At 39.5% G+C, this 144,179-nt stretch overlaps 9 protein-coding genes and 1 long non-coding RNA gene across 34 annotated transcripts in view; 6 read left to right on the top strand and 4 right to left on the bottom strand.

The window, feature by feature from the left end:
- Positions 1-5,533, bottom strand: part of LOC307030465 — a 9,910-nt gene extending 4,377 nt beyond the window's left edge. Inside the window, exons 1-2 of the long non-coding RNA XR_013805665.1 lie at positions 5,172-5,533; positions 3,610-3,800 (exon numbers count right to left, since the gene is read on the bottom strand). This is a non-coding gene — a long non-coding RNA (uncharacterized lncRNA). The remainder of the gene's footprint in view (positions 1-3,609; positions 3,801-5,171) is intronic.
- A 2,254-nt stretch (positions 5,534-7,787) lies between these two features.
- On the bottom strand, positions 7,788-23,429 carry kif7 (kinesin family member 7). The gene is made up of 20 exons (XM_079663993.1): positions 23,291-23,429; positions 21,601-22,047; positions 21,247-21,444; positions 20,718-21,117; positions 20,218-20,565; positions 17,437-17,629; positions 17,203-17,355; positions 16,432-16,590; positions 16,168-16,316; positions 15,925-16,043; positions 15,653-15,808; positions 15,349-15,554; positions 14,565-14,762; positions 14,095-14,220; positions 13,704-13,880; positions 13,405-13,620; positions 10,886-11,092; positions 10,453-10,651; positions 10,011-10,172; positions 7,788-9,000 (listed from the first exon to the last, which is right to left on the bottom strand). Exons 2-20 carry the CDS (start codon positions 21,929-21,931, stop codon positions 8,621-8,623), a joined length of 4,077 nt encoding a protein of 1,358 aa, XP_079520119.1. The 5' UTR covers positions 21,932-22,047; positions 23,291-23,429; the 3' UTR covers positions 7,788-8,620.
- Positions 23,430-26,267: 2,838 nt separating this feature from the next.
- On the bottom strand, positions 26,268-35,290 carry LOC307029515 (fibulin-7). 2 transcript variants are annotated; one of them, XM_079665603.1, is made up of 10 exons: positions 35,133-35,177; positions 33,235-33,272; positions 32,456-32,688; positions 30,160-30,319; positions 29,906-30,076; positions 29,191-29,316; positions 28,162-28,347; positions 27,936-28,073; positions 27,490-27,625; positions 26,268-27,014 (listed from the first exon to the last, which is right to left on the bottom strand). In XM_079665603.1, the coding sequence occupies exons 3-10, from the start codon at positions 32,516-32,518 to the stop codon at positions 26,651-26,653; spliced, it is 1,344 nt and encodes a 447-aa protein (XP_079521729.1). In that variant the 5' UTR covers positions 32,519-32,688; positions 33,235-33,272; positions 35,133-35,177; the 3' UTR covers positions 26,268-26,650. The 2 variants fall into 2 exon arrangements, with proteins under 2 accessions (XP_079521729.1, XP_079521730.1); XM_079665604.1 differs by lacking the exon at positions 33,235-33,272 and having other exon boundaries at positions 35,168-35,290.
- Positions 35,266-53,057, top strand: LOC307029514 (C-type lectin domain family 18 member A-like; the record flags this gene model as incomplete). 2 transcript variants are annotated; one of them, XM_079665602.1, is made up of 12 exons in its annotated part: positions 35,266-35,398; positions 36,985-37,076; positions 42,269-42,505; positions 42,618-42,715; positions 43,187-43,308; positions 43,849-43,956; positions 44,094-44,186; positions 45,918-46,024; positions 46,143-46,272; positions 46,440-46,536; positions 47,237-47,328; positions 52,895-53,057. In XM_079665602.1, the coding sequence occupies 12 exons, from the start codon at positions 35,266-35,268 to the stop codon at positions 52,930-52,932; spliced, it is 1,347 nt and encodes a 448-aa protein (XP_079521728.1). In that variant the 3' UTR covers positions 52,933-53,057. The 2 variants fall into 2 exon arrangements, 1 of the variants encoding a protein (XP_079521728.1); XR_013805365.1 differs by lacking the exon at positions 52,895-53,057 and having other exon boundaries at positions 45,918-46,035; positions 47,237-47,278.
- A 28,331-nt stretch (positions 53,058-81,388) lies between these two features.
- Positions 81,389-113,913, top strand: LOC307028322 (uncharacterized protein). Its single transcript, XM_079663249.1, has 7 exons — positions 81,389-81,551; positions 86,596-86,671; positions 105,649-105,699; positions 110,000-110,169; positions 110,687-110,800; positions 111,922-112,079; positions 112,748-113,913. The coding sequence occupies exons 1-7, from the start codon at positions 81,530-81,532 to the stop codon at positions 112,784-112,786; spliced, it is 630 nt and encodes a 209-aa protein (XP_079519375.1). The 5' UTR covers positions 81,389-81,529; the 3' UTR covers positions 112,787-113,913.
- A 771-nt stretch (positions 113,914-114,684) lies between these two features.
- uraha (urate (5-hydroxyiso-) hydrolase a) lies at positions 114,685-117,002 on the top strand. The gene is made up of 4 exons (XM_079663250.1): positions 114,685-115,600; positions 116,003-116,139; positions 116,268-116,403; positions 116,586-117,002. The coding sequence occupies exons 1-4, from the start codon at positions 115,547-115,549 to the stop codon at positions 116,673-116,675; spliced, it is 417 nt and encodes a 138-aa protein (XP_079519376.1). The 5' UTR covers positions 114,685-115,546; the 3' UTR covers positions 116,676-117,002.
- A 1,249-nt stretch (positions 117,003-118,251) lies between these two features.
- On the top strand, positions 118,252-120,785 carry pdcd5 (programmed cell death 5). The gene is made up of 6 exons (XM_079664336.1): positions 118,252-118,436; positions 119,174-119,217; positions 119,501-119,562; positions 119,878-119,969; positions 120,063-120,134; positions 120,215-120,785. The coding sequence occupies exons 1-6, from the start codon at positions 118,371-118,373 to the stop codon at positions 120,260-120,262; spliced, it is 384 nt and encodes a 127-aa protein (XP_079520462.1). The 5' UTR covers positions 118,252-118,370; the 3' UTR covers positions 120,263-120,785.
- Positions 120,786-122,246: 1,461 nt separating this feature from the next.
- On the top strand, positions 122,247-129,866 carry mvda (mevalonate (diphospho) decarboxylase a). The gene is made up of 10 exons (XM_079664326.1): positions 122,247-122,491; positions 123,210-123,280; positions 123,790-123,904; positions 123,999-124,145; positions 124,567-124,766; positions 126,164-126,238; positions 126,354-126,572; positions 127,331-127,446; positions 127,629-127,737; positions 129,383-129,866. Exons 1-10 carry the CDS (start codon positions 122,416-122,418, stop codon positions 129,461-129,463), a joined length of 1,209 nt encoding a protein of 402 aa, XP_079520452.1. The 5' UTR covers positions 122,247-122,415; the 3' UTR covers positions 129,464-129,866.
- Positions 129,867-130,968: 1,102 nt separating this feature from the next.
- On the bottom strand, positions 130,969-134,573 carry LOC307028925 (uncharacterized protein). Of its 23 annotated transcripts, none has more exons than XR_013805154.1 (5): positions 134,338-134,573; positions 133,990-134,076; positions 132,682-132,734; positions 131,434-131,728; positions 130,969-131,313 (listed from the first exon to the last, which is right to left on the bottom strand). XR_013805154.1 is itself a non-coding variant. In XM_079664327.1 (5 exons), the coding sequence occupies exons 3-5, from the start codon at positions 132,716-132,718 to the stop codon at positions 131,102-131,104; spliced, it is 540 nt and encodes a 179-aa protein (XP_079520453.1). In that variant the 5' UTR covers positions 132,719-132,734; positions 133,990-134,076; positions 134,338-134,573; the 3' UTR covers positions 130,969-131,101. The 23 variants fall into 23 exon arrangements, 7 of the variants coding, with proteins under 7 accessions (XP_079520453.1, XP_079520458.1, XP_079520454.1 ...); XR_013805155.1 differs by having other exon boundaries at positions 131,434-131,725; XR_013805156.1 differs by having other exon boundaries at positions 132,682-132,731.
- A 141-nt stretch (positions 134,574-134,714) lies between these two features.
- On the top strand, positions 134,715-142,235 carry cyba (cytochrome b-245, alpha polypeptide). Its single transcript, XM_079666255.1, has 7 exons — positions 134,715-134,756; positions 139,828-139,916; positions 140,193-140,262; positions 140,534-140,608; positions 140,730-140,813; positions 140,942-141,023; positions 141,409-142,235. The coding sequence occupies exons 2-7, from the start codon at positions 139,859-139,861 to the stop codon at positions 141,592-141,594; spliced, it is 555 nt and encodes a 184-aa protein (XP_079522381.1). The 5' UTR covers positions 134,715-134,756; positions 139,828-139,858; the 3' UTR covers positions 141,595-142,235.
- The last annotated feature ends 1,944 nt before the right edge of the window (positions 142,236-144,179 follow it).

Genomic DNA, 144,179 nt, shown 5'->3' with positions numbered 1-144,179 from the left:
CAACAGCATTACAATTTAAAATATGAAAAGTAAGAGTTTGTTCCAATATGGACATGCTTTTACTGTTTCGGGAAGGTATACTTTCTAAAATTAATCTTTAAACTATCATTGAATTATTGTCCATGTATGACCTAACACGAAATAATTACATATTAAATGATTCAGTATTCTCCCCACAGGAGTTTAAATCCTGGCAATTCCCTTTTTCATGTTTCAGAAAAGGAATATTTGACAAATTCTTATACAACCTTTGGTGTCAGGTTGATTTTTTTAGGGCAGGTTGGATGGTGGCAGGGGGAGTAAGACTAATGATTTTATGTTTTTTTTATTTTACAAACCAGTTTTTAGGCTGCATTTAAAAAAAAAAAAAGATTTTAGTGAAGGCCTTAGGCAGAGCATACAGTTCAGGTTTTTAGGGCGAATCATAGAAAATCTACATAGCCTACTGCACCTTTATTAAAAACGCCATTATAATTGACTGTTCATTTTCTCTGTCTACAATTTAAATATTCATTTTGTTCTCCAGACGGGCAGATAACAGCGGATGAAGGGGCGCTGTGTGCTGCTGCGCCTTTAAATACTCTCCCCTCGTTTCTATGCAATTATGTTAATATGCAGAGCTTGTCTGGCTCCTATTCATTATCGGCTGGACTTGCGTGATTATTTCCTTTATTTTCCATCTTTGTGAGGCCACTTTTGGGTTTTTTGTCAAGCCTGCTCTATCCCAGCACAGCGAAGGTCTGTCGGAGGGACCAACAGAGAGCGCTCAGAGAGACTTTCTGCAGAAGCGTTCATGTCGCCGCACATTGTGAGAGCTTGATTATTCCCTCTGTTTCAACACTGCGGATAAAACACACCGCTCTGTCAGTAAGTAGCTTGTTGTCTCTGGGCTGTATTTGTAAAATAACCCGGGTAAATTAGCCCGGATTTTTAATGACAAATATGTAATTGCATCGAACTGTAAATACACAATTAAACCCGCAGATTAGGCCTTGTGTTTGTAAAGGTGAAACTAATGGACTGATGTTTAAAATGGCGGTAAAAGAAGAGACATATTCTTTCTAATAAATCTTCATTAATCAGCATCTGAGCTGTGGTCTTTTTGGAAAAGTGTACAAAATGTAAATGTGAAATAAAGGCCTCCTGCTCCAGTCGGACTTCTTTATAATTTGTTTATTGTTTATTAATGAAAACTCATATCACTTTAATCTGCACTGCAACATCGCTTTAATGAGGAATCTTGTTGAAAAAGATATGTTCATATTGATGAGACAGATGCTTAGTGATCTCTCCACCTTAAACCTAAAATGATAAACAATAATTATTACGTTTCTTCACTGATTGGCTCTGTAGAATATTAACAAAAGGAGACTGTAATTAAGGCCTTCAATTATCTGCTAAAAAGGAGCAGTTCTCGAAAATAAGTTTCATATAAGGGCCCTATTCAAGGCCTAACAGGGCTTATTATCTACAATATTTTTTAAATAATAATAATTCAAATAATTACAGTAAATGCAAGCTAACAATATTTTGGGCTATTTATTTGAAAGGTGATGCTGCTGTCTCTCTTTTTTAAAGGAACAGGTAAATACAGGCAACATACAAAAGCATCTAAAGGCATACAGTGCTTTCTGTTTTCAGTGTTAATTATTTCATTTTTACCTGCCAACCTTTTCAATAAAATCATTCATTTAGATATTTTATTTATCCATTTATTTTTGCCATTTTGATATGAGTGTAATCTGACATAATGAAGATGTGGTCACATTAAATCTGACAGGTGATTGCAGGAATTTCTTAAACTGTTTTATGACCTTAAAAGGTACAGAGTTTAAAATACCACATGTGGATAAACAGTCTGTGAATATATTGAATGTACTTTTTTAAGGATCTGTTTTGCTTACTTAAAACAAAAACACAATTTTAACTTGTATTTTCTGAATCATGGTTTTATAATTGTAAATGACTTGTCTGCTAAAGGCTACATCTGCAACACTGTTTTGTTTCTCTAAACTTCTGAACTAATAAGACTCATTACTATTTCCACATGCACTTGTGACCTTAGGCTATCCAGGAACTTCAGCTTTAATCAAATCAAATGTCATAAGATTGTTTACCAGTCGAATCACTGATTCATTCATTTACGGTTCAATCACAGAATCGGTTTATGTACACTGACTCATTGAGTGACCTTTTAAAGGGCTCAGTAATGTGACCTCACTAATTACATGTGGCTACATCTCTTAGTTAGTGAGATGACACCACAGAGGAGACGTGTTGTAAGACGGGAAGCCTTAAAGACAGCGCTGATTAAAGTCTGACCCACAGCTAACGATGGAGCATTTAGAGCGGCTGCTGTGTGCCAACACAACCATTTTAGAGGCAGCAGAGAGACTCCGTCAAGATGGCTTCCATATAGACAACATGATGTTCTGGCAGTGAAGGAGGTCTAGCCTGCACCGTCCGACACAGGCTTTGTGTAGTTAAGAAGTCACTGCTTTGGACATTATTTGAGTTTTTCTCTGCATTTTCAACACCTTGTATGAAATTGTTGCCAGCACATAACTGCTGCACATTGTGTCCTTACATGAAATGTTTCCTGTAATGAATACAAAATATTGTACCCTCTGCTGTAATGGGATTTATGTTGTCATCTCATGCAAAGTCCCCGAGAATAAATAAAATAAATCTCCTTAAAATGTTCTGAGTCATTTGAAATTAAATGATTGGTTTGGGAAGTATAGAAATTAGGCCTCTTCACACCAATTTGATGGTTTTTGTATCTTATCAGTCCCATGCAGACTATTTTCTTTTGTTGCCTATAGTTTGTACTTTTTTTGTAATTATTTGTGATATTTCATGTTATTTCAAATATACAGGACAGGGGTTTGGGAAGCAATGTGAGGTCCTCTGGGTCACAGTGAATATAAATGTTGCTTAAAATATGTCTTCTAGCGTAAAAAGATATACAACTTCCAAAGTTATGCACATCTAAAGAGTGATGCATCATATTTTTGCATTACATGTGCAGTATTGACAGCACACATTTACTATGACCAGGTAATAAAGTCTATGCGTTTAAGGGAAGTGTGCTGGGACAGCAACATGTATGGGTGTTTGAATACATACAGAAGGGAAGAATGTCTAAATAATTATTCTTATATTTCCCCAATCCCCATAGATGACAGAAGAAAATCCTTCAGAAAAGTTATGTCCTTTGACATGTTACATCTCACAAACCAAAACAAGAAAGAGAAAGAGTAAATATTGCTTGTGCAATCTTATTTGTGTGTGGCCTCTAATATGGGTAAACACATGATGTCTGATACTGTTTGAGAGGCTGAACAAGAAACCAAAGTGAAATTAGATATGTATGAAATCAGTAAGCATAAGAAGGGATATTTTCAAAGCATATTACACAGGGGTGTTTAAGCGATTACAATAAAATGCCATAAAACTAGTTTAAGGTATTTTTGCATGCAACAAATAACTATTTCCATTGTTGATTGATCTTAGTTTACATCAGAAAACAATTTCCTGATGCCTAAAATGATATCATAAAAGTGCCCATTTTGTACAAACAAGAGTCCAAATAAAAGCGTAACCCACCTGAAAAGACATGATGTCCTCTGGTGTTTGTCGTTGTCTTTTCTCTCATTAACACAGGAAGCTGAAGGTTTGGAGGTCATTCCTACTTTCGGTTATCTAGCTTTATGATGGAGGTTTAACACTCATACAGCTAGATAACCAAAGATAGGAACAGGCTCCATTGTTGACAGAAATGGTAAGTCTGAAGCTGCCTGGGAACAAAGAAAATGATTACAGAGTGAATAATACCCTAATTACTTTACTTTAACATGGCATAGGCTTCAACCTAAACTGTTTTCAACCAGCAGAATTAGGTTTGGGAAAACTATAATATCTCATACTAAACATGATTTCACAAATGTTTCAAAACCAACTGAAATTAGCTTTTTTAAGCTATTCATACAAAGACAAATATTATCTTAATACCCATTCAAACATATATCTGGCAGGTCTTTCAAGTAATTGTTTAACATTTTAGATTAAACCATTCACTCATCCTATGACTAACTAGCTACCTATGACCAAGTGAGGTAGAGTGACAGGCTGATGACAAGCATTGTGGAAACCATATTGCACTTTATGTTGCTAAATAATACTGTACATTAAATCCCCCCTGCTTTGCAATAAGAAGGGACCCAAGCTTAACCCCTTTAGCTCCACATATGTGTTTTTATTAAAGCCCAATCTCTACAGTAAAGATGTAATTTAAAAAAACAACAACTATAAAACCTATATTTGGGATGTGGACACTGTCAGAAAGGCCATACAGGCCTGAATTCCTAATTTATGAAAGACACTATCTCTTAGTTTCTTCTGCTTTTCCAAACGAACTGGGATTATTCTATTGATATCATGCTGATTAAATTATGCTGAATTCTTAGACTTGAGGATCACTTAATTTTCAAACTCATATATATACTTTTCTTTCTCTAAATTGACCTTCATTCTTATATGAATATATATATGGATTTAAATTATAATCTATTTAATCTTAAAATAACCTCGTGATGAACTCACGCTTTTCTTGTCAGTACGTCTGACGTCAGTCGTTTTAATTGGGGAGTAAATGCATGGCATGCGTCACTTTCTTTGAATATCTAGAAAACTCACAAATTACATAAATAATAATAGACCTTTATAAATTAACATGTCCAAAATACAACATACTTGAGTTTGTGTCTATAGTCCATTTCAGACATGCAAGGCACATCAATAAAGCTCCTAATGGGTGTGAAGTTGTCTATTGACTCAATCTACTGGGGCTCTCGGTTTAGCAGGCTTTAATTGTTACCATAAAAGCCTAATTGTGCTTTTGTCAAATAGGTCAACCCGTATTTTATAGATTTACTCCTTGTGAGATTTTACTGCAAAATACCTAAAAAGTAATATTGACCTTATCTGGCTTTAACTATGAACCCTGAAGCATTAGACTTGGACATAATATGGTTGAATTAATGCAGTCTGAAACACCCTGGTCCTCAAATCTGTCTAAGGCCAGAGCATCTGCAGGCTGACAATGAGATGCATTCATTTAAAAAAACATGCATGATGTCGAACAGTACCACCTAATCCAAAACACTTACCTCCACTCGCATCGTGTCTCCTGCATCCATGGAGACTAAAACATCCACATGTGGTGCTGAGGACGGTGGGCAGCATCTCTCGGACTCCAGATGTGCAGGACGACACATGAGTTGGTGTGCAGCCTCGCTTTGACGAACAGGTGTGGATCAGATCAATAAATCCCACACCTCCTGCCGAGGCTGGGTGTCCGCGGCGGGTTGTGGGTGAGGTTATCCTTGTTCAATTGTGTTTGTATCCGTGTTCAGGAGGGTTTTCTCCAGCAGGTGGGACGGCCTCCTCCGCAGTGTGAGCAGCGAGGGTCCCTTCAGTCCGGGGTCCTGAGTCCCTGCCGGAGCCTCCAGTGATCTCCTCTCACCTCCTTGCTGCCTTTTCCCCCCTCAGGCTGCGCTGACGTCACACCGACGGCAAATCGCTGATAACCAATCAGGTGGTCTCCCCGTGAGTGGAAGTGCGATGTTTAGAAATAGCTTGTATTAACAATGCACGAACCAATAGGAACTGTACTGTAGTGATATATGTTTATATATTTATTTGTATATCACCATGAACCCAACTGTTAAAATGTTAGTCTTAGTATGTATTCTGTCATTAAATGGTTTAGGTATTTCAATTGAAGTCCATGGATGATATGACATTGTTAAAAAGGAAATACAGCAACTGTTAATCAATAATATGTTGAAGCATGCGTTCACCACTTGATTTAGCTGTTTAAACAATACACTTCAGATTTGAAGCCACTATCCAGAATTGGAAAATATCTGACTCTGCCGCCCCCTTGTGGGAGTGAAAACAAACACACAGTGGGAGACCAGAGTGCTTGGAGTTTTGCAAACCATTGTCGCAATTTTGAATTTCTCCAGAAAAAAATAAAGAACAAAAATAATTGTGTTCTCACCCACTGCCCGCACAGTACCCGACCCTGTGCAGGCAACAGTCCACAGGTAGATTCAGTTTTGTATGTATCCCTCAGACCAATGTTGAGTTTTCTCGTCGTTCATCATCTCATACACATTTTAAAACTCAATATACATCAATGTTTGAGTCATTTACATTAAAGCCAGTCGCTAGAAATGTTAGCAGGTAATCCATTGCTTGCCCAGATAAGAAGGAAAGATACAAAACAGTTAAAAAACACACACAAAAAGCTCATCAAGTCTGTGCTCTCCAACCCCACTAGTATTCATATTTAGTAAAGAAAAACCTATTTTTGGGCAAAATCATAAGACCCACTGTACACGAAAGATTGTTCCCCAATGGCTAATATTTATATTTGGACTTAACTAATTACATGGCTATGGTTCAGACATGTTGCCAAAATTAAATGCATCATCTCAGCCCCTCAGTCAAGATGATCATCTCTATCCAATAATTAATAAAATGATTTGGCCCAATTCATGCCCCAATGTTTCCCAACTTCAGCTTTTTTTTCTAGACCATTTTAAGGTTTGCAATTATTTGTGTAATTATCCCCCCAAATGTAATTAACCATTAAACTATATATGTAATGTACTTTTATGTATATATGTACCTGTCTATCTATATTCTGAAATTCCCCTCTCAGGATCAGGAAAAGCTAAACTGAATTAAAAAGAATACTTAAATAATTCATTGAATTTATTGCTCAAACAAATACATATGCTCCTTTAAAACTGCACATATTCACCACCAACACTTGCACTTTCTCTTAACCTGGTTTGGTTTCGAGTTTTAGTCCAGGGTGAAATAACACTGTTGCTGACCCTCATGGAGATGAGCTAAGAAATATTGGACTCAGGTTTTGAGGATATACCGCCCTCTGCTGCTCAGATTGTTTGACACTCCCATCTCACAAGGTTGAATTTCTCTGCAAGCTAGTGAGAGACGACCAGGTAAACAAATGCTCATGTACATAATGGCAAAAAGGTTAAATGCAGATGAGAAAGCTTTGTCTTATTTGTTTTTTCAAAGGAAATGATCCTCTGAGTTTTTCATCAACGGATCCTATACTTTGGCTTGTTTGGGACATGAAAACAGAAACTAGGATGTTGATAGGGTAACCATCCTTCCAATTGAATGCAGGATCATCCCAAATTAGAGAATACATTACGCTGTTCCTTACTTAATCATTATTTTCATGCACGCATTATAGTCAAATGCATTGTTGATTATTTTCTAACTGATTTGGGACAGCACATTATCATGGCAGAATGTAGTGAATGTTTATGTTGCAGATAGTAAATCACTACATGTGTCCACATCACACACTTAACATAAAAGTCCACATGCTGGTGGATGTTGAAACATTTCAGAGTATTTACCTCCATCTTGTGGAACATTTGCAAACTGGAGTTCCTCAAACCACATCCTGAATGCTGGTTTGTGCAACCGCAAACCATACACCTCCACGCAGTCATGTCCAGCCTGAAACCGACATTTTAGGAAACCAAGGCCAACAATATCAAGAACTATGGAAACAACTTAATGCAAAACCATGTTAAAATCCTGAGACACAGTGTACGACTGAACACATTTCCACAAACCCGAAAGTAACATTGCATCAAAGCTCTAGCTGTATATGCAAAGACTACATTACCTCAGCCATTAAATACAAATTGCAAAAACATAATGTGCACAAGTAATACGGAAAAACATTTTAATATAAAATACTGTAGAAGGTCACAAGACTACATGTTTAGAGCACATCCTATGTTTGTCATGATGCAAATACTTCCTCTTGGTTCATGGTTGGCAGGACAATATACCTACAAATTCTGTATGACATGGAAACAAATACTTTACCTTAGTGAAAGTGCTTTATATAAAAAATTAGTGGGTGTCCTTGCTTATTAAAAAAAATGTTAAATACAAGTACAAAATCTAAAGGCAATTTATAGCACAAACTTTTCAGAAACAACAAAAATCTAAGCGAAACGCCCAAAACTGGCAATAGACGTTTTTTTTAACTCATGATTATAAAGATAATGTTGATTGCACAATGGCTGTAGACTAGAGTAATGACACTATTAACATTAAGATTGGTACCTTATAAGCCTCGCTTTTCATTCTGCAAATCTCCTGGGAAAATGAAGGCTTGGTTTACGGCACAAAGCTGTTAAAAATAAAATGCAGTGTGTCCTGTGAAGTGTTGCCAGCTGTTTGTAAATGAAAGAAGCCAGCGCTAGCTCCAATAGACGCTAGATGTCATTGCGCATCATTTGCATAAAGCTTTGTAGTTGAGTCGTTCGGAGAGACTTCTGTTGGCAGAAAAGCTGTGGACATTATAATGCTCTGCAGCATTGAGAATTCATTATAATAACATATATTTCAAAAATATTTTGTGCGTCTTTCCAAGTCAATAACTTTGCTGTTAATAGTAGGCTCTGAGGAAAATGAAAACATTGGTAACGCTGGGAAGGGAGGGGGTTCAAAGTTGTCTATTGCCACTTTAAGGGCCACAATACAGTTCTTTTCAGACAGGATTCTTCCGTACATCAATTAATGAATTGTTGGAAGTCAGTGGTCCAATGTTAAGGCTGGAGCGCCGCGACTCTCTGCGAGACTTCACCACAGGCATTGGGACCGGCCCGCCCCAGGACCCCGCCCCAGTTTGAACTACACGGTTAACAGGAACGTCCCCCGCTGCCTGGAGCCACAGCTCCTCCATGACAGCAGGTTCCTCTGTGGGGAGAGAGGAGCGCCTCCATGTGGACGGGAGGGGAGTGTTCACCAGCTCACGCATCTCCTCCCGGGACCTGCAGGCCTGGTCTGGGCTCCTGCCCCCGCTGCTGTCCTCAGGGAAGCGGGTCAACTTCTCCATGCTGTCAATGCCTGCTGCTCTTCCGTCATATGCTACATCGAAGGACAGCACGTCAAAAGGAGAGTTAGAGCCGTCAGATAGGAATGCTACGACATGGAACTTACTGAATCAAAACCAATGTTAACATACAGATCTGAGGGCTAAATATCTGATCAAAGAAACAGAAAGCCAAATAACATTCCTGGAAGCAAATCAACGTTTACCTTAGACGGCAGTGATGGAAATGTAATCGATTAACTTAAGCAATATACTTAAGTGAAATGTTTGTGAACTATTTACATTTTGAGGCAACTTCTTACTTCTACTGAGCATTTCAGAGAGAAAGGTTGTGTTTTTTTTACTTAAACACATGTATCAGACAGCTGCAGCTACTGGTTATTGTTTTTGTATTAACATTTTACATAGAAAGCCTGCGAAAATCAAACTAAAATCTTAACGATGATGCATTTATGAAGTTAGTATTAGCTCATGCTGCTGCCTTGCTTGATTTGCATCTGTTTGGAGTGTGGGTTGTGCATGTCCTCAGAAAGGAAGGAAATGCATTGTTATGGTTAAAAAGCAAGAATACCTTCAACCAGAGTCTTCTATTCAACAACACAAAATATTAAAGATGTAACTTCAGGCTTTAGAAAAGTTGGGGATATTTAAACTATTTTTTACCTTGTGCCATTTTAAAGAGTAAGTTGTTGTTTTTTAGAAAATAACAGGCGGATTGGTGGATAAAGAAAATAATAATTAATTTTAGCCCAAAGGAAAGATGTATCTGATTCCTGGTTCCTCAGCAATACACCAGTGAAGCTTTTCCCACACAGGCACAGAAGCTGATATGAATCTATGTAAGGATCTGAGGGAAACAAATGATCTTAAAAAAGTGGATGTGCCTCAGGATATGTGGAAGTGTATTTGCACTCAAGTCATTTTTTTGGGCAAGAAGCTAATTATAGCTTGGATAGTCAAAGCCATCTTGCCGGAAGCTGTAAACACAATGATTATATAATCATACATGTTAAAAGTAACAACACTTTTATCTGAATAGGTGTACCTTTAATATGCTCCTTTGGGTGGCTGCCTGGACCACAGAGCTCCCTGAGTTTGTTGCTTAGTTCCAGGTTTGCTGCTTTGTAGTGGTTCAGCTCCATGCTGAGGTTATGAATCCATCCTTCATACTGCCGCTGCCTTCCTGCCAGGCCCTCGTCTATTTGGTCTGTGGGGCACACACACCATAGTATGCACATTTTGATTATTTTATAAGTTGATTATGTAAATAATGTAATACAAAAAAATATATATTTTCTAACACAAAAATTGAACTTTTCGCATTACCTTCAATTTCAGTTCTACCTGGTAACCTTAACTATGTCCAATTTAGACCAGAGTGATGATTTTATATGTTTTATGGTGGTGCAAGCACAAAAACACATGCAGGAAACCTTTTTAATTTAGTGAGAGACAATAAATGTATTTTTAGTCCATGTGACCCGCACCTCGACACTGCTGCAGTAAGAGCTGCACACTCCTCTCGTGCTCCTTCTGCTGCTGTGTGAGCCGGCGGTCGGTGTCCAGCTGGGTGCGATCCAGAGCGTTGTCCAGCCACTGCACCAGCTTCTGCTGCTCGTCCAGCTGCATCTCCAGCTCAGCCAGGGCCAGCTGCAGCTTACGCTCCTCCTCACGCAGAGTCACCACCTGCAGGAAACAGCAACACTGTTCAGCCTGAATATTGCTGAATGTATTAAGAGTCTTATCCAACAAGGTGTGGCACTGCTCAGCTTTAGGAAGGAGTATGGTCGTTTAATGTTATTGATGCTAAATAACATTAGCGTGGTGTGATCAACCAGCCAGCTTTTTGATTGAAAGCAGTACATATCGCATTTTGTAATGGTTAAGTAGGCCGGAATCTCTTTTTATTTGTGTACAGACCTTGTCGAAGTACTTGCACAGCAGAGCTCTGGTCTCAGAAGCCGAGAGGTAGCTGAGTTTGGCCATAAGGTTCACCTCCCACTGGGAGAGCATACTGGCAGAAGCCCTCAGCTGTCTCTGTCTCTGAGTGATGGCCTCATTTTTGTACTCGATGGCAGCATCCAGAGCCTCGATCGCCTCGTCCAACTGGAAAAGTGTTCGCTCCTCCTTCAAATGTCAGAGGGAACAGATGGATTTAATTAGAGTGTGAACATTCAGTCAAAAACAGACATTATCACCGATTTGTTACGGCTAGTCATATTTCCTAATAGTGCCATGTAAGACCTGAATTCAGGTTTGTTGAACAGAAGAATCTCTTACTTTGAAATACAATTATATTCCTCTTGCACATATTAGAAAAGCTATCTGTATCATAACAAAACAAAAAACAAATCCTATCCCTTCTTATATAGGTCTTTCTGTTGGTACTTAAATCCCAGAGCAGAGTCCTGCATCGGGTCGGGTGCCCGACGGGTGACCCGCAAAAAAGGTGATTCACGGGTGGTATTTTTTCAAACGCTTTTTTCCGGGTTCGGTTCTGGGTAAAACAAAGATGATGCGGGTCGGGTCGCGGGTGTTGCATACAGGGCCGTATCCAGGATTTCCTAAATACCGAGGTCCAAATATGTTAGGGGGGTTCGGCGGACACCCCCCGAGATTTTTGGGATTTTCATGATCTAGTTAGGTGCTTTTTAAGTCCTGTGGGGGGTCACAAATTGGATAATATATTGATTTCAAACCATGTCAGTGGGCTGCAGCATCAATTATTTTTGAAAGTGTAATGCATAAGAATCAGTTGATTGTTACTATTAATGATCAAGACATGCAGAAGAGGCTACAATGATCACAACACATTGTCAACATTCATTTTCCACGTCTCTCTCCTTTCCATAACCTGCAGCCTCTCTTCCATCTTCTTGAGTCTCTCTGTCTTCTTCCTGTTCATTACTCTCTCTGTCCTCTACTCTTTCTCTTTGTTCAATCTCTCCCTCATTGTTCACTTTTTGCTCCTCCTCACTTGTCGCTCCTGCCAGTGAATCAAAAGCAATTCAGCAATTCAGTTCATTTCACTTGTTTGTTTGCATTCTTTTTGTCATTTAAATCTGTTTTGTTTGATTATCAAAAGAGAACAAAGATGTAAGCAAATTGTGTTTTATACAATTGTATGTTATTATGACATCATAACTGCAATAGATGTAGGCATATGTTTTTTTACAATTATTCCTATTGTAAATTAAGACTATTGTTATAGATATACATATATATATAGATGGGGTTATTAAGCCTACATTATTTTGTGTGACTATACCTGCAGTTCCTCCCTGACTTCCATCACTTTCTCTCTCTCTCTCTTTCTCTCTGCCTTTCCTGTCTCTTCCTTACCAAAGCTGAACTTCGACTGACGTAGTCTTTTCATTATATCTGAGTCAGTGTAAAAAGAAAACAGTACAATGTTATATCTCCATTGTTTTACTCAAATTGAAATGAAAGAAAAAAAAGGTTAAAAAGGTAATCCTTCTGACATTGGATGAATGTAATTCACTTTAGCTCTCTAGCTAGTTTATTCACGCAATTTAAACCAAAGTATAGCTGCAAATTGCAATATAAGTTAGTGTGCATGTTGTCGGACGTCCACTGACTAACGTAGAGCGTTCACACAGGATCTGCTGGTCATGTGATGTCCTGATGAACAGAAACACAAGCAGCCCGCTGGACTCAGATCTCTAGATACTTCATCACTCCTTCGCTGCTCCGGTACAAGTCCGGGCTGCTCGGCTGCGGTGGTTTGTTGATAAATGTCGTCTTCTTCTGTTTGCTTTGATCGAGGCTACGCAGTGATGCAGCGCCCCCATCGGCAGTAAATGGAAGTACTACAAAGAACCCCGTTTAGTGCAGTTATTTCACATGTTTTGTATCCACAGCTCGAAAAATATTACCGAGGTCCGGACCTCGGTGACCTCAATGGTAGATACGGCCATGGTTGCATAATAAATATATTAAAATAATAATAATTTAGTTTAATGTTTAAATCCTCAGACCTCTCCCCCGCGGGACCGCGCATAATCATAACCTCTGCAGCGCATCAATCTGCTTCTGAGCGCGCCACATTCGAAATGGCTGAGGTGAAGCTCTCTAGCGGAGAATACAGCTTTTTCAATAACACTTCCTCAAGAGCGAAATCCAACGTCTGGGAGGCTTTTGGTTTCATCCTAGATGGAGAGAATAACCAACATCCCACGCTTTTTGAGACAAACATGCGACTGCGTGTGTTAATAATTGCACGTTTTCACTGCTCATATATATGCGGGTTCGGGTCGGGTTGCGGATCCTGTGCCGACGGGTCGGGTCGGGTTGCGGAACTAATTGGCAATATGTGCGGGTATCGGGGCGGGTTCGGTATTGCACGTCGCGGGTGCGGGGCGGGAGCGGGTCGTGAAAATCAGACCCGTGCAGGACTCTGCCCCAGAGTGATATCTGACCTCAGGTGAGAGCAGGCTGCCCTGCCGCAGCTTATCGTCCAGCTCCACTCTCTGTTTGAGCAGAGAATCTTTCTCTTGCCGCAGGTTGGAGATCTCCTGACGAATGTGTTGTGAGTCTTGAGCACTGCTGCTGCGAAGTTGTCCATTCCTCTCACTCAACTCTTGCTCAAGTGACTCAATGCGCCCCGTCAGAGTCACCAGGTTTTGACTCAGTGCCTGGGGAGAAAATGAGTTCAAACATGTTCAGCATGTGCTTGTTTTCTTTGTCACTGAATTGAGTTGTTTGTGGTTGTTTCTACCTGACTGGAGCGAAGCCTCTTTGTCTCCAGTCCGCTGCGTTCCTGCAGCAGGGCTTCCTTCTTGGCCAGGATTGTTTCTCGTTTAGTCAGCTCTCCTTCCAGATCTTCCAGTTCCTTCCGCTGGCCCAGTACCCGCTCCATTTCCTCATCCAGCCAGCGTTTTTGTTCCTCAATCTTCTGCTCACAGAGGGTCGAGACACAAAAAGCCAAGCGGTCATGCGGAAATAGAGACACAGGCACACAAACTGAGGATGAAGGGGAATGACAGCCCAGCAGGAGAAATGTAAGGCGCCAAAATGACAAATGTGACACATTTTCAGGGGTGTTTTAAAACAGTTTGTTTTCTATACATTCAAAGTGATTGGAGATATCATCTCCGTGAGGTTTCCACCTGTTGTTCTTCCAATGAGATGACAGAGCCGTTACTGCCGCTGCGTCTCTGCCTCTGGAAGGCAGCGACCTCCTCTGTCTTTATCCTGAGGATCTTCTGCTGCTGCTCATTTTTTATCTCAAGTTCCTAGAGAAGAGATGGAGAGGAGGAAGAAAGGAAGATAAAGATCAATTGCAGTATATGTTTTCCTACAAACCATTGCCAGACATTTGGACGTGGCCGGGATGTATTTTAGTGATTTGCAATGAACTACAACAAGCTTGGTTCTAAATGTAGTCATTGGGTTTCCTGATACTGTGCATTTAAATCATATTCAATATTTGTAATTAGCTACGATGACTTAAATGAGCCTTGGTTTTCTGATAAAACACCATTTGAAAATGTATACAAAATTATAATTTTGCATTATGTAGGGATGAATCAGTCCAACTCTTATACAGTACTGATACTTTGGGTCTCAGCCGAGGTACCTTGACTCTGTGGGTTCTTCTTTGCATCTCGGTCTCCAGACGTCGTTTCTGCTGACTCTCCTGGCGCAGCCTCTTCTGCAGCTGCTCCTGCTGCGTCCTCATGCTCTGAACGCTTCGCTCCAGCTCCAACACTCGCCGCTCGCTCTGGGCAGGAAGGTTAGCGAGGCGAGCGGTGTCCCTCTGACGCTGACTGAGAACCTAACACAAAACCATAATACACGTTTTCAATTTCAGAAGGTCAAAACAAACATATAAATAAAGAATAGTGCAGTAATTTTGCATATCAGAAAAAGAGAATTAGTTTTTAAAAAAGCGTCTTAGCACGACATCATTCTTTCAGATTAGGGCAGAACAATTATTGGGAATTTGATTGAAAAAGCAATATTTTGGACTAGTGTGATATCTGAATCACAGGAGGCAAAATCTAACCCAACAATACCATCTTTAAAGTATTGTGCTGTTGCAGCTCCTTTTTGGGACTATTAATTCTACAAACTTCCGAAAAGGATTGTTTGGGAAAGATCAACGCAAAAATCCCCCCATGATCATTAATCATTAATCGAAAAACAAAAATAATGATGTGAAAATGAACACTCTCCAGTATTTTGAATCAATTTTGATATCAGTCAAACAAATCACACTTCTATATTTTATCTAAATCCTGGAACCCTACATCGAATATCAACTCAAATCAGCATCATGACCTCCTAGTTGTTTTGCCTATGTATAACAAGGTAAGGCCTGTGTAATATAAAGTATAAATACAGAGGTGTGGCAGTCCAACCTGCACTTTGCTCTGAGCAGCAGCTATCTTCCTGCGACATTCCTGAGCTCTGGTCTTGTCCGATGCGCTGACGTCCCTCTCTTGCCTCTCCAGATCCTGCAGCTGCCGTTGAGCCTCCTGCAGCTCCTGTCGAGCCTGAACAGCTTCACGCTCCAGAGCCGTGATCTTATGGCTGTACTGCTTGTTCAGGGCCTGGGCATCCTTACCTAAAAAAAAAAAAAAAATGTGAGGTGTAAAGACACAAAAGTAAACCTTTATTTGGAAAAGATTTAGCCAAGGAAGGAAACAAAATGGGAATCGTTACCCGTTTTGACCAGCTCCTTGATGAGTTCCTCCTTCATACGGATGGTGACAGAGAGCTCCCTGATCTTCTGCTGTGCCTGAAGAAGACCCCTGTCTGAAACACCTTCAAAGCTTTTCAGACTTTCACGCACAGATGTCTCCCCGGCACTGGAGTTGGCTAAACAGAGATTGGAGAGAAAACACTGGAGGTCAGCATGGTGGTATCATGAGGAAGGTGACCGAGCTTCAAGAAGGCAGACAGGGTTCAAACCCTTCTGTGAAAAAACGACGTACATGCTTTTCTGGCTAAACAGCGGTGCTGGTCCGGATAAGGCAGAGAGATAAGACCTCTAACACCCACTGCTGGTGCTCCTGACAGCGCGTTCCTCCTGGTCCAGGTCATGTTCACCTGTCTGACAGAATTATAAACATTACACATATATTTCACACACATAACATGATCACATGTATTTTATGTTTTATCAACACTCGATTTAAATAGTCTAAGTTGCAAGCCATGATTTCTTAGAAACATACTGGCGTCTCTCCAGGCTGAGGTCGTAAAGTCTGGCCTCTTCTTCTTCTGTGTCCTCAAGCTCTGCTCCTCTTAGGTTCTCCTGCTCCTCATACAGGCTACCATCCTGATCACCAAACATCCCCTCACCAAGACACCCCACTGGACTGATCTGCACACACAAATAAACCCACAGATCAACCCATTGGGAAGCTACATCATATTTCTATTTCTTACCTTAAACATACACACAAGGCCATAGGCCAAAGAACTAGCTGCTTGGTTACCTGTCTGTGTTTGCCTCCATTCTGACTGTGTACCAGGGAGCCGATAGGGGCTGTGTGAGGCCGGGGTCTCAGGTTATGGCCCAGGCCCATCAGCCCTGGAGTGGACAGCAGACACTGCAGCTCTGCTATCAAGTCCTGTTGCTCCTGCAGCTTATCACTCTGACACAGAAGAAAATGGATCAAATAAGTAACAAATCAGCAAAGACAACAAAGCAAAAACTTGAAGTGAAAATCAGTCCATTACGATATTATATTTTCAGGGGTGCACATAACTTTCTCAGTGAGGTACTCAGATCAGTGTTTGGTACTCCAACTTCTGGCTCCACTCAAAGTTATGTTATGAAGCCCTCTGTATCGCGAACGTCAACGGGGGGGCGGGGGGGGTGCTAGTGGACTACTTCATGACCACAGAGGGTGAACGTCTCCAGTGAAGGGGGGGGAGTCTCCCTCCGCAGCCGGTTTGCGTAGTTTTGGCACAATTCCGTTGTACAGACCGACGTTAACAGCAGCCCTGTCTGTGCACACGGAGACCGACTCTGTCGTCCGGTGATCTAACCGCATTCTGGAAAAGCTTCACAAGTACGTCGGTACGCATTTCAGATTGTTGCCGCGCATGCGTACCTGCACCCCTGATTATATTATAGTCAGGATCACCGCACCCTATCTGACCCTACCCTGTTTTGACCAAGTACATACATATGTCATGCCATGATTACTCTGGGAAATGCTGCCCTAATGGGAAAACAGTATTAGAATGGCTCTGCATCTTACCTGCTGCTTGTATTGCTCCATAGCGTCCTCCAGAGCAGCTAAAAAGTCTGTGTTCTCTCCCTCCAGCCTCTGGATCTGTGCTTGAAGCATGTCCATACTTTCCTCTTTCTCTCCATGCTCAAGGCTCCACCTCTCCTCCGCAGCCTCTGGATCCTGAGTTAGTAAAACATATAGTTACATATTTGTGGTGTGTACCTAGGGTTCTGACTAAAACATTTGAATAAAGAGACAGACCTGGTTCCTCACAGAGGGCCAGCCTCTCCTCAACCCAACAGTGTCTTCATTGGAGCTGTTCTCGATGCCGCTGTCAGGTCCGGAGCCCGTGGTCAGTCCGCTGCGCTCCTCCTCCACTGAGCACAGCCACTCCTTCACTCTCAGACTCTGCTCTGCACTCAGAGCCCCTTCACTCTGCAGCTCCCGCAGCAACCTGGGATATATTTAAAATAGAATATGTGAAGGAAGGCAGCATCTCTTTATAATGAATGAAACTTAAGGAAAGGTCATGTCATAGTCATGCTGAGAGACAAGTAACTCTCCAGTGAATGAAGCCTCGTCAAGATGATACTGCCTGTAGCTTTATGCCACCAAACATCACTGTTTGCCAGAGAGGTGCCATGTTTTACATATAAAAAAAACAGTAAACAAAGATGTCCTTTTATTTTAGCAGAGAGCTACACTCGATAAAATATAAAGTCATAGCCGGTCTCTGGCTGTATCTAAAATACAAAGGCAATGTTGATGAAAGGAGGAAATATGGCATTGCAAAGGTATAGCTTTTATTTCAATAGTTTTTTTAATGTCAGTAGAGTTGTATCACAAAAAGACATAAGCTACTATATACAGGACTGTCTCAGAAAATTAGAATATTGTGATAAAGTTCTTTATTTTCTGTAATGCAATTAAAAAAACAAAAATGTCATACATTCTGGATTCATTACAAATCAACTGAAATATTGCAAGCCTTTTATTATTTTAATATTGCTGATTATGGCATACAGCTTAAGAAAACTCAAAAATCCTATCTCAAAAAATTAGAATAGTTCCTCAGACCAAGTAAAAAAAAAAGATTTATAACAGCAAAACACAATCAAACATTTGAAAATGTCCATTAATGCACTCGGTACTTGGTTGGGAATCCTTTTGCACGGATTACTGCATCAATGCGGCGTGGCATGGAGGCAATCAGCCTGTGGCATTGCTGAGGTGTTATGGATGCCCAGGATGCTTCAATAGCGGCCTTTAGCTCATTAGCATTGTTGGGTCTGGTGTCTTTCAGCTTCTTCTTCACAATACCCCACATATTCTCTATTGGGTTCAGGTCAGGGGAATTTGCAGGCCAATCGAGGACAGTAATGCCATGGTCAGTACACCAGTTACTGGTGGTTTTGGCACTGTGGGCAGGTGCCAGATCATGCTGGAAAATGAATTCCTCATCTCCATAGAGCTTTTCAGCAGACGGAAGCATGTAGTGCTCTAAAATCTCTTGGTACAAAGCTGCATTTACTCTGGGCTTGATGAAACACAGTGGACCAACACCAGCAGCTGACATGGCTCCCCAAACCATCGCTGACTGTGGGAACTTCACACTGGATTTCAAGCAACTTGGATTTTGCTCCTCTCCAGCCTTTCTCCAGACTCTGGCGCCTTGACTTCCAAATGAAATACAAAACTTGCTTTCGTCTGAAAAGAGGACTTTGGACCACTGTGCAACTGTCCAGTGCTTCTTTTCCTTAGCCCAAGTCAGACGCCTCTTCCGTTGTCTTGAGTTCAGAAGTGGCTTGACCATGGGAATACGGCTATTGTAGCCCATTTCCCGGACACGTCTGTGAACAGTGACTTTTGATACCTGGACTCCAGCTTCAGTCCACTGTCTTTGAAGCTCCCCCAAATTCTGAAAGCGACTCTTCTTCACAATGCTGTTAAGGCTGCGGTCATCTCTCTTGGTTGTGCAGTGTTTCCTGCCACATTTCCCCCTTCCAACAGACTTTTTGTGGATGTGCTTTGAAACTGCACTCTGTGAACAGCTTGCTCTTTGAGAAATTTCTTTTTGTGTCTTACCCTCCTGATGGAGGGTGTCAATGACGGTCCTCTGGACAGCAGTCAGATCAGCAGTCTTCCCCATACTTGTGATTTAGTTTACTGAACCAAGCTGAGTGTTTTTCAAGGCTCAGGAAACCCTTGCAGGTGTTTCGAGTTAATTAGACGATTCAAGTGATTCGTTGAACACCCTACTAGTATACTTTTTCATGATATTCTAATATTTAGAGATAGGATATTTGAGTTTTCTTAAGCTGTATGCCATAATCAGCAATATTAAAATAATAAAAGGCTTGCAATATTTCAGTTGATTTGTAATGAATCCAGAATGTATGACATTTTTGTTTTTTTAATTGCATTACAGAAAATAAAGAACTTTATCACAATATTCTAATTTTCTGAGACAGTCCTGTATTGAGCTTTGGCTGAACAGATACTCTAACGTCCCGTCCACACAGCGGCGTACGTTGAAAGCTTCACCATTCACTTTGAATGGGGTGACATCACTTTTCGCCGAACTGCATTGTGGGAAGCGAAGCGGAGCTTTGCTGGCGTGGCTCGCTGCAAAAGTTGAGCAATGTTCAACTTTTGAAGCTTCGGCGGAAGCGTCAGCCAATCAAATCATATGCCAGTACAAGCTCTAGCCAATCAAACCGCGTGCTTGTGTGTCCGGGGCGGGAGATTCATGTGATTGGTTGTTGGTCGAGTTTCAGACACGCCCGCCGGCAAGCGTCAACGCACTCCGCCGTGTGGACGCTGCGTAATACTTGTTTGTAGGATTTGGCCTCCTAATGGAATTTTCCATTTAATTAGGATGTATTTTTGAAAATTAGTAAAGTTAATATTATGGAGGTAATTTGAGTACCATTGTTTTAAGGAAATAACTGGGACCAACGGCTTATACATAGTAAATCACAAATGATCTTACCACTTAATAGAGAATGAAGTATTCATCTTGCACGATCAATGTGCTCTCACCTGTAGGCAGTGTCTGTGCACGTCCTGTAGTGGGCGCTCTGAGCCTGCAGTCTGCTGATCTCTCCCTCTCCAAGTCGAGGTCTCCTGCTTGGATCCGCGTGAGAAATGATGCGGGTCTCTGAGCGCTGGCGGTTTTCGAGGGCTCTGCGAAGGGCTTTTATTTGTTGCTCCAGCCCTTCTACCCTATCAGGCTCACGCTTGCAGTTGACCGTCGCCCGGTTCTGAATGTTTCTGGCCCTTGTGGCGTAGTTTAGTGTATTCAGGCTCTCATCAAAGTCTGACGAAGAGGGGCTGATGCAGGCAATCATCAGGGTTTTTGAATTTCCTCCCAAAGAGTCTTTTAGGATCCTGGGTGAAACAAGGATTATATGATCAACATAGTAGTAATGCCTAAATTCTAAACAACATCACACGTAAGCAAATGTAAACACTGTTAAATCCTGCACTGCTGCAGTAGTATATAAATTAAATGAGTATTTCCTGAGCTTATTCAAATGTACCTTGTGATTTTAGAATCCCTGTATGGTATGTGTGAGCCTTTCCTCTTGGGATCTCCGAGTGCTCCGATAACATTTCCCAGAGCCAGAAGTCCGCTGTTAATCTGGATACTCTCTTTCAGTCTCTCGCCGGTGTTTCCCGTCTTTAAGATGCGCTCTGACCCCGCCAGGTCAACAAAGTGGAACTTGGAAGACAACATTTGCGGTCCAGAATTTGAAGCAGACCCATAAAGGCGAGAGGCTCCCCGGCGCTGGTCCATATACACGGTAAAAATGGTGTGTGACCGGCTGGAGTTCTGATTCATCTGAGTTGCACCAGTGTGCCTGGCTGTGTTTCCTGACTCTAGTAAACTCAACACCTCATCAAGACCCTCCACCTCGCACTCCTTCACGCCATACAGAACTATGGAGACGGAGAGACAAAAAATGTAAAGATGAATTATTCATAAATCAACAGTCAAAAGTAAAATGCTATTCAATATCACAACGACAAAGAGATTCTCAAAGTCAAATCTGGCTGTCAATTCTGTACCAATGTTGCCTTTATCCTCCCGGATGAGGATGTCCTTGCTGGCAGTCTCCACTTCCAGCAGGTCGTTGAACTCCTCTTTGTAGACCTCCAGATAGGAGACGCGGACAGAGAAGTCATTGAGGTCATTTTCATCCAGCAGCTTGAAGACATCTGCAACAGCCCTGGGGATGATACCCTGCTCCTCATCTCTAAAGGAACCTACAAACACAATTAGAAAACAAACTATTGGCAACAACTTGTTTGAGTAAAACTTGATTAGAGCAGTGTGTACTTTGTTGGACAAGACCAACTAAGGACTTAGCTGACAACAATTGAAGTGGACATTGGATGAAATAGATCAAATAAATCACTTACAGATATTAGCTTCCCCGATGGTGTAAGTCTTGCCTGAGCCTGTCTGCCCATACGCAAACACTGTGGCATTGAAACCTTGAAAGAAGGCATCTATGAGCGGCTGAACAGACAAAGAGTAAACATCGTCTTGGCAGCAAGTTTCTTCAAAAAGGTAGTCGCAAAGAAAGTGTCTGTCGTGACCCAGAGTAACACGACACAGCTCCGAGTCCACGGTGATGCAGCTCTCGTGGCAGTGAAGAAGCTCTTTGGGCAGCAGGGGACGCACTCGGACAGCTACTTGAACTGCAGAATAATCCCCTCTGCCTTGGCCACTGGGAACCTTGGGAGACATTTCTGCTGCTCCGCTGAAGCTCTTCTGGATTCCTCTGCTACATGTGGATCATCTTAGTGGCAATGGATAGAAATCCTCTTTCACCAAATTCTTCGTCAACACCCCATGTTATCTGGCTGAATGATTTAAAATGGTTATATGTGAGAATGTGATAAATTAGAAAGCAATGGACAAAAGTAGCAACTCAAAATTAAATGTAAAACCATATTCTAAAACACACTTTAACCTACAATAAAAAATGGTGATATGGATACATACTTTAATAATGCAAAATCAAAAATGGTATATATGATAGTAAATAGCCTGAAAAGAAAGGCGTTACTGATTTTGGTATTGATTAAATACCTGATAAATCAAGTTACTTCATCACATTGGTTTTTCTGTAGACCCGGCCAGCCTATTGCTTGACCTCGGTATGATTATGTTTTAAAAATCTATACCAAATACCAAATGTACAGCCTTACATTTTCTCACCTTCTAGATAATATGGCCTTTCTCAGTTGAAAACGTAATACTTTATAGGGATGTTTGCATGCATGTTATTGTTTAGACATACAGGGCATGTGTTTCTTTTGTTTCTATGAAGATACAGGTATTTCAAGGTTATGATGTTAATACCTGTAATGTAAATGTAACCCAACCTTGGAATGCCTAGCTTTTAAGCGAAAAATACATGTCAAAAAGACGTGAGATTAGGTATACATTTTAGTTTTTTGCTTTGAAGAGGTGGCCCTGCATACATTTGCCTTATACAAACACACTTTGATATGCTTAATTATACGAAACATTAAATACAACTGAGGTTTCTAAAATATGGATTTAGATGTATTAAGTAATGGATGATTAGAAAACTGATGAGATGACTTAGCCTTATGCTAACGCTACTACACAGTGATATGTGAGACAACATAACTTTATATCAAACTCCTTAAGTTTCAGACTATCTTCCCGTTAGGAAAGCTTGTTTACTTTCACTAGGTTTCTTAACTTTACGTAAAAAGACGAACGCCATCATTAGATAGCATTTTTAAAACACCATGGTCCCATAAAGTTATCTTGGCCATGTTAGCAACTTAGATTACCGTTATCCACAAACACACACACATGGAGTCTTTTCTTTTACTTGTAAGACATATTTTCAACAAATCTCCCACGGTGGTTTGCTCGCCTGTTTCCCAGATAACTTCAGCTAAGCTAAAGTTAGCAAGTTAGCCAGAAGTCCGAACAACAACATCAAACATGGGGATGAGGCTGGATATCGTGCTCTAGAGGGGCAACTGAGATAAATGATCCCGTAAGAGATACAGCATGGACTGATGTGGTAAGACCTTACAACCATTAACAGTTCACACAACTTACTTTTTAATGTGGCAGAAATCACACCGCGGATTTAGGATAACACTGGAGATTTTTTGGGAGTATGGAAGTTGAGGGGCAGTCAGGGGGGAGGAGCCCGAAAGTTAGAGCTGAATGTTGGGTGTGGTCTCCACCAGAAAGCATCATCGCTGCAGAGAGCCTGGTTGATCTTTTTAATAAAGTTTATTACACATACATTTACTAGCGAAAGTTAAGGATTGTTCCTTTAAGATTGTGCATCACAAACAAACGTAGAGAAATAGATGTGAAAATATTAGACAGAATTAATACAACAAAGATTATATTTCCTTTTTCTGTCTCCCTTAATAACAAATGTAGGCCTACTGTTTGCAAGACTGAACAAGATAGTATTTGTTTTATGGTTGCCTGCCTCTAACATAACATTTTAAAAATGTTCAAATATGTTAATATATGAATAAGTGTGCAAAACAGCATATTATCAATTTTCAATACCACCACTTGTTTTGAATATGATGGAGACAATAACTTGTTAACTTTTTTTCTTTTAAATGTTGTAAGATACATTTCAAATCATTGTTTAAAATAAATCAGCATTTTGACATGCCTTGTGTATCTTACCTTGAGCCCTCTGCAGGTAAAGTTCATAGAGAGAGACATCAACACTATGTAATGATGAATTGCAAAATAACTAAGATCACACACAAAAGGAGATATAACAGGAGTTTATCACAACCACTGATTTCAAATAGCAGTGTCTTTTGTAATTTTCCGCACAAAGATTACAATATATTCTCTACTGAGTAGCAAAACACAGATTTTGGCCACTTTATGATGTCATAACGATGTTTTTGGCTATCGGCTAATGGTTACACAAGCCATTAGCTTATTACCTGAATCCTCCTTCCTTACTGCTGCACGTGTTGTCAAGTTGGTGGAGATGTTTCTTCATTTTCATGTTTTGGCAAATTTGTGTTTTTATATTTGCATTGTTTTTGAGAGTGCAGCACATTTCTCCTAATGTAAGTGTTTGCACCTGTCGGCCACCTCAGTCTATAGTGTTTAAATATAACCCCTGTGTGTGCTTAACATATAACCCAGACTCAGAAATGTAATTCTTAATTTGAAGGCTTACACTTGCCATAGCTTGAATATGCAATTTTTTTCTTCTGTGCATCTTCCTAACAACCCTAACCCTAAAAAGACAATATACATAACCAAGTATTGAACAGAGTAGAACTGGGCAGCAGGGGGCAGTGTAACATCATGGATTAAAAGTTCACAGAACACATACAGGCTTTTTTTTCTTTTGCAATGGATTTTAGATGTAAACACAACAATACATGTGCTCATTGATAATTGAATGTGCAGTATTTGTACAAAAACGTGATGTTTTATTGGTGCAAAAGCAAATCAAGTAATATATTTAAGATTTGAAAATGAGGTCCGATGTCCCAAATCCCGTTTTCGGTATAGCACAGGGAAGATTTGCTTTTCTGACCACATCAACTGTGGGCACTCTTGGCAGGCCTCTCTCCACTCACCTGCATGTCCAGATTAAATGGCCCTCAGCCAAACTGGCTTTGGAGTCCTGTCTGCACTCTCCAGAGCCTCTGCAGACTCAGTCACACTCTCCTTTGTTCCATTAGACTTCAGAGGAGACCGAGGTATTCCCTTTCAAAAGTAAGTACCAGTGATAATCCAGCCTGCTGTCAAAGATAGTGTGCTGGTTTCTTATGACCGTAGCTCACAACTAGACTGAGATCAGGATATTGATTTCAGGCCTCGTACACACTGCCAGCACTCATTAGGATGGTTTTTATCTGTATGGTGTGACTCAGCCACATTGGCGACAGCTGAAGAGAAAGGATAGTTGATGGAAATAGAGGAGTGGGGATAGAAGGAAGAGAAGGTGGATGTAATATGATAAGGTAGAGCAGGGAGGAAAAGTGAGGACAGTGAGTGAGGGGTTGTAAAGTGAAACAGCACAATCAAAACACCAGATATGAGACCAGGGTCTATCAGGCAGACTTTCTGAGAGCCAAGTTTGTATTGATGTTTGTTATGTACCATAGCTGGATCTCACACAAGTAATACAGAATAAAAACACATACATGATAAGCTGTAGATGATATGAAAAGGATTGCATTTTTAATTTATGGGGGGGACAGGGGGTGAAAAAGTTAATCGTTAGTTCCTGATTCACCTCTACCTTAGTCTATTCCCCCATTAAAACAGAAGAGGCAGCAACAGAGGGAGAACAGTGAGATGTCTATTCTTCGGTGGTAATAAAGACAGCAGATTTTAATTCAGCTTGCAACCCTCAGTGACTGGCTGGCATGAATCGTCTTCCATTCAGCCCTCTCTATTCAGCCATCACTCTCTGTCTGCCTCCCTATCTCTAAGCATCTTTTTTCTTCCCTCAGCTTGCAATCTCGTTTAAGGATCCCCCCGCCCCCTCAGCTGTGTCCTCTGCGAACCTCTGCCACAGTATGGAGCCCCCTTCTCCCACTAAAGACACCCTGTTTGTCTCCAGTGAACCTATACACTTTGCCTCACTGTGCTACAGATGCACTTCTGTGTGGTTTCTTTTTCAGACAGTTGTGTAACGCAGAGAAGTAGATGGCTCCTGCAGCACAGAGGTGTCACATTTCAGCACACTTCTCTAAATTGATTTTTTTCCAAAATATACACCTCCTCTCAAAGGGAAAATCATCACACGTACCTTAGCTGCTGGGTGAATGTGCATTTTTCTGTGTGTACTTGTTGTGCAAATTGAAACGTTGGAGTTATTCATGCACTGTAAGAACACAGTGGCTCTTTGAGCAGCCTGTCTTTGGCTTTCTGTCTGCTGAACAGCACTGCTCTATACTGAGAGAACTGAAGTGTTTTGCAAAAAACCACAGCCCACATATATCACTGCTATATATATATAAACCATTTTCTTAACATTTTAGGCTTTGGCAAATAAAGAACTTTTAAAATCTTATGTGAGGTTTTAATCATTTTATTATAGATGTGTAGAACCAGAATATAAATAGAATATGATCGTAAATACAATTACAAAATCTTCACACGTCATCAATACATATCCAGCATACTTAACATTAATTTCAACATAGCAGAACTTTCTTTGGCAAATATAGCACTTTCCTTCATGTTGGACTGAGTCTAATGATTTTTAACTGTTTGGTACAGTACATCATGTAATTAACCTTTTACAAATCATACTCTCATGTCTTTATTTGTGCAATAAATATGTTTCAGATCAGCAACAGCACACTAGATATTCACCATCCAATAAAGAGTCCTTGGCCCAATCCAAACAATGCTTTTGTTTGGCCTTTGTGCTCTTAGCGTGATTACAGGTTCTTCCCTATCTTTTTAAAACTCATACTGGGAAACAAACATTGTGACTTTGGTGATGTACCTCCCCAGCTGGACTCGTTTCTCCAGCTCGCTCATCTCAACGTCCGCCTCCAGCGTGGCAGGGCCCTGCACGGGGCTCACCAGCATCAGCTGACCCGTCAATCGGTCTGATCGCTGGACTGTAAAGTGCCGCCGGGTTAGCCTTCCCCCCAGCAGGGAGAAGCGAAGCGTGTCACCAATTGGACGTAATGCTGAGACCCTGAACATGACGCGAGGAGCCGACAGGTTGGACACAACAGCCAGGTAATGGTAGGAGAAGGAGTTTGGTGTCTGAGAACATGCCTTGTTGTCCAGAGCACATGGGTTACGTTCACAACGCCTGGAAAAAGAGTTTATGTTAAATGATCAACCAAAATAATAATCAACCAAGTTATACTGTCAATGTTTGAAAGGTCCCATATTGTAAATATTTATCTGTTTTTTCTTTGTATTTAAAAGCTGGTCATGGTGCTATAAAATACTGTGTAAGTATTGAATCGCTCAATCCAAATGCTCAGCAGCCAATATTCAGAAACTGTGGCTTTAAACAAAGACTTTGGTAAAAACACATCAATACTATATATATGGAGAAAATACCACTACAATGTTTTTAAGATCTTTTCCAGATTTCAATGACAGTGAATAAACAACAAGAGCGCAGATGCACTGACCAATCAGAGCAGAGTTAAATATATTTGTTTGATTATCAAGGTTATTAATTATTACTAAAACCTCCTAATAGATCTCAAATGAAAACTAAATTCTTACAATGCCAGTGAACTTAGATGTAAAAAATGGTTAGGTAAAATGCTCACATAGGGGACGTCTTGACATATGTTGCATGAGGGATTTTTGGGCAGTCCACACGGACACACTGGAAGCCACCATACGTGTTAATGCACATCTGATCCTTTGTGCAGTTGTTTTGTCTGGTGGCACACTCATCAATGTCTGTGAAGAAACATCAGCATAGTAACACAATAATTAAACAGAAAGTTGGTTGACATTTTATAATTTTTTGAAGTATCGTTTAAGTAAGTTTTGATGAGACTTTCTACATATTTTGAATAAAAGTAACCCAGAATATAGCAAGTATGATATATGTAAACACGGGACACTGGATAAGATGTCACAATATTTGTAATCTTAATATTTGTTAACAAATGTTTGTATTATATAACTGTTTTATGGATTATTTTATGTTGAGAGCAAATAAAAAAAGAAGAGAGAAATAAAAGAGAAACAGAACAGGAGAACACACCTTTACAGCTGCGTCCATCGCGGGTCCCATTGTATCCGACAGGGCAGGTACAGCGGTAGCCTCCAGCAGTGTTAACACAAGAGTGTAAACACAGTTTGCCAGCCTGACCATTATGGAACAGCTCACATTCATCTATATCTAAAAGCCAACAATGCAAACAGTTAACATCTCACAAGGAGACATACATGTATGGTTTAGTCACAGCTTGGGCAGGTGTTAGTCGTACCAGTGCAGGTGTTGCTGTCCCTGCCAGAGATGGTGTATCCTGCCTCACAGGTGCAGTGGGTGGTCCCCTGTATTATGCTGCAACGTGATGGACGAACAAAGGGCCCAGTGGTGGCAGCAGGCAGGGTAACAGCAGCAGCGGTGGATGGGGAGGTGGCGGCAGAGGTGTTTGTCATGGTGACAAAGACTGAATGAGGGGGACAGGAAAAAGGAAAGGTAAGCAGTTAAAGATTGGGTTTTCCTTCCCTGATTCCCCTCCAAACAAAATATGGAAATGATGGAACCTTTAATGAATTCACACATAGGTTGTCAATTTTTTTTTGAGCTGGGCTAATAGATAAGCTGCACTTATGAAGAGTGAACATTACATCGTTTGTCCACTAGAAAAGTTTAGTTTTCAACTCTCCCACTTTGCACTGTACATAATATTGTCAACATTATTCACAAAACTAAAGGAATCCTTTCAGCAAAATGTTTGGATGAACTTTGGTTTTATGTGATAGAATATCTTACTGTCAATATTGATATCAGCCTAAAAAATCCAGTACAAAAAGAATAAATAGAACCTCAGTGATCTAATGAGCAACATAGAATTCTGAACAGTAAATTAGCGCGGTGATATAACATGAATGGAGATGAACAAAGTCAAGTTCAGAGATTCACAGTCCCCCCACCCACACCAAGAAGCAGACCAGACTCTGAACCAGCATCGTCTTGGACTTCAGGATGTAATTCCTTAAAACACACTTGGTGGTATGTAGCAATGGCTTGTGTTGGCAAGCCAAACCCACAGACAATATAATCCCCTTTAGTAGACTAGGAGGATTTGAATCCTAGCATAAAAACATATGCTCTGCAGTAAAGTTTTGTCTTTAAAATGTAGTTTTTGTTACATATTTCATCCATTACTATGGTATGAACATATTTGAAGGAACCTAACCAAACTTCAGGTTTTAAGTGGAAGTTGGTGAAGCAAAAGTACACCACCAACATGTGAGTGTGGTCTGAGTATGAACTGTATTATACCCACATGTTGGCAGAGGGCTCTGACAGGTAGCTCCGGTCCAGCCTTTGGCACAGATACAAGAGAACTGGTTCACCTCATCCACACAAGTCCCAGCGTTCAGGCACGGAGACGACGCACACTCATTGATGTCTGGGGGTAAAGACATACAGGAGGGTTATACAAGGAGACTCCATTGCTACATTTAATATTTTTGGAGGCGATACAAGGACATCTGGAACTGAATATCTTTGATGCTGAAGAGTGGGTGACATCTTGCATGTTTAAAGAGTGAATACGGCTCAAATGGAGCAGATGAGTTAATGTTAGTGTAGGGTTATCCCTGCTCTTGATCAAACAGCCTTTGAGCTGTTATCTTAAAGTCAGCGAGCTGTCAGAGGACATAGAGGTTAGAATATCATATGTCAAGGCATTCAATGAGCTCTCTGGACAACAGCCAGAGTACATAAAGAGGAAATATGATCATGGGTCACATATGAAACGTATCTCTACATAGAAAAACGTTGGTGACATGCATGATGCACAAAAAGAGGAATGGCAAAAGAGAGCATGAGGGCAAGGTTACAAAAGGACGATGACAGGGTTGTTAAAGTGATCATAGGGTTAGATAACAGGATGAGTGATGGTCAGGGTGAAGAAGAGGAGAGACATGGTGGAAAGAGGATGAGGAGGAGGCAGTGAAGACCAGCCAGGGAGCAGAGGATCAGCGCTAGTCTCTCACCCCGGCAGGTAGCCTGGTGGCCGCTCCAGCTCAGGCTCTCCTGACAAAACCGGCTCTCAGATCCCACAAGTTCATAGCCAGGGTCACACAGAACGTGAACCTCATGACCTACGCTGTGGGACTTGCCAAGCTTCCTCCCATTGATTGGCATGTCAAGTTTGGGGCAGGTACCTGAGAGGAATACAAAAACAGAATGGCAGATATTTCAACAACTTCCATTTGAATGCATTCATGTTTCTGAGGGTTTTACTTACTGTTGGTGGCTCTTGTACTCTGCTTTCCAGCACTGCTCTGCAACAGGTTTATTTTCTTTTTCAGGTTGCGAAGGCTCTGCATGTATGTGGCTTCATGGGCTGAGAGAAGTTTCTGGACTTGCTTCAGAGAGCCATGTAATTCCTGTCTACCAGGGCAGTCCTTGAAAAAAACAGAGAGGATGACTAAAGTAATAAAGTGCTGATTATCTTTCACAACAACTTCTTCAAAGCTGAAAATTACCTCACAAGACCAATCGATGTTAGAGTATGAAATATAAAATGTAAAGTATTGACACATACTGTAATTCTATGCATCATTTCATTCAATGGGTTTTATCTGATACGATTTCGATTTTAGTTTTTAGGAGGTTATTGCCTACTGTTTTACTGAATTGATGAATACATAAGAGCTACTCCTCACGTTAGTTAAAAATACATCTTTCGACATAAAAGATTCGGGACTACGAGCCAGTGATTTAATTGATGTATGTTCTTCCAATTCAAGACTCAAAATTATGTAATAGATTTTAACAACAAAACTATCTTGATTTTTTTGATTGTTCAGACTTTCAAAAAGCTGTCACACAATCTGAATCACACTCAATTATGTGGCAATTTCTTTCTTTGCACTTTTATTTATGATTTAAATGATTCAGCAACATGGTCACATCACATAAATTACACTGCCTGGTTTTTTATCTCTGCATAGTGACAAATACTGAATGGGCATCACCTTCAACTCCTATGAATACCTGAGGTTAATTAAAAGTACTCCTTGAAAAAAAGGTTATGGTCCAAAATAAGCAGCTCCACACTGCATGTAAACAAATGAAATTCTGCTGAAGGAGTCCCTTGAAGGCCTGTGCAGAGGGCGACAGAGGCTGGGCTGTTATACGAGCGATTAAACGCTGCAGGATCAGAGCATGTTTGGCCACTGTAAGCATTTGCAAGCAGGAACCTCCTCCTCTCAAAGCTAGATACTGTAACTCAGTTATAAAAACAGAAACACTCTCTTAAAATTGTGATGTGGTTTTTAGGTGTGACCCCGCGTTGATGTTTAAAATGGTCATCAGATAAACCTATGTAACTTCCATATGTCATTTAGGTGGTTTCAGGGTTCGGGGGTCAGTCAGTCGGGTATAAACGCCCTCAGCATAAACATCACCTGTGTTACAACCTCTCTTTCTATTGGCTGCTGGGGCGAGGGAGTGGCACAGACTTGTTTGTCCTCTTCAACTGCATCATTCTACGCCCCCTGCCCTGCCCTCTTACGTATGTTTTCAGACAACCAATTAGTGTTTGCGTCCAGCCAGGGTTATGTAAGAAGGGTCAATATTTGTTGAAAACACCTTTCTGATTTCGACAGAACTGGGGTTTGGCGAGGCTTCAGTCAGCCGGGAGGGGAGGCTGGTGTTTATAGCGTAGTTGTCAAAGGCCTCTTTCTGCCTGTGCTCAGCGGCATTTCACATGGCTTCATGTTAACTTGGTAACAGTGTGTATGAGGCACTGGAGCGCAAGATGACAGTAGGACTATTAAATATAACCAAATGATCAACTTTAATGCTTTTGGTTCTGTTTGTTTGTCTGTGTATCAGCAGCATTACTGAAAGAAATACCGCCCAGATCTTCATGAAACTTAGTGCAAAGTTACATTCGGAGCGGATACTGCAGTCAGCATGTCGTTGTGTCCCTGGGCAAGACACTTCACCCCAAATTGCTCCTGCTTTGGATAAAAGCGTCTAACAAGTAACATGTAATGTAATGTAATATGAATCACATAGCAGATACATTTTTAAAACTTGAAATAACATTGAAAGATGCATTTGGAGGGGTTCTGCGCCCTTTCAGTTCAATGTGCAACAACTTTAGCTTACAAAGTCATACCTAACCATCCCATATTCTACAACATGCTGGCCATCTCTCAGTAACACACATGCACAGACACAGACCTGCATGAAACGACCTAAAAGCAGTCATTCACAAGCAGATCTTGCTTTATGGAAACATTTAACACAAACACTACATACAGTATATTTAGTATATTAATTAAATTGAGCCTCTGGGGGCTTGTTCCTGAGGCTTGCATACAATATGAAAGCGACTCAAGGTGTGATCTCTCAAAAAATGTATGAATGAAGCCAAGCAGTTACATTCACAGAAGGACTTGTTGTAAGGTTACTCATATCTGTCATTTTTGTCTTCTGTCAGCAATTGGTGAGGCTTTAAATGTATTTAACTGAAATAATATCCTTAGATATAGCTTCACTGCATTAGCCTGAGACATTGAATCACTCACCTGTCCAAAAGTAGGGTGTAGCGAGCAGAAACACAGCAAGGTGATGACAATCGGAGCAATCATGATTCCACTGATCCCAATCCAACTCACAGTCGACGATCAGTCCTCACATGTGGAAGAAGTCGCAGTGCTGTGAACTCTGAGTGCGTGCAGGGACTCCAGGTCAGAGAATGACCAGAGTGAGCAGTTGGAAAAGCTGCTCTCGAAAACCACTGAGGAATGTTGAGTTTACTCTTCAGGAGCCAATCAGGGAAAAGAGTGTTTAAGAAAAATGCGACCACATTTTATCCTTTTACTTAACTTGGTGCGCACTTCCTCTCCAGTCAGGGCAGCTTAGTTAATATCTTGTTTATAGAGAAGTGAGAAAACAGAGCTCAACAAACAAAGCTCTGGATCATGTGTGATTTGATCATTATGATTTTTTGATGTTTTGTGATGTTATTATTTGCCTGTTTACAGCAATAGTTTTTTTGTAAACATTAGATTAAATGTAGCAGTTAGACAAACAATACCAATATTGTAGAAACATTTTCTATCCAAATTCTATCTGTTTAAATACAATTTATCATCTAACTAATCTGAAAAGGATCTGTCAGTTCAATTTGAAATATGAATGCTGTTTTTGCGACCTTTAATCAACACTATGTTGGCATGTAGAGAAGCTAAGCTGTGCCCTCTACAGGAATATCTTAATGCATGCATCCCTATACTGTTTATGAGCTTGGCTGAACAAAATAAGACACATGCTTCTGAGGTTATAAATGTAAGGGTCCACATACCTGACATGTCCAAATGATTATGATCAGGGCAGATATTACTATAGGAGTCAGGGAATAAAAATGATATGTGAAGATGACAGGTACTAAATATTTATTTTCCATTTATATATTATTACTGGAGGGTGCTTACACTGGAGATATAAACCTGTAAAAATCAACATACCTTACTAAATCTACCATATTCCACCACTATATGAATAAAATAATACCCAGCTGCTTTTTGCTTGTTGCAACTCTTTTGTGCGCATATGTAATACAATTTTTACTTCTTTTTATAAAATACTGCAAAGTTGCAATTGAGAAATATTTATCAGGTAGTCAAGTCCCATCTGTTTGGACTCACAATACCACAAAGTAAATATTATATGGCTTCAAAATAACTTTTAAAGTTTCATTCTGCAAGATGTCTAAATCATCAGCATCTCAATTTCTACAGGGTACAAAGGAACTGCAATCGCATCGATTTTTAAACAGACAACACCGCCTTTTTGGAAAACCAGTTCATTTAAATTGAATGGTAAATATGAGAGTGAGTTTGAAACTGAAGTATTGCTGCTGTAGAGAAATAATTTAGTGTGTAGATGGACTTCTGTCCTGAGTGCATTCAGCAGACACTGCTGCAGTTCAGAGAGTAATGTGGAGACTCAGGCTGAAGCAGTGAGGAAGCTTACAGTGTTCACCTGAGAAATCATCTCAGTGGGTGGCCGAGTCAGACTGAGCCCAGAACAGTCTGTGTGCAAAGCTGTTGTTTGGCTCAGCAGGGTCGGACAGTACTTTACGGATGCAGCAAAATCAAGGAGATAAGACAAATCTGGTCAGCCAGGGGACTCAAATACATTGAACCCACAGGGGAGAGAGACGAGTGGGAGTCCATTGTGTTGCTCTGCAGTCATCTCCAGACTCTGAATCATCAGTGTGCAAAGCACGATTCATACTTTACACACTGGATGCATAAAAAAACATTGTCACCAGGTTTAAACAGATGGCCGGGAGCTCTATCCTGTACCTCTCACAACTATGTACAATTACATTTCTGCCATCATGCTCAATTCCCTCTTAAAATAAATATCACAGACTCTGCTTTGATTAAAAGAAGAAATCCTGCACCTCAGCCAGTACATATAGAAATAAAGTGTTGGAAGTGATTCATTGATGACGGACATTGGTCTCTCAAAACAAACCTCCCCTCTTTTAAAAATCATAAACACTATTGAACAAGAGTTAGGCTCGCTTTTGTTATTTAGTTTAGGAAATGATGACAGAGATGATTAAGCAATACATTTTGTCATCAATGACTGACAGGCACTTTTTACACATGATTTTTGTGGTGGATAGTATTTACTTTTCAATGTAGAAATACACTATTAGCATCTCAAAAACATACTATTATAGTGGTTTTGAGTAATTTATTTTGCATATTGTCCTACTTTATAAAACTCTAGATACAAAGTTGCTTAAATGAATCAGTGATAATAATTTTACAAAATCATATGATGTCTTAAATGTAACTCTTTAATAGCTATTCAACATTTTAAATGAAAGACAAACTTAAGGTGTATGCCATGACCGTATTCTGTGATGTAAGCGATATTACATCGTAATTAAAGAGATTACGAAATTAGCTCTCTTAACAAACGTCTAAATGTGTTGTGAAAAGCATAATAAATACATCTTGGTATAATATGTTGTGGTTTTGTCAGGAAATAGCCTAGCCTCCATTATAATGTTTATGATTCATTGTTCCTCCTCGTGCATCATGTTTGCACACATGCACTGCAACACGTGCAGCGATAATTTGCGTTAATGTTCCATTGTTAAAGGCAATTAAGTATGGATTTGTTTTCCCAAAAAGAGGGATAATGATTTAATGAAACGTTAAAAGGTTAATTACGCTGTACCGTGAGTCTGCTTCAAGGATGATGCATGTGCTCACCACTGCAGCCCGGGGTGATGAGGTGAAAAGAGGGAGGAGGAGCGGAGGGAGGATAAAGCCGAGGGCCGAGGGGTCACTGTAGTCGGAGATACTTCAGGATGTTCACAATGCGGTCTGGAACCGCGTCCCGGGGTTTGGATCTGTTGGTCGCGTTGTCTCTCCTGCCACAGGTTATCTTCGCGAACCGGATTATCACAGACACACCGGAGCCCCTGAAGCCCACCATCACCGGTAAACACACTTTAGCTGTGCGTGAGGCAGGTGGCCACGAGGGACCGTAGCCTACTGTAGACAGTAGACCTCGTAGTGCAGGATGAGCTAGCACGTAACATGTTGACTTAAATGCAAACGTGGAAAAAGTACTCAGATCTTGTATTTAAGTAAAAGTTGAAGTACCAGAGAGTAGGAATAGCTATCTTACAAGTAAAAGTCCAACAATCAAAATGTGACTCAAATAAAAGTAGGCCTATTGGCATCAAAATATACTTAAAGTAGGCTACCAAAAGTAAAAGTACTCATTATGCAGATTGGCCTATTTCTAAATAATATATGTTTTGATCATAATTATTGATGCATTGCATTAAAGTGTTATCAAAGCTGGTAAAGGTGCAGCTATAGTTTAATAACTTTGTATACTGCAGGGTAGCTTGGGAATTTTAATCCAGAACTAAAGTCTTATTTAAGTGTTGTTTATATTTTACATTATTAATCCAAATCTGCAAAGTAACTAAACATAGTCAATAATTGTAGTGGAGTAAAAGTAAACAATGTACTTCTGAATTGTAGTGTGACGTACAAAGTAGCAAACAAATTGGTATACTCAAGTAAAGTACAAGTATCTCATAATTGTACTTTAGTACAGTATTGAGTACATCTACTTATTTACTTAAAGTTTACACCATGCCTAAATAGTTTTCCCTTGATGTAAGTCTATTTTAACTGATAGCAAAGCATGTTTTAAGTGTTTGTTTAATGTTTGCCATCAGGTTGCAATCCTTTAAGCTGTAGACTCCAGTGGGTTTTCTAAGCTGTCTCAATCCATCTGGCAAAGCACCAGCAGCCCCACTTTTCTGTCACTGCCTGCTGTGCTACAGGAGTTTGGCATCAGTTGAACAAATTACCATTTTGAAGGCATTTTGCCAAACCCAAGGCAAAATGATTAACCTATCACTGGGGAGCCAAATCTCTACTCTTTAACTTTTGGAAGAAGTGCTAAGGGGTAATAAGTAATATAAGTAACCTTTAACAGTAAGTTTGATCAAAGAAGATCACTGCCTATTCCTAAATGTTATTATTCCATAATCTGCCTCTACATGAATGATTTAAGAATGTTGGGCTCAATTAAATAGTATAGGCTTTATTGTGCATGGTCCCCAAGATCTCAAGGTTTGAATAACACTTCAACTGATTTATGCGAAGTATGAAACTCATTTATTGAAGAAATGTTAAGTCATAAGTAATGTAAAGTAGAAATGAAAAAGAGTTTTGATTCAAAGTTTTCTCTTAACCCAACTGACCCTTAAGTTAAATTGTGACTGAAGCTGTGACAAATTGTATTAACCCATGCTCATGCTCTCTCACACACACACACACACACACACACACACACACACACACACACACACACACACACACACACACACACACACACACACACACACACACACACACACACACACACACACACACACACACACACACACACACACACACACACACACACACACACACACACACACACACACATTTGCATTCCGTTGCTATGGCGACATCAGTAAAGGCATCGTTGCTAAATGAGCGTTTGTGCTTCCTTGCAGGGCTCGGGGTGAAGGAACACTCAAAGATTGTTGCCCAACACAATAGACTGCGCAGCCGGGTCAACCCCATGGCAGCTAACATGCAAAAAATGGTTTGTGGCATCCATTGTCTGTCTCTTCTGTGTGAGTTTGAATGGCAAGAATGCTGTCACATACATTTGAGTTGAGTTATTATGTCCATTGTGCTGTTTCTCAAACCAAAGTTTAATCTTCCTCTGCAACACAACACATTAGAATTAGAATTCTCTCTCTCTCTCCCTCTCCCTCTCACACGGTACTAGTGGAAGGTATCTAGCCATGTGTAGCAGACTTAACCAATATTTGACATACATTATTTAGCAGATACAATGCAAAACTTAGAGAAAAACAGTTATGATGATGATGATGATGATGATGATGATGATGATGATGATGATGATGATGATGATGATGATGGTGAGGATGATGGTGGGAGTAATTATCAGACATATGTTTTGTAAGGATGTGAAACCCTGCTGAAGATCTGACTTGCAGCACCAAAAAAACATGTTTGTAAATGTTTTAAATGTAACTACACCAGGTACACTAGCATCATAGTCACAGGCTAAGCACAATGGTCACAATGGTCTTCCTGTGTGGTGCCGATAGTCCCAACAGAGTAAAACATTAATGAAGTATCATTTTAAATCCGCTCAGCTGCAGGTGGAGTGATGGTGTGGAGAGTCAGAACTGGGTCAAAATCTATTAGCAGTGGGTAGTGTTGTTAGTGTTGCAAAGCAGAATTATACCAATTCATGTTTAAACACACAATAGGAATAAATTAAGCAACACCTTCAATTTGTTAGCTTCAGATTATCAACAGCTACAGTTCTGAATACAAATTGGCTTTCATGAAGTTGAGAGTGATAAAAACTGTGTGTTGCTGAGTGTGCAGCATAAATATTAATCTTTCACTCAGGTTTTTCTAATCCCACTCTCTGCAAAACACAGCAGCTGCAGTAAATCCTCTCCCTATCTTTCCCATCTTGCTTCGCCATACGGTACTTAACTGCTCAACTGACTTGGTTGCATGTGATTATGATGAAGAGGTAATGATGGATTACTAATGTCACAATGCTCTAGATATCCTTAGGGTCTAACATGAGTTTTGTAACAGGGCAAACTGTCACTTTGTCATAGATTACATCCTCAAAGCCACCCATACAGACCGAGCTCTCTTTCTACGACTGCTCTTCAGCCTCAGAGAACTATTCCCACCTGATAAGGAAGTAATGAGAAAAAGAGGATGTGGATAATCATTCTGCATTCACAACTCTGGTATTACCGGTAATTTCCCTCAGAGGAAGGTTCGTCGAGCTGAAGAGGCATATTAAAGAGCTTTACTGATAAACGTTAAAAGGCTCAAGGCTTCGGCTGTGTTTTTGAATGTTGGGATTAGGGCTTTTTTTCACTCAGGAACGAGCCAGTTAGCATTGTGGTGAGATTGTGCTGAAGTGATTATAATATAGACCTTTAGGCTTTTCTTTCAGGGGAAGATAAAATACCAATATTTAAGGAATGAAGGACGCCTCTTCCTTTCTTACCCGATGCTCTGTCTGCAGCTTTTCTTTGAGCTCTTGAGGAAGTATTATGAGGTCATACAATCACTTTAATACATACAAGTTCAGTATTTACTTTTGATATGCAAGACTTGACCTTTGTTTGTTAGATTAGTATTTTATTAATCTCTTTTATTCCGATAAAGCTCCAACGATTTATTTAAATAATAAAGAAAAACACATAATTATGGAGCTGTATTGATTTAGCTATTTTGGTAATCAACAATAAAGCAATTGTCTATGGTTCCACAAAAAAAGCGCATGAGGGTATAAACTATCATTTTCTTAGTGATACATTCAAATTCCATAGCTGATAAAACTTGACATGCCTTGAAATAAAATGTCTGAAATTAAGTATTGCCCGGTGACCTCTGCTGACATCAAATTATGGGTCTGTCACTTAGGCTGGCTGACATCAGAGAGCAGAGTGAACAATCAACTTAACAGGCTCATCGTGTCTAAGACATACGTTTGTCTCTGACCTCTGATTTGTATCCTCCAACCAAAAATAATTGTTTGATTAGATGATTTCCTTCTAAAACAGAGCCTCATTTATCAAGAGAGCGTAACGGCCCGTCCACACACAGGCATGAAAAAAATATTTCAAAGCTTCGCCCATTCACTTGAATGGGGTGACGTAGAATATTTGTAATCTTCGCCGAACTGCATTGTGGGGAGCGGAGCATGGCTTTGCAAGCATCGTGAGCATCAAAAGTTGAGCAATGTTCAACTTTGATGCTCCCGATGCTTTCGAAGCTGGCATCAGCCAATCAAATCCCGTTTATGCAAATCCCGCCAGTACAAGCGCTAGCCAATCAAACCGCGTGTATGCAGATACTGCAGGTCTTTTCCATATGTCATAAAATGGAGGATAAATGAATCATCGCTGTAGGAAATGTCCCGGTCCTTTACGACTGCTCTCTGTTCACCTACCGGGACCTAAACCGGAGGAACCAGGCATGGAGGGAGGTGGCAGAGACAGTTGGTGAAACTGGTAGGTTTTCACCTGTTTGGGGAGTTTATATCCAGTTTACTTTTTTTTAACATTGAATGGACGGCTTTGTATGAAGGGGGCGGGCGGGAGATTCCTGGGAGATTCCTGATTGGTTGTTGGTCGCCTTGGGCGCGTGAAATCGTCAAGCTTCAGACACGCCCAGCATCAAGATTTCTTTCATGCCTGTGTGTGGACGGGCCGTAACACTTTCTAATAAGGCATCATTTATAAAGGGTTAACAAGAGGTAACACATGTTTCGCTACACTCATGGTACATGCTGATCATCAACAGGTAAACATTTTTCCCAGACTGTGGAATTGCAATGAGGGAATTAAACATTGTATTATTTAATAACACTAATATTTCCTATAAAAGTAATTTCTTTACTTTGACAGTTTACTAAGTAATGCCCAAAAGCATGAATACAAAACCACACAGTCATAGTACAATTATATTCACCCATTCATTTAAAGGTCACCTATCATGCAAAATCCACTTTTTCCTGTCTTTTATACATGAACATGTGCGTCCTCTGTGTAAAGAGATTCTGAACGTTTCAGGAAAAAAGTTTCACTCACTTTTTGTCCTGACCCATTTATATAAAAACCTGTCTGAAAATGAGTTGATCAGATTTTGGCCACTTTATGATGTCATAATTTTTTTTGGGCTTGTGTAACCATAAGCCAATCACCAACCAAGGTAACCCCCCCACCACATTATCACCTGAATCTCCTCGTAGAGCACCATTGTGTTCTTTTTAACCAGATATCTCTCAGAGGGGCGTGGGGAGTGGCTCCTTATTTTCATCTAAAGTAACAGACAGAGAATCAGCACATTTGAAATAGGGATGAAACAGAGGGGATTAAGGGAAGCTGCAATGATCTGTTTGGTATTTCGAGCAAAACACTTCAGAGACATGTTTGTATATATCTGAGACCTATAATATATTGATGAAAGACTGTATAATAGGGGACCTTTAATACATCATATTTTCTAAAGGGTTAATAAGCAGTAACAAACTTTTCTTATGCTACATCCATGGTACATACTGACCATCAACAGGTACACATTCTTCCCAGACTGTGGAGCTGCTGGGTTCAACAATTCAACTGATTCCTGAATGAACTCTGAGTACACGTATAGCAACAAAAAACACCATTTATCACGCTCTGCAGTGAAGAGACCATAGGGATATCAACCCTCCATCAAACTCCCATAAAGACAAGTTGACCCCGTCATTTTAAAGTAATAGAGCATTACTGGGAACTGCATTGAGGGAATAAACAGTTTAATCTATGTAATTACACTAATATTTACTATGAAAGTAATTTCCTGACTTTGACAGTTTACTCAGTAATGCTACTGCCCAACTTCATTAATACAAAACCACACATTCTTAGTAATATTGTATTCACCCATTCATTTAAAAATATGTCTTGATGAAAGTGGTACCCAAGAGAGTTTCAAAAATAAAAACATGTTATTACAAAAAATGAAACTTTTTAACTTGAATCTTTGACTTTCCACCTGTGGTTGCCTTTCCTAGTAGTGAGAGCTTACCTCAATGTGATGTTTGTACTACAGCAAATATGGCAGAGTGATTGATTGTGGAAAGTTTGTGTGTTGTTTATTTGAATTAGCCACTGCAAATCTTGGAAAATGTGCCCCATAGTGAGGTGTTTTTACCAGTGTAGCACGCAATGGGCGTCAGTCAGTGTTTGTTGGTCCTGCACTGGCAGTTCGCCCAAGGTGTCTCCCTGTCTGTTGTCTGCTGGACTCGAAGTCTGGCTCCGACCCCTAAAAAGGATTAAGCGGGTAAAGAAAATCACTCATGCACTATTAGGAATGACCTTCATGCCAAAGAGTTTTTCCTTTCATCCAGATTTAATCATATTTGAAGTACAAAATGAACTTCATTTCGGTTTTAAGATGCAGCTCCGAGTCGAACCGACCTCAATAACATATTTTAATACTGGATAAGGTGATGGAAATATCCTATTAGAATAGAATAGAATTGGAGGGATGAAACCCCTCTTTAATGGTCACACATGCGGAGCACACAGCACACGCAGTGACATGAGGCCTCTGTATTTAACCCATCCTAGTACCAGAAGCAGTGGGCAGCTATTGTACAGCGCCCGGGGAGCAATGGGAGTGGGGGGGGGGGGGGGGGGGGGAAGGGGATGTAAGGTGCCTTGCTCAAGGGCACCACGGCAGGGCCCAGGAGGTGAACTGGGACCTGTCCAAACAGCAGTCCACACTCCATATTTAGGTCTGTTCGGGGACTTGAACCGGCGACCCTATTTCTGATTGTTGATGTTATTGATTATGAATCATTCACTAACATACGTATTACATGTTTCATTATATATGTGGGGTTAAACTAAATCAGAATTTCTTTTTTAAACTGTAAAAACTAATGTCAGACCATTTTGTTGTACCCCGATTATGAAAATGATAGAGCAAGATTTAAAACGTTTAAATCAAAAACATGGTAAGCTTCTGAAACACACAGATACTTTTTTTTAACATTTACTTTTTTTTTTAAAACTACAATCAGTGTCCGTCTGATTTGATCTTCCCTGTGTGCATGTACAGTAGGATACTGCAAGAGAAGACATTAGTACAACGTATTGCTTTGAAGGTTTTTACAGTAATTGTTGGGAATCAAAGATGTTTTTATGATATTAAATATTATTTTTGTCTTTATAGGAATGGAGTGATAAGTTGGCCTTACTTGCAAAGGACAGGGCGGCATCATGTCACACAGATCCTCCTGATCAACAATCCTCGCCTCTCAGTCACATCGGCTGGAACACACACCTCTCTGCCCACCGTGGTCTCACTTTGGTTTCTGATGCCATACACTCCTGGTTTGAAGAGTGGAACGATTTTCTTTACCTGAGTGGGCAATGTAGGGAGAACGCCACATGTCAGCACTATACACAGGTATTAACAATAAGATACAAGCTGTACACATGTTTGTCAGAGATTCTCATAATTGTGTTTTTTCTTCAATAGTGCTAATGTTGTGACTGTGTGTCCCTTTGTTGTTGTGTAGTTGGTGTGGGCCACATCGAGTCATGTGGGCTGTGCCAGCCAGCTTTGTCTGAGGGAAGGAGACCTCTGGGAGATGTTTGTCTGCGCATATTACCCTGGGTAACAATGACACACTTTATCAACCTAAGATGAGATTGTTAAATTCATTTGAGAATTGCGTGTTAAAAAAATAAAGCCAATACTAAGGGTTTTATCTGCCATCCAGCTCAAAACCATTACGCTCTTGAAAACGGCAATAATTATATCAAAGGCTACTACTTTTCAGGGTATTTTCTTGGCACATACAGTTAAAATGAACTATTATGTAACACTACCTATGTGAAGGCCTCAAAAATGTGATTATATATATAATAATAATGGGTTTCATTTATAAAGCACTTCATATTTGACTTCAAATCCCAAAGTGCTACAAGCAATGAGCATGAACAGTATAACAAAAATTAATTGAAAATGTAATATATATTACATAATTTTTAAACATTTCTTTGACTTTGCCCCATTGCAGAGGCTCTAGATTGTGTGTGATTGTGTCCATATGTTGCAGTGTTGTGTATATCTGTGTTGCTGCAGGGGGAACTGGGAGGTGAACGGTCGGCTGGTGACTCCCTATAAGACGGGGCTGTACTGCTCTCTCTGCACCTCTTCAATGTCTGGCTGCTTCAGACTGTGGGACCATGTAGGTGGATTATGTGGTAAGACAATATATAAACATTAAGGTGGCTACAGAGGCACATTTTGCTGTTACATAGTGAGTTCTCTGCTAAGAAATGTAATAGGCAAGGACATTCCACATTGATTAAATGCAAGCCCTTGAAACAGACATGCATATATAGTATTATAATGTAAGGTGTTTTAAAAAAAAACGTTTATGAATAATACTATTATTTATTACTGTAGTTATGTCCATTATGCTGCTGATATACATTTCTGCACATTAACAAACAATGTGTTTTAGCAATTGTTAGAAGTGCAAATTGAGTCCAATTCAACAAAGATGACAGGTGTGCCCATGTAATATTTCTGCTTATGAAATCTTTTGTTCAATGTTTGTGCCAGATACGCAGTTTTGCCATTTATAAAGTATTTTGTGATTTCCATGGTATCTGGCCTTTATAATAGAACAATAATCACAATACTGCGGCAATGATGTTAACCAATTTGATCTAATGTAACACTTCCATATGTTTATTTTGTAACGTGCATACTTGTGTTTAATGCATATTTTTTGTCAGAGATTCCAAAGAATCCGTGTCGAATGAGCTGCGGTCAGCACGGCCATCTTAACATCTCTTCCTGCAAGTGTACGTGTGACCGGGGCTTCACCGGACGCCTCTGCCAGGGTACCACTCATCAAGATCAAACATAGTAGTATCGAGATAATACCCTTATTAGTACCAGGTCTCATTAAATATGTATGTTTTCCTGTCTGTTCAAAGTAGAGTGGCCGATTTCACTGAACTAAGGCTCTGTCTTTCAGTGCGCTGCAGTGTGCAGTGTGTGCACGGTCGTTTCAAAGAAGAAGAATGCTCTTGCTTGTGTGATGTTGGCTATGGTGGTGCTGAGTGTGCAGGTGAGTGCAGTGTGCCTCTTTGTGTTTTCATATACCTCAGCAGTGTGTACGCTGAGACGCAGGTTTCAATTCACAAGCTCAAACAGGCAGAACAGTGCTGAGTAAAATCCATCTGCTTGCTGCTACATTCTGTATATATCTTAAAGGGGACCTATCATGCAAAATGCACTTTTGTACGTCTTTTATACATGCATATGTGTCCCCGGTGTTCCAGGGAACCCACCAAGTGTCAAAAAATACAACCCTCTCTATTTTCCTCCGTACCCAAATCTTTTAAAAACGGGGCTACAACGAGAGGATACAGATTCCATCCGAGCTGACGTCAGCCCGGAATAGTGTTGTTCACACGAGACGTGTCTGTTCAAACGAGACCGCTCGAAAGAGCTGGAGACGCTGTAGTACATATGCCAGGCCTGTAAGTGGCGCTGTAGTCTGCCACAAAAGCAGCGAAGAAGACTTCCCGCGCATGGTTGCCATGGTTGCCCTTCGGTTTATTCTCTGCTGTGGACGCTCTGGCTCTTTTTCTCCCTCCCCGAGGCAAGCGTTTGCTCCTGCTGTATATCTCTCCGGTAGTCCACCAGCAGATGACAAACACCCACCTCTCCGCCTCTTCCAAGGGACGAGGGGACCGTGCGGCAGAGTTTCAGTTAGATTTTTTTTCGCCGGTCAACATGTCCGTTAAAATTGAAATCTTCCGGACAAAATTAGAAAAGTGCCGGTCAAAGGTCTTCTTTGTTATTTATTGAGCTTTAAAACAAATGAATAACGACTCTATATAATCATATAAGAATAAAACACGGAGGACGGAGCCTCTCCTTTCCTCCCCCTCTTCTGAGAGCCCAGCAGCTGATCTCCCTCTCCTGCAGGGGGGCGTGGTCAGCAGCAGCTCATTTGCATTAAAGCTATGTCACAGAATCAGCCCTTGCAAAAACAGGGCTGGAATAGAGCAAATAGAGCGAAATGAGGCATGGCTAAAATGCATGATCTGTTTGGTATTTTGAAAAAAAAAAATCACAGACATGTTTTATATAGGTATGGCCCTACAATATATTATTCAAATATAGCATGATAGGTCCACTTTAAGGGATGCCAACGTTTGTGACATTTTGAAAATGTGATGAAAACATGAGCATATTAACTTGTCAAAGGGGGCAAAAATAATAATTTAGATTTAAAGTAATAATAATAATAATAATAATAATAATAATAGATTTAATTTGTTAGCGCTTTTACAGGTGCTCAAAGACGCTTTACAGATATAGTGAAGAGAAAATAAAAGAAAGGAACAACAAATAAATATATAGTTAAAGTTAAAGTCAAATAATACAAAAACAATCACACATTAAAAGCCAGATTGAAGAGGTGAGTTTTTGTGAGTTTTTTGAAGGTGGTGAGGTCAGTGCAGTCTCTGATGGGTTGTGGGAGTGAGTTCCAGAGGGAGGGGGCAGCGACGGAGAAGGCTCTGTCAGGTATGCTATATCAGGTAGGTAGCAACTTTGCAAATGTGTTACAAAGCATTTTTGAGCATTCATATATTTTAGCTAAAGGCAACAAAACTATTTATTTGTTTGTTTATTAATCTCTCTGAACATATTCTGAAACTGTTATTATTTAACAATTCATCCAGATAAACAACTGTAATTGCTTACAGGAGACTACAAGTTCCTTTTTGTTGATGGTATGCATCATTAGTGTTCATTCACCATATTTTGTTGGCTTGTGTCCCTACAGAGAAAGTGCAGTTTCCCTTCCACAGCTGTGACGCGATGATAGATGGTGATTGCTTCGTGGTGTCTTCAGAAGCTGACACCTACTATGGAGCCAAGAGTCACTGTCAGGTGAGAGACAGGTGTGTGTTGAGACAAGCTCTACCGCCATAATACATCATCAAAAACTAGATACGAGGGCTTTTAATTCTGCTTTCACTGTGGCCTTTTCTCTTGTTTACACCACAAGGGACGAGGGGGGATTCTTGCTCAGATCCACAATCAGAAGGTTCAGGACATCCTGGCATTTTATATTAGTCAGCTGGAGACGAGCAACGAGGTCACCAACACGGACTTTGAGACACGAAACTTCTGGATTGGTACAGTATTCCCTCATCCATTCATGTTAAAATGTCATACTATTTTCTCACACCTGGCAGCAACACCAGATTAGCAGACTCAGCTGTGGTTTAGACCAGATGTACTACCAGGTGGAGGTTGTGTGGAAATGATGCACGGAAAAAAACCCAATGTTTTTACTCCCCAGGTTTGACATATAAGCCTCTGAAAGACTCATTTCGCTGGGACACAGGCGAGATCCCCAGATTCAGCAGCTTCGCCTTTGGGCAACCGGACAACCAAGGGTAAGAGACACATTTACTAACAGTCGCTACTGCAAAGTATAGGTGCAATGGAACTCAACAAACAAACAAACAAATCATCTTAAAAGGTAGAACATTACTTTTTTGACCGGATCTTCAGCCTTTTTTTTAATCTACAGATGAGTATGCCTTTGGTTCTACATTATGTATTACCTAAATATTACTGCGAGAGATACGTACTGTATTTTTGTCTCTAATGTGTTGTGTTTTCACATTCAAATTACATTATCTACTGAGATTTTCTCAAATAATTACTTTTTTATTTATGGACTGATGAGGAAAAAACAGATGTTGGCTGACTGACAACCTTCACTCTGACCACTAGATGTCTCTCTCTTTCTGCCTCCCTTTCTCCGTTTTATTTATCTCTCTATCTATCTCTCTATAAGTAATTCTTAGTGTTTATAATTAACTACAAAACGTGTCATGTTTATATTACAATATTAAAGTGTGATTTATATATCTTAGACGGAACCTGTTTGTTGGTTTTGTGAGTAACTGTAGTAATAAAATACAACTTATTGTGGTGGTTCCTCTGCTTCATCAGAGATTCAATCAGACAAAAGTGATCTGGAAAGATCCCCCCTCAACTTTACAATAACATTTTAGTATTCAGTAGTTTAGAAAAGCCAGAAAAAAACCTCAGAACATAGTCACTCAATATTTGTCTTTCTCTGTCCAGCTTTGGAAACTGTGTAGAGCTGCAGGCGTCAAGTGCCTTTAACTGGAACGACCAGCGATGTAAAACACAGAACCGATACATCTGCCTGCACGGTAAGAGTCCTTCTGAAGATACAAAATGTTGAGTATGTAAAGTTCAAGTTATTTTTTCTACAAATGACCACACAAAGTTATGTTGACCTTTTTTGACATTCGTTGGGCACAAAACCAAATTACGGAGCTTTAAAGAGCAACTTCCAGGTTAAAGACACCAGTGAATAAATGTGTAGGAAAATGATGAATACACTAGATTTTCAAAAAAATATACAGAAATATACACTACAGTGACATCTGGCGTCGTTTTTGTAAGAAATGTTCACTTCCGCATAAAAAAGCCTCGGCACGTGACCTCCCGCGTGTGACGTAACACGGGGGAAACAAGGGGGAGAGCGGCCGGTGTAACGTATTAATAAACATGGATCCCAATGCTAGTTTCGACACAGAAGAAGTTGAACATGAATATTTGAATGCATATGACGGACCACAACCTTATAATTATGAGCCTGCTAGGAGTCCAAGAGACCAGGAGCAGCCAAGGATTAGAAGAAATAACGGCCATCGGAGAGAAATTGAGCTGTGGTGTGAGGAGAACCAGTGGAGAACTGGGCAGCTATCTTGGTGAGTGACCGGCGTTAGCTACAGAATGTTAGCTAACGTCACATCACAACATTGTGAAGTTCGCTATCATATATCAGGCTATAACTAAAGTAGCATTGATAATATAGTAACGTTACTGGCAGGACTGTTGATACTGATCCATAACAGAAACTAATGCGCAAGTATCAGCCGTATCTCGCGTTACCTAATGCAACTCCACACTACGGTGCTGTGTACCGGAGGAGAGACGCGAGATACGGTTGATACTTGACGATCTGGCGGAGAAAGGTTGTGGAGCCTCCGTTGATATGCCGTTGTAAATGGCTTGATGGGAAGCAGGTGTGTAGTCTGGGAGGGTGCACAGCTGATTGCAGCAGGTGAGTGGAGGTTGAGCCGGGAGCCAGGAGTGACAGCCACCACGCACACACAAACAACACAGACAGGGGGAAACAAACAAACACAAAGGAGACGACTGGAGTAGTACAGCCACCACAGCGTTAACTAATGCAACTCCACACTACGTCTTACGGTGCCGTGTACCGGAGGGGAGAGAGAGAGAGAGAGCAGCGAAGGCGGGGAGGAGAGAGAAGTAATACGGTTTCCTGATAAAGCTGTGGAGAGTATGTGCTGCAGGGAGGTGGATGCACAACGCACCCAGGAACGAACGCTAGCTCCGGTCCTTTTTACTGTGGACTCGATGTCCTGACAGGCTGGTATTTCTGCAACCTGCACAAACACAATACTGCACCATGGTTACAAATGGTGAAATACAATGTAAAACTACCGAAAAATACCAGCTCACTAAAACACAACCGCTCAACTCAACGCAACTATTAACTATACCCGCGGTCAGAGAGCGGAGATGTGTCCCCTGTGTGATGTAATATGACGCGTTTGACGTATGACCTTAAAAAAAAGCCGTTTTTAAGAGCAGAGCTCAAAATTGCTCCTTTCCCTCTGAATTCCTGCCCTTATGTCTCGTAAAACATATCAAATCCTACATTCACTTTTTTAATTGTAATTTTCAAGCAAGTTTAAGCATAAATGTAGAAAAAATAAAAACCTGCAAGATGCTCTTTAATAGCAATGCTCCTGACTGTACAAATTGAATGCATGGTTGGGTGAATTTGTCCCACTGCAGCAGCATGTGCTCAGTTAACTTGGGGGAAGATGGGCTTCACGTCTCATATTTCCTCCTAAACTTAGCATGCTACTGCCTGTAAAGCTCCAACTGATGTGCAGAACCACCAGGCTCTGGCCTTCATAGTGGAACAGATGCCTCTCCAAAACTGGAGTGCTGGTCCAATCAGAACAGGATTCAATGGGGGTGATATTTTTGCCCAGACCGTTATGTTGTTCACCTGAATGATTGGTAGTGATGGTGGTGAGCGGCCACTCTGGGAAAGGGTTCCTAATGTCTGGTCATTTTTACCACCAGAAAAACAGCCGTTATATACTTTACATTTTCTCGAGGGATCAAACCTTGTTTCTATACCAACATGACGATACAACTGAGGAATTTAAGTTCAATAGGAATAACCGTATATCAGGCTGATACTGAGTCAAACAAATGTATCAGGTTTGATGAAAATGGGACCTATTTTTCAATGTTTATATACTTTATATATGATATACTGGAATTTTATTTCAGGTTTTGACAAATTTGTTGCTGCATTAAATCACGTAACACTTCAATTGTATTTTGGAAGATTTTCAACCAAGTTGCTTGTGTAACATTTATTAATTCTGATAATAAAAGTGTATGTTTTAATTTTTTAGATTGTGTTTAATAAATGTAGGAAAGCAATGTTTAAAGTGGACCTATCATGCTATTATTAGGCAATAGCATAGGTCTCAGATATATAAATTTTTAAAAATATATAAAAAACACGTCTATGAAGTGTTTTGCAGCATAGGTCTCAGATCACCCATTCTAGCCATGCCTCATATCCCTCTATTTCACTTCCTGTTTCAAAAGTGCTGATTTTGGGTATAAAGCTTTAAAAAATTGATAAAAAAGAGGGGCTGAGCTTATGCCTGCTCATGCAGGAGATTCTACCGGCAGATACTACGGTGATGAAACGCCATATCATGGATTATCAAGGATTATTTCTGAAACAGTATGGAGCTCAAAGGCTTTCTCTCTTGCCGGTTATACCACAAGGTGAGTTCCTTTGTATTTCCTGCTTCTTCACACACATGCTCTTCAGTACAGGTTAGCTCTGAGTGTTAGCGATGTAAACATTAGGGGTTTAACGGTTCACAAACATTTCGGTTCGGTACGTACCTCGGTTTTTAGGTCACGGTTCGGTTCGGTACGTTTTCGGTACAGCAGAAAATATTATCAAAAAACATAAAACATTTTTGGGGTTTTTTAAATTATTATTAAACTGTGAATAATGTATTCACTCAAATAAATACAAAATATAATAAAATAAGGTGCAGCATTTCGATGAACTGAAATAATCTGTATTTGAACTTTACTGTACTAGTACTCACAAAGCATAAACTATTAGTTTTAGGTTTTTAATTATTATTAAACTGTGAATATTCACTCAAATAAATACAAAATATAATAAAATAAACATTAAGGTGCAGCATTTCGATGAACTGAAATAATCTTTATTTGAGCTTTACTGTACTAGTTACTAGTACTCACAAAACATAAACTATTAGTTTTGGGTTTTTAATTATTATTAAATTGTGAATATTCACTCAAATAAATACAAAATATAATAAAATAAACATTAAGGTGCAGCATTTCGATGAACTGAAATAATCTGTATTTGAACTGTACTGTACTAGTACCTAAGCAGCCAGTTTGACATTATGACTTGCTTGCTTGTCATTGTATTTTCATGTTTTTTTAAAGAAAAATGTACTTGTCCACATTGCTTGCCGAAAGGGCAGATCTGCTGGCACTAACAATGTCTCCTGCTGTGGAGAACACCCTCTCGCTAGGGACAGAGGTAGCAGATACAGCCAGGTAGCGTTTTGCTAACATGGCAACATGAGGATATTTGGCGTTTGTAATAGCTTTGGCTCGGTCTGAACTTTTTGCGAGTGGTGGAGGTTTAAATGCTAGTGGGAGTTGGGTTTGCACTTCAGTCTTTTTTCTTTTGGTACCGATGATATTCACGTTCGGGTGATGCCTTTTCAAATGAGTGTGCAAGTTTGATGTATTGCCAGCCGCGTAACCAATTTTAGTTGAACAATGCCAACAAACGGCTTTGGTTCGGTCCACCTGTCTTTGTCCGTCATCCTTGTACGTAACTGCAAAATCAAAATGTTCCCAAACCGGAGACTTCAATGATGCTGGAGGATTTTCGAGCTCAACTTTATCTGCGTTCGCCATTTCGACAGTTCCTCAAATTACTGACTACATTTGAACGCATCCCTGTGACCAGCTCTCATAGTATGCCTCTCGTCCAATGAAATTACTTGCTCGCTCTATGACACGTTGAACCCAATGTGAGCAAATTACTCTGAATGCTGCGACGCAGCACCGGAGATTACTTCCAAAGAGTTGTTGACGTTCTCAATTTTTTACATTTAACGTTATATTCGTTCACCCCTAGTAAACATGCACCGACCATATTACGTCCAAAACAGTCGGGCATTGTTTCTGATAGCAACGTTTCTGATCAGGCTGTGGGTGTAAAGCCAGCCTACATTTACGATATTACGTCATATCAGACGCAAATCTGGATCAGCTCCGTTGTTCCCCGTTTTTAGAGATTTGGGTACGGAGGAAAAAAGAGAGGGTTTTATTTTTCTGACGCTGCGTGAGTTCCCCGACACACCGGGGACAGATCTTTATGTATAAAAGACACCCAAAAGTGCATTTTGCATGATAGGTCCCCTTTAAGTCTAGGCTAATTCAGATGGGTTCTCATTTCAATTCTACAAGCAAGTCTTTCACATAGAGCATTTATTTAAAAAAGCTTTTAATGGAAACAGTATAACTTGGAGCTGTACAGCAATTTGTATTTGTTTGGATGGTAGCACCTTCTGTGCTTTACTGTGCCCATAAAAACAATCTGTCACTGATAATCACAGCCGAGTGACGTCTAACATGTTAATCCAGTGTGTCCATTAATGACATAAATACGACATGGAAGATGTGTGTGATCCTGTCTACACATTTAAACATGGCACTCAGTCCAAATCAATGGCACTCAGTGCTCACCATCCAGAGCCTTTGAGCGATCAATATGTGTCAACTCAACAAAGGCCTGCAGTGTTTAGCCACACACATAGCACTTACATTGATCCTAAGGAATGAGACGGTGGCAGATGTTTAGTTTTGTCCACTTGAGTTGTCTTGCAAGTGGTCGGTGTGTAATCTTGTATTGATCCCTCACAGCTGAATGAGGGATCAGCTCTGAATGCGGTCAACATTGCCAAGATGGCATGCTAGAACAACTTTTAGTAGTTTGTTTCAGTTTACAACAGGACTAGCATATCATATTCAGTTTTAGTTTATATATATGATGACTGTACATTTTGTATGGACCCAGGAGAAGTATAGGTAAAATGCTGTCACTATTGGTGATTATTTGTGATATAGGTGGCCAGGCATTACACATTGCATCTTCAAACTGCAGCTAAACATGTGAATATGTTTTGTCATGAGTAAAAAAAATAACATTTCACTGAAGCAGCAAAAAGTTAGATACATAAATTCAGCTGATTATAAGCACACAGAGCCCTCCACCCCCTCGGACTCATTTCCAGCCTTCATTGCTGTGTTCTGCTAATTGGTGATAAAATGATAAGTGGATATCACACAGCCTGAGGCAAACACTAAGCTATGTTTCTCTAGAGCACCGTCTGTGCATGTGTGTGGGTGGGAGTGTGTGTTTCCATATCCATTTGAAAGGAGTAGTCTTTTATATCATGTTTCCTCACAGCCATGTAGCATTGAAGGATTTATGGGACAAACTGAACTCCACTTTTTCTTTCGTGCTGTGCATTTTGTACAATTCTGTCAAAATGTTCTTTGTTGGTGTGCATTTCACAGCTGCAGAGCACATTGGCCGCTGGGAGGATGGCAGGTGACCCGGATTTCTTGAGGACGTGAAACTAGGTGTTGGTTGGGACCAAGGCCACTAATGTTTTTTCAATGTAGTTTAGATGTGCTGTATATACTCTACATGTAATACAATATGTCTTATTATTAAATGGTTGTATCATGTGTCTAAAATTCCTTGTTTTATTCTTTTTATATAAAAGCCTGCTGTATCTTCCTCATCTTCCGGCCCTATGTGCCCCCAAAATCGATTTGGTTCGGCATTTTGAAAGAAAGTAGCAGGTCTCTTAATGTTGCTTGCAGGAATGAGGAGAAATAAAAGATCAGACTTCTAACAGTTGTGATGTCGAGCCACGTTGAAACCACATCGTTTGTCAAACTGTAGCAAAAGGCAAATAACAGCAGCAATAAAAAAACACTAAAGCAATGAAGTCGATTATTAAAACACTAGAACCGCCAGGGGTCGCTGTATACCTAAAACCGCCAACTGGTCAAATGTACCGGCTATTAGAATGCATTGATTTTCAAGGTACAATTTTCTTTTATTTATCATACTAGAACACAGGGTTAACAGTGAGTTTTGATCGCACAGTGATGAAAGTTATACCAATACAATATGTGGACTCTCAGATATCTAGTGTGCAGATAGCATGAAGTATAAAATATCGCTAAAAGTGTCTCTCTATCTATCGATCTAACTATAAATCTATCTCTCTGTCTCTATCTATAAGGAACTGCAGTAAACAACAGGCGTTGCTATAACAACACGTCATGTTTATGTTTTCGCGCGACAACAATAGCATGGAAATCACTGCATTTTCTATAAGGTAAATATTACCTATAAATGGCCATTTTTTGGGCGATTTTTTCAATCTGACTTCATATTGACAATTTTTAACAACAGAGGGTGCTACAGTACATAAGACACTTTCAGGAAAAGTCACGGACTGGGAGACTTGAATATTTTATTGAAAAAAAGTTACATACAATCAAAAAACAGCTGCGGGTAAAATGTACCCTTTGGCGGTTCTAGTGTTAAGCTCAAATGCCCTCACATTCTGGATAAGTATAAAAGCAACAGAGCCCCATGATGCCTTCATTCTCTAAATCTAGGATTTCTGTTGAGTTTATCAGAGCAGACACTTTTAAATGTACAGTTAATAATACATATTTATGTTTTAAGCCATTTTCCACCACTTAAATCAGGAATAAAATGCCTCATTGGCTATTAAATGCAAAGAAATGTTCTGCATACATTCATGAGTCACGTCTCCCAAAAGAGGAACCATCCCGGTTGAATGAGCTTTTGAATGAAAAACAACAATCAAATGGGTAGGAATAAATATAACAATATTAGTGATCCTATAACTTCTCCTATAGCGATGAGCTTCAGCTCCTTTCATAATGATCTGACACACAGAAATGACACCTTTTTCCCTAAAATAATCATAATAATTCCTTGCAAAAGCAGGGAGGAAATGCATTCAAGAAAAAGATAATGATGCAGTTACAAAAGGAGATGTGCTTTAGTATGGAGAGTACAGTGTACCATCTGTCATACCAATATAGTTGAAGTTGGAGAGCTTTATTTATAAAGTGACCTTCTTTTTCTGATCCCCAACAATTGAATAATAATAATTTGACAGCAAAGTGGGATTTCATGTTTGATATGAGAAACGACACACAAGGTATTTGTAATTCTTTCCTGACTGCAGCTGTGCCAATAATTACAGAACATCCTGTGAGGCAGTGGTTTCTTGTATTCAGAGATTCAATGATCCCAGAAAGATAAACTATGGCTGAGCTTACAAAATGACATCCTGGTCTCGATGATCATGAAAAACCTAGAAAGGAAAATGTTTGCTGACGGGAACGATTCAGCACCCTGGACAGCAAACGTTGCTGTTACAGTAATGCCCATATCAAGATTTAACTATCTTTTGAAAGACTTGCTATCCAATATCCCCAATTTCATATTTGAGAAAAACATCATGAAAATACTGGTAAGTATCCAATATTTTGAGGAATGAGGATTTCAGTTACAGGATAAATCTGAACCTGAATGGAGGCAACATTGGGTGGCTGTGGCTCAGTGGGTTGTGTGCTGGACTTGGAATAAAGGGGTAGCCAGTTTGAACCCCACTGCAGTCAGCATGTCGTTGTGTCCCTGGGGGCACTTCACCCCAAATTGCTACTGTGGGGATCAAAGCGTCTAACAAATGACATGTAATGTAATTCACACAACCTCTGTTTGAATAACACACAGAAAACAGAGGCCACACGTCCCTGACTCCAGAAGAGAGGAGTAATGAGTAGAAATATCAGTGAAATATGAATTAAAGGGGACCTATCATGCAAAATGCACTTTTGTATGTCTTTTAAACATGAATATGTGTCCCCGGTGTGTCAGGGAACTCACCAAGTGTCAGAAAACACAACCCTCTCTTTTCCTCCATTCCCAAATTTCTAAAAACGGGGCTGCAACGGATCTGATACAGATTTGAAATATCTCTGACGAAACGAGGAGCTCCGCCTACATGGGCAACTCTCCACCTATCAGGAGGAGACAGCCACGGCCATTGCCATTCGAAAGCGCTGGAGACGCTGTAGTACTTATGCCAGGCCTGTAGGTGGCGCTGTAGTCTGCCACAAAAGCAGCGAAGAAGACTTCTCACAGATTCAGCCCTTGCAAAAACAGGGCTAAAAAAGAGCAAATAGAGCAAAATGTGGCATGGCTAAAATGCATGATCTGTTTGGTATTTTGAAAAAAAAACTTTGCAGACATGTTTTATATAGGTATTGCCCTACAATATATTATTCAAATATGGCATGATAGGTCCACTTTAAATAAACAAAAAAAGGATATTAACTGTCAGAGATACATAGTCAATTGGTTAAATTGTTTACCGTACCATATAATAAAGGGCTTGGCAGCAATTGTTTCTTGATCTGCTTAACTGAGTCTGAACAGTAGCCTACATTTGATTTTAGCAATCTAGTTGTGCATCAAGGATGATCTAAATACATCTTCCAAAGTATGAGAAAGAATTGAAAAAGACAAAGTTCAAATCCTAAAGAGAATAAAAAAGTGACATATAATGCTATACATTAAAGACATTAAGTCTTGTGTTAAGTCTGTGAGTATATTTGTTTTACAGTTTGTTAAATGTAGTATGTGTAAAGTAAAACCAGACAAATTCCAGCAGGGATTCAAACCTGATACGAGCAGCTTACAAAACAAATGTGGTACCATTACACACCACAGGAATTTACTCAGGTAGGGGAGTAAGTGTTTTTGCTTTTTGTGCATGTGTTTGTTTGTTTGTGGTTTAAATGTGGATCAGGTCAGTGAGTGTTTAATGGCGCCTCCGAGGTCCAACACCGCTCAGGCTTCTCAGTGAACAGAGAAAGATCCTGGTTGATGGGAGATGATAATACACCCGGAGTGAGGGGAGGGATAAAAGCTGCAGATAATGGGGTCAGAGCAGTGTGCAGAGCTGCAGTGAAATGGTGCAAATGAACAAAACAGGGATGAGGGTTAAACAGCTGGGAGCAAGAGGAGCAAACCAACAACCTAATTGTCTTTCAGCTCGACTGAGTTTCCACTTTACTCAACACATTAAATGTACCCTCTGCAAGCGTAATGCGCACTACAGTGCTTCTACATAATGCATACAGGGAAACCTTCCCATGTCACATGCACCTGGCTCACACTGTACTCACAGCCTGATACTCCATCACAGGAGGGTCAGGTCTGTTTAGGAGTTGATCAAAACAGGCTCTACACTGTCAGCTTCAAGAAATAATTCCAACGCGGTCATGTTGAAACAATCGGCAGCAGTTATTAGCTTAGCCAAACTGATAGCAGAGGAAACAGGCAGCTGATACTTTACTGACCCCTTTCTTTATGTAAAAGCTAAAGTACCCGCCTTATGGATCCAGCTTCATATTGAACAAACGTTGACACTTTTATCAATGCTCTCTTTAAAAACTTTGAAATCTAGGTCAAGAACTTAAATAGTTAGTTTGAACAATGTGTGGCTGCACAACATGCATTATTTATGACTGATAGATCACTGATTACCTCAATGACTTGTTGTGCCCTTATGAGCCTGTGCTCAGTCTCAAATCCTCGGGTAGGGCTCTGATGGCAAAAAAGGGCGACAGAGCTTTCTCCATAAGATCCCTGCAGCTCTGGAAGAATCTGAGAATGAGAATCCGAGGCTTGCAGAATCAGGGAAATCTTTTAAATCACTTCTTAACACTCACCTTTTTATTAAAAGCTATTGATAACACCACTCCGTTTGAGTCGCCAAATTTTGACCGCATGCTCTGTCTTTTTAATCCATGTAAAGCACTTAGTGACTCTGTTTTGAAAAGTGCTTAATAAATGAAGTTATTATCATCATTATTATCACTGGGATGTTAGACGTTAACTTTGTTTTATTTAAAAATAATGACTTAATTGGTGTCAATGGTTCAGAGATGAACAAATAATACAGATTAATGTCTCTCCACACAGTGTGTCACTAAGTGAGATTTGCTGAGTTAAACTACTTTTTTTGCTGATGTGTTGGTTCATGCCAGTGACTGCCTCTCCAAACAAAGTCCCAAATGTGTTTGCCTGTGGCGTACTGTATGTATAAATCTTTCCGACGGGCGTAGCTTCCTGCTGGTCTCATGGTGCCCCCTGATAAGCTGGTGCTGCGGAGGGCTTCAGGATGGCGCTGGTGGCAGTGGAATTAGCTCCCATTGTCATGATAATGACAGTGATACTCTTGCACCATCCAACTCAGACCAGCCATTGTATGGAAACAGGAATGCAATTTCTCCTGCAGCGGCAAGCGACAATCCTCTGGGAGTGAAAGGTCCCTAAATGACTCTCCTTTCAGGCGAGGCTGAGGGGCCAGCAGCCAATTAAAGTGGGAGCAGCAGAACAGTGCCATCCAAGAGACCTAAGGCTGTCTCTAAACACACACATTAAGCAACACAAAGTCGCTGTATTTTCCTTTTTACAAAGAACATCTAATCCCCTAATCTATCTTTCTCCTTATCCACCTAATTCTTTTGGGGGGTACAGGCAATGTGCAGTAAATAACTGAAGAGTTTATTCAGCACAAAATGTACACGACTCAGAGGTTATTGATTTGAAATTGCCAAACTATTGGAGTGGGGGGACGGAGCTCCTGAGCAAAGGGGAGACACTCTCCAACATCAATCATGGTCAAATTCTCTACTGGTGTTTCTGGTACCAGAGTTTCCTCTGAGCGTTTATCTGTCAGCTGAGGTAGAGTCAAGATGGGGGGAGAAGTTTTTTTTTAAAGTGTTCTGGATACTGAGCTGTAAGTAAAGTGGATGTTTGCTGTCGGGCTCCGAAAGCCTTGAGCTGGAAAGAAGCCCATTGAGCTGGATAAGTTTGTTTTAAGCAACACTGCTAATAATCACTCACCGCGGCACTGACGATAACTCAGAGATTCCCCTGAGACAAAGACACTATCCGTGAATGCCGACTTCCCTCCAAAACATTTTCTCTCTTTATTTCCACTGCTGATTCAAACACGTTTATCCATACTCTTTAGAAATGCCAATATTTGACAATCTGAAAACGTAATGTAGAAACTTTTAATGTATATTCAAAGATATCAATGCATGTCTATCTTAAATCATGTAAATGGTTGTATGTACAATAGCTTGAAGAACAAGTGCCCAGTTCAGGCATTGAATATCTCCTTTGTTAACCCTTCTAATTTGAACCTTTGTTATTGATGTACGGTATTGATAGCTAGCTAAAACTCAAAGCAGAGAGTATTACTCAACAAATCCCCTGAAAATACCAAAACCAACACTGAATTGTGATGCCTGAGTAGCCATAGCCTGATAAAGCGTATTCCTCTGGAGCTCCATTGTGGTCAAAAAATAAAACAACTAAAAAACAAATCAGTCAGTCGCTGAGATTTTTCTGAACATGGGTACTAGTTTATTTTAAAGTCATTCGTACAAACAGCGTTCTGGAGCTATAAATGCTCGCTCGGGCACTAAATGTGTATTTATCCACAGCTGAAAATAGTCCCGACAAATGTACTATTTATTCATGTTCAAGAAACGATTGTACAAAAATAAATACAATGCCTGCCTGTTGCAGGGACTTATTCAACCTTTCAAACTGCAAATAAAAAGAAACAATGTCGTTTACTACTGGTCACATTTTTTACACTAGCAAGAAACTATTAGTTTGAGTCTGATGACAGAAATAAGGGACATAAACAATGTTGGTTAAGCCTTTGTATGTTTTTTATCAACAAAAATAATACATTGTATTACAATAAGACCAAATGCTGTGCCCATTGAGCAGTGAGCTTGCATGATTAATTAAAACAGCTGTTCATCTGCACCTCAGTTTAAAGTATTTGTCGATAGCAGTAAAGCCATACTTATGTTACGTTTTTCAGTCCTGGAGAATAGTGTTTCCTCCTGGCATTTTCAGTATGCCGAGGGAAAAATGACTACAAACCTGAAACAACACAGACATTTACAGGGGCTTCATGATAACAGAGCAATTAGGCACAAGTTTAGGGGCTATTGGAGGTACCTTGGCTAGCACAGGGCATAATATGCATGAAGAGTTAGCAATAGACACCAAGTCCAAAATACCTTTCACTCAGATGATATTACACGGTTAGATGAAAGCTCTCGTCAGACAGCAGGATTCTTTTTTCTTATTATAAATAAGGCTCTTATGTGTTTAAGCATCTTGTGATATTCAATGAAAGCTGCAATCAGTCTCCAATTAAATCTCTTCACATCTCAATGAGGAAAATCCAGCTGTACTGCAGGATCTGATGATACAGGAGGAGGAGTAACGTGTATGAGGAGGGGTAGATGATACTTACAGACAGAATTACACGATGATTTCTAATCAACCTGAGTACTCGCTTCATGTGTCCACCTGCCAATGTTCTGTTTACAGGAACTGGGGCAGTGTTTTCATCTCTGCCGTGCTGCTTGAAGTGGTTTGTGAGCTTTGGCATTGGCATTTCTCTTTTGATGGATTGAAAGCAAATAACACGAGAGCATTCATCAAAGGGCCTCTATTGTGAGACTGAGATTGAATTATGATTGTGAATTCTATTTAATTATTTGTTCGAGACAGTTGTGCTTCTTTTACTTCTTTCCCATCTCTAAAATACCCAAATGGACATTGAAAAGTATTGGTTTATAGAAAGAAACACATGCTTATCAGAGGTTCAGATATGAGCAGTTTAATTTAATATCAAACCAATATTCAGTCTAGAGGATTGCAGTCATTATTCTGCCTGTCCTCAATCACCATTTTACCATTATTTCTCCGTCCTTTATCTGCATGTTTCTCTCTGTCTCTGTCTCTCAGCCTCTCTCTCTCTCTCTCCATCTGTCTCTACAGCCTACTTTGTCCTTTTCATTTTCTCTTTTCAATGCCGTCCGTATTGAGCGGCCCACAGCATTTGGATGCAAGATGAACTTTGATAAGAGTTAATGAGAACACAGCATTGTACGGGGAAAGAATGGCTCGGCTTCACTCAAGAGCCTCCTCACCAGGAAATGGACCGTAAAGAGCCACAGCCACCCACTCCTCCAGGTTTAGAGGAGAGGAGAGGGGGAGGAGAGGAAGACAATAGAAGAGAGAGAGGATGTGAAGGACAAAGAATACGAAAAAAAGAAATATGTGATTAAGGCACAGAAATGTGGAGAGCCCAGGGTGCAGCCATAATAATAGATGATTATTGCATTTTAAATAACCCAGCTTTACTACAACTAAATTGCACTGCGCTCTGAAATGTTCTGTCTTACTGTATCAATAGATTGTGCACAGAAAGTAAATTAATCCATTTCAGTGTGCTTTCCCTCTTTAGCTGGACTCAATAATGTTCTGTTAAAAGCAACCAAACACCAGCTAATCATTTTGGCTTTAAATCATTTAGTATAGTTTCCCACATGCCCGAAGAAAACAGGTTAACTGAACTTGAGTCAACATTTAGTTCAAAGTCTACTTGAGTAACATTTAAACAGCTTAAATTATGTAAGAAAACAATTCAGTTTAGTGAACAAGCTCAATATACTTAAAGGGGACCTATCATGCAAAATGCACTTTTTGAGAGCCAGTGGTGTAATGGGGATTTTTTTAGTTAGCGTTCTTGAGGAAAAGAGCTGCCGCAAAATCGGCGGACGGCGAGCTGGCTGCTCGCCGCGAGGTCACGAGCGTGATGACGAATCATAATTTTTTAAGGAAATCGTTTTTATTTTTTATTATAATTACTGTGAAATGTATTATGTTTTTGTCATTAGTGCGAATGCTGTTTACAGCATTCCACTATAGTTCTTCAAATCTTTATTCTTCCCCTTATTTCAGCCAATACTTTGGCACTCCATAACTTCAGCTTATTTTCAGCTACAGAAAACATTCAAATATTAAACTATTCAGCCTGTTCAGGAATCGATGGGAAACCTTCAACCTTTTCAAAATATGTTATACTTTTTGAAATATTCAGCTTTTTAAACTCTTTTTTAAACATGGAAGTCAATGGGAGATGCCTTCAAATCCTGTTCTCCTACACCTTGCGCCAAATGCTACTCCTTCCACATAATTTCAGCGAGGCACTTCATTCTAACTTTCAAATGATCACAAGACCGTCAGCTATTCAATTCCTATTCAGATTTTTGATATCTTTTAAACTTTTTGAGATATTGAATTTAGTTTGGAGCTTGGTAGAGAGGCCTTTTTCCGATTTTAACATTACAGTGGATGGAGCAGCTTGTTAAGTCTAGAGTGCTTTGATCTCAAAACAGAGTGGAGCAGTGCTTAAAATTCTCCCCGAAAAATGTTTTAAACTTGCCATAATTCCCAAACCCTACACTCCTCAGACATATTTTTTCATGAAAAACTTAGGAAAACCTCTCCTAGGTTGTAAAATAAAAAAAGATTTAGAAAAAAAATTAAACAAAATGCCTCTTGAGGGCATGAAGAGACAAAAAGTCCAGCTAGCTCCCAATTGATTCCCATGTTAAGAACATCCGGATCTTTCTTCAGAACAGAGTGAAGTGCACTTTAGACAAACTGCTCTCCTCTTCACATTTACCACACAAAACCCAAAAAAAAAACATATTTCAGTTCATTGGGGTTCCCTGATGCTCAAGGCCTGGTAATTCTTTAATAGGAGCCATATTTTTTGAACAGGTGGCAAAATTGTCAGATATACTCCTCAATGCATTCTTATGGGACTCAGTGCTGCAGTTGGTTGTCATGGTCAGATTGTCATGGTTGCTGGTCAGATTGGAGCCACACACACACGTGAGTCACATCATCCAATCAGAGCAAACACCATGGAAACCTTTGATCTCTGGGTTTACACACACAGGTGTTTGTAAACATTCAATCACTACTACTTACATTTTATATCTTTATTTAACTCCTTCAGCCTAATTTCAGCTGCAGGAACCATTCAAATATCAAACTATTCAGCCTTTTCAACACATGATATCTAATAAGATGATCTCTCTCTCTCTCTCTCTCTCTCTAACACACACACAGACACACTCTCTCACACAAACTCTCTCTCTCTCTCTCTCTAACACACACACACACACACACACACACACACACACACACACACACACACACACACACACACACACACACACACACACACACACACACACACACACACACACACACACACACACACACACACACACACACACACACACACACACACACACACACACACACACACACACACACACACACACACACACACACACACACACACAGGCCAAAGGCCTTTGCCCACCTAACCATTGTTTTTATGGGTGAACCTCCCATTGATTGATGTCAGACATCTCATTTTGTTTTTCTACACCTCACACTCTCCAAAACCAAACACCCCTTCAAAAGAAAAGCCCTATAGATGTAATGCTACTTGAACTTATACTACTACGTACATCTGATATTTAACTCCTTCAGCCTACTTTCAGCTGCACAAACTATTCAACTATTAACTTATTCAGCTATTTCAGGACAATGAGGCTATACATGTTGTTTATACCTTTTTTAAACCTTTTTCTTTTAAATATTAAGCTTTTTCTACATTTTTGTAGCTATAAGCAGCTACCATTCAGCTAATAACATATTCAGCTTTTTCTGCATTTTCAGCTAAATTCAGCCATAAATGTTCACAGTTTACAGCATTCGCACGCATTTTCTGCAGGAAATGCATTTTCTAGTTATTACAACAAATACACATTTGCAACTGATAACACTGGCAATGATAATATATTTTTTAGACTATTAAAAAAAAGATCATGCTCCAAATAAGTGGGGGTACGGCGTAGCCCCGCGTCCAACGCCCACTACACCACCGCTCAGAGCTAACCTGTACTGGAGAGCATGTGTGTGAAGAAGATGGATATAAAAAGAAACTCACCATGTGGTATAACCGGCAAGAGAAAAAGCCTTTGAGCTCCAAACTGTTTCAGAAATAATCCTTGATAATCCATGATATGGCGTTTCATCACCGTAGTATCTGCCGGTAGAATCTCCCGCATGAGCAGGCATAAGCTCAGCCCCTCTTTTTTATCAATTTTTTAAAGCTTTATACCCAAAATCAGCACTTTTGAAACAGGAAGTGAAATAGAGGGATATGAGGCATGGCTAGAATGGGTGATCTGAGACCTATGCTGTTGGTGACCTTTAAGACATTCATTTGAGACACATAGAACAACACCAGCAACAACTGAGCTTTCTTTTTATATTTTTAAGAGTTAAGTAAAAGTTCTTCATCATCTGATTTTTAATTCATGGTTTGATACCCAATGACTTTGGCACAAGTCGTTTTTAATTATCTGCATTTATAAAACATTAGAAACAGCTATATTTTCTATACTCACATTTATTAAAAAATGTCAATAACAGTGAATTCTTCTAACTATAGTGTCTGTATTTTTGTCAGATTTTCATATTAATAAAAAGTATATATGTATTCAAAATGAAGTATGACACTACCCAACAATACTTAAACAATTTACTCCGATGAGATATGTTGCTGCGTCATTGACAACCAGGAAAAAAATAAATAATGTCCCCTCCATTGGTTATAGGAAATCTTTTCAAATGTTTCACTGTCAGATATGATGCTCTTTAAGTATTAAGTATTTAGTATTTTAGTATAGTTTTAGCTTTTTTTGCATTTGCCAATCATAGAACAGATACTATTGGAAAACAGTGCAGAAAAAATGCAAAAGCACTTTACGGTCTGTGTAGTTTGTTTTTTGCCCAATTCGGGTACATTTGCATTTTTCCAATATTTTAATGCCGTTCAAGGCCGCGTCCTATAGCTGACTGAAAAGCATTAAAGATTCATGTTTCTCAGTTTAGGGCTTACATTGTTAACCATCTTGGATATTCAAGCAAAAAACGTCAGCACTTGATCTTCCATCAGTCTCTTTCCAGACAACATTGTGCGTTTACAATTTGCAGCCAATCTTAAAAAGGAAAGCAATTTTCCCAAAAATCCAAAAGATATATGCAATTATTATGTTTTTGCAGCAGCTCAACAAACTTTAGGGTACTCTATCTCATTAAAGTTTAGCTTGGCAGGGTTGTCTATTCTCTACAGAGAATATAATGTTTGAGGAAATAGTTAAGACAGCATCCACAAAAATGTTTATTCCCAATAGGCCATTTCATCAATCTATGAAACTCGCCTCTGCCAAATAAGTTTTAGCGCTGTAACAGAAAACTCTCGTCAACAAGATTGAGACAACTTTTACACTTTTGTGAAGAACATTTTAATATTTTACATTATTCTTGTTTATTTTGTGATTAGTGTGAGTTGTAATGCCAATAAAACCACTCAGTTAATAAAGCCATGAGAGTTGTTTGGAATAATAATTGATAAATTAGATGAGATGTTGAATATATGTAAATGGGGTTTCATGATAGATTCTGAAGGGGCATAAAGATGATTATAAGATAAAAATGAAAGCTTAATCAAGGATTAAAGACTACATGGAATAAAGCAGAGGAAGTGCTTGAAATCAGAGTGGCCTCCATCGTTATCAACCGAAAAAGACGGGTCCCAAACATTGAGAGGAGAGGAAGAGAAAAAATGATCAGGAGGCAAATGAGTGGAGCATCTTGAGGAGGCTGCTGATAAATGAATAAATACAGAGTTGAGAGGGGAGAGGGCTTCTCAAGGATGCCATATCTTAATTGAAAATGACAGCTTCAATTAAAAATGTAATCATTCTGTCCGTTTTCTAATTAAAAGCGAAACCACTGATAGTTTTGACTCATTAACTTCAAAGAGTGATGCAGTTTGACAGAGAGGGGGGGAAGTGTGTCATTTGCTGAAAGGAGAAGGCGAGCAAAGTGGTGCAAAGTCTGAAGAGGACAGATGCGTTGGGTGAGGATAATCTGTTACAATTACTCTGTTTGAGAGACAGATACAGCTTATGGATAGGGGACGAGTGGTTAAATTATAATCACCAGCAGACAGTCACAAAGGTTGTTAGGCCTGACAAAATCAGTACGCCCACACCAGTGAGAAAGATTGATTTGAAAGAGTTTAACTAAAACTGACCCAAACCACACACACACACACACACACACACACACACACACACACACACACACACACACACACACACACACACACACACACACACACACACACACACACACACACACACACACACACACACACACACACACACACACACACACACACACACACACACACACACACACACACACACACACACACACACACACACACACACACACACACACATTACCTGATACACACAATATACAGTCTAAGATACACACATATGATTCTGTCATCAGGAAGAGGCCACTCAAGGTCTGACCCACCTTCAGAGAGAGAGTAGTGAGGAGGGAGGGGTGAATTGTGAGGCAATTGAGTCCAATATTTTCTGGCTTTTTTTTGGTGTCCTGAGGCAACAAAACATGCTCGATGTACACATGATTTAATACTGCTAGTTGTTTTAACCATGTTAATAACATGTGGTATTACATGTGTGCTTGCCTCTCTTAATATTTTACCCTTTTTTATTTTTGCCTTTTATCTGCACTGTCCCACAATCTTGTCTTGTGAGTCAAGGTGAATAGCGCAAAGAAACACTATGCATAAATGATTTCCCCATAAACAGTACAAGTTTGGGATACATGCCTTGCTCATGGACGCTTCAGGATGAGCTGAGAATCCAACCAACAGCCTTTCACTGCACTCAGTCCACACAGCCTCCTCTGTAAAGAGTATTGTACATGTTAGTCAAGCTTACACAATTCAATAGTTGTCTGTTTAAAATAGGAATTTGAATAAATCATTACTTATTTGGTCTGTTTCCAGTAACATGTCACCAGCATTCGTCTTGGTGTCTCTTACACAGTCTGACAGAAACTAGCAACATGTGCCGAGACCCTTTGGTTGTCATGAAAGATGATGTTTTTGTTTTTCCAGAAAGAAAAAAAGAAGCAAAGCTGCATCTCTCTCTCTCGCCTTTTATTTTGTCCGCCCAAACACCTTTAACAGCCATCTCTTTACATTCTTAATATTTACTTTGCTCTGTCAAATCGATACTTGCAACAGAAAGGAAAACAATACGACAATGTGAACTCTTATGGAATGATTTCATATTTTGAAACATATTAACTCGATGTAAATTAGATTATAGGTCTCAGATGCCAAGTGAGAGAGTTATTCAAGTACTCTGAAATAAATGTAATTATTTATAGTTTCTTAAAACTTTAGTAACCCAACAAAGCTTAATTCTTTCTTCTTCACACACAGTCTATGGTAATGCAAACCAAGCACCTCCACTGGAGCACCAGAGGAGAGAAGCGAACAGTGGTCTCCACTTTTATGTCAAGCATTTTGCTGATTTGTAGCTCATTTTGAATTCCTCCAAAGTAAGACATCTCAGTCTGTGGGTATGTATCTTTTTCCATTTAATAAACAACATTTAAAATCACATTTAGCAGGTGCATTGTCACGTACTGAAAGACGTGCAGTATCACATTTAGTTCAATTTTGAGTGACACATTCAATATTAATAAACTTAAATAAACAAGCAAACAATACTCTTTGTAGAAGCGAAGGGCTGGAGGGCGGGGATTTCAGGACTCTGAAAACCGAGTTTAGCATGTCGACTGCAGCAGGTAGACCGCTGCTCACTGACTGCAGTTTGCTTTTTTCAGCAGGGTTCAGTATGACTAATTTACATAATGGATGCTGGATAAACCAACGTTACAACCAGTCTCTGAGCAGTCAGCCTGATGGAAGCTAAGTTGAACGACAGTGCATTATATGAGCAGATCTTTGAGGCATTTTAAATGCAACTACATATCCCTAAAATAATGGTGGAGCAAATGGAGAAAAAATGCTTTCTGAAACAGCAACTGATCCTGTTGGTCTCAGGTCAACCTACCCTCAGCTGTTAATGGAGGGGCGAGTCTAGCCTTCACTTGCTGCATACATTTACCAATGCAGATTTCACTGTGCTAACATCACAAGCTTGTTTCTCCAACATATAAGCGTTTCTGAAAATGAATAGATAAATTTACTAAAGCAGAGAAAGCCAGCCATGATCACAAGATATTGTCCCTCAGACCTAACATTGGAGCTGATGGCTAATCATTCACAATAAGCAGAGGAAACATATCATTAGACCATTAGCTTGCATAATGTTGCTCTATGAGGTAAGTGGGAAAACAGGGCTTGAGTTACCTTTATCTGCCCCAAAACACACACAGTTTTAAAGATAGAAGGAGAAAGAACAAAATAACTATAATAAAGAGTAATTGTCTAGTTTAGTGTCAGCTTCCAGTCCAGAGAAGATCACTGGAAACTGAATTCTAAATAAAGTCCTCCATTTGTTAGTCTCTACACAGTACAAGTTAAGTGGAGTTAAATCTGCTCTGCAGCTCACATCAGACACAGTTCAGAGCAGAGTATCCCAAAGGAGGAAATGAAAGGTCTGCACAAGTCACAGACATACAGTAGGTAATCAGCTCCTAACTTCTATCCCTATCGTCTATTCCTTGACCTCTGAGTGAAACATCACAAGGTTAAGGGATAGTGGATAGGAGAATTCAAAAGGACTTAGGAGAAGAGACTGCGGTACTTTAGAGAATCCGACTGCACTTTCACTATCCAACGTGTTTATGATGCGCCAGCGGACATCATGAATGTGCGTCTGCTGCTGTGGGGAAACTATGGGAACTACAGTGTTCTATACAGCGGACTGCATGGATGTATAATAAGAACGAGGGACTACTGTAAACGCATCTAGAGACTCTGCACCGTGCTCTGATGCTTTTGTTTTATGCTTTATGAACGTGGACAACAGAGAAACATATTCTTCATGACCAAAGTTGGAATTGAAATAAAAAAGGAAAGTGAAACTTATGCTCGTCACCCTCCGGTCCACATTAATACAAATGATCCCAATACGTATGATTGTATGAACTATGAAAAGATCTTAAAATCAATACAAATGTATTTATTATAAACGTTAGTCCTTAACACCTATCACTGTGTATATCACCATTCAAACATCTTTTAAAAGTTGAACAAACCCCACACAGCTCAGTGAAATTTTGACTTTATTTGATCATTTCAGTAAAAACTAACGTTCATATTTCTCTTTTTGATTATAATACTGATGAACGTTCAAAACAAAGCACTTTGGTAAGTTACCACATACGTTTTAAAATGCTTAATAAGCACCGTAACTTTCATGATATAGCTTCTCGGTCATAATCGGTTGTTTCCGTGAACGGCCGACTGTTGTGTGACGTCAAATGCTGCGGCTGCAAGGCATTGTGGGGCAGCATTTTCTCCTCTCCTTTCGGTAAGGGAGGTCCAGCGGTTCCTAAGCTAAAGGAGGTTATAAAGGAAGTTTGAAACCTCCTTTCCTATCATTCTAGAGAATTCGAACGGCACTTATCATGGCTGCCACTGAGGGACTTCCGGGTCATTTCACTGCGTTAGGAAGGTTCCTAAGCTAAATGGACTATTCGACTGCAACCATAGACGAGTCTTCATTGTTTGTACATTACATCATAACAATTTAAATAAATCATCCTGACTTACTATAGAGCACTGAAGTAAATATCATACTTACAGATCTCTATATAGTTTCAGTAAAAAAACAAACTTAAATGCATAATGTAATCAAGCGAGGTACAGGTATAATAATTGAAACTTTGGGTGCAGCCCTGCATCATCAAAAGGGTAGTATTCCCTATAGTGAGCCAGCAGTGTCTCCCTACAGTAAAACAACAGCTCAGTTTTACTGCCGATCATGAAGGCAGCCTTACAACAAAGTCATTAATTAACATGTGGATTACGATTAAACCCAGGGCATTTTCAAACAGCAGTACGTTAAGAAGTTGTATATTTCTACGTTTTCTTTTTTCATATATGGAGCATAGGGCAGTGTGTATGAACAGTCTATGGTATGAACGTAAAGCTGACGAGGCCAAGTGTTTCTGACACGGTTGTTGTTGTTGTGTTTGTGGTTTACAATTAAATTATTCTACCTCACGATGTCTGTTTGAGCACTAATTTAAGTTGCTATGAGAAAATATTTCTAAATCAAGAATTGATGTGGTCCAAAGAGAGTCAATGGAGTGATTAACCCCAATCTGCAGTTCCCCTCAGCTCCATTGTGTTTCATACCATTGTTTAGATTTTCTGACGTGCAATACTGTTTTGGTTTACTCTTTAAAAATCTATTCAATGCTGCATCAGCCAACTGTTAGCAGATAAAAAAGCTTTAAAAGCAACTGTGCAATACCTGCTCCAAATCAAAAACTAGACCTAGTCTACGTCAGTGACATGTTCTCTAACATTTAAGTCGGCTTTCAATACATGTAGCTTCTCTAACAGAGTTGACACGTCTGCTGTCAGTGCATCTCTCGTGTTTAGAAATATGACAATTAGAATGTGAAATTGACTGCAAATGCAACAAAAATAAGTGCAAACTTTTCCTGTAACTGTTTTCAAAGCCTAACTTTTCAAATGTTCGCTCTGTAGTATTTTGTTCGGGTATGATTTCTGTTTTCTTTACGATTTCTTTCAGGCTCTCTGGCTGATGCAGAAACGTCTGGTTAGTTAAGAGGTTTTTTTTTTCCTTTTTCGTCACACCTGGGCAGTCCAAGTGAACTATCCCTGACATAGAAAGATAGGGCTGCGTAGGATGATGAATGAGGCTGTTTTGGAAAGCTACTCTTCATCCACTTCTGACTCACTGCAAGAGGCAAGGAAACGGCTCTAATGCAAAGTTAACCAAGTTTTACATTCTCTCTATCCCTGAGCATAATTGAATCCTCTTTCTAATTGGTCCTTCTAGCTGTTAGACTGGCCAATATGAGTTGGATTGTCCTCTGAGAAATATGCTCTGTTCCTCATCGAGCCATCTCTCTTTGTTCAATACATCACAAGTTTGGAAATGGCTTACAATCAGTGTGTTTGTTCTGTATCCCAGAGATGCTCCAGGGAGAGACAGCTTCATCCAAAACTGAGATCAGACTGGGCAAAGCAGACACTGTTATCTCACATTCAAGTAACCAGCATTAAAACCAGATCCTCACAACACAAGACAGTGTCTGATGTTTACAACACTCTGCATTGGACCATCATTTTCCATCAAAGAAGAAAACATATTTGACTCCAAGGTTAGTGATCCTTCTTTTATGATCTCCGGATTTTGAAATCTACAAAATAAAGAAACCATATGTTCCCTAATGTATATCTACGCCCATAAAAGGACACATTGGTGCTAGGGAATGTTTTATATTGAACAAGAGAGTACAGTATGTTAAGTGTAATGTGTGTGTGTATGTTAAGAGGCGCCATTTAAAGACTTGTAAAATGTGTAGCTGGCCACAGGCCTATTATCATCAAACAGGGGAAATTCTCACCACATGGACACTGTTACACTGACGGAGCCCTTCCTGATTTATTCACCACTGATCACACATACAGGTGACTGCACACACACAAACAAACAGGAATGCGTTTGCATCCACACTCACACCAAAACACACTGGCTCAGACCCGCACTATAGCTCTCTGTCCAATTTAGTTTGCAGGTCCAGTAGCAGAACATAATGAGGTTTTCACACCGCGACACTCCAGCAAGAGAGCGACGCGGGAGGACGGTGTGAGGGGGAGTCAGTGGGTGTGACACGGACAGAGAAGGGGAAGGAAAGAGAAAAGGCACTCGATGATAATGTATGAGCTGTCGGCAGTGCTCTATGGTGGGGGGAAAGAGCGCAGTGGTGCATTTAAAAAGAAGATTATCATGTCAAGATACAGCAATACCTCGATGAACATAGATTCTCATTGGGTGACGATGCTCTGCTCCATCTGTCTGGGTCTGAATAATCAGAGTTGCTAATCAGGAGAAGAGGGTGTGTTGGCTCCAAGTCGTCTCATAAACTGACCACGTTGAGTTTGAACAAGGAACAATCATTGATGGGTTTTTTTGTGATTCATATAGCTTTACTGTCACTTAGCATTTAAGGTTATATATAGACTAATCAGATGATCAGATGTGCGTTTTGTCATTCAAACAGTAGGTTTTGTAGCGAGACACCACCCCTTGTAATGGCTATTTGTTAACTCCCAGACACTTCCCCGGATTTATGTATACAATGTTTTTTAATACACAGTAAAATATGTCAAGACGACGGTGACCATTCCTTTGGCCCCTAACAGCCCTGGTGTGAATCAGGCTGTACCATCTTAAATCTACTCTGCGATCTGATAGGTGACAATTAATCAAACACCATGTTAAGCTAACCAGCATGCCACCCGAGCCACCAAACACATCAAACAGTCCTCATCTTCTGTCAACAAAGGCCTACACGTCTATCACCATTAGACGACAGCTAACATCATGTTAAGGCTAACTCATAGGCCATGTCTACTGTTTTTGAACACAACACAAGAAACAGTCTTAGATTAGTGTTAGGCATGTCCTTTAGAAAAAATGAATACTCTCTTTCTAGTCCCAAACGCAACACCTCTAGACATGCTTTTTCCACACCCTGAATTTGCAGATGCTGTATCTGAACATACTGGAGACGGAGCCTGGAGCTGCTACAGCTGACACCAAAGGTTAAAAAATCAATACAATTAATATAGAAATATGAATAAATACACTAGCATAAAATAACAAGCATGTTAATGGTTATTAAAGCACGTCGAGAAGCAAGAAGACAGTATTCCTTATTCTTAATTTACAACTCAGTGTGGTTCTGAAGGCCACAGGGAGCACCATTTATATTCTGCTGTAATCCTAACAACAAAATAAAATCAGTCCATCCTTGAGTCCAAGTGGAAGTTTGTGCCAAATGTGAAGAAATTCCCTCAAGGTCTTCCAGAGAAATTGCGTTCCTGAGAATGAGACTGACAACCTGAAAACACAATGCTTCGTCCTTAGCTGTTGCACGCATGTAATAATAAAACACAAGTGAGATGCTCATACTAAGCTCTACAAGTTTTTATATTTTATTTTCTTCTTTTTTCAACTGAGAAGCCTTTCAATATTTATGAGAATCAAACTGTGACTTTGGTTTTAAATGACTCTGCTCCTAGATGCTGCAGCAGTTAATGGTTTCAGTGCAAGAGAAAAACGGTGTAAGGATCTCAGTTATTCATCTAGTACTGAGTTCTGACTCCAGATTCAAGTAAAAGTGCACCTGTATTCTTTACACTTGTACAATAGAAAAACAAATCACAGTTTTGGTAGGGCTTGTATCCCAATTGTTTTTAGTGATTAGAAGCTCACTGCTGAACCTCAACATGGCTTTGTGCCTCCTCATGAGAGTTCATCAACACTACATTGCCCAGAGCCTTTATTTTTTGCGATGTTGTCAATTTGTCGGTTGGCTAAGCACAGCTTGAATACGAAAGCTAAAACAAACCTCTTTCTGCAGGCTAATAACCTATAGGTTAAACATAAAAGCATAGGTGTAGTTCAATACACTTCTTAAGGATAAGCTATTAGAACGAGGACTTTCTAAGAAGCAAGCTTCGACCTTAATGTTTTTTAATCTATGTATCTGTTATTCACTTTTTCTGCTGGATGAAATCTTATTTTATTTTCTATTAATATCTAAGCATGTGACATTGTTTCCATGTTTGTAATTTCCCTTTCAAACGTGTTTTAACCATTTCCTCATCCTGCAGGATAACTTTCTCTCTCTTCTCATCAGCCATCCACCCCCAGCCCTTTTTTATTTCTAGGTGAGTCAGTCAGCTGGGCTGCATCAAGCCGAGTTCTGCTCCACTAACCTGTTCCCTCCCGACTCACCCTTTCTCCCCCCTCACCTGTCTGCTGTTTCTCTTTTTAATTCCTCTAATAGCTCACAATGAACCCAAATGCACCTATCTGGAAAGAAGGTATAAGGTCAAAGCCATAAAGAAATAAAGTAAGAGTAGAAACCATGCCTGCACTGTCTGGAATCGTACACATAGTATGTTTATTTATGTTCGTGGTGTGTTCCTGTATATATATAGACAACTGTCTGTACATGTTCCCGATTTCCTGTGTGCTTAACAAGCTGCCAAGAGCAGTGCTGGGCTGTGCTGTAATTTCAGCAATATGCTCACATAACTGTAGCACATGTGTTGCAGTGTGGCCAAAAACATTTTATCTTAAAACTATGACTCAAACTGTCACATACATGAATACATAAATAACCTTATTGAGACTGATTTCCATCTGAACTACTAAGATCTTTAACGCCTGTATATACGGAATAAAACAGTCCAGAAATAGTGGCTAGCAAAACAAATATGGAATCAACCAAATGTAGGCAGATTGACCTATTTCTGAATAATATATTCAATCTCAACCATGTACTGTTGACGGAACATCCGGAACAGACAACATTGTGGAGTTATGGCGACAGCATTAATACCTTATTCAACTGTGTCCAAAGTGAACTGTATAGGGTAAATGATCTTGATAACAATGAGTCAATGGATATAATGTCACATGAGGTGTGCCAAGCTATAAACAAGCTGTCGGACAACAAAGCCAGTGGTGTAGATCATATTTCTGCTGAATTTCTCCTCCCAGCTATCTTCACACTGACATCTTAAATATGTCAGTATGAAGACAGCTCCTCTTCTTTCTACCTGCTTTACTGCCTTTATGAGTCATGGCTTGTTACCAGACTCAATGTTGTCTATTCTGTTAGTGCCAGTTATTAATAAGGGGAAAACCGGTAAAGTGGGAAGCCTAGATAACTATAGGCCCATAGCATTAGCCAGCATATTGTCAAAAGTCCTAGAAAGAATTCTGCTGGACCGATTAGATGACTTTATTAACACAACAGATAACCAGTTTGGCTTTAAGGCTAAACATGGCACTGCCTTGTGTATGTACGCCTTAAAGGAAATTGTCAACAAATATAGAGGTAATAACTCATCAGTTCTTATGTGTTTAATTGATGCTTCTAAAGTCTTTGATCGTGTTAATCATAGGAAGTTATTTGTTAAACTGAGTCAAAGAGGGGTGCCCAAATACATTGTGAGAATTCTGGTCCACTGGTATGGCCACCAGACTATGCAAGTAAAATGGGGCAATAGGGTCTCAGCCCCATTTGGGGTTAGTAATGGTGTCAGACAAGGTGGAATTATGTCCCCAGTTCTTTTTAACCTTTACAGTGGGGCAAAAAAGTATTTAGTCAGCCACCAATTGTGCAAGTTCTCCCACTTAAAAAGATGAGAGGCCTGTAATTTTCATCCTAGGTATACCTCAACTATGAGAGACAAAATGAGAAGAAAAAAATCCAGAAAATCATATTGTCTGATAAGGACACCAGAAACTAAATTGTAGACTTGCACAAGGCTGGGAAGACTGAATCTGCAATAGGTAAGCAGCTTGGTGTGAAGAAATCAACTGTGGGAGCAATTATTAGAAAATGGAAGAGAATGCAAGATCTCACCCCATGGGGTCAAAATGATCACAAGAACGGTGAGCAAAAATCCCAGAACCACACGGGGGACCTAGTCAATAACCTGCAGAGAGCTGGGACCAAAGTAAAAAAGGCTACCATCAGTAACACACTACGCCGCCAGGGACTCAAATCCTGCAGTGCCAGACGTGTCCCCCTGCTTAAGCCAGTACATGTCCAAGCCCGTCTGAAGTTTGCTAGAGAGCATTTAGATGATCCAGAAGAGGATTGGGAGAATGTCATATGGTCAGATGAAACCAAAATATAACTTTTTGGTAAAAACTCAACTAGACGTGTTTGGAGGAGAAAGAATGCTGAGTTGCATCCAAAGAACACCATACCTACTGTGAAACATGGGGGTGGAAACATCATGCTTTGGGGCTGTTTTTCTGCAAAGGGACCAGGACGACTGATCCGTGTAAAGGAAAGAATGAATGGGGCCATGTATCGTGAGATTTTGAGTGACAACCTCCTTCCATCAGCAAGGGCATTGAAGATGAAACGTGGCTGGGTCTTTCAGCATGACAATGATCCCAAACACACCGCCCGGGCAACGAAGGAGTGGCTTCGTAAGAAGCATTTCAAGGTCCTGGAGTGGCCTAGCCAGTCTCCAGATCTCAACCCCATAGAAAATCTTTGGAGGGAGTTGAAAGTCCGTGTTGCCCAGCGACAGCCCCAAAACATCACTGCTCTAGAGGAGATCTGCATGGAGGAATGGGCCAAAATACCAGCAACAGTGTGTGAAAACCTTGTGAAGACTTACAGAAAACGTTTGACCTCTGTCATTGCCAACAAAGGGTATATAACAAAGTATTGAGATGAACTTTTGTTATTAACCAAATACTTATTTTCCACCATAATTTGCAAATAAAGTCTTTAAAAATGTGATTTTCTGGATTTTTTTCTAATTTTGTCTCTCATAGTTGAGGTATACCTAGGATGAAAATGACAGGCCTCTCTCATCTTTTTAAGTGGGAGAACTTGCACGATTGGTGGCTGACTAAATACTTTTTTGCCCCACTGTATATTGATGATCTGTCCAAGCGACTGAAAGCCTGTAATACTGGATGCATGATTGGTAGTACTCTAGTGAACCATATTATGTATGCAGATGATCTTGTTGTGCTGAGTCCATCTAGCGCTGGTCTTCAGCAGCTTCTTGCTGTTTGTTCTGTGTATGGTGTGGAACATCATGACATCAAATACAACGCCAGTAAGAGTGCTGTCATGATCTTTATAACCAAAGAGGATAAATGTCTTAAATTTCCTGATTTTAATTTTTGGATATTAATCTTAGTGTCTGTAATAAGTTAAAATATCTTGGACACTTTATTACAGAAAAAATGACAGATGATGAAGATATTTATAGGCAATGCCGCATGATGTATGCACAAGCAAACATTCTCCTACGTAAGTTTGGTGCATGGACAGATGCAGTGAAGATGTCTCTGTTCAGAGCATATTGTACACCACTCTATACTGCACATTTGTGGTCAAACTACAGAAAAGCAAGTTTACGGAAACTTCAAGTAGCTTATAATGATGCCATGAGAATATTTCTGAAGAGACCTCGATGGTCGACTCTAGTGCAAGTGAAATGTTTGTGGCTGCAGGAGTCAATACTCTACAAGCTGTTTTAAGAAATCTCATGTATAAATGTATTTGCCGGCTTAATAACTCTGATAATGAAATCATCTTGGCCTTATCAAACATAAGGTTTAGTACTACACGCTACCAATCGCAGCTGTGGAGACATTGGTGGTCTCTTTGTAGGACACCGATTTAAGTTATTCTTGAACTATGAATTTTTTTATGCTGTGTACGTAATTTATTATATGTAATGCCTTGTATTTTATCTATGTAATGTCTTGTCTTTTATCTGGACCCTGAGTCTGTAATAAAGTTTTCATTCATTCATTCCTTCATTCATATAGGCAACGCAATCATGTGTAAGCATCACTAATGTTGCAGTTGGCCACTTGAGGCTCTGTACCTGTATACAGTACTCTCATGTCCTCAATATGTTTGTTACAAAAAAACGTCCCCAGATGTTTCCCCAGTACCTGTGGGGTTTCTTTGGGAGTTTTTCCGGTTCTAAGGACAGAGGGTGTTGTATTCTGTACAGATTGTAAAGTCCCCTGAGACAAATTGATACAAAATATATCAACATGTATAAGATGATTTACATTTGGTATGAATAATTTGATTGTGCAAAGTTACTTGTAACTAAAGCTTTCAAATAAATGTAGTACAGTATAAAACATGTGTAGCAGTATAAGATGCATTCAATGTACCTGATGTAGTGTTCCCAAGAAATGATGGTCTTTTTCTCCAGCTGGAAACATGGTGTAATAATCACACTAAGGGGTAAGAAAAAGAGAAAAGAAAATAAGACCATTTATTATCACAAAAATGAAAATCAATCATTTAAAAAGTGAATGTTGTTGCATATAAACAAACAGCTCCCACCATCTCAGTCAACCCCATAGAGGCAACTGTATCTGCAATAGCCTACACACATCCATTGAAGGCGTACAGCATTTGTTTACACATGTAGCAAAGTCATGAGTGCTAGTTTCTTGTTAGCATGTTAATGTATATCCTAGTTGGCATATTGAGCAATCCTTGCTCAAGATACTATCATCCTTGCTAGTTTACACAAAGATTATGCCAGCTAATATTAATCACAATATTAAAGGAAATATTGACAAACCCTTATCAGCCAGGTGCAAAACAAACTATAGGTTACTTACGTAACCCCAGTTCTCAGAGTAACACTCCGTTCAATGTCTCACTATGGGATGCGCCTCATCGCGGAGCAAACAGAAGCATCAATCTCATTACGCCAATCCTGATTGGCTGGTGATCTTGACGTCAGCGTCAGGGAATCCACCCACCCTATAAGTAGCTTGCGCCACGTCGCAGCGTCATTCAAAATAAGCACCTCTTCTCGCTTCACCTTAGCAAGGAGGGCCGTCTGAAGTGAAATCACCGGCCTTAATAATGTAGGCAGAGGGACTCCTTTTTACAGTCTTAAGAAAACGCATAAAAACGTGAGAAAAAAACGAATGTCGATCTGGACCAAACTATAGGTTTTAACGGGTTTTAACCGGTTTTAACCCTACACAAGAACATTTTATAACCCTTGTGTTATGTTCACATTTCGCACCCTTTGGTAATGTTCGGGTCAAATTGACCCGGGACATGTTTCAGGGTTTTAAAAAAACACAACTAAATTCCACATGCACATTTCCTTATATATATTGTCTTTAACTCATTCCCCAACAATATAAATGAAATATATGATTAGTTCTTGAAAATACTCTTTGCTCGATCAAATTTAACGATGGAAGTGTTTTTGCGATAGAAATGTAATTTATGTTAAAAAAAAAATACACTGTAAAAAAAATAGGTTTACATTTTGCTCATGCTTTTCTAGGAAAAATTAATTTTTCATTAATGTTTATTATTTTTAATCTGTCATATAATAATCAAAGCCCTGAAGGAAATAAAGCAATTTAGCAGTAATTGGAACACAAGAACCACACATCCAAAAGTATCTGGCTGTGAAATATAGAGAGAACGAAACATCCATATAAATTACATAGAACCGATATAAACACAAAGCAAATAAAAACAATTAACAGTCACTATTCATAAAATATAGTATATCCGAAAAATATATATTGATGAAGTGATGCTGTAGAACATTATGTGAGTCAATGGGGAAGTCCGTTTAGGAAACACATGATGTACAGAACTTCTTCGTGTGTATAGCACAGATGTACTTGATGCAGTTGCTGCATGTAGTCTGTGTCTTGGAGTCCTTTGAGGATCCACAGACCTCACAGCTGGCTCTGGGGGTCTTCCAGAAGCTGACTGTGGGGTCTTCCTGCGGCTGGCTGTGGGGGTCTTCCAGCAGCTGGCTATGAGTCAAGTTCATCTTCCAATTTGCTGTCAAATTCTGAGTTTACCTCCACATTATCCTCATCTTCAGAAATGTCTTCCTGTTCCACTTCACCGTGTTCTTCTAATGCATTCCACTCACTCTCATCCATTATTAGCTCCAAGGCTCTCTGAGCAGAATATCTTTTGGCCATTTTGTTGGTAGATAATTGTAGTGCTGCACTACACTGTTGCTACACTGAGGTTTTGTCTATGTTTAGTCCCTCCTCCGCTGTGCAGGTGTGAGGGGGGACAGTGCGAGAAAATGTAAAATGTTTATACATTTCTGGAAGATCTAAAATGTTTATAATGTTCTAGGATAGTTTTGTGTACACAGTAGAAAGGGTAAAGATCAAGGGAAAAAAGGATCAAACAGCTTCTCTATGCATACAATTGTGTGTGTGTGTGTGTGTGTGTGTGTGTGTGTGTGTGTGTGTGTGTGTGTGTTTGTGTGTGTATCTGTGTGTGTGTGTGTGTGTGTGTGTGTTTGTGTGTGTGTGTGTGTGTGTGTGTGTGTGTGTGTGTGTGTGTGTGTGTGTGTGTGTGTGTGTGTGTCTTTAGTTTCTGTGTTTCTGTGTGTTTTTCTCTGTCTGTCTGTCCTGGTATTGTATCCAGATTGACCTGAACCTCTTATGAAAGACATAAATGCGGGTGGGCATTTTTTCATAAGTGGAAAAAAATAAATACAATTCCACATGTCCTTCACAATAAATAAGCCCCGGCCATTAAGTTTCAGGTTGAACGAAAATATCCTTATATTTTTTTTTTGATTGAAAATGGAAATTGGGTCAATTTGACCCGAACACCACACAAGGGGTAGCCTACAGTTGGCTATTGAAGTAAGATATTCACAGAATATGTTAACTGCTGGGAAGACACATTTTGTGAAATTGTAGTTTTTTCAACTTCTCCATTTGTTTCATTGCTTCCTACGGAATTTAGACACAGCTAAAGAAAACATGGAAATGTTGTGTTCATGATCTTGTTCCTGGCATTACATATCTTATCAATATCACCACCCAAACATCCTCTGTAACCTGTGTCTTTGAAAACCAAAGTCTTTTTATAAACATTTCATGCTTTCATTATGCACTTATAACGTTAAACTATTTTGATTTTGATTTGACTGACTTGGTAACACATATAAAAGCATATTTAAAAACAATTGCTGAATCAAATTGATTACCAGCACTAAGATCCCTTATGTCTTTTTATTATATGATGAAACAGAAACAGTAGCTTGCCATGATATATTTTTCTGACACAGTGTTATTGCAACTCATAGATCAATGGCCCATGGGCTAATTTAGCTCCTTGTTACAAGACCGAGAGCACAGTTATCCAAGGGTTAACAGTTTAATAATGCAATTGCTCCTGGGTTAAGTGCAGTGTGAAAAGAGGTAATAATCATTTTAGAGTTGACCAAGATTGAAGTTTGGCTTACAGCCAGTCTTACTCTGTGCTGGTTGCTAAAGAAGCCAATTAAACCTATATGAAAGCCTCTCCTCAGGAGCCCAGATGAAATACCCTCAGGTATATTCTCTCAAAAGTGGAACAATGATTAGACAGCATGCACACTTTGCAATATGTTTAAAGTGATTCAGCTGCTGTGTTTTCAGGTGTGGTATTCATATTATCACACTATCAGTGATGGAAATAACCTTGCCATATTTTATTAAAATGATACTGCTGGAGATGTATGAAAAGCATGAATTAGTTTACATGTAGCTCATGGTTGAGGTTTAGCTGGGAGATTAAGTTTGTCTGAGTATTTTCAACTCAAAATTGCTTATTAGTTCATCAGATTTCCTGCAGGGAGCCAGCGATTGTTGTACTTGGCGATAATCCCTTTTCTTCCTGTTTTACATAATCACATAGGATGTGTGCTAATGTACTCAGTGTGTATGCCTTTATATCCAAAAATTCAAATCCAAATGGTCCTCTAAAAAGACTGCAAATCAATTTAGTCCTCCATTTCACTAAATGTGTGTTCACTTATATGAGTGTATTCTGAACACAGTGAAGGTTAAGTGCACAGCTTTGTCTTCAGGTTCCTTCTCTTTGTCATGTTTATTCAGACACACACACACACACGCACACACACACACACACACACACACACACACACACACACACACACACACACACACACACACACACACACACACACACACACACACACACACACACACACACACACACACACACACACACACACACACACACACACACACACACACACACACACACACACACACACACACACACACACACTCCGGCAGCTTCCTCTTGCCTCCTGCCTGGCTGGAATCTGTAAGCCCTGAGCTCCAGCCAAGCTCCTGTTGCTGAGGGGAAACCAGCTGCACACTCATCCAATCCTCCTGCCAGTTCTCCTGCTAATGGCACAGCCCGGTGCACCCCTGTCCACCCCTGCCATAGGAAACCATTTGGTACATCCCATTGGTTCTTCTTTAGCTGGTTTGTCACTGACTCAGTAGTATCACAGCAGTTAGCCAAACGGCAGCCAGAACACACACACAGACACACTGACTGACACAGCAAGAGTGAGGACGTAAAAAGGGAGAGTTGCAAAAGAGAAGCAGAGAAAGCCTGTCTTCTCGGTTTCCTGGTTGTTTTGTGTCCCTGATATGACCCTGTTCAGCCCGAGATGTGAGTATACGGGGGTTATCCCCATTTCTGTATTTGTGCAAGTGTTAGTGGATGTTTGCATGCAGTACTGTGTTTCTAAAAGACAACATATTCCTCTCTGCCTCTCATTCTTTGTCCTCCCCTCCCATCTTCATTTCCATCTGTTTATAAAATCAGCTGGTGTTTGCTAATCTGAATCCCAGGTTCCGTTTTTTTTACTTCTGCCTCAGAGCTTACTTCATTGGCTTTCTCTGTACCCACACATTGATCCAATCAGAGGGTTGTTTTGAAAAGAGTGTGTGGGATGTTTGATGTTGAGATGTAAACATTGTGATGCAATAAGAGGTGTTTTAGACAATTTGACCAAAACTGTGAAGGTACATGTGATCAAATCAACCTTTCTCTCTCATGGGCAAGGTCAGCAGTAGCTCTACAGGGCATAAGGCTCATGAAACAAAATGTCAGAAGTCATAATTTTGTTAAATGGTGGACTTTTAAGTGCTTTTTATTCAGCATTCAAAAATAGTGCATCTTCTTTTTTAGAGAACAATTCATAATTTGAGCTGCTACATTTGCTAAAAACGTCCACACTGGTTCCGAAACTGTACTGGTCTGTCGGGGAAGTGAAGTATTTAGATAATACAGGCTTAAAGACTCTTCAATACAAGTGCAACTCATAGGCAGTTTTTGTTGTTTGCCGTGATTTGAGAAACTGTATTCAGGGTCTCTGATCACATAATTCACGAGCTTTCATTCACCTCCTTTTTTGCGTGTAACATTTTCTTTCTGGCTTCCACCTCTGATCTCAACATGTGCATCAATTCACATCACACTACACTATGTTTTCCATAGGCCCTGGCATATTTATCTGTGGGTCTTCTATTGAAATTGATGTGATTACTCTGCATTTAGCCCTGAGAGCAGTAACTCTCATGGTTGCCACTTGGCTCTAAGTCTGACCTGAGGTCACTTGCAGTGCAGGAAATGGAAAGGATGACGGAGTGTGAAGCCTTTTAACAAGAAGCATGCATGCTTGGCTTTTACACCCTTGTATGACAAACTACCCTCTCTTCATATGAATGAATGGTTCAAGACTGTGGCCTGAATATTAAACTTTGAGGCAAGTGAGGGCTACAAGCTGTCCTATTGAAGTGAAAATTAGGGGTAAGGGGATATTGGGGCTTTATTTTTCAAATATCAGTCAGATGCTTTGGAGGATGTAAATAGAAAGTCTGCAGCATTCCATACAGATGATCTTATTCATTGACAACAGCCTTTCACATATTTGAACAATGGAACAAACTCAGGTGGAAATATATATGAAGTACTCTTTTTGTTGCTTTATTGCAAATAGTGTTTCATCTTGCCAGCTGTATTCTGAGCTAAGATATTCAAACGGATCAGGCAATATGTTTAATCGGTAACAGTTATAAAACTGGCAGAAATAAAGGAAGATATATCTGTTTAAAAAAAAAAATGCAAATCAGAAAAGAAACAAGCAACTTAATTTTTCCCCTCGGTATGAAATAGTTTTTTATATATGCTAATGCCAGTGAAATTAGTACTTATTTATGGTGGAATGTATGACATTAGTATGAGCAGCGTTACAAAAATATATTTTACCTAGATTGAGACGCCTCTGGAAACATTTGTGTCAGTCATCCACACTCGTGTGTTTGTGTTCTGCTCTGAAATCAGTTGTGTGATTTAAGAGATTAACTGAAAGAATCTTTAAAAATTAAGGATGCAGTTCAACCCATTGCATGGAAAATTGTAAAATTGGAAGGATGGCACTGATTAGAGAAGATAGAAAATTGAGCGATGTTTTTATCTGATGGTGTTATTATCCCATCTCCCACACATCAGTGACTTCAAAGTGTACAGATTAAAAGAGCATGCGGTAGTTTATGATCATCTTCCTATGAGAATCACCATTTTCTTTTTCTGTGTGTATGTGCAGGTTTCAGGTGAAATTAGGTTTCTTTTTCCTTAATGGCATAAGGAGGGACATTTTGAAAAAAAGAAATAATGTGTGTGTGTGCATAATTTGCAAAAAAAATGAGGCTGCTTGTCAAAAACAGTTTGTACAATAATTACCCCCATTAAAATGTTTGAGCAAAGTATTTGTATAAAAGTTTGCTCTTGAGATTTACTGTGGCATACATGACTCAGAGAAGAATAAATAACAGTAATAGTTCAAGGACACTTCAGTGGCAGGGCGGGTGCTGACTGACTGTGGTCTTCAAGGGTTGTCCAGCCTCCTGCTCCTCTGGAGATTCAGAACAATTTTGAAAAAAAGGAAAAAAACATTTTCAAGATGTTACTGTGTCATTTTGTTTCGAGGTAGTGTGGTCTCACTCTGCCTCGGTATGAAGTGACAGTCTGGCACTGAGCCGCACATCCGTTGAAGCGGAGGCTGAAGCTTTCATTGTGGCTGTTCGTGTGTGACCTTGATGTGTCCTCTGGTGCCCTTTGCTCCTATTTTATAAACATGCTGACTAGTATGCCAGACCTGTTTGATTTCTGTATGATCCTGTTCAGGACTCTCCTGGGCTTGTTCCTGATTCAGTTGACCTTTAGTCAGAATAAACACTTTCCATGCCATGTTATTCTGAAATGCCACCCATGATAATGATACTTTCAGCGTACAGGCATTGTTTGATATACAATGTATTCAAGAAAAGTGTCTTTAATGTATCCAAAAACAATCTTCCCAAAAGCTGGAATTTGTTCTCTAAATACTACGGTATGTAACATTTGTAAAATGCTGTTTAACAAAATTTGATTTGTTTGATTTTACTTTTTTGTTAATGTCAAATGTTTTCCTCCCCCACCATTTTTACCTATAAAAAATTCTAATAAGGTTAAAATGATAATGAAATAACGTTATAAGAATAATAAAGAAAAACACATATGAGAAACAAAAGAGCAGATATCTTTAACACTTTACTCGAACAACCTAAACTTTGTTTGTTAGTAGCAAAATAGAATCAATACACAAACCGCAGTAAAGTCATCATCGATGTGCTATTATTTCAATTAAAACATTTCATCTGTTTTTAAAATACGAGCAACAAATCATTTTCAATGTAAAGGCTGTAATTTGTAAATGTAACCCAAATATAGGCTTATATATGTTGTTCAGGTGAGTGCGTCGGTGCTGTGTGAGTCTTTGCTGGAGAGGCTGATTGTGGATTTTGTTTACCAAATACCAGCTTGATTACCTCCTGAGGTTTTGCTCCCGCAGAGCGAGACCACTGTGCTCAGCGGCTTCCTCCCCTCTTCCTGTGTAATGGCTTCTTCGTGCAGTCAATCATACAGTCCTCATGTTTCTCAGCAACACATTATAAAACTCATTTTTTGTTTCCGTCTGCCATACAATCATTTCAGCCCCAAACTGTGAAAATGAGGACCTGTCCAGTGTGTTTTTAAAGTTTTGTTTCTGTAACACATTCTTTTTCTTCAGTGTACAAGTTTTATCATCATAGTGGAGGAGGTATACTGTCACAGGAAATATTACAATGGTGCATGAAAAGCTTGGCTTATCTAGTGCAGTTGACCAGATATGATATCAGTGATTTTTACAGTAATAGTATGATAAGCCATATAGTACATTGAGGCATTTTATGGTCTGCATTGCAACTTTCTGAAATGGTTAAAATACAATTTTTACTTATTTTGATATGCCAGTATTACTGCCCATACATATCGACACTTTAATGTGTTTTTAGGCATATATCATGTCTTTAATTTGCATTTGTTTATATTCCTCAGATGTACATCACAGTAGTAGTGTTCTTGGTGTGCACCATAGAATATAAACGTGTGCATGTTTACACAGCTCAGGCATTGATGATTTAAAGTGTGAGCAGCAGGGCCAGCTCCTCACCAGCAGAGTTGGCTGCAGAGAAGTCATCCAGCAGGTCACTGTTTGACTAAAACTGTCAGAAAAGTATCTCTGCTGTGAGGGGTAAAGGCGCATACACGTGTCTAAATTTATTTTCACACATTCAAACCCATACTTAATTAATTGTAGCTTCCAGCCATTTGACAGTCACGCTGTGTGAGTGTATGTGCAGCTGGCCCAGTCACAGTCCATTCACCACCCATCTGTCCATGTCTGACCGGCCTCCTCGCCTCGCCTCCTTTTACTTTTTTTTTCACTTTTCCACTCACCTTTGGAATTTTCTACTGAGGCATGATCACCGTGAGCAGTGAGCTGTTGGCATATCCTGTAATCAACACGGCTTGTGGTCAGTGGCACTGGCCTTCTAATTATTCCCAGGGTAAAAACAAAGACATACGGGGAGGCAGATCTAAGTGCCTGTGATCATCGCCTCTAGATTAGCCTGCCAGAAAAGCTGAAGGCGTCTGTAAATACCTCTTTTAACTAAATATTAAAACGTTTGTTTTTATATTGCCATTCTCTAACCTTAATAGTCTTAAAAACATATTTCAATCATTTGGCTACCATCTTTTAGTGTGCAATGTTTGATGTTTTGATATATTTTCATTGTGTTGTTGGTCATTGTATTATTGTAATGTTGTGGTTTTGTTAAGCACCTTTGCACATAAGGCTCTATATACATAAATAAATACAGTTTAACAGAATTTCCGCATTTAGACAGAGATTTTTGCAGGAGAGACCTACGCAGACAAAGAGATATGGGGTTTGACGTTTTAGACAAACTAAAGCTGCACCAGGGTTCTGATGTAGACTTGCAGATGAGGGACAATAATTGAGGTGAACAGCTGGCTCGGAGTGGCAGGAGCTATTAACAATGAGTGATGGATGATAGATGTATGTGAAAAACAGCCACTATCGTTCTTAGCCCTTTAGTCATTATGATCTCAAAGGTTGACAGCAAACACAACCGTTTAGGTTAATTTTGTTCAAATAAAGAGAAAACTCGGGTGTTGGATATACATGAGCAGACAATGTGAAGGGTTTATAGGTTAGTTAGTCATCTGAATTTAATTCTCTATGTGTTGTACCCCTGCTATATCGTGTTTTGATGCTCTTTGCTGTATCAGTACAAAGTTAATTGCTTTCTCTTCCATGCAGACATAAGCATGAGTGGAGAGTTGAAGTCCAGCCGCTCCAGGGCAGCCAGTAAGAGAGCCAGCAACACCACTTATGGGTGAGTAACACACACAAAAACACGCACCCCTGCCACCACACACTCTGAGGTAATCATGCACTCTATTATTTGCTGCAGCCCTTTATCTGTAACTCAAGGACTGCACCTCAGCGTGGCGATCAATGTAGCATTATTCGTTATTAGCTTCATACCAGCTGTGTATGTAAGCATCTATTGATTTTAGCCAGAGGTGCTGTCTCCATCCGTCAATGTTTTAATCTCTCAGTTGATGTAGTGCACACATATGACTAGAGCTGATTACTGTTTATTGCTGGCAATTCAATACAGCGCCGGCGAGCTACACTTGCATTAACTGTGTGCTTAGATAGCTGGTGAAGGGAATGGAGGGCAGTGGGAGAGGCGACAGTGTGTGGGCTTGTGTAAATTCAATTATGCCTTCATTACTCTTAACTCCAAATCTCTCCTTGAACCACATCTCTTCTCTGGCTGCAGATTTGTGTGCTTGAGGTCTTCTAATGAGCATAAACTATAGAGAGTATTCAGGGTTTTTTCTTTCCATTTCCTCTGAAAGTCCACAAATTGTCGACCATAAAGCAAGAGACCTGGAAACGATAAGCAAGGTCCTTAAAAAACGAGAAGGAAGACACCAACATTTGAATTTTACATTTAGTTTGAATTTGAATAGCTTTACCAAAAGAGGCACAAAAGCCGATTTGCTGACAATGTACATTAGATATGGAGAGGAGAGATACTATCATTAAAGCAACTGGGGTAAGCATAATAAATAATATTAAAATGCTGTGCGTGACCGGGCACCAGAATACAAAATAGGTTAGCAGTGCAAACAAAAATAGGAATTTAATATTAATTAACAGATGTGATAATATTGATGCCAAATTAACAATCACTTTATTATTCTGTATAGCACACACTCCTTAAAATTGAAAGTTGGAAAGTCTAAGCTCCAACCCCCAGAATTCATTCTATTAGTCAAGAAAACTCTCCAGGTGAATTTTTTTCTTCAATCTGACAACATTTACCCCTCCCTCATCAACCTTGAAGTTTAGCCTCAGTTGCAGCACCGTGGCTGCTGGTGAGGCAGCCCAGGTCGATGAGGGAGGGGTACAAAAATTCACCTGGAGAGTTTTCTTGACTAATAGAATGAATTCTGGGGGTTGGAGCTTAGACTTTCCGACTTTCAATTTTAAGGACCACCCTACGTGAGGCTAAACTTTAAGGTTAATGAGGGAAGGGTAAATGTTGTTGGAATTTGAATAGAATTCACCAGGAGATTTTTCTTGACTAGTACAACGAATTCCGGTGGTTGGAGCTTAAAATAAATGAATTTAAAAAATGTACCTCTCACGAAGGACCACCCTAACACACACATGTCCACCTCCACTGTAAATACTGATATTAATTCATTCCCGGAAGCTCCCTGCCCCTGTGCTTGTCTCATTATAGCATAAGGTATACAAGTGTATATATATTGCAATGTAGGGCATTAGATATTATGTCCCCAACACAGTTAATCCAGCTCTCTGTCTGTGCTCCCTCCGACCGTCTCTGCCTAGACCTTAAACCTCCAAACATTATTTGCCCATTTCACCATGTAATTATTCAGCATGCGGCCATGCATTAATGAGGTTAGTCATACAACAAGCACACGCAATGACTAACCGCAAATGGGGCACACCTGAGGTAGCAGCCTGATATAGCCTGAGATTACATGGAACTGAATTTGACTCCCAGTGGTCGTTTTAGGTCTATGGACACATCCAGTTGATTTAACGTGAGAACCTGTCCAGTCTCGACACAGAACAAGACTGTGAGTGTGCGGCCATTTTAGCAGCTCTGTGAAGCTGTATATTACATCCTGGTGCATTTAGCTAAATGCTAATGCATCATGCTCATAATGAAACTGCTTACATGCTGATGTTAACAGGTATAATGTAGACCAACGATCACCATCTTAGTCTCACATGATACATGCATGCACATCTTTGCTAAACACATTTTAACCTCATTATAGAAATAGATGAAATATCAGAAGGGTCACAAAATGTTTTACCTATTAACCTGAGGGCAACATCATTTTGTGTAGACACATGAATGGCCAACATTTCAATAGAAAAACACGAATAAAAAGAAAAACACAAACAACTTTATAGAGGCGCGACAGGAAAAAAAAAAGTTAGTTTGATTTATCACCTGGGCACCATGAATGTTTGTACACAATTGAATTGCAATCGATTACATATTCGTCTGTACTAAAGCGGCCGACAGTTCGACTTCCTACGCTGCTAACATGACTAAAGCCATTAATTTACACATGTTGTGAAACTGCAAACATAAAAAGTGATCCAAATGCTTTCGCTTTAATTTATATTAGAAGGCAGAGTCAAAAAGTGTTAATCCTTCACCCTGAACAGCATTGCATAGATTTCCAGTCAAGGGAAGAGATAAATAAATGACCAAACAAGCTAATCTACATAATCATTTCACAGTGGATAATACTGCTATAGCCACAAATCTAAATCATGGCAACACAGCCACCAAAACTCTTTGTGGCCAGAATCCAATATTCCTGCTCTGTGCTGCTGGCATCAGTGTGCCCTTCCCCTCCCACTGTTCTCACAGTTGGCCAACGAACACTACTGCCTATGGCCTAGATTACTTCTTGAACAAGCTTTTCAATTCATGACTAAAAGACTAAAGCAATGTAATCTTCTCATGAAACACCATATGGGTTGAATGTTGCTAAAGGAATGTAATATTGTTAGAAATGTTGATTTATTTAGCTAAAAAAATAACCACCACTGTGATGCCACCGATCGGTTTGTGGACTACCATTTTGAAGCCTTAAGTTTGGCATTTGGGCTGTAGCCATTTTGGAAGTACTAACAAATGGTTAGAGATGAGTACACCTGTAACGCTGAACAAAACATAAAGCGACCAATCGTTGCTATAAACTTTGATAACCCTTAAAGCACGCTGTGGTTGAAGTACAGAGGTAGCGACCTGTCAATCACAAGGAAGCAGAGTATGCTGCTTTATCGTACATTTTACTCTAAATTGGCCCTTCATTTACTAAATGAACCTCATGCCTAATTTAAGAAAACTTGAGACAAGTGATTTTGAATATATTCATTAAGAAGTAGAGTCATTTTCTCATTGACGTTTATACAATCAGACTTCTTTTTCCATCCAGTATAGGTCTCTCTGGCTGGCCGTTACAACACATCCATGTTTATGGCACTTCTGCATTGGCTTCACTTTTCAGACCCAGATGTTGAAGTTTGGTCCTCCCCCCTCAGGCCATTTGCTCCAGAGCAACCCTGAAATGATAAGGGTTATCATCATTAATCGTCCGTGCTTTCTGTCTTTCACAGCAGGTCGCCTCTAGCTTGAGTCCCAGCTGTTTAAGAAGGAATAGGGTTGAGAGAATGGCGAACGTTTCACAACCCAGATGCCGCTGCTGCGTGTGTGCTCCAGTGCACTATTACAAAAGCTCACTGTACTGTGTGGCCTGTATAAGGAGGCTCAGGTGCCAGAGGAAGGGCCTCAGAAGTGTCTGTGTGTTTGTGTGCAATTGAACTCTGATTTGGTAAACCAGGTCAAAGGTCTGCTGTGGTTAAGCAATTAAAAGAAACAGAGCAATATCACATTGAAGATCCTGATGTTTCTCCAGCTCTGTTCCTTAGCTTGTGGCTCTGTGGTCACAGCATTCTCTGTAGAAATGTATATCCCGTCCTCAACCCAGCACAGTGCTCATTTCATAATCTGCTCCATTTTGAAATGTTTTATCACAGTGAAGAGGGGACTGGCCTTTACTAGTGGGAGAGCGTACTGAACATCTGGTCTCTGGTATTTCTGTCTGCTTTCTCAATGCCCTCACTCATTTAATATTCTCATCTATTTTAATTATCAGAAGGGCTGGTCATAGAGGAGTTTGAGTTATGATGGAAACGATGTAGCAGGCCCATCTGTCATAAAGGGGGCAGCGGAGGGTTCAAAGTCTGCAGCTGGCAGGACTCGGAGCAGTGATGATGATGTCCTATCTGTTCTGCTACACAGCGTGGGGCAACCTAAAGAGTTATGTGATGGCAGATATTACAAAGATGGGTGAGAGGGTGACAGGAATAACAAAAGTTGGCTAGGGCAACTACAAATATAATTCTCGTTTGTTACAACTGGGTTGTCATTGTTGTGATTTGGGTCATCATTTGTATTGGTTTATGATAACATTGAACTAATTGCAGTGTTTGTTTCTTATCAGACTTGTGTGCTCTACTAAGTTCTAACTTCAATGAATGAATTGTCACTATAACTGATAGAAATAATAACAAAAGTTATAGGTTAATACAGAGTTTTCTTAGATGCAGTTATAGCAGTATTAGGGAACGATCTAAAAAGCTTTTTCACAAGTATGATTTTAGTCGTTGCCCTCCATCTAATTTGTTCCCCTTGCAACACTTGTCACTGATTTTGTCAGATTGTATTCTGTATGTGCATCTAGCCTGAGGCTCTGCTGGCTGACATCTGTAAAAAAAAAAACACAACGAGTGAAAGAGCAAATAGGCAATCTGCAGTCAAGAAAGCGATGTCAAAGTTATTTTACGACGCCCTTTTTTTTTGCTGTACATATTTCTGTGACATCACTCTGACACAGGTGACTACCAGCTGTTATCACACCCACCCACAGCTACTGTACATCTGTATGCATTACATCTTTACCATCTCTTTAAATCCTTACAGTTATAAACATTGTTTAGGAAAAAGAGAATGCACAGGGCTTTAGTCATTCAACTAACATATTGTTAATGGGAAAATACAGCATGTTGTTGCTTCTAAAAACATCTAAAATAGATCTGACATAGTGCTATATCTACCCCCACCCTTACCAATTTCCCATTGTGGGTGTCAGGTTATGAAGATGAACTGTGGACAGGTTTGTGTGACTCAGTTCAGGTACAATAACCATCCGTTGGGATACCACATTTATTACTTTACAGGACAAAGGGGTAGCTGTCCCTTGTTTACTGGCTTGGCTAGAAATCATTGCCGCATTTACTTGATATTTGCTTTTGATATATTCAAAACATCAAGTAATCGGGAAAACAAGGAAAAATACATATAGATAATCAATGGCCTACTGCAGCATAACTTGTTAATTTGTTTTATATTGAAAAACTCTCCGGTTTACAGTGATGAATTTCGCACCATTTAGTTTCTCCTCCCAAATAGCAAGACCATTCTGCTTGTGTCTGCACATCTGTGAAATTAAGTTAAATGAAGTGTGGAGAGAGTTCTAGGTCTGTCTTGTCAGTATTTTTATTGGGAAATGCAATGTTGTTCTGGCCATGTCAAAAACTATGCATCAAATCAGGTCTTCTTATTGATTGTAGAACAAGCATGAAAGCTCTTACTTGACACATGTTTAAAGTGGACCTATCGTGCTATATTTGAATAATATAGCATAGGACCATAGCTATATAAGGCATATTTATACTTTTTATTTTTCAAAATACCAAACAGATCATGCATTTTAGCCATTCCTCATTTCACTCAATTTAACACTGTCTTTTCATGGGCTGATTCTGTGAGAACAGCACCATCTACAGGCCTGGCATATGTACTACAGCGTCTCCAGCGCTTTCGAACGGCAATGTCCGTGGCTGTCTCCTCCTGATTGGTGGAGTTGGCCCAATAGCCGTAGCGCCACTTCTGTGACATCATAGAAGTGTTCAAATCTGGATCAGTCTGTATCAGATCCGTTGCAGCCCCTTTTTAAGAGATTTGGGTATGGAGGAAAATAGAGAGGGGTGTGTTTTCTGACACTTGGTGAGTTCCCTGGAACACCGGGGGACACATATTCATGTATAAAAGATGTACAAAAGTGCATTTTGCATGATAGGTCACCTTTAAGTCCCTGGCTTAATCCCATCAATACAGCAAAAATTTGTGTTGTATTACATAAATCTATAAATGAACCCCGTACACACCTTTTTCCAAAATTTCCAAAACCGACAATGCCTTCAGTGCATCCATTTATACGGCGTCTAACCAGATGTGTGGAGGTGGGAAAGTAGGCATGATTTAAACTAGTCTCTTAGCTTTATTTTTTTCATTCTTAGAACTACTTCTGCCTCTTTTATTTGTAAAACCAAGCCTTTTAGGAGAGTCTTTTCGTCAGTTTGTACCATTATCACTTGTACAATTATTTGCATCTCACCCTGCCTTCTAGTGTAGCCATTTAGAACAGCTATAAACACTTGCGTTTCAATGTGTTGGGATCGCTTGGAGCATACCCAACCCAGCATCCTCACACACTGAGTGAGCAAGTGGGTGACGACCATTTGCAAGAAAGTGTATAGCTATGACGAGCCTTTCTAAAAAACAACAATCCAGTAACCATTTATTAAAGCTCTCTGTACCTTTCCCTTCCACTTTATCGGTGGTGTCACTGCCATTTAAATGTTTCGATCTGGTTTCTCCCTCTACTCTTTGTTGGCGTTTTTCTCTGCCCGGATGCACAGACAATGTGTTGTCTGCAGTCCACTCCTCCTGTGAGAGGGTTACTCTGGGTAAAGGTCAGTGCAGTCAGAGGTGAATGTACTGCCGGAGAAAAGGTCACTGTGCAGAGACGGGAGGAGAGTGCTGGTTTCAGGGCTACTGCCACAGCTTTTGAGACGGCTTTATCATGAATAAAGGACATGGGTGGATAGAGAGAGAGAAGGGATAAAGGAAGGAGGGAGAAACTGATATGGAGTCTGTAGACATGATGCTCTCTGGAGAAAGGTTATGAGTCAGTGGTGCTGACACCAATAGCTCAGGGCACGATGGAAAGATGGCCAGGACTGCATAACTGAGGAAAATATTTTTACATTTCAGTGTGTGTGTTTGTGGGTGGGTGTGTATATGATGGTTCATGTCCATGTGTTCTGTGGAAATGTCCATTACCAAGTTAGATGAGTTATCTCTCCATTCCTGCTGGCTTATCACTCGTTTGGTCCCTCTGCTAATGAAGTCATCTCTATCCCTACTGCCTACTCTACACTGGGAGGAAAAAAAGCAAGGGAAGCAGGTGGGAGATGGAGAATAGGAGGCATGAATAAGGATTGATGCAAAAATACACGCAGGGTGTAATATAGTACAACAACATTATGTTTGAAACAACTGAAATAGAGAGGAGTGGATAAGAGAGAGAAAAGCTGAGAGAGAAAGAAATAACAACAGTTGCGGAGAGTGAGGGGTGAAGAAAGCAAAGAAGGGAAAGCAAGTGAGCACTGCACTGCGTGTCATTGGCCCCCTGGCGTGAACAATCCATCTCAAATTGATCTTCCAGCTCGGCCCAGCAGGGCATTCTGAATCAATCTCAAATTGATCTCAGTGCCAGAGGTCGGGAAAACTAGCAGTGGAGCTTATCAGAAATATAGTGGTGCTGGGAGGATCTGACAGGGAAACTTATCACACTGCACAACAGGAAATGGGCTCTGAGCCCCCGGGGCAGTGAGAGGACGAGCCTGCTCCCTGTGTACACACACAGACACACACACACACACACACACACGCACATGCACACGCACACACACACACACACACACACACACACACACACACACACATACACACAGATTCAATGTCTCTGCTTGTTCCCAACACAACCATACACTGACACATGCTCCACAGTGTTCAGCACAGTACTGAGAGGGTATACTGTGCAAAGACACACACACACACACACACACACACACACACACACACACACACACACACACACACACACACACACACACACACACACACACACACACACACACACACACACACACACACACACACACACACACACACACACACACACACACACACACACACACACACACCACCCAGGCATCACTATATACATACCTAGAGGCTATGTTGAAAAATAGAAAGTTTGTGAGAGCGCAATATGTCAATATATTTTAAGTTAGACAGGGGAGATTTGAGGCCTGGAGCCCTTAATGGCTTATAACACATTTAATGTGTCCTTAGCAAGGCTGTGTGAAAGGCCAGAGGAAGGACGATCAATACTGGCTTGCATTTAGACGTTCAGTCAGCTTAAGGGAACAACCTGCCTCTCCAGGGTTCAGTGAAAAATAAAGCCATATAAACAATTGTCCATATGTGACTTTCACCTTTTTGTTTTTCTGAAAACACTTTCAAAGAATGTAGTCTAGGGGTGAAGGAACCTCATCCACGGCCACAGCTTTCTAAGCAAACTGCATACTCAGAATTAGGAGCTGAGCTTATGATATTTGGTGACTTTTGGAGACGGCAGTGCAATGTAATTACTGTCTAGTGGTCAGTGATCCCATTTATGTCTCTTAAGGAACTGTAAAGTGTATTTTTCTCGCTGCTCTGGTCACCAGATTGAAACTGTAAAGAGCACTGCAAGTGAGCAAAACATACGGAAAACTAGCTCAAAATTGGGTAGGGGGGCAATACAGACAATGTGTTACTTTGGTGTACATCAACACTTATACAATCTACTTTCCAAAAAAATATCATGCCTCTAATTTCTTGTCCTTGTTGACATAACCACTGGGACGTTGATTTATTTCGTTTTATTCCGGGTAGAGGTCATGTGATAGGGCCTTGGTGAATAAGTGAAGGATATGTTGTTACTGATAAGACCCGATCAGGAAGCAAACGTGGGTATCTTTGTCTTTAAAAGTTCACATTTCTGCCCTTCCAGACTAAACACCTCTACCTGCATTCCGAACTAAAACAGTTATAGCAACATTTTCAAAAGTCTTCATTTTCGGGCTTCAAAACGCCAGAATAGTGTCGACGCCAGGAGTAAACACAGCAAAAGTCATGCTTTCTGAATTGAAAACGTATTGGTGTTGATTCAGCCTGAGGGAGTGCAGTGTAAATGAATGAGTGAGGAGGGGAGGGGTGTCTTTGAGCCTGTCAGCAATGGGGAGGCAGCAGGAGAACCTTTTCTGTGGCCTGGACTGGAAAAGCTCTCTGTCAGCAGAGAGGGGTAATGGGGGTTAGCATGGTGAATAGAGGGAGTAAAAATGACTGTGAGTACAAAAAAATATGAGTGTGTCAGTACAAGTGGTTGCGTGTCCCAAGTGGTACTACAGAATATTGGAGACCCCAGTGAACCTCGGGATGCATACATGCACTCACAATACCAAATAATAAAAGTCCCTCTCTAGAAACCTGCAGCATTTAGTGATTTGAATAGTTTCTTCCAAAAGTCCCATGGGAAGGGTAAAAAATAAGCAACTCTGCAGAATCAGCTGCCACGATACGAAGACAGATGCTGATTTAAAGACAGTTGATGTACCGGACACCCTGTTGTGACTTGGAAGCATCTGACGTTAATGAATGCTTCAGCAAAAATAAGCCAGACCTTATTTTGACCTTTGGCCTCCATGAGGGACACACACATGCAGAAACACACACTCACACAGACCTCAAAGTCACCTCCCTGCAGCTTCACTGTGCAGTCTTACCTGTGATGCCTACTGATGAATGCCCTTCATATAACACATACACTGCGTGCTGTATTATTACACAGACCTCCCTCTGTTGACTTCATTCATAGTCATTTCTTTACAGGAGACATTTTGACTCGTCGCAGCAGGAAATGTCTTTTGTATGTAAGGTATACACATCATCACTTTTCACTATTTGGAAGGTGTGTCCTAATTATACCCTTCTTAAGAACAACCTTGAAAATAGTTTATTTGATCATTTTTTTGTGTACAAACACAATTTGTTAGGATTGTTCACTTGTCTATCTCCTTCAACAAATCCTGGTCTCCCTCTGCCTCTTTCAATCTCCAAAAATCTTCCAAAATTGAGGCATATGGTTGTTGACATAGCTAATGTTATCTGAGGTTAAAGTTTTGTCCAGTGAGGATCACTGACTGCAATCTGAGGTGTACTCGGTAAATGTCGGTCCTGTCGATCACAGTTAAAACCACAGACAGCTCTTCTGAGATCTTTCTGAATGGCAGCTGAATATTTGAAATCCCCCTTCTGTTCAGATCCACATGCACACTATCAGAGTTTTGGTATTTTCGTGATAGTTTCCTTACTTTTTTACTTTACTTTTAGTAGCGAGTTAATTTTAGCTCAGTGTAACCATGCTGCTTTGCCCTTCATGCAGTTGAGCTGAAGTGACTTTTAGCTTTTTAATTCTTCAGTAATTCCAGGACAACAGCATAGTTCAGCACACGGAAACGATGCAGGGGCTTGACAGAGTTGAAAAGGCTGAAAGGATTAATTACTCTAGGCAGCCCTGGGTAACCTTTTTAACTTCTCGCTCTAAGTCGGTTATGACGGGGATATTCGCCGCTTTCAGAGAAAGTGTCTTGATAACTATGTTCCTCAAGCTCTTCACGGGTAATGGGTGGAGGGGAGGGGTCTCTCTGAGTGCCCTGGATGTCACCTGTCACCTTACTGCTGTGTAATGCTGCTAATTAGCACTTAATAACCTGAACTCTGAAATTTCCAATTACTGCTCCCTGCGAGACCCGGAGCTTTTTGATAAATGGCATGGAGCTAAAGCATTTGGCCCTCCTGGAGAGAAGCCACACAGTCAAATACGAACAATCACACACACCGCATCACTAACGGACAAATGACATATTAACCAGCTCTCTTTTACACATACCTCTCACTCCCTCATGAGCCCCAACAACAAGCTTTATTTCAAAAGTGCTTAGTAAGAAATAAATAAATAGTTAGCTAGCAACTTTGCACATTTTGTTGCGTGTTGAGTTGTGTGCAGATGGTCTCAAGTCACGCAGAAGAATTGGACTTATCCCACTCCAAACACTCTGCCTCCAGGAGGATTAGGCCACATTGTTGATGCTACTGAGAGGTACAAATCCCTGCAGCACGTACGCATCCAGTTTAACACACACTTACACATGCACATATTTATGCATAGCAGACATACCTACACCCACATAATGTACGCACACACTCGTACCCGAAATGACTGCAGCACACACACAGAAGTAGATTATACTTTATGTCTTCCAGTGATTTTAAAGCCAGAGTTTTTGGTTTCTGTGATCTTATTTTTAGACTTGCTTTGTATTTCTTTATCAAACAGAGGCCAGGTGTAGCTCCTGATCCGAATGGGTATATTTATTTTAACTGTGACAATAAAACATGTACAGTGTCTATCATTTATCCATATCCTGTCCTGCAAGAGTACTCCGTGAGCAATTAATATAAAAGCTTTTGGGGCTTTTAATCACAGCAAAGACGCAAACGATTGCCTGATTTGAAAGGCAGCTTATATTAATCTTTTGTTTAGACAGTCGAGGGTCATCCTCTCCTCTCCTCTTCTCTCATCTTATCTCCTCTATTCTTTACTGTTTTTGCAACATCCCTTTGTTTCCTTTGGCCTCACTGTTTCTCTTACGTATTTGTTGTTGAAACCGTTCTGTTCAGTCTTTGGAACCTATTCAGTTGCTTTTGGATCAAAGCCGTGCTGCAAATGGTGACATTAAGATTGAATGATTACAGACTGTGATGACACTGTCTCCTATCCCTTGTGAGAAAACATTTAAAAACACTGTCTCGGATGACATCGTTTTGTCAAATAGCCAGTTTTCCATGATTGTTTGCTGGTAATGATGCAAGTACACAGGCTGATTTATCATTTCTAGGCTCATTATTTCCAACTCTAACATTCTTTGGCTAATCAAACAGTAACTAAACCACGTTACATCCGCCTCGTCTCTACCACGGCCAATCCTACTGCCTCAGTCAGGAATGTCCACACCCCGACAGCTGTGGGAGAATCTGACTCATTCCTCTCTCCGTCCCAATCCTGCTTGTCTCTTTAACAAAAGCTCCACTCCACCCTTTCTCACCCTCCCTGTCCTCTCCACTTTATCCACTCTTGTTTGAGAGCTTTGGCAAGGTGGCTCTGCCTCCTCCTGCCATTTAAGTGTTAGTTTACCACTGATGAGTGCACTTGTAATGGGACAAGAGGGATGCATTCTGATCGACGAATTGACCAAAGAAAGAGAAAAAAGCGTTCTCTTAAGGGACCCTCGGTATTGAGTCTCCTGGTCTCTGATGCATGTCTTTTGTCTGATATGTGCCTGCTATGGTTTGGCTCAAGTCCTGGCTCCTGTCCAGTGCCGTATTGATGCAGCAGCACTCCCCAGCTCCTCTCTTTGAATGCACTGCTCTTCCGCTCCTTTTTCTGACGATGTGGCTGCAATCAAACCCAAATGGCTGTCAGCCATTCAGAGCTACTTAAACCAAAGTGAGGAAGGATGAGTGCAATCTGACCTTTATCCATGTAGCTCTATTTCTCCGACTGAATAAATAGCTCTCTGGCTATAATTCCCCCTCGATGTATGTAGGATATAAGTTTATGAGCTCCTGAGGTTGCCATTACTCTCCTCTGGTGCTCCGGCCTGTAGCTGTGGATCACTGCCCTGCAGCACATTCACTACATCTGAATGATGCAGACCAGTGGGCCAAGCTGTAATGGATGTCGAGAAGCAGATTACATGGTAATGTGTTATTGATCGACTACTGTCCGGCACACATCATTGATTAAGTCAGCAGAGTGTGTGATCGCTGCATGTTTAAGTAGGATCTCAGAAAATAATAAAGATGCTGTTTGTCAAATGCTAATACAACCTCCGGACTAATTATAAAAGCTGCCATGTGTGTAGGGGTCATTATCAGGAATCCATACTTATGATCTTGGTAATTTTATACTGAGATATATACTATTGATCAAAGAACCAGATGGAAATGTCAAATATTGGGAAAACAAAGGCACTTCATTAAAAAAGGTTGTGTACCCTATATTACTATTAAGCAGTCTTGCTTATTGATTTGCAATATTGCCTCAATGTCACCAGAGATTTTAAAGGGATGGTGAGCAGTGCCTCGGTGTAAACAGAGAGCTCTCTGACTTGCAGGTAACACACATGTCTTTCGACCAAAAAACGTTAGTATATATAGCTGTAGCATAATATAATTTAGATGAATCAATAAGAAATATATCTTTTTGGTCTTGTTATTATCCGTGTGGCTATTCTTATACATGTGTATGTCTAATGCAGGTGAAGTATTACATTTTACAAAAAAACAAGAACAAGTCAGTGAGTAAAATGTAGAGAATAAGAGCGACAGTGATTACATGAACGGCAAAGAGGGAGTAGATTAGCTCAGTCTGTCCTTAGAGAGAGTCTGAGGGAGAGAGAGGGAGCTGCCAGCACTCCCTTTATCTCCCCCTCCTCCCCCATCAAAGCTTCTCTGCTCTCATCTTGATCATACTCGCCCTAACATCCCATGGTATCTCTTTCCGTCTGTTCCACCTCTAATTGTCAGTCTATGAACAAAAAAGTAGTTTTCTCATTTTTGATTGAACAGAAGAGAAGTCCCACTTCACAGTTGTTGTCATTTCTTCTTGAATACATGTTCTTGTCATTCTCTTTTGTGTACATGTAGGTTGTATTTCAATGTGTTGTCTCGTGATTATACTGATTTGCTGTGTTTGTTTTTGTATTTTACTATGAATGTGGACAGGGGACCATGTTGGCTAGAAAAAACACCCATTGGTGGCTCCGGGTCCTATACGATACTTCCTATTCTCTAAGATACGAGAAGATACTTGTTTCTAATTCAACATGTCTTTCATAAAATAGGACACAGTAAGTTGTTTTTTCCTTTCCCTCAATAGTCTTCATTCCTACAGCTACTTGAATGTATTTGGACATTCTGTAGAAATGGTCTCTATATGATTGGCTTGCAGGTGTGTGTCAACGTTTTACTGTGTAAAAACACATACTCCAATCTTGGCAAACATTCACTTTTAACACACTTTGTCCTCTACAGTCTAACAGTCTGTTTTTAGCTTTATCAGCTTTATCAAATCTCAATGCACTTTACACAGGCAAAGGACAAAATCACAGGCAATGTAACAACCTTTTTTTGTCCTTTGCCTCTTAATCATAAGATATGTGGCTCTTGGAGTCACTGCTTAGTCCTAATGGGCAATGACACTTCGAGGGAACATCGAACCGCTCATAACCAGCCAAGTATTTGTCTCCTATTCAGTAAATCACATACTTATTGTTTATAGTTTCCAATCTCTCAGAACCATTTCTCATGTATCAACCTGCTTCCTGTTCATCTATATTTGCCACACGAAGAATATTACCAAAACAACTTTACATTAGGCTACACCACAACTCAATCTGCACTCATAACTTTATTGCAAAAATGACTGTCTTGTCCTTTTTGGTCACATGGACATCAGAGAAAGAGCACGAGACATTACATTTCATTTGTTGGTTTAAAAACAAAAAATCCTTTCTGCACACTCCTAGCAATGTTTAAACACTAGCTCTTGACCTTGAGTGTTATTGGTTTACGTTTGTCTAAGGATGTGGGGTCCTGTTGCTCCTACATTCATAAAGTAATACATATGTAGTTATAGCAAAAAAAGGTCCTTCACTATTGAGACTGTTAGGCAGGATAGGAACTACATCAGTCTGAAAAAGTGAAGAAATAAAAATGATTCTTGAGATTTATTTCTGAAATTGAAAGAATCTCACATAAAACCAAACACTTCTAAATCGCCGTGGTAAATATAGAAAAATGCATGGCCCCCCTTGCTATGAAAATTGCTATGAACTTGGACAAAAGCCTTAACAATTCAGAAACGTACTCAGGTACTAAACTTGAGATGGTAATTTCCAGATTTGTATATTTAACTCTAAACTCAACCGGTAGATAATGGGGAGAGGCCAGTGTTGGAGTAATGTGCTTTCTGTGCTTTCTGTGCCTTCTCTTTGTTAAAAGATGAGCTGCAGCATTTTGAACGAGCTGAAGGCGAGCTGCAGCTCCTCGGCTGAAGCCAGCATAGAGAATTACAGAAATCCAAGCGTGAAGACACAAAAGCATGGATTAATTTTCCTCTCATTAAAGGAGGGAATATGTCTCATCCTATAATTATTTCCGAACAGGAAAAAACATGAAGTTTGTTAATATATGTGAATTTCTCAAACAGGATTTAAGACAAATAGCAAAAGGGAAATAAGCGTGTTGTCTACAAGATCTTATCTTATCTACAGTTGTTGTTCACAGTTAACAGGACAGAAACACAATGGAAATCAGAGAGAACAGATGCTTTTAGTATTTAGACAGCATTATGATGAGCTGGGGTTCACAGGTTCGAAGAACTTAGCGGCATATTTATTTGCAGCCTTATTGTTAGCAACAGTCACACCATGCAGCAATAAACCCATCTTTGTGTTCACATGGAAAATGTCAGAGCACAACAGGACTCTAATCTTACTGCATTTGCTCATATGTCTAATTGTGTAACAACAGGTGAAATGTCAAAACAATGGCTCTGGAACACAATGAGGAGCACATTAACACTATTAAAAATGGAGGCTGACACATAACATGAGCCTTACTTAATCCTTTTTTACAATGCATGCTGGGAGGCGTCCCTAAATGGTTTGATCCTGACTGTTGAGGAACTTAACTGCGCCTCGGTAAAATAAATGTATTTGCTTATTTACTGCAACGGACAAAAAGGGTCTGGGAATTTTACATTTACCATAAAGATATTAAAAGATAAAAATAAATATTGATGTAGATCCTGCTCTGCATCAGATGTTTTTTTTAAACGGTAACATTAAGCCTTATCTATCTCTGTGTTACATACATAATGATTTTATTATGTTGAGGAAACCTTATTGTCAGTGACAAAAGATTGTTTGTGTTTTTTCTCGATTTTGAATAACTCTAAAGATGCGGTTACTTTCATTATTTTTTACCTACATTTATAAATATTGTATTATCTTTAAAAAAGGTATCTGTCCGGTCTGATGACTTCACAAAGAACTGTTGACAATGTTGTAAATGAATCGTAAAAGAAGTGAAGGACAAAAGACTATGGCAGTGAATATGTATCACGCAAGGTGTCACCACAATCGAGAACACAAGAATCTCACATAAAATGTCACTTTGATTCATTGTTAGCGGGATTTAAATTGCATCTGTCAAGGCTCTAAGCCAAGTGAACTACATCTCTAATAATTCATCACACACAAACACACACACACACACACACACACACACACACACACACACACACACACACACACACACACACACACACACACACACACACACACACACACACACACACACACACACACACACACACACACACACACACACACACACACACACACACACACACACACACACACACACACACACACACACACACACACACTCTCGAGGTTCTCCAATAGATTCAACTGCAGTGAAACTGATGGTTTTCTGCCCAACGGCGGGTGTGCACGTTTGAGGAAATCTATACGATGCTTTGTTCACTAACTGCATCTGTTATTTTGCTAATACACACACACACACACACACACACACACACACACACACACACACACACACACACACACACACACACACACACACACACACACACACACACACACACACACACACACACACACACACACACACACACACACACACACACACACACACACACACACACACGGAGACAGGCAAGCCGAGGCTGAGATGATTTATAGCCAGCCATGTCTAATGGATTGCCTTGGCACTTGAGAAATTATGAAAAGAAATTAATTAGCCTTTAGTGACCCTGCTGTCCATCTGCCCCCCTCTTTCTCTTTCTCTCTCTCTCTCTCTCTCTCTCTCTCTCTCTCTTTGGATGTAATTAGGGTCTGTATGGATTGGGCTAACCTGTCCATTTAGCTTCACTTAATCATATGACATGTATGATCTATACTGTTTACATTGACTTTTTAATTATTTGTTCAAATATGTTTTTAAATGAGATAGAGAGAAATACGGTGGCCGGCAGGCGCAAACACGCTACAACGGGCCAAAACATTTCCATTAAGAGAAACGAGCTGCACTTTCTTTGCATGTGTTTTTGGCACATTAATGTTTTTTTAAGTGTATTGCTTTTGAAACGGCAGAGTTTTTGTCTTTATGGAAATGTTTTGGGCCTGTGCAAAGTGTTTGCACCTGTGCAAGTGACAAGAACAAAAAGGTTTAAGTAGAATTTAAAATATATTGATTTTTTAATGCTTTATTCAGAAAAAAATACTTGTATACAATCAAAAAGGAATACGGATTAGAAAGACTCGTCATTATTTAACAAATTATATTTTGACAAAATTAGAGCCAATGTGAGATCATCAATAGGAGTGAACAACATCTCACCCTTAGTGAGGATTTCTTCTGGCTGAAATCACTTGGAAAGCAGAACTCTAAAACAACATGTGCATTTTTAATTGATTACTAGAGGACAGTCTTAACATTAGATTCAACAGAATATTGTTGTGGTTTCCTGTCTTCTGAGTTCTGAAAAACAGCTGGTATGAGACAGAGAAGAGTCTGTGAAAGTAACGGCGAGTACAGTCCAAAGAAGAAGTCCACACTTCAGATCCAAAATAAGGAGTCGTGTGGTGCAGTGGATTGTGCGTTGGTGTTTGCCTCAGGGCGTCACAGGTTCAAACCCCACTGCAGTCAGCATGTCGTTGTGTCCCTGGGCAAGACACTTCACCCCAAATTGCTCCTGTGGGGATTGCCCACAGCATAGAGTATGTAAGTCGCTTTGGATAAAAGTCAACAAGTGACATGTAATGTAATGTAATCCAGAGACCTTCATGCAGCACACAGCTTCATACAGCCGGATGATGTTTAACTGTACGTGTGTGATTCTGAATGTGGAGTTTTCAGACTAGTCCACTGCTGTTTTCCCTGACGTAAAAACAAAGTGACCAGAAGTTCTTCTGTAACCAGGAGAACCACTGCCGCCTTGGGTGAACAGCAGATGGCAAGGATTGTGGGGGTTTTAGTCTTCCAAAAAAGTCCTCCAAAATCCACATACAAATGGCCTATATTTTGTGAACATGGGCATGTCACTGATTTGAATATAAAACTATGGATGCATGATTTTTTTTTTTTTTTGACATCCAATATGTCAAATGTTCCTGATCACCACTTCCCAGTGCCAATCAACACTAAAGAGAACATCAATTCTGTGTTGGAATCATACTACATATGCCAACTGCTATCTCAATAGCTTACAAGAGGTTGCAGACATAAATTACAATGGGTACACAAACAAAAGTGAAAAATGTATCCTTGAATGACGTGTCAGCTTATCGGCATGATCATATCTGGTCGATGGCAATATTTAATTTCCAATCATTTTATGACGTGCTGTTGCTTCATACCTGCTGGATGTGTAAGTAACACAATCCTATATTGCTTCAAGTGGCCTTGCAAGTAAAAAACTGATTAGAGAGTAGTTGATGAAGCGAGTTCAAACAAAATGGAAAGCAGAACCGAAAAATGAAAGAATGACAAAGACAAATTGAAGGGAGTGAGTCAGAGAGAGACAGACGGATGGTGAGAAGCATGGAGGGATTATTAGCGACTCTGTGTGCCAACCAGAGAGGAATTGCTGGGGTCTGTCACACCAGAATGTGATCTCGCTACGGCTTAGTGTCACTTTTCTGTCCTCCACCTCCTCAGGTATGTATTGCCGGTACACACTGACTACTCGTCCATATAAATTCTCTCCTGTCACATCACTCACCTGCCTCACTGCTTGCCTCCCCAAGCTTACACATAGAGATGTTCGGTGAGTGGTACAGTTGGCACAGAAGCCAATTTCTATGGATTTTCCACCTTGGATGCTGCAGCAAAACAAATCCAATGTCTTTTTCTAGCTGGCTGGAGCTCGAACACTGCATTCTTTCCAGATGAAGTGATTGTACCATATTACTCTGTTGAGGCTCACGCACATTTACACCCTGACACAAAAAACAAGCTTACTGTTTGTTAAGTCAAATGTGTTATCGCACCAGTGAAAGAGCATCTTGTAGATTTTTACGAATACTTTACCAACCACCCCTTCTCCATCTCTGTCTCCATCTCCCCTGCAGATCTGAGTTCGACCTGGACTATGACAGCTATCATGAGGACTACTATGACAGGTACACGAGTGGCAGCTCACACACCTTATTGCTTGTCTGCGTGTCACAGGACGCTCAAGAAGGAGGCTCAAGTGGATTCTTCATCCTTGGTGTCTCTAACTGTCTTCTCTACCTGTCGTTTTCGGCCACACAGCTGTCAGTCATCCTGTCTTTACTCACAATGTTGCCTGTTACCACTCAACAGCCATGCACGCACTGCATGTTACACAAAGAACACGCAAATGCACACTTTCTTTGAAGACACCCAGACGGTTCAATGTCCATTTGAGCATCCAAACTTGTGCTACCAACTCAAATCATTTGCTAGTCCATTTAAAGTATTTATCCATTTAAAGTAAAAATGGTTTGCTTGAATTTAAAAGGCAATACAAAAAGAGTGTATAGTGGGAAAGCTTGGAATGACCAAAGCACTATATTGACATACTGAACAGTATGCGTTGTATATCAATACAAAATATCTCTGTGCTCATTTCCCACTTGTATGCCTTTATAGAAATGAAAGCTAATCACTAAGGTAAGACAATATTGCTGCATACAGATATTTATCAGTATGCATTTTACTCTATTTGTCTTTTGTGCACTCGGTCAACCCACACTAACAGAAGACCTATTCCTCTCAGTCTCTAAAGCAAAGACAAATGCTCTTTATTTCACCAAATGAGGGCATAATAAAGAAAATAAAACATTCACTGAAAGACTTACAAAGCAAAAACACTTTGTTGGTTGACTATACAGTATTTTAACTTAGATGCAGGCATTTAAAGCTGACTAAAGTATTTTTTTTTTAAACTGCCAAACAATGATGTTGTATGTTGTGAAAATGTCACAGATTGGTGGTTGTTTTCAGTGAATCTGCATTACTTGCCCACAACGGCTTGACAATAATCATACACATAAGTGTTACATAATAAGCCTTAAAAATACAGTACTGATTATAAACCATGTTAGATTACAGCTTGTGTTTACTTTTTTTAACTGCAGAACATACTGTTGTGCAGTGTACCATCAAGTGCAATGGTTAGGTAGACGAGGTATTTAGTTGGACTGAGAATGGTTCTGTATTATTGGACCTGCACTGAAATTGCGCAGGGACCTTTACCAAATCCCCCAGGTCTCAATCATAAACAATCCACTCAGCATATCTGAATAAAAGCAAGTAGTCACATAACAGACACACACACACACACACACACACACACACACACACACACACCACACACACAAATTCACACAATAGAATATACACTTCGTTCTAGTGCCTTTCGCGCACATATCGATGCTCTGTTACTCCCAGTATCTGTCATCTTTTTTTGCATTCGGTATGCCTTACTATGCATTTTTTTTTACTTTGCTCAGGGGGGTACATTCACTACTGATTTTCAATTTGTTTTTAACACAGTGCATGATTATTCCAATGCTGCTGGCTAGCACAACTGACAGCTTTGTATGTGTGTGTATGTGTGTATGTGTGTGTGTGTGTGTGTGTGTGTGTGTGTGTGTGTGTGTGTATGTGTGTGTGTGTGTGTATGTGTGTGTGTGTGTGTGTGTGTGTGTGTGTGTGTGTGTGTGTGTGTGTGTGTGTGTGTGTGTGTGTGTGTGTGTGTGTGTGTGTGTGTGTGTGTGTGTGTGTGTGTGTGTGTGTGTGTGTGTGTGTGTGTGTGTGTGTGTGTGTGTGTGGGGGGGGGGGATATGTTTGGGTATGTGTGTATATTTTCTGTGTTTGCCTCTGGGTGTGAGTGTGTGGGGATTGTGTGTGGTTGTGAGTGTGTCTTTTTTTTCCGTTTTTGTTGTTTTGTGGATAACAGTACGTGGAAAAGGAGAATTACTCCTTTTTTTTCTACTGTCCTCTTGTGCGAACACGATAGAAAAGTGTCTTTTAACACACAGATAACAGCCCCAGCTGACAAAGCTGCTTTCCGTGTGGGGTCTAATCCATAGAGACAAACACTCTCTTCTCACACACACTCACACACTTTTCTCTAATCCTCACTCGTCTACAGTCTCTCCATGTCTGAGCTTCCATTCTCTGAGATGACACTTCAAAGCCGGTGTAACAACACATTGTCTATCTGCCCCCGCAAACAGCTCTAAAAGACTTTAAACTCCCCTAAGTCTTTGGTCTCTGTGTCTCCCCACATGGACAATGCTCAAATCCTCTTATCTCACACTTAAGAAGGGCCTAATATACTTCATCCTTATGTGACATTGTGATGCGTATGACTGTGTCTACTCTGGATGTGCAAAGTACACAGTATCAAGTAAAAAGGCTTTAGAGAAAAATAACCAAACAGAAAACAATATGGCAAACTTTTCAGGAAGTCGGCTGCTTCAGACTGGCTAACAGCTCTATCAGTAAATCCACATTACCGTCCGACTCCAAGTCCTTGGAGCTGACAGCTTGCCTCCCTGTTGTTGGCGGCTGACGTATTACAGCAGGAGAACTGTTCTCTCATGGCTGCGTAGAAACCATTTGGGCTGTGCTCAGACTGTCCTCCATCCAGATTTATACAGATTGTGACTAGATTGAGAGAATATTCAAACTGTTGTTATCTGCAGATCTGGAAAGCACTCAATTCAATTCCCCCATAAAAAGTCCAAGATATTGCCATAGTCTTGAAATGTTACATATATGTTTGTATTCCTGCAGTAGACACTCACATTAGATATATATTTGTGTGTATGTGACTGAATCCTGTTGGGATATGTTATACATGGTTATAGCTGTTCAATTGTTTTTTGTGGAGATTCAGCCAGAACTATGAGACCCAAAGTAAAAACTGTCGCTTCTGCGGCTTCAGTAGCTAGGAGGCACATTTTCTCATAATGGGTAAATGCAAGTTTTATCAAAAAATTAATTAATTAATTATTAAATTGGTTTATCCATCCTTCAGTTTTCTTCCACTTATCTAGACCTAAGTTATATAATTAATTATTATTTCTAGGAATTATTGTCATAGATAGCTAAATAAATTATTTAAATGTCAATGAAGTAATGTTTAATAGAAAATATAATGCCCTATTGTCCGTATGTCATTCTTTGAACAAAATGAGAATGAAAAATAAATGTTATTCTATGTAGTATTAGAGTGTCTTGTAGTGGCCCTATTACTCTTTTGGGGGGGGGGGGGGGGGGGGGGGGGGTTCCCTTTCCTGTAGTCCGTTACATATGTTTTTGTACATGTAAATGTGCTGAAAATGCCTAAATCCCTGTGAGTTTCTCGTCTCCCCCCCCCCCCCCTGCCTGAAACACCTCCGTTGGACTCCATTGTTTACTTCCGTAACATAGTGACATCACTATGTATCATGTGTGCTTCTATTGGCTAGCGCTCCAACACATTGTACGTGATAGGCTCAGGGGAGGGACATCTCTAAGTGGCTGACCAATCACAACAGAGCCGGCCAGCTGACCAATCAGAGCAGACTGGGCTCTGGTTTCAGACAGAGGGTGAAAAGAGGTGCTGCAGCACAGGCAGTATGAGAAAAATAAAGGGCTTTTTGGACATTAAAGCATGGAGACATGTCACAGTAAAAGCGCAAATTACAATTAGGAAACCTGAGAAATAAAACATATTTATTTTTGGTGAACCAACAGAAACCCTGTGTATCCCTTTGTTTTATTAAAAAAAACAATTAGTTAGACACATTAGTCTTTCATAGATTTCATTGGCCTAGTTCCCACACCTCCTGCATTGGTGGTTGTGGTAGCCCTTAGCTCTGGTTCCCCTGCTGTTGGGTTCAATGTGAGGTCAAATCACTTTCTGCTTCAATCAAAAATTCACATCTATTCTTATAGTAACACACACACATAGACACACACATACACACAAATACAGACACAGTGTGGGTTCTTTAAGCACTATAGAGTTTGGCTGTGTTACACCCCCTGTCACCAGCACTACGAGCCTGGCGGAGAGCTATTGATTGGCCCTGACAGAACCAATTACATTCAGTGACAGATAGAGACATGGAGCTGTCCGCAGGGAGGAGGCTACACGAGCGCAGGAGAGAAAGAAACCCAAATCGAAAGACAAAGGACAATAGAATATAAATATCCATATTTATCTATGAACTGCTTAAACATATGCTTTTCTTCACTGAAGATGTTTCCCTTTTGGACCATTTTTTTTCAAACTTGTATCACCAAGTTATTTGAGCCACGGCTGGGTTTAAGATATTTCATCATTAGGCCCAATGCAATTACTGAGTTTTACTATTGATACCAAAACATTACTTTTCTCCACAACTGATTTGAAGGACTTCTTGTTTTAATGTTTTAAAATGGTATCTCCCACATTTTTAGGGCGTATGACTACCAGCGTGTGCCCGCCTCCTTGTCTCCTCTGCCCCTGGGACCCAGTCTGGCCAAGCGATCGCGCTCCTCCTCCCACTCCTCTGGGCACAGACGCAGTCGAGACAGAACCCACTCCAAAAGCTCCAGAGCCCAATCCTCTAATTCAACCACATCCAAGTGTGAGTAATATGAATGGAACAAGTCACGAAAAAGGTTGCACTAGAAGCTGCAGATTTACAATGTTTGTCTAAAACTCTAATGAGGGGAATGCCTGTCTGTATGAAGAATGAAATGTCAACCTCAGATGAATACTTTTGTATACCCATCCCCTCAAGTATAAAGCAATTGCAGGCAAAGTATGCTGTGTGTAGTACTTAGAGCACACACTGAGTATTGAAGTTCAGTTTTTAAAAAACATTTCTGTGATGTTCCTGATGAGAGAAACATCGCAGTGTAGAAAAAATATTGTAATCAAACCCCTTTTATGAAATCTAAATCTGATCCTTAGAAATGGGATAGTTAATTATGCTCATGCTGCCCTACTAGTTCATAAAATCTAAATAATGCCACATGCCACATTTTAATATATGATGCCCCATAACCCAATATGTCTAACTTTAAAGGTCTCCCTGAGAGATGTCCTGCTTGTGTAATTTCTTAACGTCCTTTACGTTTTCCCTCTCTTCATCCCTGCAGTGGGCATGGAGGAGTTACAGGTGATTAAAAAGGAGCTGACTCTGATAAAGACACAGATCGATGGGCTGCTTGACAGTCTTGACAGGATGGACACACAGAGGAATGACCACAAAGGTGAGACACTCATTCACAAAGACAGTGGAGGCAGGTAGGTGCGAGATCGAATAATAGATAATCTATTCGCACATCAAAAACATTTTAAGGCGGACTCATGCAATCGGCTACTTTCGCATTTTTGCTTGATTATCTCCAACAGTCACAACCCCAATCAAAATGATTTAGGATCTGTGCCGCAGGGGAAACTGGGGAATAAGGAATGCACTGCACCACCAGAGCCACTCCTTTTTTACCTGACCAATCAATTATTTTTACTCCCGTCAGGTTTTCTTTTTAAAAACGGAATAAAGGCTGATAGGAACTGGAGTGCGTTGTGTGGAGTTAATGCTGTGAGCGAATTCTCGAATATGCTGGACAAACAGTGTGGTGGAAGGAACTGGTGAAGCTTCAGAAAACAGACAGATATCATGAATTGGAACAACAGCAGCTCAGTGTGCATGAAAAGAGCTTCTGCTGTCCTCATGTGGACATTAGAAGCCAATACAGTTTCCGCACCTGCCAAAAACACTAACAACCAGGGAAGGAACAAGGCAGGGCTTTATTATCCTTCCTAAGAAAATTGGTTTTTCTGGAATCTTAATTAAACTGATCGTAAACTAAAGCAAAGTTAACGCTTTTAATTTATAGTCCACCCTCCACTGAGCACTATATCCACAATCACTGCTGCATGCTCTTGTACAAAAAAAGAACCTTAACCTTGAGTCATTATCATAACATCAGGCTGAATAAATAAACAGACAGTGAACTCAAATGAGAATGTGTCCTGGGGCTAATTGAACGGTGCAGACCTTCAGGGAAGTATGTGTGTTCTTCCTACTTTGAATGACCTTGGGCGTGTGATAGCTCTCATCTTCATAGCCTATTAATTTATCTCGGGCTCGACTTGATTCCCCTGTCTGTCACTATCTAGCTCTGCTGTCTCTCACTTCTCTCCCGGTATCTCCTTGTTTGTCCTTCCTCTTGTCACTCCCTCTATTAGATTCTGCCTGTCATCTCGTACAAAGTCAGTGGGATGTGCGCAGGTTTTTGTATTCGACCCAAAGAACACATGTATTTTCTTTAACCTCCAAAGAGCTCAACACCTAAACTCCATGTGTGTGTTTATTCCTGTGTGTTAGGGTCTCCCCTGAGAGAGGACAGTCCAGCTGGCTCACCATACGCTCTGTCTGCCAGCAGCCCCGAGCACTCCCTCTCCTCCCTCTCTCCACCCAGCTCTCGCCATCGAATCCACCGAGAGAAACCCGACCAGAGGGAGCTCGATGATGACCACCACACGGTAAATGCACCTGAAGGCTGTGCACACTGGTTCCTTCCCTAGTGCGTTACAGCATGATTTTAGTTACTCAGGATCAGAATCAGAAACTAGTTTATTGCCAGCTAGGTTTACACATACCAGTAATTTGCCTTGGTGTATATGGTGCATGCATAAACACAGTTAAAGAAGATACATTATAAAAAACTAAAAAAATAATTATTTTAAAAAACCATTAAAAAAAATATTATAACATTAGAATAGATAAATATTTATATGAAATATAGATATGATTGGTTACTGTTGATATTCATGACAAAGGTCAAAGTGGAGCTGCACTTTTGGTTACTTTGTTTTAGGCATAATGTCTGTGGGTTCATATTTTGTGGCTATATTCTTTTTTTTATTTAGGACAATAATACACAACAACTCAGGCTCCCACTGAAATTGAAAAAGATCTTGAGACCAGATATTCATTTTAAATGAATTACTATTACATTATTTTAAGATTTCCGATTAACAATGTCAAAGAGATGTGAGGAGATTAATCTAGTCATGAGGCTCTGCTGTGGTGAAATCAATTAATGCTTGCTCCATTAAAGAATACTTAGTCATTGTGAGATTGCAGTACAATGAAACGTCCCTTTGTTTTGTCTCTCACTGTCCCGTCTTTGTCTACCTGTCTGTCACAGATGAGCAACCACAGCTCTGACCTTGAGGAGGAAATATGAGGGAGGAACATGAGAAGACACAGAAGACATGGATTAAGTGCCAAACATGGAGGAAGAGAACAACAACGCCCAAGCAAACGCTCATATCAGAGGCTCAACTCCCTTCCAACAGGGTGTACATATCAGACAACACAATACATTTAATTGCATCATAGCAGCTTGGTTTCTTTTACTTTTGAGAAAAACTAAAGCGCTGACAGAGTTGACTAATACAAACTGAGTACATGCACTGATTGACTAGTATGTAAGGACAGTGTGTATTTCACTTTGTATGCTCTAGCAGCAGCAGGCATTTCTAATAATTTGTATAAGAGGGTTTGCACCAACACATATTCCAGTATTAATCCAAATAATACAGTGTTACTCCAAATGAGACAATAGGGTTTTCTGATTAAAACTTTGTTTAAGCAGCTTACCACCTTCGTTTAAACCAGGCAGCTTTCCATTATCAGACTGTACATACAAAAAGTATTGTGTTTCTTTTAGAGGTACTAGAATGGTTCTGCTGTTTCACCAGTTTCTCCCCAAAACGGATTTCTTACATCTTGAATTAGCTGGAATACAAACAATATAGAACCAGAAATATGAATGCAGCACAGAGGTTATAAACCATGTAAAAAGATTACATTATTATGATTTTCAGAATGATGGGTATATCTAGAAAATGTTGTGCATGTACTGAGAAATGAAAAGCTCTTCTGTGATGTAAAAGCAAAAGAAAACACTGTCAAATTTGATATTTCAAGAGTGCTTTTTGTTAATGCTAACCCTTTTTCTCTTTGTTGTATTCTTCTCAGAAATCAGAATTGAACTAGTCAAAGTAAATCGCAGTAATACTTGAGGGATGATCAAACTGATCATGCAGGAGAGAAACTGGTTGCTTTCTGGTTAAGAGTATCAGAATACATACTTCTGTAAACCAATGTCTTTTGTGTACTTCAAACTTATTAGATGAGTATTACAACTATTTTCCACCATGTATTTGGCACTTTTAAGACATGCAAAGGCCCAGGTCTGTGTGTAATATTGTGTATTATTGTAAACTTTAATGTAATTGTTGAACCGTCTGATTTTATTCTTGTTTTAGGACTTCTCATGTTTTTTTTTAAAGGAAAACAATCATGTTATTCTTATGGTGTTACATGTTTTTGTTTGCATTCTTAAGATAAGCCAAGTGAAAATACTCATTGTCACGGTAGTAAAAGTATTTTCATATTGAGTATAAGTACAGTACATGGGAGTGTGTTTTTATTCTGATGAACCAAAGGCGACACATAGTAAAAAAGGGATGGAGAAACAAACAAAATCAAAACAAAGTTTTCTTTAATTGGTCATTATTTACATAAAAAAATGCTGAAAGCTTCAAAATGTGACCGCTAAAAGTGTGCAACTAATCCAAATTGTAAAAGTAATTCGAAATAATTGATTCTATACTATATTCCACACTAAACAGAGGGAAGCTGGTGTGTGTTGTATTGAAGGCTGCTGATGGTATAACATATGGTTTATGGCATTTTCTTTTTCGAAAATATTGAACAATCCTCCCAGTAGGCTATAGGCTACTCTCTTTAACAGCACATGAGATCCTGCTATAACATACATAATAAAACTAAAATAACTATTCAAATCAGACCAGGAAAATAAGTTTGAATTAGGTTCAAAGTTAATTGTTAAGACTAATATAAGCTACTGATGTAAAACTTAGCCTATGTTCAATTTGCTGATGAAGCCCATTGGCTATGGTAGAAATGCGTCTTAATAGTAAATACTTTCAGTTCTGGATATTACCTCACAACTGTAGGCCTACTCTACAAATCCGGTATATGCGCATGTCGCAGGACTAATAAATCAAACCTGGCTGCCTGCGGAGTGAAGCTTGGCACCTACCTGTCTGCCCACCTGCGCGCGACCTGCCCGTGCACTCATGCTTGTCACCGGAGTCTAGCACAGGCTGGTAGCTTAACAGCAGTGAGTAGCCTTCTAACATTAGCCATGTTGTTTACATTCACTCTAAAGTCTAAACTGTTTACGTTACTGATATAGTTCTGGGAAGCGGCTTTGAAGGGAGTTCCCGTTGTGTCAGTGTAGTTTTCTGTTAATTTCTCGCTTTAGCGTCTTTTGGAACTATTGCGGCTAGGTATCATTTCAAAAGAGTTGGCAACATGTTATTATTACAAATCTTACCGACTATAGACTTTCACACAGTCTTATCTTTGGATTAAAATCATTGACTATTCCACAACTCGGTTCATTGAATTACAGGAAGTGGTTTCAAAGCAGAACTATTTCATGAGTCTCATTTCTTCTTCTTTTTAACAGAGCTTCAGAGAGAGGAGTAGCCTACACAGCTGTTAGGGAATTCACTTGTGGAATTCAACCAGGAAGTTGAAGGTTGTGTTTTCAGGGTTTATTAACCTAGCAGTCAAACATCAATGTTAAGAAATACAAATACTATGTTTCTTTGAATTCCAGTAGCTGTGCTTGTCTGCATTTACTTCGCCCTCTGAGCATTTGGATCATCCATTTCCCCTTAGTTCAAAGTGCTGAAAGCAAAGTGTGACAAAAAGAGCTCTTGCACAACCAGTCGTCTGTTGACAAAAAGATAAGCACACGAGTACTGGATGTCATGCCGAAAAGGACAGGGTGCAGAACTGCATGAAGGCAATGTGACAAACATCTGATGCCTTTTAACTTACCATAAAATTACAATTTGGTTGACTAAAACTGCAGTGCTAGTTTGGATTTCATTCATCAGTGCACATGAGTGTGTCCAGGCTGCAGCAACTCAAGGGTCATATTTTTCCTGAAAATAAGGTAAGCACAAAACAAACTTTAATAAAATACAATTCAATCGAATATAAGATTATAATTCATGTGTTGTATTGTTTTGTGTACTTTATTTTATAGCCCAATAGGAGCAGTCAATAGTTGAGTCACTGAAATAATTCTAACATTTAAGAAGATTTTATTCAATTTTGCCATAAAAATATGATATGAAGAGTTTTTATTTATCAGTCGGATAGCATATTTAATATTTAGCTATTAAAGGGATATTCATGTATTGTGATTTCACTATCCTAAGGACTTATAAATATGAAATCACAGTCCATGTCCCTTCAAGAAACTATTAGAAAAATATTTGTGGAATTATTAATATTGTTGTTTAATGTGATTTCTTCAGATTGAATCATATATTTTTTACTTATTGTTCTGTAGATTACAGAAATGGCAGCCCCTAGTCTTCTGAGCACCCATGTGCTGAACACAGCAATGGGTGTCCCTGGCTCAAACATGGCCCTCAATCTCTATCGACAAGACCCCACCACTAATACCTGGAGTTTGCTGACCTCTGGGTAAAAAACGACAGCCGCAATCAAAATAGCTCATAAAGTCACAAATTATGATCGCAGGAACATCTAAAACAACACTTGACAATGTGTATTGTCATTCATTGGTCTACAATACTATTTTATCTCAACAGGATCACTAATGCTGATGGACGCTGCCCTGGACTCATCACAAAAGAAATGTTTATTGCTGGTGTGTATAGATTGCATTTTGAGACGGCTCGGTACTGGGAGAGTATGGGAGAGACCTGTTTTTACCCGTATGTTGAGGTGAGGAAAAAGCTTCCATTCCTAGTTGTTGTGCTCCTTTGTTTGCTTGTTATGTTACTATATTTGTGTTACTTAATCAGTTATTTTGTATCCTCCTTTAACATTTCACATGCATGTTACCAATCCTGTAAATCTTTTACTTGTAATTGTTGATCTCTTTCATGTTTGGTGTTTTGTTGCAGATTGTCTTCACTATAATTGACCCAGGCCAAAAGTACCATGTCCCTTTGCTGCTGAGTCGTTTCTCCTATAGTACGTACAGAGGGAGCTAGAGATAAACTGTGATCAACCTCCTGAGGCTTCCTACCTATCAGCTGTCTAAAGGATCACGCAGAGGCCACTCCACCAAAAACAATCATCCCAGCACCAGCTGAACTGTCACAGAGCGACAAGACGCTGCTCAATTTGAATGATCTTAATGATGAATCATGATCAGCATAACTAAACTAAAGAACCATATACTCAGGAATCATGAGAACTATGGTTACAGTGATCGTGAGTCATGGTCACTGTAATTATTAGGGTACCGATTTAACACCTATTTTAAAATGTTATTGTAACATAGGCCTACCACATTTTATTAAAACAATAAAAAAAGATGTCTTGTAAAATGTGTTTTTTGTTATATATATATATATAAATGTTCATGTAAATCCATCTAACATGTTTTACAAATCACCAGCATCTCTCTGTATTTTATTCTAAATGAAACTGATTCCAAAAGTAATTTTGTATAAATATCATTGACATTGCACTGTTCTCTCAAAAAGGACCATGAACACACCCTGTGAAGACGTGTGACAATTTAGGCTATTCCCATCCTCAACAGCTTGACAAATGTTTAATAAAATCAGGCTATGATACAATAAATAATATATCTGAGTGTACAGAGAGTACAGAGTACAGCGTATATAGAGTAGGTCCCCAACACCTCCGGTGTCCAGGGGACTGCCCCCCTGTCGGCGAGGATTTTCTTTTAAAGTTTTTTTTTAAAGTTTTAGTGGATTTTAGCGCCTCCTAGCATGGCAAAGTTAAGTGTGGTGGGAGACAAGATGGCATGAGTGTGTGGGTGAATTTTATAATTGTTTTAAATAATAATAATATAACAAAATATTTCAAATTTTAAAAATAATAATAATAATAATATAAAGCAAATCAAAATGTAATAAATAATAATTAAATTATGAAAAAAATAATAATAATGAAAAAAAGGTAATGTGATTGAGTCACTTCAAATCAATCCTGCCTGCACAGGTTGCTGTATAGCTGTATCAGTGGTTAAAGCTTCAGTCCATATCTAGATGAGACCGTGGGTTCGAACTCTTCGAACCCAGAGATTTAAAAAATGATGTGTCTGGCCAAAGTACATAATTAAACAAATAAAACGTTTCTTAAAGAATTTCCGCTAAAAAATAAAGCAAATGCATTCAATACAAAAATCCTTGATGCAAAAGCTTTTATAGCTTTTATAGCTTTCCAGGGAATCGTTAGGACATGTGTGAAGTGATTTTGGTAGAACTTGACTTTTAATATGACAAATATTGCATTGCAGTCTGCTTACTAGTTAAAGAAAGACAAGAATTGAAACAAAGCTACACGGACTTGATTGCTACAAGATGTAATGGTTTAAAATTGTATTCACATTATTGGAAAATTAGAAACGAGGATTCGCGTTGGCTGGCGGGTGTATTTATTAAATGCAAATGATGCAAATGATGCCTATGCTGTGCTGTAATTATTAAGTATTAGAGTAGTAGCCTACGTAGTACACCATAAACTAACAACTTATTTTTCTTGTGTGATCATTATTCTGTTCTCGATTGCCTTAGTCTTGGATCGTTTTTTCCGAAATTGACTACACTCCCCTGGACTGGGTAGGGCCTTGCCTCAGAGGAGAATTTGGGCACATTTAATTACGTTACCGCTTTCTTTTTCACTGTTGTGGGTCCACATCACTATTCCTAACCATGGCAGACGAAGAATTAGAAGCAATTAGGCGTCAACGAATGTCGGAACTACAGGCAAAGCAAGGGGTAAGGACAAAACATGAGCAGAAGCGTGTTTACGGCCGCCTTATAAGGAGATGCTGAAGAGAGCTTCATTATGCTGCTAGCTAGTGTGGCTAAACCAGTCACCAAAACTCAAACGATTTAACCATCTGTAAGGGGAATAGATGCAGCCCTCCTAAGATAGCCATGTGCATCTACATGAAATGTAATTAACTCAGTATTTAGTTGGATAAATCACAATAATAATAACCAATGTCCCATTACTTGCACTGCTAGCTCTGCACCAAATGACAATGACAGTGTTAGCTGAGCAAAATTAAACAATGACTTATGAACAATTTAACCTATTTAAATGTATTTCTGTCCCATTTCACAAATACAGGGTAGAGCTTAGATGGGGTGAAGTATTCTCATAAATTGTCTGTTAGAATAATGTTAAGTATGAAGTCAGGCCAGCTTCATTAACATGAGGTTCTTTTTTTACTATCCACGTAACAAAATGAAACAGTTGAAGAAGGTATGACCTTGTTGTAAGAATGTAATTAATTTATGCTTGTCCTTTTTACAAAACCATTATATTTGTGCAATTGTTTAGCTTTCCCCGCAAGGCAGTGCTTTCTCTTTTTTTCAAATAAAAAATATATCCAACCCAGCACATATCTTACACATATCAGTGGCTAGAAATATAAGTGATGATGACATTTAAGAGATTACAAACAAATATAACCTTTATGTAATGGTGCTCTAACCTGTTCTTTCAGGATGCCTCAAATAATCAGCAACAAGGAGAGGAGGCCAAACAAAGGTAACATTAGAACAAAAACAATATTTGTAAACAAGAACACCTGGAAATGTTATCTGCCAACCTTTTTGAGTTGATGGTTCAGAGTTACAGTATATCTTAAAGAAAAGTAATACACATTTGATATCATATTAAACCTGTTTAGCTGTGGGACCAATCTGGAGAAATCCACTGTTCTGATGGCAAAAGTTTAATAATTGTTCTTTACTGTTTTCCCTTTACTCGTCTCAATTGCAGATTTTGACAGTGATTGCTGATGTGCTAATATTTTCCATTTTATTCACAGAGAAACGGACATGAGGAACACTATATTGGCTCAGGTTTTGGACCAGTCTGCCCGTGCAAGATGTAAGTTAGCTCTCATATTTATTGTTATATCTATTCAAATAACTTTTCAAAGTTGATCAAGCTATCTAAAACAAAGTGCAATCATTTAATGTGTTTATTTCTTTGGAATATAAAAAAAAGGACACAAAACTATAATGCAAACATTTGTGTGAAAATCAAAAAACATTCAACATGAAACACAACTTATGAGTGGTTTCTATTTACTGAAAGTGTCATAAAGGATTTACTAGGAAAACCTCAAGCTCCTCTTACTGGATTTTTTTGATAAACGTTCAGTGCTGCATGTGAATAATATTTCTATCTTCTTTTTTTCAGTGAACAATCTTGCTTTAGTGAAGCCGGATAAGGCCAATGCAGTGGAAAATTATCTCATTCAAATGGCTCGTTTTGGAAAGTTGGGAGGAAAGGTAAGTCCACCACTTTCTGATGCTTGAAGCACTTTAGTTATAGATATTCCTTCTCCTGCGAGCAGAGCAATAAGTGTTTTTTGTTTTGGTCAGATTTCAGAGTCGGGCTTGATCGAGATTCTAGAAAAAGTCTGTGAGCAAACCGAGAAGAAGATGACTGTGACAGTAAGTCCCACTGAAGTATCTCCTATGTTTGATGTATTATCCGTCACTTCTCTATCTTACAAAATGTATGCTCTCTGTAGTTCAACAGGCGGAGGGTGATGGACTCAGATGATGAGGATGATGACTAACTTTAAACTGGAGGAACAGGCCAAAAAACAGGAGAGGATCTGCTTTACTCGGACTCTGATACTGTCTTTGACCTGTTAGTAGAACCTGGGATTCCACACTGTCTGATGTGTGTCTCTGGAACGACATTACCAAGAGGAAAGAACAAAGTGGAGTTAAATGTTGACATAACTGGTAGGCAGTATAATACACACAGTGTCAAAGAAGGGACTCTTTTGCGATGTCTTTCCAAACAAGTTGCTACAAATGTGCTCTGGCTGTGTTGTACCCCTAACAGCTGATGGCACTGTTTTACTCCTCTAGTCCTTCTCAGTAGTTACTCTTTTCTTTCTCCACCATGTTTAATTGTTCTGTTCAATCACAAGAAGCTATACAAAGTGCACTGCTGTTGGTGCATTTTATCTAGACTGTTTTGTTAATAAACACATTGCTCTTTATTCAGGCCAACATTTGTATGTTGCACTTGGATGTTTTCTTTTTGCTGAGATGTATGTTAAAGGTTTACATAAAACAATTTAAAAAGTCTTACATTTTAAATGTTGTTTTTTTTCTTCTAGTTAACCATTTTTAAATGATTAGTTATTTTATGCAAGAGTGGTGAATCCTTCTGACATTTGGAAAATGTAGGGGGTTTTACATTGATGATGATGATGATGGGTCAAGGCCGTTCTCATGATTGGGATATACCCAACTCAAGAAGAGACACACTTTGCAGCATCACTACACAGTATCCTCAGCAACTATACATAGTTTAAAGAGTCAACAGATGGCAAAGTGTATGCAACTACTTTTCAACTGAAAAGTATGAATAGGATATGTATTTCAAGAAAGTACCAAGCCACAGTCAAACAACCAATGGAAACATGTATAACTGTTGCCATAACTTTACAGTCAGCTTTAATGACTGCAAACAATACAGATTTAATAACATTCATCATTGCTATACACTTTTGTGTTCCTACAATGTCAAATGGAAGATGAAGAAATGCTCATTAAAGAAAGGAGCAGCAAGATGGAAGGAGTTTTGTGTAAAACACTGAATTATGCGTTAAAAACAGAAATCTCAAATAAATTTAAAAGTATGTTACCCAGTTCTTATTCTTAAAACATTACATATATACTGCCATGTACTGCTTAGTTTAACACTTATATATAGTTATTAAGATCATCAAATGTGTGTGCAATTAACATCTGAAATATAATATAGTAGTAGGCTATACAATGGAAATACTCAAGTATGATATACCCCAAATTGCACTAAAGTGCAGTACTTGCAACACCGTGTATCACACTGAATAAACAAATTATAATGTGTACTTATCTAACTACAGCCTAGAGAGTATACAATACAAGTATTATAAGTCAGAATGGTCTAAAATAATTGAATATCATAATCATCATTTTACTTTCCCAAGGCTGTTCAGTCAGAATATGTTTATTTAGTAGGGAGAAATTAGATATAACAGGTGCACAATTTTAGGATAAAAATCAAATACAAATATTCTTATATATTATTGCTATATATATATAGGAAACATTTGCACATTTTACTACAATTTATGACAATAATACAAATGTAAACATATACAGTAGCGTAATAATAATGGTTATCAGGCTCAAAATGTACAGTGTGATACAGTAAAAATGTTATAATAATGCCTAAAGGGGTGTAAGTGATGCTCTGGTAAATACATATTATTTTAAGTATGTTTAAATTAGTGTACATTTAAAAGACCTGAATAATGTATATGTACATGTATGCGGAACTGCAGGGCGGAGTCCAGAACAAATTTCCTTACGGGGACAAAGTATATCGTATCGTAACCTTTATATATACAGTCTATGATCGTAACTCTACCCCTTTCATCAGTGAGGCAGTGTTGTGGGATGGTCTCTGTTATTGCCCGATTTTCGCACTACTGTGGTCAGATGATCTCTCATTGGCACGTCAAAACGGCTTAGCTCTGATTGGTCGCAGGCTAAGCCACATGTTCGACAACAGCCAATCGGAAAAAACAGCTCGATGAAAAGCTGTAGTAAGGTTGTACAGTGTTAGCTTAACTGTGACTGCTAAACCCTGAGGAGAATTTAAAGTGTATTTCTGAGTGTTCAGGTTCAGTGTTATCAATATAAACACCGGTTTACATAAACAGCTATGCCTGAAAATACTATGGAAAAGCCAAACATAGTTACATGCACCGCTCCAGTGAACATCGCTGTCATCAAATACTGTAAGTATCACCTCGACTTGTGTGCATGCTTGTGTTCTGAATTTAAGTTAGCTTTAAGAAACAATGATCATTTAATCCAAAACGACAATATGTTACGTGTTATTGTTCTATGGAGACCTGTTTGGGATGTTTTACTGAATATAGTGCATTAAAGGGACATTTTGAGCATTTTAATATCGTGTCATTGTATCACAGAAGTGGGAGAAGTATTCAGATGTTGTACTTAAGTAAAAGTAGAAGTTCCAGAGTGTTTAAATACTCTGATCATAGTAAAAGTCCTGCATTCAAAATGTTACTCAAGTAAAAGTAGAAAAGTGTTGGCATAAAAAAAATACTCAAAGTACCAAAAGTACTCAGAAGTACAAAGAAGCAGAACATGCACAACTCAAGTAAAGAACACGTATCACAAAATTGTACTTTAGTTCAGCACTTGAATACATTTACTTAGTTACTTCCCACCTCTGTTGTATCAATCTTATACAAATTATTCTCCCTGGCCTTCTAGTCAGAGTGGAGCACGACTCATGACATTTCTCTGTGTTCGATTTTTATATTTGCTGTTGTAGTTTATTGTCTTTACTGTTTGCGATTGTAGTAATGTGTTATTTATTGGCTCGACCAAAAATCGTTTTTAAAATGTGCTATATAAATAAAACCTGATTTGATTTGATAATTCATGTATGCATCTTGTGTAAATCTTGGTCTACTTTCTTTTCAGGGGGGAAAAGAAATGAAGAATTAATTCTACCCATTAATTCATCGTTGAGCGTCACATTGCATCAAGACCAGGTATTTTAATTTAAAAAAAATGTCATCAAGCAGACTTCGAATGTGGTTTCTGTTGGAAAAGGGTTGTTTTTGTGTCAATTGTTATCCAGAGCTGTTACAGTGAACAGCTCTGTTTTCCTGTCATCATTAAAGGATACCATAAATCAAAGTAAAGAGGCTTATTCAACAATGCTTCTCGTGGCATGTTTATGTTAAAGTATTTACAGTTTTGAGGTAAGTCATGAAATATTTATATTCACTTGTTGTCGTGCAATGTCTCTTTCATGCTCACTGTGGGCAAAACAATGTTTTGACAAACTGTGTAGCAGAGCTGACATAATATCGTTGTTGTGCTCCATGGTCACTGTAAACTCTTTTTTTGCCATTACAAATAAATGATTAATTTCAATGATGTGTGCCTGGGTGATGGGTAACATACATGGTGTCATATGTGTTTCCTTATATGACTTTGTGTTAGTGATAAGATAGTAACAACACATGTATATCTGACATGTCCTCCTTCTTTTCAGCTGAAAACAACCACAACGATTGCAACTAGCAGATCATTTAAAGAAGATCGAATATGGCTAAATGGCAAAGAGGAGGATATAACCCATCCAAGACTACAGTCCTGTCTGAGAGAGAGTGAGTCCTGTCTGTTAATATACCCTCTTTAAAACACAGATGAGTTAGAGACAGAGCAAGCCACTATGTCATCCTTACTTGTTTTGGTATTTAGTTCGCAGACTAGCAAGGAAGAGACGTAATGATGGGGACCCTGCTCTGGATCCGTCTGTTCTGTCTCTCAAAGTCCACATCTGCTCGGTTAACAACTTCCCCACTGCTGCCGGGCTCGCCTCCTCTGCTGCTGGATTTGCTTGTTTAGGTGAGAGTGCGCACTACAATGACTTAAGTATTATTTTTTTATAGTAAAAGCTCAAAAGTTGCTTTCAGCATAGAATAAAACCAGTTTGATTATACTTTGATTATATTGCCTTTTTAATTATCCAGAATTATGATACTGTGTATATTGTTTATATAGGATATGATATCATATTTAATTTAATTTTTACTTTTATGTTTTAGTTGTTAATTCTCTATTCCACTTTTTAAGTATTTTAATTTTAATATTTGAACACACTGATGATGCTTCTGTAACAAAAATAATTTCCCAAATTGGGATCAATAAAGTATCTATCTATATATCTTATTGTGTGCCTTTTCTTAAATAACCAGTCTATCTGATATTAGATACATATTACTCAGCCTCCTCTGCTCTAACTCCCTTTTTTTTCTTTGTGTTGCAGTTTACACTCTGGCCCGGGTGTTTGGCACAGAGGGGGAGTTGTCTGGGATTGCTCGGCAAGGCTCAGGCAGTGCATGCCGCAGTATGTATGGAGGGTTCGTGCAGTGGATCATGGGACAGAAAGATGATGGCAAGGACAGTCTAGCCCAGCAGGTGGAGCCAGAGACTCATTGGCCTGAGCTCAGAGTCCTTGTACTTGTGGTAGGTCCATTTTTGTTTTGGAGAACTGGGAATTCATGATAATTTTGTCCTGATTGAACTGCACTGATCATGTATTGTGAATATTGCATACTTTATTTATTTACTACTATGAATGACAATATTTGTTGCAACATGTAGAGCAAACACATTGTCTAGTGCAGTGGTTCTCAAACTTTTTTTCAATAATGTACCCCCTTTGAAAAAAAGATTCAGCCAAGTACCCCCTGATCAGCGCAAAAACAATTTGTTAGGGAACAAATGCCTATACAAAGAGGTACAGTACAGCGCTGCACCATCAGTGTCTGATTTATTAAAACAACAACCTTGTAACTGAGAAACACTTAAATGCTACATTTCAAATGTTTACAATCCATCACTAAATTCATGGCCAACCAATTTTAACATCATGCAATAACACTAAGACGACATTAGTTGCATTGAACTGATCTTTTTAATAATTTGTACTTACAATTTAGTGAGAAACATGGGCTTGTGCTTCACTGAGGAGCTTTGTCATTCTGACAAGGAGGCAAACTGAAGTTATTACACTTCGCGTTTTGAAATATGTGTAACTCTGTTCATATAAAACCCACACTGCTCAAACTTCGTTACTTTACCTAAAATGTGTATATTTATGTATTTATTTATTTTGGGGTGTGGGGAATGAAGAGAAAAAATATATGAGCATTTTATGAGCATGGGATTTTAACCCCTCATATAAACATATGAATAATGCTATACTTTGCGGCCACACGCCGTTGCCAAGCAACGCTTATTGTTTAGGTGTCCTTTGATAAGCAGGCAGTCATATAATTAACTAGAACTAGCTAGATCTGATAGATTTGGACATAAACACGAGTGAAGTATAACCGGATGCGAGAAAGGGATCAGAGATCAGATCAGCTGCTGCTGACGGAGAACACGCAGCTCTTCCGGATCACAGCTCCCCCGCTGTGACGGACCGTTGAGTGGAGCAAAATTAAATACACTAAGAGTTAGACCTAACACACTTAGCTAGTTTATCTACTTTGGAACTAGCTAAACTAGTTATAAATATGTGTATTCTTTACTGTCGGGTCACTTATTACAGATTCAGCGAGCTGCACAAGACTGACGGGCTGTCAGGAGAGGGAGAGGAAAAGAGAGCACCCGGTTTATTTTTCCCATTTTATTATCCAGAATTGCTGTAAACCTTTGAATAAAGTAATTAATCTACTATTAGTAGTTTGTTTAAATGCATTACTTATGTTGTTTTTTCGTTAACATAAAATAAATCTCACGTGCCCCCTGCAGTACTCCAACATACCCCTAGGGGTCCGCGTACCCCATTTTGAGTGAACACTTTTTAAATTAAATAGAAAATGTATATCAGGTGTAATGAATGCACTTTTCCACAGGCCAGTGCTGAGAAGAAGTCAGTTGGAAGCACATCTGGGATGCAAACCAGTGTACAAACAAGCTGTCTCCTAAAGGTACTTTGTTCACTTACATGAACTAACAGCTGTTAGTATACTAACATTACTGTCAATACTGTTAAAAGTGAAGAATATCTTCATTTACACTCTTATCTTGGTTCTGTGTCTGCAGCACCGGGCAGAGTCTGTCGTCCCGGGCCGGATGGAGGAGATGATTGAAGCGGTGCGGGGAAAGGACTTTGTTGCATTTGCTGAACTAACCATGAAGGACAGTAACCAGTTCCATGCAACCTGCCTTGACACATACCCTCCTATCTTCTACCTCAACAGTGTGTCTCAACAGGTTATCAACTTGGTGCATCGGTATAACAGACACTACGGGGAGACAAGGGTGAGCAACTTCACTCTTCTGTAGATCTCTAGAAATAGCTTTGGACAGCTGTGTATGTGTCTCTTTATTTCTATATTCAAACCATTTTTGTATTTCTTACTGCATTATTATGCAACAATAATACAACTCTGGATTCAAGGATTCCAGGCTTTTATTGTCATTTGTACATAGCTACAGTGTAGTTATGACAATGAAAATCGTAGGTCACAGGCTCCTCCAACAGTGCAACACAATAAATCAGATAATAGTGAAATAAAGCGGGGAAAAAGGCAGCGTTGGAGAGGAGCAAAAGACACAGCAGCCATCCTCACCGGCGCCGTCTAGGAACTTTGATACTTAAAGAAAGCAAGGATTAAGATATTTTCAAAAAGAAATAGATTAATCATTTAAAACATGGCTGCTTTGAAGGTCAGATAATTATTCATACAACTTTGAAGTTGCTTGTAAAATATTAGTTATCATTTATGCAGTTGTAGTCCAATTTAGCTTAAACATCTTAACTACAAACATTCTTTAAATGTTCTGCAGACGATTGGTCTGTGGCAGTGTGTATGTCTTATGGTATTGTGCATTATGTATAACTGTAGTCTTCTCTCTTTTGTATCACTGCTGCTACAAAAGTTATATGTTTTTCTTGTGTAAGAAATGTTTCTCAGGGTATGAAGCTGAATTTCTGAGATGGTGTAATGAAGATGTGAAACTTGTGGAGGTGGATTTTAAACTCTGTATGACGGTCCCTTCTGTTTCTTCCACTCAAGTTGGCCTACACATTTGATGCAGGCCCCAACGCTGTGATCTACACTCTGCAGCAGCATGTCGCCGAGTTTGTTCAGGCAGTGCAACATTTCTTCCCCCCTGAGAGCAACGGAGGACAGTGAGTGGACAGATACCCGACCTAGTTGGCTTTAGGTCTTCAAAAAATAACTGTCATACAAACTACTTGATTTATCCAAAACATTTAACTATTTACATAAATATACACTGATAGATGGGTGTTTGTGTGGCTCCTATCAGCTGTTTGAAATGGGTCATTGAATGTTTCTTCCTTCTCTGCAGGTTTATTCAGGGTCTTCCAGTTAACCAAGCTGCTCTTTCCGAGGAGCTGAAACAGGCTATTGGTCTAGAGCCTATGCCAAAAGGAATCAGCTACATTATTAGTACAAAGGTACACAAACATACCCACTGATATAATCCCTCTGTTGCTCAGTTATTCCATACGTTTACAGCAACCTAAAATCAATGTTGTCTGTTTTGATTTATATGTATTGGTGTGTTTTCTTAAGGCGGCACCTTGTCTTGAAAAGAAATGTGATATATCAGTTTTCAGATTGCTAGATACGTTTCAATTGATGTCAACACTTCCTTTAACTGCCCTTACGTAACATTGTGTTGCCTTACCTCAGTTGAAGATTGTGGTAGATTTTGGTTCCTCTGCTACAATGATGTTAGACCAGTGGTCACCAACCTTTTTAAGCCCAAGATCACAGACCTCGGTCTAGGTGAAAGGCGAGATCTACCTATTGCAGAATTGAGTGAAAAAGACGGCCCAGAAAATGCTTCCAATTTGAGGCCTTTTATATAGGCTAATTGCATCTGAATTACTGTTACAATGAAGGCTCCATAATCAGCTCACGGCATATAGGCAGGGGTAAAGTGCTATTCGGGGGCGGATCTCACCTCCTCTAGAGGGGTCCTCACCTCCTCTAGGGGGGTCCGGGGGGATGCTCCCCCGGGAAGATTTTTTTTTAAATATTGAAGTTGAAAGCATCAATCTGGTGCACTTTGAGAGCAACATGAACAGTTCTATGGATACCTCTCTCAGCACCCATATGAAACAGAACTGTAAACAGATTTTCTTTTTCTTTATGGATATTTTACAAATCACTCCCCTTTTAAACTGTATTCTTGTTTTACTGACATACTGTATAGTAGGCTATTTCATACCTGTTTTTCATTTATTCTCTTATTGTTTGTATAACTATAAATGATCATATGAAGGTTGCCGCGGAAATAATCTTTTGAATAATTTGTGACAAAACCGTTCTAAACACTCAGAGTCCTTTAGCCCACCTGAGCCCCTCAGTCTGAAAGGAGAGGACTCTCCTCCAGCTTGTTGTGGAAACAGCTCCTTATGTCCGTTAGTTAGTTAGTGCAGCTAGCTAACCAGATGCTAACATCACGGTCCCCGCTAGCACCGGTCCCTCTCTCTCCGTCTCTCTCCCTCTCTCTATCACACTAAATGCGCTATTGCCACACACACACAGAGCCGAGCTTGAATGACACAAGCACACGTGTATTTCCATGCAACTCTCTGATTGGTGTGGTGTCTTGCCTCTGTTGCGTTCACTGAACACGGGAAATTACAGTCCTGCCGTTGTCTCTTGTGTCATGATGAGGTTCACGTAAAGCACGGTTAATGTATTATATTATTGAGGTGTCTCAAATATACGTCAATCAAGTGGCACCTGCTAACAGGGTGGTGGATGATAGGTTTACATCTGAAAACGTATTTTTCAAACATAATTATTTTAATTTAATTTTTCTTTCTTTTGTTACTTTTTTTTTTAACGGTCCGCGATCTACCCGCACCACACTCGCGATCGACCGGTCGATCGCGATCGACTGGTTGGCGACCACTGTGTTAGACCAAGTGAATGAGTTCATAAATACAGATGAATACTTTATTACACATCATTTCTTATTCAAGTAAAGACTTTATTTGCAAGGCTTTAAATTGTGTATTTCCATGTTAACACAGACACAATTTCAGAAGATAACTTCCTAATGATCTTTCGTTGTTTGTGTTTAAGGCTGGACCAGGCCCTCGTGTTGTGGAAGATCCCACTCAGCATCTAATTGGATCTGATGGGATGCCTAAACATACTGTATGATGCTCTGCAGCCCTAAATGGACACATTTCCAGCAATAATGAAGCCAGTTCAGCAAAAATAAAAATGTAGTCAAATGTAGCTATATTTTGTACAGCTGACCTTGTGATGGCTGCCCAATCTGAGCACCTGATTGTGCCTGTATGGCTTTGAATTGTACGGTCTGTGATGTATCGATGTGTTTAACCATGTAAAGCCCAAATATAGAAAAACATTAGAATTTATTTTTAAACCTTTCAGATGTTGTTGTAGGGAGCCTCTGGAGCAGAAATGAAAGAGTTTTCATAATTTTTTACGTTTTCATAATTCTTAGGGAAATGTAATATTGCAACGTTGGGCTTAGGTGGGAGCAGAATTTCTGTATTTCTACTCACATTGTCTGAATAAATATACTGCTACTAGGGTTGATATGCAGGATTGATTACCGAGGAAAAAAAATGTTTTCCAGTCTTCTTTATTTCCTACCTATTTAGGGTTAAAAAAACATCTTGCACTTTTAATTCAATTTCAATCCACTGTAGAGGACGTCAGGACCATTTTAGTTTGAAAAGACAAACGTATTATGGTTATAGAGTGATATTAATACAATACATTCACCTTTATTTAAAACAAATAAGTAATTGATCTGAACATTGCGGTTTATTTGGTCACTAAAAAACTAGTTTGGTTTTTGGTGAATCTTTCCAGATCTTCAAAGACTTAGTCAATTTACTGGGAAAAGTACCTCATTGGACTCCAGTCAGCACGGGCTGTAGGGTCATCTCGACCAGTTTTATGGATGTGGTCTCCAGTTGACCATGCACAGAAACAAACTTCGCATTCCTGAGGCAATTCTCATTTTTCATGGCTCCACTAAAAACAAGACATACATGCTACTCTTGGCCCACAGGGGGCCATGTCTTTCCAGCTCATCCCTATCCGTCTCTCTGTATCTGTGCGCTCATGGAGCCTCCTGCATATTTCCCCCCTTCTTCTTGACCCTCTTCTATCCCAGGTGTGAAATCCTCATCTCATCATCTGAGAGCTCCAAATCTGAATCTCCCTTAACTATCTGGTACAGAAAATGTCTGCTTCAGTTTCGTCTCCTGCAACTATTGAGTCATTAAGTCCATGAACATGGTCCTGACGTCCACTAGAATGGACATTTATAAAAGAGCTGTTATTTCAAAACATGAATTATTTAATTGCTTTCAGAAGTAATTATATAGTTCCTCACATGTTAAAGAACATGATTTTCATGTTAAAAATAACAATTATTCAACAATATTACTTCTCCTCATGCTAACATTGTTTTGGTATGCCAGCCATTTTGGATGAAAAGAAAGGGGAACTTCCCAGCATGCAATTGTAACCAAGGACATCACTGGAAAGCCCAGGATGTCCTCTGTACAGTACATCAGAGATTGATAGATTACCTCAAAAGAGTAAAAGGAGATGCATGTTAACACAATTTCCACTACAGTGGACATATGTCAATGGGCTGCTGGGTCCCAGGAGGATACAGCATGAATAATACTCAGTCATTTATTAAATATGAATACAAGGTAGTCCCAAAAACAGTTCCTATCGTCGGAAAGCAGAGACGGACGTCACACTTGGTGCATTGTGTGTTTGTGCTTTGTTGCAGTGTCCTCTTTGTCTTCACTGAAAATGTGCCATTAGGTCCTTGCGTACATCCAGTGGAGGTTGTGATCTCTTGGATGGGGCCCCGTTTGGTGGACTCCCATCACCTGATGATGGTCTCTTCTGAACATTCAACGGGCTCCTTGATGTCACCGTCGGTGCTACAGTAGGCTCCCGTTGCCTGAAGATGGTCGTCCTCTCTTGGGTGTTTTCAGAGGAGTTGTGTTCACCTGATTAGAACAGAATCAATCAAGATACATGTCAAAAATACATTAGGATACAAGTCGAAAACATGACATGGGAATATAGAAAAATATTACAAACGGCAAATAGCAGAAATGCATTCTTACCAGGAGGAGAGAGGATGCTAGATCTGCCTGAAACTGTCTCCTGTTCGGGATCTCCTGCTTTGGCATCTTTAGAGCAAGGATTGTTTGCCAGAAGATGTACACGCGTCGGGACTTCATGGGGATCCACACCTCCCATGTACTTGTAAGTACCCACAATGTAAGGCCTCTCAACTTCTACAAAAGGTTTTGTTGGCTTTGTCCCAGCGTTGAATTCTCTGCACAGGGTCTGGTCCAGCAAAGGATGACACAAGTGTGACCGCTCTGCTGTCTGCGTAGATCTTGTAGTTCTGACCTTCTGGAAGGGAGCATGGAGGTAAGCTTAATCACAACATCACCTGGGCCCAGGAGTTCAAATTTTTTAATCCCTATCTGATCAAATCTGGATTTTGGGGAGTTCAAAACCAAAAAACAGGATTAGGATCACTTTGGTATACGATCAGATCAGGAAATCCAATACAAGCTTTATTCTGGATCAAATCTTCAAAATGGGTAGTTCAAACTGACAACACAGGATTGGGATCAATTTAATCCCAAAAGAATGGATTACCCTGATCCCACCAGAGGGGTGGATTTCCAGTGGATTACCAGAGCAAAATGTACTGTACAATTTATTTTTAAATATATGTTTCAATTTAAATAAGATGGCAACGTTTGTTAACTGAAATAATACCCACTTTTTAGCCTTCATGGGAAATACATTTATTTTTTCCATTTTTGCTCGTTTGTGGTGGTCTATTTTGTTTTCAACCAAATGTTGATGACATAAATGTATCACAGTAAAGATTGTCAATCACAAATGTAATTGAGATCAAATTAAAAATATCAACAACAAAAAAAAAATCATCTGTCATCACCTTCCAAATAAAAAAATATAATTAGACATTATAGATGTCTCTGCAATGTGGACTCTTGTTTTCCTTGTATTATTTTTCAGGTCCACTAGATGGCGATCAGTAGGATTAAAGCACTAATATTCAAGATCAAGTCATCTTGAAAAATCGTAATCTGGATCAGGTTGATCCTATCCTGAGTTGCTTTGAACTCCAGGGACAACATTTGGCCGACTTTTCTGATCCTGGATCACAAAAAAAAAACATGGGATTTCAAAATCTGATCGGATCTGATTGGGATTACAAATGTTGAACTCCTGGGCCCTGACAATCCAAGTTCAGACGTGGCTCGTATCCCATTGACGCTGCCTTGGTAGACATCAAAGTCACGGATCATTCCAGAGATTCCAGTTCTCACCCACACTTTGAACCCCCATGGGTGTGGCTTGCCTCATGTATTGCTTGATGCTACTGAAATGGAAAAAGTAATGAATAAATATGTATCAATAATACAGATGCTTATTATAGTAATAGATTACCTGAAGGAATAGATAGGGTGGTGGGACAAGTGCTCATTCTGTCTGGCTTAGCCTACTATCATACTAAAAGAAATGCATCCACCACCCCCATCGAGGTGTCCCGATGCAACAAGTATCTGAATCCTATTTGCATTGTACACTTGAGTCACACAATACTACCTGGCTTAGCCTATTATCATAATAAAAGCAATACCTACACCCATGGGCGTAATTTCCACTGGGGACAGGGGGGACATGTCCCTGTCTGTGACCCCTGTCACTTCGTCTTTACTAAATCTCTCTAAAAATGTCATCAATCTTGATACAGGGTACTTAGTATATGTTGTAGTTTGGATTCATAAAGCTTATAGTCTACCATCCCATCATTCAAGGGTGGTTTTCACTATACAGTAAGTAATTGTTTTTTTTGGACGGACACAATAATTTACATTTTTGTACCGTGTTCAATCTGAATTTACTTTAAAATCAAAACATCTGTATTGATTCTGACACTTCTACATCCAACTCACAGGTGTAACCTTGCTTTGAGAAAAACGATTATAAATGTAACCCTTTTAGAAGGGAAGATATGGTCATTTGTTCTGGGAATATGGAGTCAGATTTGGGTCAATATTCTAGCGCACAAAACAAGCTACTCACGAGCGGAAAATGTGCCATCGCATGAAATGACCCTCGCGCGCAGATTAAACCCCCTTGCTCGCTCACGGGAGTCTCAGCCTCACTCGTATGGCGTTATATTTGTGCGCGAGGGTCATTTTATGGTGTAAAAGCACATCCGCTCGTGAGTAGCTTGTTTTGCGCGCTAGAATATTGACCCAAATCTGGCAGAGCCACCCAAATACCAAAATGCCTGACAACGCCACCTGGGGAATTTCGCCCCAGGAGATATTTAATTTACACCTCATTTACACCTCATTTACAGGCTCTACAAGTTTGCGACTGACACAAGACAGACTTGGTTCAATTATAATGAAAAAGTTTAACGGTTTATTTCAATATGTCAATCACATGTATTTGTTTATTCTTGGTAAAAACACTTGATAGAAAATTACTAAAAATCAATGAGGGAAAAAAAGAGAGTGGGCATGATGCCAGCCAGGGGAAGGCAGTCTAACAGGGCTGTGTCCCACTTACCCACCACCGGTGCTCACTGCAAACCTAAACTCACTGAACGTGAAAAAACTCACTACAAACTGTGTCTCAGTGCTCCTACCACTACAAGCCGTGAAGGGAATCAGACTGTGTGCCTCCACCACTAGCTGGCTCCAACTCCACTACAAGGGGCAAAAAAAAAAAAGAGTATAAAGCAGAAGAAACAATGATCCAGTTGGTCCAAACCACTAACAGCAAAATACACTAAAATCCTAAATATAAGACAGCAAAACAAAATTCAAACAAAAACCTAACTCAAGCAAAACCTAACTGTAGCAAAACAGCAGCTGATAGCCTACCACCTAGGAAAAACACATTGTACATTAGATTACAACACAGAAGTAAACATTTAAATCTTTTAACTTAGGTAATTATAAACGTACCACTACTCAGTATGATTAATACTAAAGTACTGAGGAACAACACACATCCCTCCAGGTTAACAGGAACTTCAGGCATCACACTTGGCCAAGGGAAGACCGGGTGGACCAGGATACAAGCTGACAGTAGCTAATGAATGTAATTCAGTGCTAATATGCACATGAGGAATATTAAGTTGCTGATCCAACATGACATCCAGCATCTGAAAATGTACCCTTAAGGTGACAACAGGCAGGCAGCAAACGAACCAAAGGCTGCCATGATGCAACAGATGTCTTAAATACCCCTGAGTTAATTAGGGGTTGGCTCTGGGGGAGGAGTTGACCTACTTTAGGTGATGGTGAGTTCAGGGCCTAGAGATGGTGGGTCAATGGAAAACGCTTGATTGGAGTAGATCTGCTGGGGCTGGTGTCTATTGACGGTGAGTGCGAGATTGAGCTGGTGGAATGGCGTCTCTGAGTCCTGGAGAGTAGGATATGGGAAGTGCATCTGAAGGAGAAGGAGGATGGAATGAAGTAAGAAAGAAGATAGACATGTCAAGTGACGGTCTCAGTGAGTCTGATTCGCAGAATGGAATGAAAAGAACAAAGAAAAGGAATGAGAATGAAGAGTGGAAAGTGATTGTGGAGTTTGGTGAACAATCCGCAATTAAATTACACCCTGTGGCCTTGACTAAAGCGATTCACAAATAAATTGGATCGATAATGCAAGCAAGATTTCTGAGCAAAGGAGGGATGTTGGTAAAAATGATAAAATGCAAAGTTACTGAAAATGAAGACCCTGAATGAAGTTCGAATTAAATGGCATGTTCCCGGAGCAAATCGGAAAATACGTGGAGTGAGGTCCACTAGAAATCAGCATTGAAGAACTCAAGAAATAAATGAAAGGGGGCAAAGTGTCTGTAGTTAAACGTCTTCCTACTAGGTGTCAGGGTACGCTAGTAGATAGTTTGTCTGTTCTTCTTCAGTTTGAAGAAGATAATTCATCTCTAAACCTGTGTGGTGCTTTAAATGCCAAAGGTTTGGGCACGTGGCAGACAAGTGCAAAGCAAAAAACCATAGGTGTCGAAAATGTGCGGGAGAGCATGAATATGGTTGTTGTGCTGCAGGTGCTAAGGTGAAATGTTGTAACTGTGGTGGGGAACATAGCGCTGCGTATCAGGGCTGCAAAGTGCAGAAAGAGGCCAAGGAGGTACAGAGATACAAAGTCTCATATGCTGAAGCAACAGAACAGGTATCACAAAACTTGGGAAATCCCAAGTATCAGCCAGCAAGTATATTCTCTTCAAAAATATTTTCCCAAACTCCCACAGGCAGAGGAAAGCTCCACAATATGTTCACATAACTGTGTGATAGGAGAGGATGCATTGATTGATAATAAGTACACATGTGTGGCCTTTATTGGAAAAGTGGTGAATGTTGCCCAACAAACAAAAAAGAGGTCAAGACTGAAAACAATAGTGGAAGCAGTCAGCAATTTTTACCATCCATGTAATAAACTCAAAATCAGGAATTAGACAGACTTGGTCAAGAAAATGAAATAACATGGTGTGGTGATTTTAACGCACATACTACAATGTGGGGAGGAAGATCAACAGATTACAATGGACAGGTAGTGAAGGATTTAATGGAGGCAAAGGAATTTGTTTGTTTAAATAATGGACAAGGTACAAGACTCAATTTTAGAGATGGAACAGAGTCTGCGATAGATCTAACTCTGGTATCAAGTGAATTTAGCTTCTGGTATCAGTTGGGAAGTATTGGCAAATAACAGTATTGGGAGTGATCATTTTCCGATTATAATAAAGTTTGATGTAACTAATGTGGTTGAGCTAGATGGTATAATGAGATGGAATTTTGCTAAAACAAATTGGGAGATGTTTGCTAAATTGTGTGATAATGAATTTGATAAGATTGATATGGCAGGAAGTATTGATGAAATAAATGAGCAATTTACTTCAAATATAATTAAAAGCACTAATTGAACTATTGGGAATAAAACTGGTAAACTTAGTAAAAGTGTTAAGATGGTACCCTGGTGGAACAAAGAATGTCATGATGCAATCCGAAACAAGATCAGGGTGTTTGGAAAGTTGAAAAAAGACACATTCAATATCAACTTATTAGAGTATAAAAAGGCACAGGCTCAGGTAAGGAAAAAGGGAATGTTGGAGAGGATTCTGTTTGAGTATTGGGAGAACTACACCATTAGATAAAGTATGGGGAATTAGCAGCAAAGTAACCTGCCAGTGTTAGAGAATGGAGGGGAAATTGCCACTGGTGCTATGGAAAAGGCAGAAATTCTAGCTAAGAATTTTGTAAAAGTTCATTCTTCTGAAAATGTGACAGAAGAAGGTAAGATCAGGAGACAGGAAGTGTCGGATGAACATCCTAATGTGTATGAGGAAAGAAATGCGTCGCAGAGTGTTGTAAATGTACCTTTTTCTATTCAAGAGTTGAGAAGAGTGAAGTAAGTGTAAAATGACTGCTCCTGGGAAAGATAATGTATGTTACAAAATGTTAGCCAAATTGAGTGATTTTGCATTAGGAAAGCTGCTGGAGATGTACAATAAGATCTGGGAGAAAGGGAAGCTGCCAATAATATGGAGTCTGTCATTATTCCTATTAGAAAACCTCGGAAAGATCCGAGCAGTTACAGACCTATAGCTCTGACATCGCACTTATGGAAAGTTATGGAAAGAATGATAACAGAAAGGCTGGCGTACAATGTTGAAAAAAATGAATTAATGACTCAATATCAGAGTGGGTTTAGAAGAGGGCGGAGTACTTTAGATCCACTGTTGTGCCTGGAGTCTGAAGTCAGGAAAGCCCAAGCGAATAAGGAGTGTTTTGTAGCTGTATTATTTGATGTGAAAAAAGCTTATGATGTGGAAGGAAGGATTATGAATAAAACTGGACATTATGGGTCTGGGAGGTAACGTATATAATTGGATTATGGATTTTTTGTTTGGCCATGCTATCAGAGTCCGAGTTGGCAATTCATATTCTTGAAGGCATGAAGTTGAGAATGGAACCCCGCAGGGGAGTGTAATCAGTCCTCTTTTGTTTTCTATTATGATCAATGATATATACAAGTAGGATCCGATATTGGTAAGTCACTTTTTGCAGACGATGGAGCTATTTGGAAAAGGGGTAGAAATGTACATTTCCATTACGGAAATTAAAAGATGGTCTCTGACATGGGGGTTTAGATTGTCGGTAGAAAAACCTGGAACTTTATTTTTTTCGAGAAAAAGGATAGTTGAGGAGGTTAAAACGTTATGGACAAGAACTAAAGGAAGTGAAGACTTTTAAGTTTCTGGGAATGGTTGGACGAGAGATTCACATGGAGTATTCATATTGATAAAGTAGTAGATAAATGTAAAAAAGTGTTAAATGTTATGAGGTGCTTGGCAGGCACTAAGTGGGGGCCTGATAACGCTGCTTTGAGGAGCATATACACAGCCTTAATTAGATCAGTCATAAAATACGGACTAATAGTGTATGGTTCAGCTGCATACTCTTCTCTTCAAGAATATGGGGCAGTCAGATCTACACCAGTGTCTGTACTTCAGGTAGAGGTCGGAGAAATATCAATTTCTTTGATGAGAAAACAGTTCATTGTTAATTACTTGGCAAATCTACAGGGCCATGAAGATATTCACCGTACTAAAAAAATTGTAAAAGCTAGTCGGGGAAAGTAACACAATTTAAAAAAGAAAGTTTTTGTGTTTTTCGGAATTATGTAAGGAATTAAAAGTTAAGGAATGGAATATTAGTCCGACTGTGTTGATATCAGCTGTTCCACCATGGTTATACCTCAACCTGTAATAGATGTATCCTTATTGAAACGGCCACATTCAAAGAAAAATAAAATCAACGTGCAGGCTTATGTGAACACTGTTCTACATGAACAATATGGGCAGTTTATACAAATATTTACTGATCGATCCAAAAGTCCAGAAAATTGTAAAACTAGTTGTGCATTTCATGTTCCTGAGTTAAAGGTCAAAGTGAAAAAGCGAGCGAGTGATTACATCGCAGTGTACACAGTGGAGATGATGGCTATGTCACTAGCACTTCAGTGGATAGAGGAAGTACAGCCAATGCGAGTGGTCATTTGCTCTGACTCCAGCGCAGCTTTGGAGAGTATAAATAACTTGTCGTCAGTATGTCGTCAGGATATTCTGCATGAAAATGTTGCACATCATGTATAGGTTAGTATACATTTGGGAATTGTTATTCAATTTGTGTGGATTCCAGCGCATGTGGGTAGTGGATCAACTGGCACAAAATGGATTGAAAGCAAATCAGATTGATTTAATAGTACCTATCAGTAGAGCAGAAGTCAAATCATTTACGAAAGTTATTATCAAGCAACAATGGCAAAAGTTATGGGACAGTAACACTAAAGGAACACATTTATAACAGATACAAAGGGAAGTAGGCATGGAAAGCACTTGGGGGAGTAATAGAAGGTAACAGAACATTATCAGCAGGATACAATTGGGTCACTCTGGATTAAACTCATCACTGCATCTGAATGGAAAACATCCAACTGGCAACTGTGATGGTTGCCAACAATCAGAGACAATACATAATGTATTCTTTAGCTGCCTAGAATATACCAGACAAAGACTCTTTCTGAAAACTGCAATGGAACAACATAACATTAAGGACATGGATTTCAAGTCAATATTTGTAACTCAAGAAATTAAGTTAACAAACTGATCTTCAAGTTTCTCAAAAACACTGGTCTGAGGACAAAGATTTAACATGAAGATTCCATAAATCAACAGTAGGTGGCGATAATGCTCCTGGTTGCGACTCGCCATTAAAGCAAAGAAGAAGAAGGGCCTAGAGATGAGTGTGGGACAGTTACCTGAACCCAGTGTTCCTGCTACAATTATATACTTAAATGCTGTCGATTGTTTTCTGTAATAATAAATAAATTATATTGTAGTCAATATAATTGTTTCTTATGTATTTTCTATTTCCACATCAAGCGTTAATACAATTTGTGTTAGGGACAGGTGCAAAGGATGGAAAAGAATATGTGCCCAATCAGAATAGCTAAAATGTTTAGAATTATATTCAACCCAAGCTGACTTTCAATTCAAAAAATAGTCTTGTGGGTCAAATATACAACAAAAAAACATAAAATGAATTCATTTATCTATGGCAAAATAAGAAGAACTTGAAGAAGAATATAAACATATTGTATAAAAAAAACCTCCCTAAAAAAAGATTTGCGCATGTTATTAACGCTGGCCCTACTTCACCTGTCCGTTTTCTCATTATTATGTATACCTGTCTGGTATGTTTGCCTGTTTAGCCCCGCCCCTACCTGCACTGTTCGGAAATGACGCCAGAAAAGGGATCGGCTATGAGTAGCCCTGCCTCTCAGCCTACATGCACACCTCACATCTCGTAAATACAAGTTCTTCCTTGTAGAAACAAGATAACTGTGAGCCGCTCTCCGGTGAGTTTCAGAGTTTTCAGAGGGGCCGCTTCAGTGATCGCGATGGGGAAAATAGAGTGGGCAATGTGGGCCAATGAGCAGGCTCTGGCTTCAGGACTCAGTGAGTATACAACTTTATCTAAAGATACAATACAAATATTACTGAACTTAACATATTAGTATCTGATTACGTTTCATGAGTAAATGAGCATTATAATTCAAACTGAAATATTTTCATTAATCTTGTATTTTGTATGCATTACAATTTCAACTTTTATAACATAATCAGCTATAAATCCAAACTGTTTTAATCAACAATCAAGTCGATGTACAAACAGACTCAACGTTTGTGTCTGTTTTTAAAAGTTTTAATGATCTTTCTGCTTCCTTCTTTCAGTTCTCCTCACTGGAGGCATTGTGGGGGTGGCTGGACAGTTCAGAGGCTGGCAGTTTGCTGCTTATGCTATGTATCCTTTACACTGTGCATAAAGCAGATATCAATATGTCTCTTCTTGAAAGTGTTCATTTTCAAGTTTCCCACCTTGTAGATTTACTAGCATGCGTTTAAAGTCTTATTTAGCCTTTATGAAATCCACTACCACTATTTATTTTTGGCAAGTTAATGAGTCCAAATAAACCTGCTCACGGTCACAGATGTTAATATAAACAATTGTCCTATTATAGTTGTGATGTGACGAGTGAATCTTGTGAAATGAAAAAGTCTTGACAGATAACTAGTGCTGCTGGGGCATTCGTGTGTCTACTTGAGTATCCACGAAGCAAGAGGACCAAGGGCACAAGTGTGGAGAGAACGTAAGTGATTTTCATGATTTACTTTGTCTGCAACGTGTATACTGTATATGCTTAAAGGCTCAGGTTAACTGATGATTTGCCTGAATATTGTTGCTCACTCCTGTGTCTTGTTCTCTCTCAGGGGCCAGTACTGCTTCACTGTATGTGTGAAATCCTTTGGGCCATTGACAAGGAACTACTATGTCAGAGCATTTTTACATGCTGCGTGAGTGTTACACTCGTCACTTTCCTTTGTTAGACTGCATTCCTGTTATTCACAGTCAGTCTTTCCACAATGGACAAATACATGGCTTATTGTGTTTTGGCCTTACATTTCCTTTCTGTCTTTCTTAGACTCAGTGTACCTGCAGGTTTTTTACTTGCTACTGTCCTCGGGTGTGTGTGCCTGGGCATTGCCAGCATCATCTACCTTGCAGTAAGTGGGCAGCTTTCGCAAAATGAATCTCCAGTTTGTATATTAACTTCAATAAAGGTGATGGATGAGACTTGAAGTGGCCAGTTCTCAGAAACAAGGAAGTGGAAACAAGGAAGAGATTGTTTCATGACTAGTATCTCTGTTGAGAAATGGCCCTTTTGTTATGAAATCCGACCAGTCAGAGGTGTGCCTGAATTCTTAAACAAACCTAGATGTGGCAATAAACCCAAGATATAAAGCTTTCCAAGTAGCTCAGTTTATCTAATTGCCACCATAACATATCTCTTATTATTGTTGAGATTATAATAGTTTATAGGTATGCTTAACTTTATCTTACTCTAGCCAAACACAACTGACTATTCTTTGTCAACACTTTGTTTTCTAGGCAGCTATCCGAGGTGAACACTGGGAGGCCATTCTTCCAAAGAAGGAGATGGCCAGAAAGCCAGATAACAGCATGAAGAATCCACCTCAGAATCCACCACCAAGACCCCCTCCTGAGACGCGCAGAAAGCGAGTCGACGACCTGGAGGGAGCAGCCTATGATAACCCCATTCCTGTTGGCGAGTAACCAGCCCATTGCTCCACCCTCTGCATTCCTTTTACTCACTGCCTGAGATATTGGTACAAAACCAGTCTTGCGTCACCATTTTCTCAGTTTATGGACAAATGAATTTTTCTGAAGTTAAGGAAAAGCTTGTGACTGGACTACATGTTGAGTCCACTCCTTCTTACCTCACCCTGCAGAGAAATAGCTGATAAACAGAGAAAACATCTTCTTAGCAAGAATTTAGAATTTAAATGAAGGATGGGTAAAGTGAATGTTACTTTTGAACAAAAAAAATCATGCCCCCAGAAGTCAATGGTAATGCTATTGCTGCTCAGTGCCAACAAATAAAAAAAGTTGTCTTGTCAAAAGACTCTAGGTAAGGTAGTTATTTTTACTGCTGTTTCAAATGTGCTGTTTTCTCTGCCAACCACTGTACTGTATATTCTGTAATGGCATACAACATATTCTGTTATTAACAAATGTTACTCAGTGTGTTTTTCTATTTAATGAGGTAAACTGATCACAATACTGTAGGACTACACAGCACTGTTTTCTACAAATAAATAGACAATTGGTTGGTTGTGTCAAATTGATATTAGGCATTTGTCATTATTTTGTCTGTACTTTGATATGTTGTAAATAAACCCTTTTGTGCCACTGAATCATATATTTTCCTTGGTTTTTACATATGTCTTATTTGACAAGTTCCGTTTGGATGACTATTTTAAGTTATGAAATGTGCCACTTCCCCATTTTGCAAACACACAGGATTTCAATACATTGGAGTTTCCCTTTCTTAAGTGTAATTTCTACATTTAATTTAATATCATTTAGCTGACACTTTCATCAAAAACCACTTACAATGTCTTTCTCATTGTTTGTCACATTGCTGTTCTTTATTGACTTTAGATGGAAACAATATGTTAATACTTCTGGCTAGTTGACGGACAGGTTCTGTGTGTTTCTGTCATTTCTATTCTCATGTCTCCAGGTTTTGTTTTTGTCCTTCACAGCTGACCTGTTAAGCAGCTGTGTGAAAACCACAGAGGTACTGTGACACTTCCCCATTTTATTGTGTGGGGCTGAAACATGTGAAGCGCAAACCAATGTACAGCAGTTATTTATTTAAGATATGTATCAGTACTATATAAAAATAATTACTCTAAACTACTTATAGGTTATATTCCTAAAGTAACTTCTGGGAAAAGAGTTTTGGGGAAAATATGCAGTTTTTTTAAATGCATCTTTTTTTTACAGCATGCAAGAATCGAAACAATGAAAGTTATTTAAAACCTGCCAGGCAGTTTACATCAAGGAAATGCTGCCACCTCCTGCTGTGTGAGAGAACTACAAAACATGCTCAGTTGATTTGAAACAATATTTGTACTGTAGGCTTAGAGTTTCAGGATAAGTGAGGTTAAACTATTTCATTTACACAGCAAGATTCATACACTCAGGCTGTTTCAAAGCACTCTAAATGTGTCAACCTCTAAGAGAGACTTATAACGAAACAGTGTAATACAAGTCTCCTTGAGATACAACAACAAAGTGCATTCAAAAATATGAAAAAGAAAATATGAAATTATAAATACCCAAAATGTAATAAGTGACATGACCACGAAAGAAAGATACATTACAGTTTCTATGCCATGTAAAAAGTACTACCTCCTGTTCAAAACTTTACAATAAAGTTAATAGTTATTGATGCAATTGTATTCCTTCCTGTGGGGGGCAGTAGCACACAAAGAACCGTGTAATCTGTTAGAAGAAGAAAACCAACCAATGGGATTGACCCTCATTTAAATGTAAGTACATTGTCAGAATAAGTGAGAAATGGATTTAAATTCTGTTAGACAGCAATATGCCACGCATTTTTGCATACATTCACAGTAAATATTTATTCAGTATGATAGCTGTCTATCAGAAGTTAAATTCATTTCTCACTTATTCTGACAATGTATTTAACCCCAAATAAAAGAACCCAATAAAAAGAGTTGTTAAATAATAGTGAAGTCACGTTGTAATAACAATAACTCATCCCTCTCGAGTTTTATTTTTGAGCTTTGCCAAAAGCCACTGTGTCAAGTATCCTACTTGGGTTGCCGTCCGGAGTTGTCCATGCGCAGCGCACTGCAGATCGGGCAGAGCTGCAGATCGGGTAGTGACAAAAAGGAAGTGGGGAAGGAAATATCACAAACAAAACATACAAGATTGCTGAGAATATTCCAAGTTCCAGGGGCGTAGGTTTGGATTGACAAGTAAAGGAAAAATAAGGACATACGACATGCATGATTTAGAGTTTACACCATCAAATCCATTCAGTAGTGTTTTTCCAATGGTAAATATTAGTGATGGCGAGAGGAAGCTTTATGAAACTTTGAAGCTTTCCAGCCAATTGGTTCGCAAAAGGGTTCAATGTCATTAGGCTTCATTTGAACCCCCTTGTTGGTCAAAGTGTGTAAAACAGGGAGATTTGACATCTCAACATTGTGCTCTATCTCATACCGAGTTCCCAATGAGTAAAGCCTTAGAATAACTCTAAACAGTGAACATTAAATCATATTTTCATGTTAACAATATTGTATTTATTCCAGTTTAATGATTGT

This window comes from Notothenia rossii, assembly GCF_949606895.1.
Source record: "Notothenia rossii genome assembly, chromosome: 2".
NCBI lineage: Eukaryota > Metazoa > Chordata > Actinopteri > Perciformes > Nototheniidae > Notothenia > Notothenia rossii.
Note: the sequence above shows the minus strand (reverse complement) of the source record. Positions and strands in the feature narration are given on the sequence as shown.

Bases quoted from the DNA above. Each gene is read 5' to 3' on its own strand.
- kif7 (XM_079663993.1), bottom strand. From the start codon at position 21,931: ATGTCTCCCAAGGTTCCCAGTGGCCAAGGCAGAGGGGATTATTCTGCA. The intron at 21,445-21,600 runs GTAAGTGATTTA...TTGTGTTTGTAG, and splicing joins CATCGGGGAAGCTAATATCT to GTTCCTTTAGAGATGAGGAG. The intron at 21,118-21,246 runs GTACAGAATTGA...CCGTCTCCATAG, and splicing joins GGAGGATAAAGGCAACATTG to TTCTGTATGGCGTGAAGGAG.
- LOC307029515 (XM_079665604.1), bottom strand. From the start codon at position 32,518: ATGATTGCTCCGATTGTCATCACCTTGCTGTGTTTCTGCTCGCTACAC. The intron at 30,320-32,455 runs GTGAGTGATTCA...GTTTTTTTCAAG, and splicing joins TACACCCTACTTTTGGACAG to GACTGCCCTGGTAGACAGGA. The intron at 27,015-27,489 runs GTGAGCATTTTA...CTCTTTTTCCAG, and splicing joins TATGTCAAGACGTCCCCTAT to GCGTTGTGAACGTAACCCAT.
- LOC307028322 (XM_079663249.1), top strand. From the start codon at position 81,530: ATGACCCTGTTCAGCCCGAGAT. The intron at 110,801-111,921 runs GTGAGACACTCA...CCTGTGTGTTAG, and splicing joins ACAGAGGAATGACCACAAAG to GGTCTCCCCTGAGAGAGGAC. The intron at 112,080-112,747 runs GTAAATGCACCT...TGTCTGTCACAG, and splicing joins TCGATGATGACCACCACACG to ATGAGCAACCACAGCTCTGA.
- uraha (XM_079663250.1), top strand. From the start codon at position 115,547: ATGAGTGTGTCCAGGCTGCAGCAACTCAAGGGTCATATTTTTCCTGAA. The intron at 116,140-116,267 runs GTAAAAAACGAC...TTATCTCAACAG, and splicing joins TGGAGTTTGCTGACCTCTGG to GATCACTAATGCTGATGGAC. The intron at 116,404-116,585 runs GTGAGGAAAAAG...GTTTTGTTGCAG, and splicing joins GTTTTTACCCGTATGTTGAG to ATTGTCTTCACTATAATTGA.
- pdcd5 (XM_079664336.1), top strand. From the start codon at position 118,371: ATGGCAGACGAAGAATTAGAAGCAATTAGGCGTCAACGAATGTCGGAA. The intron at 118,437-119,173 runs GTAAGGACAAAA...CTGTTCTTTCAG, and splicing joins AACTACAGGCAAAGCAAGGG to GATGCCTCAAATAATCAGCA. The intron at 119,970-120,062 runs GTAAGTCCACCA...TGTTTTGGTCAG, and splicing joins TTGGAAAGTTGGGAGGAAAG to ATTTCAGAGTCGGGCTTGAT.
- mvda (XM_079664326.1), top strand. From the start codon at position 122,416: ATGCCTGAAAATACTATGGAAAAGCCAAACATAGTTACATGCACCGCT. The intron at 124,767-126,163 runs GTAGGTCCATTT...ACTTTTCCACAG, and splicing joins TCAGAGTCCTTGTACTTGTG to GCCAGTGCTGAGAAGAAGTC. The intron at 127,447-127,628 runs GTGAGTGGACAG...CCTTCTCTGCAG, and splicing joins CCTGAGAGCAACGGAGGACA to GTTTATTCAGGGTCTTCCAG.
- LOC307028925 (XM_079664327.1), bottom strand. From the start codon at position 132,718: ATGAGGCAAGCCACACCCATGGGGGTTCAAAGT. The intron at 131,729-132,685 runs GTGGGTGAGAAC...GCTCCCTTCCAG, and splicing joins CACCCATGGGGGTTCAAAGT to AAGGTCAGAACTACAAGATC. The intron at 131,314-131,433 runs GTAAGAATGCAT...TGTTCTAATCAG, and splicing joins TAGCATCCTCTCTCCTCCTG to GTGAACACAACTCCTCTGAA.
- cyba (XM_079666255.1), top strand. From the start codon at position 139,859: ATGGGGAAAATAGAGTGGGCAATGTGGGCCAATGAGCAGGCTCTGGCT. The intron at 140,263-140,533 runs GTATCCTTTACA...ACAGATAACTAG, and splicing joins CAGTTTGCTGCTTATGCTAT to TGCTGCTGGGGCATTCGTGT. The intron at 140,814-140,941 runs GTGAGTGTTACA...TGTCTTTCTTAG, and splicing joins AGAGCATTTTTACATGCTGC to ACTCAGTGTACCTGCAGGTT.